At 39.4% G+C, this 126,099-nt stretch overlaps 10 protein-coding genes across 18 annotated transcripts; 4 read left to right on the top strand and 6 right to left on the bottom strand.

Annotated features, from left to right (window-relative positions):
- Positions 1-4,692: 4,692 nt before the first annotated feature.
- scamp5a (secretory carrier membrane protein 5a) lies at positions 4,693-8,606 on the bottom strand. Its single transcript, XM_054619585.1, has 6 exons — positions 8,548-8,606; positions 8,142-8,290; positions 7,031-7,187; positions 6,841-6,942; positions 5,563-5,680; positions 4,693-4,881 (listed from the first exon to the last, which is right to left on the bottom strand). Exons 1-6 carry the CDS (start codon positions 8,604-8,606, stop codon positions 4,693-4,695), a joined length of 774 nt encoding a protein of 257 aa, XP_054475560.1.
- Positions 8,607-11,846: 3,240 nt separating this feature from the next.
- parp16 (poly (ADP-ribose) polymerase family, member 16) lies at positions 11,847-17,691 on the top strand. The gene is given in 8 exon segments (XM_054619209.1): positions 11,847-11,953; positions 13,794-13,940; positions 13,943-13,989; positions 14,854-14,991; positions 15,071-15,277; positions 15,445-15,616; positions 15,704-15,848; positions 16,482-17,691. Coding segments are annotated over 7 exon segments (984 nt in total). The 5' UTR covers positions 11,847-11,953; positions 13,794-13,801; the 3' UTR covers positions 16,618-17,691.
- A 2,033-nt stretch (positions 17,692-19,724) lies between these two features.
- On the bottom strand, positions 19,725-21,420 carry si:ch73-330k17.3 (IGFBP domain-containing protein). Its single transcript, XM_054619213.1, has 4 exons — positions 21,093-21,420; positions 20,198-20,285; positions 19,907-20,102; positions 19,725-19,784 (listed from the first exon to the last, which is right to left on the bottom strand). Exons 1-4 carry the CDS (start codon positions 21,418-21,420, stop codon positions 19,725-19,727), a joined length of 672 nt encoding a protein of 223 aa, XP_054475188.1.
- Positions 21,421-22,952: 1,532 nt separating this feature from the next.
- On the bottom strand, positions 22,953-32,530 carry ctdspl2a (CTD (carboxy-terminal domain, RNA polymerase II, polypeptide A) small phosphatase like 2a). Its single transcript, XM_054619204.1, has 13 exons — positions 32,361-32,530; positions 30,056-30,267; positions 28,980-29,115; positions 28,711-28,857; positions 28,350-28,577; positions 27,568-27,661; positions 26,278-26,389; positions 26,090-26,176; positions 25,941-26,003; positions 25,752-25,831; positions 24,720-24,846; positions 24,508-24,603; positions 22,953-24,139 (listed from the first exon to the last, which is right to left on the bottom strand). The coding sequence occupies exons 2-13, from the start codon at positions 30,242-30,244 to the stop codon at positions 24,074-24,076; spliced, it is 1,425 nt and encodes a 474-aa protein (XP_054475179.1). The 5' UTR covers positions 30,245-30,267; positions 32,361-32,530; the 3' UTR covers positions 22,953-24,073.
- Positions 32,531-33,307: 777 nt separating this feature from the next.
- sqor (sulfide quinone oxidoreductase) lies at positions 33,308-41,488 on the bottom strand. Its single transcript, XM_054619206.1, has 10 exons — positions 41,331-41,488; positions 40,654-40,858; positions 40,321-40,491; positions 40,087-40,140; positions 39,385-39,579; positions 39,072-39,281; positions 38,654-38,837; positions 35,874-35,941; positions 35,606-35,784; positions 33,308-35,514 (listed from the first exon to the last, which is right to left on the bottom strand). Exons 2-10 carry the CDS (start codon positions 40,852-40,854, stop codon positions 35,457-35,459), a joined length of 1,320 nt encoding a protein of 439 aa, XP_054475181.1. The 5' UTR covers positions 40,855-40,858; positions 41,331-41,488; the 3' UTR covers positions 33,308-35,456.
- Positions 41,489-47,588: 6,100 nt separating this feature from the next.
- Positions 47,589-52,829, bottom strand: galk2 (galactokinase 2). Its single transcript, XM_054619205.1, has 10 exons — positions 52,545-52,829; positions 52,365-52,453; positions 51,991-52,114; positions 51,791-51,884; positions 51,530-51,676; positions 51,185-51,283; positions 50,793-50,945; positions 49,976-50,186; positions 49,032-49,233; positions 47,589-48,254 (listed from the first exon to the last, which is right to left on the bottom strand). Exons 1-10 carry the CDS (start codon positions 52,592-52,594, stop codon positions 48,047-48,049), a joined length of 1,377 nt encoding a protein of 458 aa, XP_054475180.1. The 5' UTR covers positions 52,595-52,829; the 3' UTR covers positions 47,589-48,046.
- Positions 52,830-55,448: 2,619 nt separating this feature from the next.
- Positions 55,449-68,783, top strand: cep152 (centrosomal protein 152). 2 transcript variants are annotated; one of them, XM_054619199.1, is made up of 30 exons: positions 55,449-55,519; positions 55,773-55,816; positions 55,941-56,070; positions 57,351-57,460; positions 57,613-57,673; positions 57,765-58,067; positions 58,323-58,482; positions 58,991-59,131; positions 59,671-59,810; positions 60,080-60,280; positions 60,366-60,513; positions 60,680-60,771; positions 60,890-61,053; positions 61,235-61,436; positions 61,812-61,916; positions 62,003-62,133; positions 62,231-62,359; positions 62,455-62,566; positions 62,913-63,098; positions 63,189-63,449; positions 63,713-63,844; positions 63,936-64,586; positions 65,040-65,115; positions 65,233-65,292; positions 65,666-65,773; positions 65,850-65,934; positions 66,639-66,721; positions 66,930-67,086; positions 67,181-67,284; positions 67,369-68,783. In XM_054619199.1, the coding sequence occupies exons 3-30, from the start codon at positions 55,978-55,980 to the stop codon at positions 68,178-68,180; spliced, it is 5,007 nt and encodes a 1,668-aa protein (XP_054475174.1). In that variant the 5' UTR covers positions 55,449-55,519; positions 55,773-55,816; positions 55,941-55,977; the 3' UTR covers positions 68,181-68,783. The 2 variants fall into 2 exon arrangements, with proteins under 2 accessions (XP_054475174.1, XP_054475173.1); XM_054619198.1 differs by having other exon boundaries at positions 55,456-55,816.
- A 322-nt stretch (positions 68,784-69,105) lies between these two features.
- On the top strand, positions 69,106-77,850 carry LOC129107702 (long-chain fatty acid transport protein 2-like). The gene is made up of 10 exons (XM_054619201.1): positions 69,106-69,696; positions 70,973-71,173; positions 71,264-71,419; positions 72,007-72,131; positions 72,233-72,427; positions 72,515-72,605; positions 72,975-73,173; positions 73,288-73,385; positions 75,904-76,034; positions 76,135-77,850. Exons 1-10 carry the CDS (start codon positions 69,237-69,239, stop codon positions 76,309-76,311), a joined length of 1,833 nt encoding a protein of 610 aa, XP_054475176.1. The 5' UTR covers positions 69,106-69,236; the 3' UTR covers positions 76,312-77,850.
- A 1,143-nt stretch (positions 77,851-78,993) lies between these two features.
- zgc:101540 (hsFATP2a_ACSVL_like domain-containing protein) lies at positions 78,994-88,359 on the top strand. The gene is made up of 10 exons (XM_054620082.1): positions 78,994-79,576; positions 81,335-81,544; positions 83,322-83,480; positions 83,636-83,760; positions 83,866-84,060; positions 84,917-85,007; positions 85,286-85,484; positions 85,703-85,800; positions 85,922-86,052; positions 86,957-88,359. Exons 1-10 carry the CDS (start codon positions 79,099-79,101, stop codon positions 87,131-87,133), a joined length of 1,863 nt encoding a protein of 620 aa, XP_054476057.1. The 5' UTR covers positions 78,994-79,098; the 3' UTR covers positions 87,134-88,359.
- A 1,960-nt stretch (positions 88,360-90,319) lies between these two features.
- tjp1b (tight junction protein 1b) lies at positions 90,320-125,023 on the bottom strand. 8 transcript variants are annotated; one of them, XM_054619239.1, is made up of 28 exons: positions 124,910-125,023; positions 109,835-109,891; positions 109,139-109,263; positions 108,919-109,021; positions 108,385-108,703; positions 107,915-108,021; positions 107,054-107,222; positions 106,793-106,937; positions 104,058-104,194; positions 103,329-103,434; positions 102,567-102,717; positions 101,798-101,906; positions 101,487-101,706; positions 100,789-100,973; positions 100,615-100,710; positions 100,421-100,503; positions 100,103-100,313; positions 99,917-100,017; positions 99,467-99,817; positions 98,928-99,158; positions 96,985-97,842; positions 96,410-96,501; positions 95,732-95,947; positions 95,480-95,616; positions 94,921-95,392; positions 94,526-94,743; positions 93,717-93,860; positions 90,320-92,065 (listed from the first exon to the last, which is right to left on the bottom strand). In XM_054619239.1, exons 2-28 carry the CDS (start codon positions 109,880-109,882, stop codon positions 91,971-91,973), a joined length of 5,229 nt encoding a protein of 1,742 aa, XP_054475214.1. In that variant the 5' UTR covers positions 109,883-109,891; positions 124,910-125,023; the 3' UTR covers positions 90,320-91,970. The 8 variants fall into 8 exon arrangements, with proteins under 8 accessions (XP_054475214.1, XP_054475216.1, XP_054475217.1 ...); XM_054619241.1 differs by having other exon boundaries at positions 93,756-93,860; XM_054619242.1 differs by having other exon boundaries at positions 93,777-93,860.
- Between the last annotated feature and the right edge of the window lie 1,076 nt (positions 125,024-126,099).

The following is a 126,099-nucleotide window of genomic DNA, read 5'->3' as shown; positions in this document are numbered from 1 at the left end:
CCTTGTCTAAACCGCTGTTATAAAAAGATAGTCGGATTTTAAGCAGAATCGTACTGGGATTGGCTTCACAGAAGGAATAAATGAAACGTGTCTGGACGTGTTTGGATTTTTTTCCCCATAATTTTGCTCAGTTTAGCAGCAAATTAGTTCCTCATATCCTCCTGACATACACGGATTGTAGTGGTTTGCCCCTCCCCAGTTTAGATTTTACACTGCTTCCCTGTTACATGACCTCACACGCAGCTGCATTCATCTCCTCTCTAATGTTTTTTCTCAGTCAGCAGCTAAACATCCACCGTTTGCAGGGCTTCCTTTGCCACAAAATGTACCATAAATATGATTCAGTGACACTTTCCAGTGTGTAACAAGACGGATCATTCAGAACTGGCCTGAAACGCTGTATGATATTGAACGTTTCAACTTTGACCATGCAATATACCGTAGTACTTCATCACCACTACTGCAGGAAACGCGCTGTATCTATCAACCCGTCGTCTCTTCTGCAGTTTATTCGGTAACACTGTCTGCAGAAGTATGTTTGAATGGCAACTCAGGTAACAAACAATACTTAGGAGGGGAATCGGTTCATGTTGAGTTTGTGGTTATTTCCTTGAGGTTAATTAACGCTCTACCGCTGACGTTTAGGCTTATACACACACTGATCTGATGTCAACAACAGATGAGCTTTACAATAATACTGGCCACGTGTTTATTTTAATTCAAGCGATGTAAGAAGAAGGACTTTTGCCGAAAGATGCCATTTTTACAGGATTGCAGTAGCATGATGACCACCCCATGTAATGGCTCAATGAATTCACACTGTAGTATTTAATGCTTTGATTTTCATCCCCAGTACTGAGGTAGATTTGATTTCAACGTCTGATCTTTAAATATTCCTGATAAAACATATTTGCACAACTGGCAACAATGTGCCTGTAGAGGTCAATTATAATAACAACCACATTCTGAGCTAAATATTTTAACATCAGGAGAATTTTTTTTGTTTCTCAGCACACATTCTGTTGTTAATGTCTGATAAAGCTGAGTGGGGAGGAATCATCAGGTCTCAATAACAAGAAGTGTCCTCATCTGAGACTCCGGTCAGAGGGGATATTAAGAGGCGATTCAAAGTTTCATAGTCAAGACGTGGTGAATAGACTTGCACGCTTATCAAACTGGACTGTGTTTTGAAAAAGATTAATTTATCTCGACTGTCCATTTATTTTCTGGCACCAACAAAACATGATCAAGTCTGGCACCGTTGGCTCGCTTTGGTTTTCTTTTTATTTCTCATTTTCCATTTGAAGAAATTTTGACCATGTACAGTAATTTGTAAACTTGCATCAAGTTTATGAATAAAGAATTTTAAGATTATTGCTGTTTTACTGGTTTCCCTGTGTATTCTTTTCACTGTTGCTTAATGGATTGCAGATGTACTGGGCTGATGTTGATTTTTTATTTAATGAATAAAAGAATTTACTGCTGACACAACTGTCATACTAATTTGATTTTGTATAAAAGTGTTGTTTCCTTTCTTACAGCCTTGCAAATCCGCATCAACGACATTTTAACCAGTTAGGGGTTTAATTTAACTTTTGTATTTACAATGACGAGGTCGACAAAGCATAAAAAACTATTTCCATTAAAGCACCTGGAATTGAAATCATTATGCATGAAGTAACTGGATATGTTAAACCTTCTGCCTGAGTCAAACTACAACAAGCAACTTGTTTATTTTGAGGGAAAATTATTTTTGAATTATATTTAAACCAGTATTCATTAAGAGTATGAGCCACTCGGTTCAGAGTATCTCACACTAAATCAGATTTTCTGTCAGTTTTAACGAAAGGCACAATAAATAATTAAAATGTGGTCGGAGGGCAGATGAAGCTTAGAAACATTTTAAGAGTAGAAGGGTTTCCTACTTAAGCTAAATGTTATCTGTTAATATTTTATATTTTTTTTAAGTTTGTTTTTTTTCATTCATGAAAAGGTAAAAATCACCTGATTCATGTTCCTTAAACATCTCCAGCAATGTTCAAACTCATCAAATAACTAAACAGGAAGCAACAATAACTGTTTAATATCTATTAGGGTAAGACCAAATAATACAAAAGTAATACACAAAAATGTATTCATCATTTACTTCACTCATGGAGACACAGCCTCCTCAAACCTTTCATTCATCTAATTACAACATGTTTTCTATTTAATGTGTTTATCCATGGCAAATATATTTACCTCACCTCAAGTAATCATATATATATAAATATCTAGTTATGATATAGTACATGATAATACATATCAAACAACATACAGTACATGTGGGAACATGTCGGAGTTAATGGGAAATGGCTTTCAGAAGCGTTGATACAGCAGCATGAAATGCAGAGTACTAGTAGTTGTATCCAATATGCACTGCAGCGCCTGCTGCGTTTAACTTTACAGCTGTTGTTTCCATAATCACATAAGATGTGCTGTATGTACATATGGCAAAATCCACCTTGATGACTCTTCTTTTTGCAGACTTCACACTCAATTTATAGAACTGATCAGCTAAACGTTTTGCATTTGCTAACAGATGAGCGTGTGGATGATGAGGTTAACAGGGATATACTTCATAACTACTGTGTGTGCTGGTGAAAATGTTATGCATTTGTTAAATTATACGAGTGGTGTCCAACTTAAAAACAGGCCCATTTTTCAAGTAAAAATAGTTCATGTTATGGTCGTTACTATTCATGTCTATATTTAAAAGCCTGCACAACAGGACCCCACTCGATCCTATTAACATAACTGTTTAATATATTTATGTTTAGTTTTGCACTGAACAGGTAACCCAGCGCAAAACATTATCACATTTATTTTTTTGATTTATAAAAAAACAAAACAAATTCAAAATGTGTTACCCACAGCCATGGAAAGACATAGAGGACAAGTGCTTCAAACTCATCCACACATCATCCAAAAATACACAAAATAATAAAAGATTGGTACAAAAAACAACAACTTAAAAAGTAAAACAACAGCCTATTGAATACCACATCATCACAATCAGACAAGACAACTCACAGGTTTTGAAGTAACGAGCATTCAGACACGAGTCTTCACATCTGTTTCAAGTCTAATACTTTATCACTGTAATAACCATCTACTGAATCTGGAGGACGTTTTCGAAGAAGACTTGAGTGACACTGAATTCAATATGACACGTCTCTGACTGAACGGCGACACACAAATATTCTGTCTTTCAATTTCACTTCATAAAGAATTAATTGGCTTGGATTTTATATTTTCTTTTATATAAATGACACCTACTAAAAGAATGACACCAACAGCCACGAAATGACACACTAAGCCCTGAACCCCAGAGCTTCAGGAACAAGTAGTCATTAAGCATTTACATGTAGGGGTAAAGTGGGAGAATTTTGCCAAAGGAGTGAAAACATCCATCACTTCATACAATGCAATGACCACCTACAACAATGATTATTAATATTTACTGCATGTCTAACCTGCAAGTGTTTTGGTTTTCTTTTACTTTTAACCTGTACAACGTTGATTTGGAATGTTTTATCCAACTGAAAAATGCTAAATACTGCATGTGCTTCACTTTAACATGTAATAATTATTCATTACACTGAAATCAACCCACCAAACACATAACCAGTGTGTAGAGACGAAACCAAACACAGAGAATGGTAAAAGCAGGGTGATTAAAAGGAGACAAATGCCCAAAATGTTGACACTTTGAGGGCTTTGCAGGTAGAATTCAAAACCAGCTATTACATCTTTCCTGAGAATGTAAAGAAAACAATAAGCAGGTGACCAAATATGAACTGGAAAAGAAGTTCATAGTTTCTTTTTAATTGGGGAAATACCTGCTTGATACATTTTGTGCTAAATATCGCTTGTAGTGCGTCTTTTGATTGAAATGATGTTTGAGACAAGTTATTTTAATTGTAAATAAATAACCCTGATCAATTTTACTAATTTTATATTTTAAAATGCTAATTCTTTTGTCATGATTTTTGCCATATTAAACTTTTTTTTTACCCTAAACTAAAGGACTAGTTTGAGATAGAAAGCGAAGAAGTGTATTTCCCAAATAGTTGACCCATCCCTTTAATGACTCATCTCAGCTGAATATTAAGCAGCTACAGTGCATCAGCTGAGGGTGGCAAATATTTTTAGCAGTTGGTGACCCTCAAGGCTAATGACAGTAAACACTCTTAACAATACAGCTACTACAGTACATGAAAAAACACATTAAACGCAAACAAAAGATGTTTAAAAAGTGTGACCCAGGCAAAGGCAGAGAGGTCACTCTGTGATGACCACCACTGAGCATACCTGAATAAACTGAAGAAGCTCAGGGGATTGTTTTTAGCTATACTATGTGTCTCCATTAGAAAGCAACACACACACTGACCAGCTAAAAATGAGCAGCTAAGATATTTTAAAAAACAGCTTTTTAATAGCTGGCTGTTCATTTAAATGTGAAGTGACTTAAATATTAACTCCATGTATGTCAGAATTCACCTCCAACAAAAACATGACTTTTCTCTACATTTGTTCTGGTTGAATTCAGCGTGTACAGTGTTATAATGAAGGGCACCTAATTCTGAATTGTGTTCTTAATTGATCCCTTTTTTATCGCTCCCACTCGGCAGCCCGGCCCCCTCCTCTGCCCTACATCGGGTCGTCGTAGTTGTAGGTCGGGGCTGCTGAGTACTGGTTCTGCTGCACGGCTCCCTGCGCGGCTCCCATGGCCGCCTGCTGAGCTGCCTGCTGGACGTGGGGATTTTTCCAGGCCCCACTGGCCCACTCCTCCTGGGCCTTACCCAGGCTGCCACCACTGCCACGGTAGAAGTTATGAACCTGCATAAGAAGTTGTAATTCAAAGAGACATTTAACCACCATTACTTTTATCTAGGAAAAGAAATCTCTGGCATTAAAGTCGAGTTGAAATTAAAATACATGTTTGCTAAGAAGTAAAAATAGTGATAGTGCCCCCTACATTAGTGTTCTCTAGGTGGCATGAATTTGTCATTGAACCACTGATGATGTCAGGACTCTAATTTGATTGGTGCAATATCTGTGCCGGGTTACAGACACTGTCAGCCATTGCTTGGTCCAATCTGTGATTTGAGCACTCTATACTTCAGACTGCATACATCATGTTGCGTTCATGTCATATTGGTTGGATTGGAAAGATTCCAATGTTAATGAATTGCAAGCGTGCTAACATTAGCAAGCTAGGTTAATTAGCTTTCACTAAACAAGTTGAAGCTAGGTAGCCCAGTTTGCTAGTTTGAGTGGAGTACAAATTTAAAAGCATGGGTTCATGACCAACACAATTTGGACAGGAAAATATTTTGTATCAGGGGATGTAAGCTACAAGTCTATGACCCTGCACCCGAAATTTCATACTAAGATGCTATTTAGTAAGCTGAAACAGTATTTTAGATTTTAATGACAACAACACTCATAATAGATAATGGCGGAAAGCACTGTAACAACACAAATTTTTCCTTAAAAAAGTAGAAATGTATAGGTCACCTTTGTGAGGGCGATGAAAGAGAGTACAGCCACCGCAGTAAACATGATGGTGGGAATCAGCATGACCACAGCTGAACCAATGTTGGTGCTGAAGAAGGTGATGGTAGCCAGCCAGCCACTGATGGGAACAACAGGAGAGTTAGTGATATCTCATACCAAAGCCAATGGCACTCATGACCGAAAATATTTGAAATCAATGGTTTAAAGCAGAGGTTTTCTAACTGCGGCACGTCTCCCCCGGCGGGAGTTTAGGAGAGTTTAAGTGGGGAACAGAGGGAGACATTTTAGGCGAGGACATTGTATCATGTGAAAGAGAAAGGTGCATGCTGGTACTTAAAAAGCCTACAGTATGTGCCAAAACTCACACTCCTCACACTCAGTCATAACTCTGAGTCTGAACACTCAGATATGATAGATATGTTTTTAGATTCAGTGTGACTTGGACTTCCCAAGGATATTATTACCTCTCCAACGAAAAATAAACCTGCAAAAACCAGAAAAATGACGCTGCTTATATTGTAACAAAGTAATGTGATAGTGGTCTGCACATCGATGGGGATATAGCCAACTGGGACTGCTAATAGCTTATTTGGCATACTTTTAATGGTACCAGTTTGCCAAATTGTGAACAAATGTAGGGTATCAATATTGTTAAAGGCGGGACATCAAAGTCAGACTTTGAAAAAACTGTGGTTTAAGGTAATATGCTGCACTATTTGAGGTTTTTTTTCTGAAGGTGAAAGTCTGATAACTGTAATTTATCAGAAAGTAAAGGTTTTGTCTACATCCTACTGTATGTGAACCGGACTGACCTGGAGAAAACTGTAATGCTATAGACTAATCTGTAGACTAAACTATTTTAATCTTTCTGTGCTTAAAATTATTAGGAACACCTTCTGTTCAGTGCTAAAGAACACCAAGCGGATCTGTGAAATGATCAATATTCGTGCTTCAAACTCTTCACTTTAGTTACAGATTGAGTTACAAATTTTAGGAAAAATACAAAAATAAATACGTGGAGAAACATAACAGATAAACATGCATAAATAAAGACCACATGAGGTCATTGAGTTTGAAAGGGAATCTTGTGCTAGGGCCTTTACAGACAATAAATCTTAACCCAACTGAACACAGATTTTAGAGAAAGTGTGTTAGACGGCACTCTCCACCACCATAATCAAAAATCCACATATATCTTAGGAGAATTTTTCTTTTATTCGTCACCCATCTGTATTTACGCTTCATTTCAAACATATCTGTGTTTGTCAAAGCTCTTACCACACTCCCCAGCCTGGAATGCCAACAGTCTGGATAATGCTGATCACCACCTGCGCCATGAAGACGAAGAAGAAAGCCATGAAGTTGAAAGAGCTGTCGGTCCTGCATAGAGAGAAGAGTAAACATCAGAATCTATGTGATCCAGCAGAGCAGCAGGTAAAAGATGATGAGTAAGCTCGACTCAGCTCACTTGAAGGCCTTGTAGATGGGCCTGAACCAGCACACGTAGGAGCAGGGGGTGAAGAGGATGAGCCACAGGAAGGCCATGCCGAAGTTGGTTGCTCCACCACCTCCACACATCCACGCCAGACAGCCAATCAGATTAACAGCCAATGTGGCGCTATTCACTGTCAACAGCACAGAGAAGGAGCGAGGATGACCAAAACAAGACGGACAGAAGACGAGAGCCTCCACAGTGAATATCCCACAGGCTGCATTACTCATCATTCAGCAGGACTGACTCACTATGAATCTCATCAACTAATCCAACAGCAGAAGTTCAGTTCTACACTAAAGCTATGATGTAGCACACACAGCACACAGTTTCTACTCTACAAATACTAAACGTTTTGTTGAGACTAATCTACTTTTTTTTATCAGACTTACATTCTTGTTTTCAAATGGCAGAACCTATGTGGTGATGAAAAAGATACCATGATGCTCACATGAATAAATGTTGACACATTACTATACTGTAAACACTAGGAGCTCTAACTATTGTCTGTTTTCTTAATTGATCTGCTAATTTTTTTCTTTATTAATAGAAAAGTCGTTTTGTATATGTAAACAAAGAATTCTGAGAAAAAGTTGCCCGGAGTTGGAGATATCTTCAAATATCTTATTTGTATTCCAGCCAAGCCGTAAAGATATGAAATTTTCATTTTCAACAAAGAAAAGCAGCAAATTCTTACATTAAAAAGCTGGAGATTTTTTTTTCTTGAAAATACCTCAAACTAGTAATTTTAAACTAGATCAAAATCCAACTGAGCTCCTGTTTTACATTTGCAAAAAGCAAACTTATACACACAATATTTCAATACATGCATAAAAACGCACAAGATAACGGAAAATATATTCTCAAGTGACAGTGAAACTGGTCAATCTGGTCTCACAGCTGTACTGGAGTGTCTATGATGTTTGGCTCTCATGATGTTTTGGGTAAAACAAAGCAACACGGCATGAAAATACATAAGCATTGAACAGGTTAACAGAGACTTGAGTTGTGGTAGAAGATGTTGTACGTGCAATTTCTGTACTGGAACTTAACAGTCAAAGCACACTTTTACTGCAGGTTCACTCACAGATCCATAGGTAGTAGAGCCTTTTGCACATGGTGCGCCGCTGGTCTGGGATCTCATTGAAGTCTTGGTAAAAACATGGCCTGAGGGGGATGAATCGAGGCAGGGGAGGGAAGTTGTTTTCTAGGACACAAAGACACAGTTCAATGCAGCTGCCAACACAACAAACTCATATAAGAAATCCAGACAGCTGCATGAAGGATTACAGTTTATAAATGGGTTGTTTTGGGGGCATAGACTCACATGCACACTATGTAGTCAAACAGAAAGGAAAAGCTTACCTGCCATGATGACTGTATTTCCCTCCACTATGAAACAGGCACACAGACTTTAATCTCAGCTGCTTTGAACACCAAACTGCAGAGAAATAACAGAGCTGTTTTTATTAAGTGCAGCATCACTCACTCACACTGCTCTCCTTGTGGGCAAAAGGGCCACAATCCTCCACAGGCCCTCCTGTGGATGCATGCACACACTCCACTGGAATAAAAGACTTTAAATACCCCTACATGATGTTATTAGAGGTGCTGCCCAGCCCTTTTGGGTGTATCCACCCCTATTGAAGCATCATTCATTAAAATCGACAGACAAACACGTTTTCTTGGTCACATATTACAGCTGTGTAATCCGTGGGGGGGGGGAGGACAGTGTGGCCTTGTCGTGATACCTAAAATGTAGGCTATTCATAACCTAAAGCCATGGACGCAAAATAGGCTTTAAAGGCCTAAAGATTTTTCAGATTTGACCATGTATGCTGGAGATGTTTGTCTGGCTCTTTAACCCGCAAACACGCTATAATGAATCATCTTAAACGTCACTTCAGTCTGTAAGACACATTTCAATGTACATGATGGAGGATGGGGAGCATATAGCTGTGAAGGGCATCTTTCTGCCACAAAATAAAGAGAATACATCTTTGCCCAAGAAAATCACCCTGATCCCGGTTGATTTATATACATTATGTTGCTTAAAACTGTCCTCTGTGTGCATCATGTGTTTCCACGGATGGCAGTGATGCTGCAGTGGGGCACAGTGCATCGTGATCACGGGCGGCGGAGGAGCGTCCTTCAGCCTGGTGCGACACCACGGTGCATCCGTGCTTCCTCTTCAAGCCCAAAGCCCTCACAGTAAACCATCCAGGATACACATTTCTATTATTTTTTCAGCATATAGAATCGGGTTTATTATTATAGCCTACATTCATTATTATAGCCCCCCCACCCCCTCCTGTAATGAATGAAAATGCAGTGATTAAAGCCTTACCTCCAGTTTATTCAGTTTGAAATCCTTCTGTTCGTTTAAATAGCATCCTATGAATTAATCTGCATTAAAACACATTGGAGGAAAACGGCCAGATCTGCAGCTGCTTGGACACAAATGTGTTACGTTATTCCCTCAAATGACGGGTTTGGGAGTAAGAGGCGGTCACGTGACGTAAGGTCTTTTCTTTACGCGCATATCTCCCCCCCCCACACACCCTCCCTCCCCATCCGATGGGCAGGACCAGAGCCTTGAAAAAAACAAACAGGTTTGTTGCTGGCCTAATCTGACCAATCTGAAATCAGGAATGTCTTAACAAGTCCCGCCCCCCTGATGCTATCCACAGTGCTGAAGATCAAAGATGGCATTACAGGATCACATTATCAAATATATGAGGCTACTATACAAATATCAAAGCTAAGAATACATTACTTTACATTACATTACAGTCATTTAGAAGACGCTTTTTATCCAAAGAGACTTACAATAAGTGTATTCAACATAGGTATTGAAGAGAACTACTAGTCACCAGAAGTCATAAGTGCATCTCCTTTCTTAAACAAGCATCTAAGAGCATAAACCAGAGCAAAAGTACAGTGAAGAAACAAACTAATACGAATACAATAAGTGCAACAAACTAATACGAATACAATAAGTGCAACAAACTAATACGAATACAATAAGTGCTAAGTGGAAGGCTCAGGGTAGTACTTAGAGGTAGAAGAGGTGAGTTTTCAGCCTGTGCCGAAATAATAAAAAATAAAAAGAATAAAAAGATGTATGAAAGTATTACTCTGAGGGAAAACAATACAACTTAATGAACAGGATGCATAGTCTGCACATACAAGAGTGTACATTTATTGCTGTTTTACAAATTTCTTTCCCCAAGTAAGACTTTTAAGGCAGGTGTATTTTTGTTGCACATTTTATATACAAAGGCAACTCGAAGAACTTTATGTGATGCATAAAACATTGACATAAAAATTTAAATGAATGAAATAGGTAAAACAACTAAATAAATACAAAATACATAAAGATGTGAGTGCAAGGTAGAGAAAAGTTATCTGGGTTCAGCAAAAGGCTGTTGAAAAACACAAAAGTTTGCAGTACATAGAAATATGTATTTATTATGTAACAAATAATAACAAAACAAAAAAGGAAAAACCAATAAGATTAACATCAAACATATCAGCAAACTCTTAATAAACTATGTCAATAATTCAATATTAACACTTAAGGTCCTACCCCTTTCTGTGATTCTCTAACATGTATATTCATATTTGAATTTTACTTAATTTCTTAATTTAAACCTTTTCAGAAATTCACACCACACATTGATATAGGCTTACACTTCTTAGTGGTACGAACCCAATGCTTTTTAGATGAATATTTCCTGTGAATCACAACCCCCTCCCCGTCTGAAAACATTTTTTGTGCGTTGCCAGGAAGTTAGTTAGTCTATCCTGCGAGCTAACACAGTGTATTTTTACTATCATGACCCCCCAAAAAATGCGATGCAATGATACAAATTTTGCCATTAAAGATACAGTACCAGTCAAAAGTTTGGACACACCTTCTCATTCAATGGTTTTTCTTTATTTTATTTTTTTCTACATTGTAGATTAATATTGAAGACATCCAAACTATGAAGGAACACATATGGAATTATGTGGTAAACAAACAAATGCTCAACAAACCAGAATATGTTTTATATTTTAGATTCTTCAAAGTAGTTGAATGAGAAAGTGTGTCCAAACTTTTGACTGGTACTGTACACAAGTATTTGAGATACTTGTTTTTAATTAGTTTTAAGTACCTCCACAAAAATCTGCTTTTAAAAGGGAAATATTGATCATTTCTTTTAAATACAGTACCAGTCAAAAATTTGGACACACCTTCTCATTCAATGGTTTTTCTTTATTTTTATTTTTATTTTTTTCTACATTGTAGATTAATATTGAAGACATCCAAACTATGAAGGAACACATATGGAATTATGTGGTAAACAAACAAATGCTCAACAAACCAGAATATGTTTTATATTTTAGATTCTTCAAAGTAGATGAATGAGAAGGTGTGTCCAAACTTTTGACTGGTACTGTATAAGAAAGCAAGTTTGTGCCTTCTTTCACAATTTACCATGCACTTTTGATTTGTTTTTTTGACTCCCCTGCAGCTCACAAAGCATGGCTGTGAGTAGCTGCAGGAGAAAGAGTCACATTTAAAAGGCCTTGTAGACATTTGTTGAATGCTGCTTTCACCTGTCCTCGTAAATTTCAACATATCAGCTTCAGGCACATAATGGAACAAAGATGAAAAAACACACACCAAACATTGTATTCTCATTTCTACCAGAGTTAGTTTGTTTTTGCTCTGTCTGTCTGTACTGACACTCCCCCTGCGCCCTTTCTACTCCACTCTACTCAATCTGCCACGTTTGTGTTTACGCTTCTCGTCCATGCACGACTAAATATTTCCGCTATTCTCTCCGGATCCTGAACGCAGCAGCTAACGTTAGCGCTTCCTGCAGTGCTATGAGTTGAGCGAGACTAAAGGTAACCGGAAATAATGATACAGAACTAGTGTATTGATTATGCAATAGGTATGTGGACCACGTGGATGTGTTCTTGATGTGTTCATGATTCCACAGTCGTCCGACCATGCAGTATTACTCATCAGTTACGTTATTCAGCGACAGATATGTTAGCAGAGCTTCACTTGTTAATGCTAATGCTAGCATACGTAGCATGCTCAGAGCCTGCTATGCTAATGCAGAGTTACATTACATTACATTACATTACAGTCATTTAGCAGACGCTTTTATCCAAAGCGACTTACAGGAAGTGTATTCAACATAGGTATTCAAGAGAACTACTAGTCACCAGAAGTCATAAGTGCATCTCCTTTCTTAAACAAGCATCTCAAAGCATAAGCCAGAGCAAAAGTATAGTGCAGAGGCAAATTACTACGAAAACAATAATTGCAACAGACTAATCCGAATATAGTAAGTGCTACAAACTACTACGAATAGGATAAGTGCAGTAAACAAATACAAATTCAATAAGTGCAGCGAACTGATACGAATACAGTAAGTGCAACAACTAATACGAGTGCAATAAGTGCTACGAGGAAGGCTCAGGGTTAATCTAACTTAACGTGACTGCTAGCTTAACTAACTCAGGATTTAACCAGGGACTTCTCAACAGCTCGGGGGGGGAAACAACTGTGGCCTTTGTGGGACTTTTTGTTTTGATTTTGGACATAATAGTAGATGTGACAGCAGATGATTAACATTGATAAAAAAAAAAGGACAACAGTGCTAAACTGGGCTGGAGCTCCATCATGTTCACTGCAGGTTCAAAATGAGCTCATGTACAGTACCAGTCAAAAGTTTGGACACACCTTCTCATTCAACTACTTTGAAGAATGTAAAATATAAAACATATTCTGGTTTGTTGAGCATTTGTTTGTTTACCACATAATTGTGTTCCTTCATAGTTTGGATGTCTTCAATATTAATCTACAATGTAGAAATAAAGAAAAACCATTGAATGAGAAGGTGTGTCCAAACTTTTGACTGGTACTGTAGGTGTAAGGCTAAATGTTGTTCCCCTGTCAGAAAATGTCCTCCCTTCAAAGTAAGAGAAGATGAGGAGGGATTTCATGCTGAGAAAATATTCATCCCTCCATTCACACATTTTGGATTATGCTGAACATAGAGAATACATTATTGGTAGAATAATCAACAGAAAATGTATCTGTTGTCATTTTTTTTTAATTAATTGATCATTTTTTTGTGGTTCCAGCTTCTTAAATGGAGGCTCGATGCCTATAATTGTCTTAACCCTTTCATGCATAGAGGTCACTACATTGGACAGCTATTCAAATGTTGTTTTCTTGTATATGCATGGGTTTTGATGGCATAGTTGCACATCAGCCACTACAGTGAGCACTATTGTAGTGGCTGATGTGCAACTATGCCATCAAAACCCATGCATATACAAGAAAACAACATTTGAATAGCTGTCCACTGTAGTGACCTCTATGCATGAAAGGGTTAATAAATGTAATACTTTGGTGATTTGGACTGTAGGTTTGAAAAAACAAGCTATTTCGTCTCTTCGAAATTGTAATTCTCATTGCATTGCAAATGCATATTTCATTATTTTTCAAAAATCACGCAATTGATCAATTCATTTGGAAAACAATCACCAGATTAACTAATAATAAAACAATAATTTTTTGGGGGAAAAGATTTTAATGAGAGTTCGCAGTTTGGCACAATGCACCATAGTTTAACACATTTATTTTAGTCCTTACATTTCTTGTCTTAAGGTGTTTGCTGTGCGTTCTACACCTAACTTGTTTTTTCTATCTTATCCCCTCTGTCTGCAGTGCTGGGAATGCAGCCGCCGCTCTCACCTGAGGCCGTCAGAGAGCTGGTGTGCTCCTGTCTGCACAGAGACCCTGTAGCAGCAGACCTCCGCTGCAGCCTGTTTGTTGCTGCTGCACAGAACTACAAGAGGGACTCCTTGCTCAGACCCTTCCCCCTAGATACATAAGTGGTGACAGTAAGGACTTTGAGGAGCTGGTAAGATATATATATATATATACTGACCGCCAAAGGTTTTAACAATCGCTGTTGTAGCATTAATGCTTAATCACATAACTTCAAGAGCTATCATTTAAGATATTATATGTGAGCAATAAATGCATTAAGTGAATTGAAAAGAAAATTTGACTTTTGTTTACAGAAAAATAAACATGCACCCGATTAGTATGGTGTTTGCATTATACACACACACTTGGGTGGCAGTAATGTGCTGTTAGAGGCATCAGTGGGTCGGTACAGAAGGTGTAGAACAAGACTGTGTGATGACGATGCATATTTAAAACATTGAAATTAGCAAATTAATAGAAAAAACAAAGAATGTATTTTGGTGAAAACATTGAAAGTGTATAGAACAAAGCAGTGTTTATTTACAACAAAAACTCTACAGACACTTTTGTGAAGCACAGATAAGAAGTCATAAAGATTTGACATCTTTTAAGCTTTGCAGGTGCTTAAAAAACAAAGATTTGTGTTTTTAGTGGACTGCCTTAAATTAATTAATGAGGGCCAGACTCATCAAAAGTAGGCTGTTATTACTCTGAGGAGTGAAAGGCTGAATCCGCTTGTAGTTGGTTGGAAAGTCTCACATGTATTTTTAGGGGTATTTGCAATGACCATGTCTCTAACATTTGATCAAAAGACATCTAGACCATTTTGCTTGGCAATATGCATGTACTGTGTAGTAGAGATTTGTGTCTTGGTTTCTGTGGGTATTGTCATGATATAGAATGACGCCCACATTGACATTAATGCAGAGATGACAGCTCTGTTTCAGAGAGACACTTGGTGTCGTGACTACTGATTTGGCAATTTTTTTTAAAAAATGTTAATTTTCTTCACTAGTTGGCAGATGTGCACTCTTTGCCTGGAGTGAGAGAGTTGGTGAGACTACGAGCCAGAGACGGAGAGCATCATTTGGCTCTCACACACTGGATTCTCTCTTCAAAGAGCTTTGCTGTAAAGACGCTACAGAAAGATGAGGTACATGCCTACAAGTATAGAAACATATGTCTTTTACTACCTGTTTCTTTGTTTACAGTGTGTCTTTGATCTCTCCCAGTATGCCAAACTTTGTAACCTGACTGAAAATGATGGGCTTACTGCGCCCGTGCCTGACTTCCTGTTTGAGTTGGAGTACTGTGATCAGATGAACGCCAGGTTTGAAAAGACGAGGGAAGGTAGAGACGTCTTCTATGCATTCCACGGGAGCCGCCTGGAAAACTTTCACTCTATCATTCACAACGGGCTGCACTGCCACCTCAACAAGGTTAGTGCGGTCATCACTGCCTTCTCTATTCTTTGGCTAAAAATGCCGGTTTTATTATTGTCCAATGTAAAACATAGGACTACATGGAGCAGCTGAGATGTTCTGTTGTTTCTAACCGACACAAAAACTCAGTCGATCTGGTTTCCTTTTCTACATGTTGTGTGCAGAACTCCGTGTTTGGAGAGGGGACCTACCTCACCAGTGACCTCAGCATGGCCGTCCTCTACAGTCCCCACAGCAGCGGATGGCGAGAAAGTCTTCTGGGTCCACTGCTCAGCTGTGTCGCCATGTGTGAAGTCATTGATCACCCCGATGTTAAGTGTCAGGTGAAGAAAAAAGGTGTGTAAACTGTGTGACTCTCAGAATAACACAAATTATAAATCCTGCAACCCTGATATTTAAATCGCCACTCATTTCCCGTTCCAGATTCTGAGATCATTGACCGTCAGCGCTCAAGAGCAAAGAACAGCGAAGGAGGCGATGTACCACATAAGTACTTTGTGGTCACCAACAATCAGCTTTTGCGAGTCAAGTACCTGCTTGTGTACTCTCAGAGGAAGCACCTGTCAAGGTAAGAATTATTTGTGGGTAAAGGACGTAATATCTGAAGCATTTATTAGTCACATTATACATAAAAACATTTTTTAAGTACAGTGCAAACAAGATGAAGGAAAGCTTCTCATCGTGGTCAGTAGTGGCAATGATAATTCCCTTTGACAAACAATGTCTAAAACTAGTGACTACTGTTTGCTTACTGTCCCTAAGGTTTGAATGAAATGTGCAAACAGGCTGAGTATATTATTTATGTGATTTATGCAAACACACCTGTGAGCTTTAGGCTTCTGGCAGACAATAGACTTCCTCCCTTTTTGTATCTATATGTGTGAATTCACTTTAACTCCATGCAAATGAACATTTGTTTAGTCAGCTGAACTCAGCATGAACAGTGAAATGTAGGTTGATTGTTATTACAACTTGTGTGACAAAAATGTTTTTGTTGACTATACACAGCTGTACTTTTTATAAACACTAGTCCTAGTTTTGGTAGTGAAGAGACGAGGGTCTCAATAATGCAATTAACATTTGTTTAAGCCTTTGGTAGAATTAAAAAATGTCTAATATTAGTTGTTAAACTTAAATACAGGGTTGTCAGTTTGGTTGGTGCTGGTAAACAAAAGGTAATCTTTGTGTTTTTCTTCTTCAGACGTTCCCGCGGCACCTCCTGGCTCCTCAGACACCATTTTGCCATCATGATGAGTCTCTACTTTCTGCTGCTCATATTCATCGGTGCCTTTAACTCCACCACCTTCGTTTCGTTTTGGAACAGACTGTTCAGGTGACGAGAAAAAATGTTAATTGTCCACAGTGCCTTCCTGATCAGAGACTGACTCGAGGCCGGAGCAAAGATAAAGTTTTATGCACCTTTTTATACTGACTTCTCTCTACAATCATTCTTACTTCTACAAATAACCATAATTGCTGTTATTCCAAGATAACATTTCAAATAGCAAAATTATAGATCATATTGTGTTGATGTTTTTTTTGTTTATGGATAATAAGACCAATCTGCATTATGAAAATGTTATGCAATGTTTCACTTGTAATTTATTTGGTTAAGTAAACATCCTGTTGTTTAGATAAGATTTGTTGCTGTGTGGCTTTAGTCCTGTGAGGTCACAGTCTCACAAACCGAAGAGTTCAAAGAAAAAACAACATTATTTGGTTTAATTAACAAAAACGTAAAAGAGTCAAGCGTTAAGATCTCTTTTTAGTTTGTCATGTATTGAAGGTGCAGTGTGTAGAATTTGGCGGCATCTAGGGTTTGGTTGCAGATTCCAAGAGTGAAGGGTAACTACGGTGGCCAGGCAAAAACAAGAATGGCTCTATCCAATGTTTGGTTTGTCCTTTATAGGCTACTGTAGCCCCCTAAATGCTGCACACTGTTCCTTTAAATACTGGGAATTGTTAGCACATTAGCTAATTAACTATTAATCACATTGACTCATTAGTGTCAGCGATGCCTGGCGGTCAGTTGATCCGGCACTAATGAAAAAGGCCCAGTTTAATTTCGTTCTATTTAATGTTATGATTTGCATCACTGAGTTATGAGTAGGGACCTTTTTTTAACTCATGACTTTAGGTGTAATTTTAAGGTATTGAATATAACTGTTAGGCTTAATAAAGGAAAAATATATAAGTTGGATATATTTTTTTGTGCTGACATTCTGTATTCATAATGATGGATCATAGAAAGGCCACTGATAACCTCACTCATAATGATTTAGGATATGCTTTTATATCCTTATATAGGTTCATGAAATAAACTGTATGTCAGCTTAAATGCAAAAGGTTCTGAACATTTGTTTCAATATTTCACACTAATAAAGCAATACTTTTGATTTAATTTATTTTAAGGATTTAAATGAGGTTAGTTTGTTCGAAAGTTGTCTTATAAATCTTATAGTGTTATTATTCAGATGTGCTGAGAGAGATCTCTGTAGCTGCATCCCAAACATCAAAATCTACTTCAAGGTCACTCATTCATAATTATCTATTGTACTTTTCTATTGTTTTGCATTGTATTTAAACTTTAACATGGGCTTCTTCTGACGGGGGCACATTTATTACCGCTGGCACGCAGACGGTCCTTTGTTATGCGTTATTTTTATCAGTAAAAAAAAAAAAAAGAAAGTGAGACGCGATATGGGATTGATAACGGAGGCGGCCTGCTTTGGTGACAGACCCACTCCTTCTAATCCATACCTGAAATGCGGATGTGTTTCCACAGTTAGAAGAACAATACATTTACCAAAGGAAACAAATATCAATTGTTTTTTATGGTTTGCCATAAAACTTTATAAGAGGACAAACATATTAAATAAAATTATTTAATTAGTAATATAATTACAAATTTTGTAAACAGGACATTTTGTGACATTTTAGTATTGAATTATTTTAGGCTATTGTATCTAGATTTGTAAAGAATTGGACTACTTTGTATTTAATAATGATTTCATTAGGTTATTCATTAGGCTTGTGTAATACTGACAGAACAGACAGAGGACAAGGAGCTGCACATTCCTCTCTTCGGTCTGATTAAAGACCAGATATTATTATACTTCAGTGATGCAAATGACTAACAAGTTCAATGAAGATGAAAGAAAACGCAAGCCTTTGTTTTGTTAAAAAAAAGATTCCTTCTTGCGAAATCCTCCAGATAAACCAGCGTCTCCTGTTTAGAAACGGCTCACTTATGAAGGACACAGAACAAACTGTCCATTGTTGGTCCACACTTTATTCCCTTTCTGTACAAGCTTCATTATTGCTGCCTCATAAACCGTCTGTTATTCAATAACCATCAACTGTCAGGGGGGCAGCGATGGCAGAGGGGACTCCAGACGCTTACCTTCTCCTGTGAAGCAGAAAAACTCCCAAAAGGAATACAATTAAAACAGCAGAGAGGCAGTACTAGACTGATATGATTGTTACATTTACTATATTTATGTACCCAAATTATCCCACTTCATTTATCAGCCTCTTTCTTTTTTCTTGCTGCATTGTTTCTTCTTATTCTAATGCAGGAGTCCAATGGTTCAACATTTGTTTAACATTCACTATAAAGGGAGATCTTGCTAGAAGTCTAAAATTGAGAAGAGGATGTTTTGAGCTACATACTAATATAACCATGCTAACATGATGCAATGGGAGTGTGCCTGATGTTAAGCAGGTAATAGGTTTACCTTATTCATCTTAGTTTTGCATGTTAGCAGGCTCACATTTGCTAAATAACACTAAACATAAAGAACAGCTGAGGCTGATGGGAATACTATTAGTTTTGCAGGTATTTTGTCATAAACCAAAGTAATGGGCACATATATATTGTGTCCTGATGATGGTTCTACATGAAAAATAAGATGACTAATCCTAAATGGGACATGCATGTCTGAACTGAGTATCATGGCAATCCATCCAAGTAACAAGGTGACATCTAACATTATTGAATTATGGGATAAATTCAGTCCAAACACATGGGGGTGAAATCATTTTCAATACAGATCTTTTCAAAGCAGGTGGATTTTGTGTAGAGAAGACTTTAACCTTATTAAACGTAACTGTGTGTGCAAATGGACAAAATAATATACACAAGATACATCAAAGATACAATCAACTATGTAAAAAATATTGTTTAAACCCTTAACCCAATCATCAGTGGTTAAAACATTTGTTCCCACTTCATTAATGAAATCAAAGTAATTACAGTATAACATATTTTTATTTCTCAGGATTTTATAATACATTACATTTCACATGTTTTTATTCAGGTTTACATTGCATACAAAATGTTGAATAAAGACTTTTACAAGTAATACACAAAGTTTATAGATAGCTGCCTTTTTTCTATTTTGCTACATGAACTAGTGAAGATTTCCTCTCTTTACATGGAGAACTACTGCGGTGTGGTTGGACAGGCTGGTACCAAACACAGAAAATGCCCCTCAGGATGAGTCTACAGGAAAGAAAAAGAAAAAGACAAAGTGTTGGATGAATGGGTGAAGTGCTTTGAACACACCACGATGAAGAAACACAGTTTATCAACGTAGCTGTCTGGTGCTTTTTCTCCCAGAATACCTGCAGGTTGTTGTGGCAAACAGCATTATGAGTGGCTGTCAGGTGATTGTGCACACACTTTCCGAAGCGGTGTAGACAGGAGGAATCGGAGGGGGTGCAGGTCTGAGGGCATGGCGGGGGTTTCAGCAGCAGACAGCTTGAACAGGAGGTGTGTTGGCAGGAGCCCTGGCACGCTGTATTCTCCAGAGACACAGACCTAAAGAGCAGGAGATTTAGATTTTAAAATGCAGCAAAAGATTATATTAAGTGTGAAACATCTTCCTTTTTTTTTCTTTCTTATTTTAAAGTCACCTGGCAGAGCAGATTTCAGAGGGGTTGGCCTGACAGTATTCCCTGGTGCACTCTGGGTGACAGCTCTCCGGATCCTGCGAATCAATCACTGCACAAAACGACATTTTAAAAACTGAATAAGTAACAGAAGTGGTACTTGCAATTCATAAGGCATATCAGATAGATCAATATTTACATCTTTCCCGGAGCAGCAACACAACGTGAACATCTCTATTATCTCGTACTACGTCTGATACCGTATCTATAAAAGTGACAACTCGGTTCTGCGTGAGAAGATAAGAGGCGTCATTAAGGCTTAGCTTAAAGCAGAAACCTTTGAATCAAAGGAAGCCTTGACCACACTATCAGTCTTCACAGCTCATAAACACCATTTACCACATTGGCAGCGTTCCCCCCACAATGATACAAAATGATTGTGAATATCAGAGGAAAATCTAGTACTTTTTACACACTTACATTTATTTCACAGCTATAGTTGCATTGCAATAGCTTAACATTTCCAACATTATATAAAATAGTCAACTACAAAATTTAAATCCACCTTATATTTCTAAAAATAAATCTGTAATATTAGTACTAAAATGTAATAAACGTAACACTGACAGGAGCATTTCTACTGCATGATGGATACTTTTAGTTTTGATACCTTAAATACATTTCTCTGATAATGCAACTGTGCTTTTACATGTTGACTAAAGGACTTTTACTGTAATGGAATATTTATTTAGTACATTGTGATATTGCTATTAAAAACATAATTTGTTTCTTCTTGAGTCTGTATTGACTTTTTCTGATTCCTGCATCTTTCTTTAAATATATTAAATTAAATTGGTGATTAATCTAACAATAAATCTGGCTCACTGGTATAATACATTAAAATAAACCACAATCTCACCTGCTCTGCAGACGCCTTTGCTCTCTGCGTCTGTTTTCTCAGTTGTAGCGTCCTGGTAAACACACACCAGACCCTCATCACACTTGCCCAGGTACTCCCATGTTCCTCCACAGGTCTCCCCCTCCACTCTGGCACAGACGGGGCAGCAGCCGCACACCCCCGTCGTTACTCCCCCTTTGCACTGGAGCTTCAGCGCCCGTCGGGAGGAGCAGTGTATCTGCTCGCAGGGCGGGCAGTGGAGAGCCTGAAGCTGCTGAGCTGCTCCAGAGGCCGTTTCCTGTGACCCCATGACCCCCAACAAGGCACCCAGAAAGAAGAGCATCCACATCCTTGCTTTACCTGACGTTATCCTGAGGTGAGATGACTTGACACCACCTTTTTTATACAGTTGTCGGCCTCTGGGATAAAGCAGCAGCAGGGCTTCATGGTTTATGAGCCACAACCTCCACCCCCCACCAGCAGCCAATAGATGAGGCCAGAGGGGTTTCTTCACTCTAAATACACAGTTAACTATCCACACGTCTTATCTTTCACACTATCAACAGTGCGATTTTGTTTTGAAATGATTCTTCCTTTTGAACACCTGTTAGATAACTCTGATGAAGACTGGCCCCCTTTGTATTTGGAGTCACATGACCTCTGGAAGGGGCAATTCAGTGCACACCTACAATCAGGTAATGACCTATTTCTTGAAAGAACAAAAGGATTAAGACATCAGCAGGTTATCTGATTAGGACATCTCGTAAGTGTCGTATCAAACTCAGACAGGTTGTGTACATAACAGTAAAAGATGACTACTGTCACTGTTAAGTTACACTGGAGGTTTTTAATGTTTTTTCTTTTTATCTGGCTTCCTTTTTACTGGGTGTATTCAGACATGAGGGGATTGTAAGGTGATCAAATAATTATCACATATTCAACATAAAAAAGGTATGTTACATATATTTTTCATTTCTACAGTAACTAAAGAAAACATAAAAAATACTTGCTTTGCACTGAAAGAACACCACAAAGCATAGTGTAGCAAAATGAAAGCCATAATATTACAAAGTAACAGCATCAGATAAATAGAAATGTATCTGGTTTATTACAGTCAATGAGATCTGTGTACTGTGTGTTGTAGGTTTTGAGAATATATATTTTACTCTTCAAAGTCATAATCTGAGATTGCAAAGTGATGCACTTCAAACAGGCAGGCTGCCTTTGTTTACACTGTGACTAACACTTTTTTCTATCGCACTTCAAATTTGTATTCATGTTTGCAAAATATGTTCCTGTTTTTAAAGGTCACATGAGTTAAGACTGTGTCTGGTTCAAGGATTTAATGGATTTGATCTTTACATAAGTGATTTGTGGGAATAATATACCCACCGCAGTGTTTAAAACTTCATTAGCTTTCAAAATGAGAAGGCAGTATGTTTACCCTAAACACCTCAGGTTGCTGTTGTATAAAAAATACACATTTTAATGAGTTGAGTGGCTCAAGTGTTCACTTTGCCTGAATACAAATGTGCAAAGGGAGCCCCTTTTGGGTTCTGTAGCTTTTCCCAATAGACACCTTTTAATTTTGACTCGTCAAAGCAGGAAAATCAAAAGGTGTAAGTAATAACATTAACGAAGGAAGCTTTCAGAGATCTTCAGTTCTTTGTACTTAAAAATACAAACTGTTGTATCTTCAACCTTTACGCAGTTTACTTTTTTAAGGTTTTTTTAGCGCAGTTCCCAGAAAACTCAGGAACAAAAGAGACCATGCAGTTGATATTTCTCACCTTAAAGTACATTGTAACTTTTTCTAATAATAATAATGTTTATGAATGTAAACAATGTTATGCATTAAAATTACTGATCGGAGGCTCTGAGTCATATAAAAATGTATTTATTTTCAAGGAAACCATTGAGTAACACTGAATACAACAGGAGTGATCATTCAATAGTCAATAAAACATGTGACTCCTACATCATAAAGATCCCACATACAAGACGTCTTGGAAAACAAGATTTAAAAGCAAACATGTTGGCAATTTGCTGGTGCTACAATTTCATTCTCTTCCCCCCCACATAACAAATTGAGGCGATTCACACCTGTATAGAAAAGTGACAAGATTTTACATCAACTTACAAAGGGCTGGATGTCAAAGTGCAAGATGCCTTAAACCCCCCCTAATGGACTGTCAGATACAAATCTCTAAAATTATAATTCAGCCATCATGGCTCTGTATTCAGTTGAGACCCAAGTCTAGCTTACATTACATTACTTTAAAATATAGTTTCAGAAACATTTTCCTCCCAAAGATCCTTTTTTTTTTTTTTTAACTGCACCTTATTACAGACAACTGCATGTAATGGAGTAAAGCATCACAGGAATAATGCAGGCATACAACAGAAAAGCAGCTGTTTATCAACAACTTCAAACAAAACACACTAACATTTTGTTGGTTTATAAAAAGCAACCGAATCAAAGAATACATACTAAAATCTGAAATGAAAATAAAAAGACTTGAAACCCTTAAACAAAACAATAAAACCTATGTACATGTATTTACAAGTAAATAGAGTGAATATTATACAGGTTTGACTGGCCGTTCAAGGTCAGGCTGAAGCCACCGAGGTCCATATGATCCAACACTGCATGACATTCAGGTTTGTCAATCCAAAATGGTTCTCAAAAGACAAAATACCTTCCAGGAGGGTCGCCTTCAAAGTCGCATTAAAAACAAACAAGTGAAAAGCGGAATAGTCTGCCGCAGCGAACCGATCCGTTTGATCCGAATCTGGTTTGAGGGTTTGTTTGTATAAAAACATCCAGGGCTTTTTTTTGAGTCAATCATAACTTTCAATGTTTTGCATAATTTTAAAAAATAACAATGGCAATGTTTGCAAAGAGAAATCCGTTGAGTATATTCTTCTGGGAGTCCTTTTTTTTTGTTTGTTTGTTTCTTTCCAATGTTGATACCATTTTGAACTGAGAGACGAACACGAGGTCAGTCTGGAGGAAGGAGGTGGTGCAAACGAAACTGCTCTCGGATGTGCGGTCTGACATCTTCATTCTGTGACAAAGAGAGAGATAACGGATTAAAAAAAACTACAAGAAAATGGACGTATTGGTTCAGTGGTAAAGACTTCTAGTTTTACAGCAATGTTGGTAGTAAAGCCTAGGTTATACTCCGAAACGGACTGAACACGGACCGCTGCGGACACTAGAGACTGAAAAAGTTATTTTTATAGTCCATGTTACACACAAGCTCAGTAGATACTCTTATATCTGCCTAAGTATCTGTATAATATTATAGGCACTGTGTCTGTGCATCCAATCTTGAGACTCTCAAAGGGAAAGAGTAGGTTAAATATAAATAACACCACCAGCAGCGTTGGAGTGTTTCCATCAGTCTAATTAGACAGAAGTCTGGATACATACCAGTTCCACAAGCTTCTCGAGGAAAGGAACAAGCTTCAGAAGCTCGTTGTCATTTCTATCCACAAACCAGCTCTCAATAGGGATTCCATTGGAAAGCTGCAAAAGACATTAAAAAACCCATGATGTAGTACCAGTTTAACACACAAACATTATGAAACAAAAGGGTTTTTACTTCAAAGAAAAGTTTACTGGCTGGTGTGAAATAGTTTTACCTGATAGGCAAAGGCTTGGGGTGAGTTGTCGATTATTATAGTCTTGGAAAGATCCCGTCCGAGAATGTTTAGGTCTTTAATGTAATTTCCTTGAACACACACACAGTGCTCACGGAAAAGCCGATGTCTGAAAAAAACACAGGAAGAGAGAACATTGGTGGTTACGTATAGTTAGAAATCTTTTCAACAAGTTCAAACTAAGACGACGAAGAAGCTGGAAACAATAAAACAAAAAAATGGTGATAATCTTTTATTTATTAAAAAAACAGCACTAATGAATTTCACATAGGGTTTAATGTTAAATTAAAAGAATGAACACTTCTAATGGCAGAGAACTGTATTTCCATATAATATATAATTATAAAGATGTGTTTTGCCCATTGTTGCAGGAGATTTCATTTTTAATGTAGTTAGTGTTTTTAAGCATTAAAAATCTGTAAGGCTTCTTAACCTAATCATACAAACGCTAAAAGCAGCATTAACCAGATTGTGTGACAACAGTGATTATCTGCTTTCCATCAACAAAACCGGTTCTTCCTCTTATTTATTAATCTGACAAAGGAAGAGGAAGCAGCGTCCACCCAAACTTTGGAGGATCAGATCAGAAAGCATGGATGTGTGTGTGGAGGATTAACAAAGAAAAAGAAAAAGAAGTACATATGTTGATGCTTATGTAAGTGTTGATGAATGGCTAAGACAAGTGAACTTGATTAACTTGAAAACCAGCAACAGAACTATTGAAACATCCATAACAAAACAACAATTGCACGTCATTTTTTTTATGTGAAGCAGAATTGTTTTCTCAATTATTTGTGGGTTTAAAAGGTTGAAAAAGAAAACAGCAAAGAGCTCAGGCCTTCTCTATCCTGACAAACTGAATATGTTTATCTTTGATGACTTCCCAAGGCCGAGGTTAGAAAAAAAGATATTCATATTCCTTGTTGATTTATGGATTAAAATTTCATCTCGTTTATTGTAGTTGCAGATGCTGTTCAATCAAAACCTGCCTCAGAGTCTTATTTTGTCACTGACCTGACCAACTGTTTTTTCGGATCCAGGATGTTGAGCAACTTGTCGGCGTACACCTTCTTTGAAGCAGTGAAGAGAATAATCTGAAATTGTAATAGACAGCAACAACAAATGAATAATACGTACGTTTAGAGCAGGTCAGATAAAACAGATAAGTTGTTGATAGTCTTTGAAATGAAAGTTGCATCTCACCTCATACATTTGAGACATGCGCTCAAGAAACTCGCGGAAAAAGGGCCTCAACCGAACATACACCTTCAGATTAAAAATGAAGACATGTAAATCACAGCAGCAAGAAAATGGAGACATTTAATTAAAGAATGACATGTAACAGTTTGTACCTGGTATATTACATCTTGAAAGAGCACAGGGAATGTCAGGGCTGCATCTTCTAGCTCATTCAAACTACAGTGGACCAGAGTTTCATCCTGACAAGGGAAAAAAAAATAAAAAAATTCATTGGAAGAATCCATTGAAGTCAAATTACTTTTAATATGAGATACAGTATGAGAAATTGTTCACTGCTTACCAGATCCAAGACGAGAGAAAACTCTGGTGTGCTGCGTGTTTTCAAAGGTAACGCTGGTTTGCGTGTTAACTGCTCTTCTGTCAGTGGAGGCACGTGCTTGATGAAGAAGTACCTTAAAGCAGAGAAAACATAAAAAAGACCCTCATTTAACCAAAACAAAGAAGAATTGTCAAAACAAAGAGCAACACATTTGGAACAACATAAAGTGTCTGTCATCTTGGCTGAAATGTAGGGTAGTAATGTTATGGAGTTTTTCTGTTCACTACTTAATAAATAGAAAATGTGTTCTCAAATTTCAATACAGAGGGGGTCTGAAAAGATTCAAAAAAGTGTTTGAATATTTAAACTAGTGAAACAACTAAACTGTTAAAAAGATTATCTTTAGTCAAGTGAAGCACAGAAGAGGCGTAAACACGGAGTCACATGTCCTCTCAGAGTATTCACACAAAGGCTAGAAGTCTTGTTTTTGTTGCCATCTAGTGGTTGAAAATATCACATAGCAGCCAGCTCTGTTCACGCACCAACATGCAATGTCACCTTGGAAGTGAGACTACCGTATTTTCCGCACTATAAGGCGCACTTAAAAGCCTTTAATTTTCTCAAAAAATGACAGTGCGCCTTATAATCCGGAGCGCTTTATATATGGATCAATTCTGGTTGTGCTTACTGACCTCGAAGCGGTTTTGTGTGGTACACGGCGCTCTGTCAACATGTTTTAGTACGACTTTGGTAAACTACAAAGCCGCACCGCAGCAGCATCACGGCCACCGTAGTCAGGAGCGTCGCGGAGTAATACATACTGTGCTTCACCATAATATTACAGTGTGTGTGTATAAGGACCCCAAAATGGCACCTCAAGAGACACGTTTACGACGCGGACTTCAAACTCAAGGCTGTCAGTCACGCAGGAGAACATGGGAATAGAGCAGCTGCGAGAGAATTCAACATTAATGAATCAATGGTAGGAAGTGGAGGAAGTTTGACTGACTGACTGTTTTGTTTCGCTTAATGCGCCTTATAGTCCGGTGCGCCTTATATATGAAAAAAGATCGAAAATAGACCATTCATTGACAGTGCGCCTTATAATCCAGTGCGCCCTATAGTGCGGAAAATACGGTATATAAATAGAGGGTGTTGTCAAAAGTGCTGAGATGAAACTTTACACCAAATCAGTCGAAATTTAAAGTTCCTTATTTTGTATTTAACAGCTACTTTTTAAACTTATTTGTAAGAAAAGAAAAAAAATAGCGATTGTTGTTATGAGATTCTTAAAAATCAACTTCAACTTACGGATCAAAAACTTCCCATTCCTCTTCATATGAGGTTTCTGGAGGAGCTGTAGGTAGCGCGTGTGGGTAACCACCATCTGGCATACAACCAGGAGCTGGTGAAGACAGAGAGATGGAAACGGAGTTCAAATATTATATATAAACAATGAAGAGTTTCTGTAAGTCAATCTCACATTCATCATCTTTTAACTCAAAAAATGAAACCTGTTCTTGAGGGTTTACTGTCCATATTCTAACACAAATCAGCATAAGCTAAAACTTGCTATTAGAAGTTGAACAACAATTAATCAAAGAACACGTTTATCCCAAATGGTCAAGGGCTCATAGGAAATGCTTTTTATTAAAGGCTGCTTTACAACTGAAATGTTAAATAATAGATAATTATTTTAAAAATATCGGCCAATCATTAAACATATCGAGTAAACCACATGCAGACTGTTGAGCTCTGTACAAAGACTGAATTGTTTAGTTCCGTTATTACAAATGTCAATGGTAATTTGAACGAGGTTTCTTACCTCTGAAACAGAATCTTGCCGTTCCTGTTTCTTTATTATTAAATCATTAAGCAGAGTTTCCCTACAAATACGTATGAAGGAAGTGAAAACTGCCTTTGCATAGAGTTCAAAAGAGCATTTTAACATCCTCCTATAGTAAACCCCACCCATCCGTTCATCAAAGCAGGCTATTGTTTACAGTTTGTATTTTACTTCTGAAAGCATATGATAATGGTCAAACAAGTTTCCCAGATACAAAGAACGAGGTTTAATGTGAAAGTGTCCGTACCCGTTAATGGAGGCATGTCAGTTTCAGTGACTATTTGTCCTTCTTCTATGGATGGATCAGAGGCGATCTGAAGCCTCTGCGGTAACATCGGGGCAGTGTGACACGGAGTGATGCCCTCGGTGGATGTGAGGGTGCTACTTGGCATTTCTTCTGCCGGCTCGATGTCCAGCTGTTTGATGATTTCCTCTGCCTCCATAGCTTGGCCAGGAGAGTCTGAACCAGGAGTGGCTGAATACCAATGACAAGAGCAGCCAATTGACGTATCACAAAGGTTTTTTTTTTTTTTTTTTTACTTTTAATAATCAAATCAAGAACATTTTATATTTTTAGACGTGAATATTTATAGATTCTTTTGTTTTACCAGTTTTAGTTGCTGGTGAAAAAAAGTTAAAGACTGGAGAGAAGATGGTGCCGAGCAGGGTGGTGCGTGGTGGGCTGCTCGCTGCCTCAACGGGGGCCTCCAGTTTACCGTTCGGTTTCATGGGTTTACTGTTGCAGGTCATTGTGTCTAAAAAACAACAACAACTCTTTAATGATAATCTCAAAAGAAAACATCTGTTTAGATCTGGATTGATTATATTACTGTTGGCAAGATGAGACATTTATTTTACAACAGCTTTTTCTGGGTACCTTTGTCTGGAGTTTTCCGGCAAACTCTGGAGACTGTTTTGTTGGAAAGGCCTCTGGTCTGTGGTGTTGAAGTAATTAGATCACCCTCAGGATTACAATCAAGACGACTCCTCTTTGCGGGTATATCCTGCTCCACCTGAGAAAAATAAAAACAGGGACTCAGTACCAATCAAGGTGAGATATTGTTCATGTTATCAGCTTTTCTGTGGCATTTTAGTCTTCTAATTTGAAAATCACCAAGTTATTATAATGAGAAATACAATATTCAGTGTTGTAGAAATAAGTTATGATAGCATATTTTCATAACAGCAATTACATCATGGTACCATTGCGTCTCCATCCACATCTGAATACATGTACTAAATTAGAAATTACACAAAATAAACCTAAACAAAGTAAAAAGTAATCTTTCTTCGGTGCAAACAAAATAATAAGAATCTTTTTTTGTTTCGGCAAAAAAAGACATGCATTTAATTTCACTGCACATTTTACTTTGTGCTGCTGCACCCTTTTACATTAATGTGTCAGCATTTCATAGAAACTGTTTTGAAAGAGTGAGAGAAAAGTTACTAGGTCCAACCTAACAGGATTACTGTTAGGACTTTTAAGTAAAGTGACTCCGCTACTTTTTCACTACTCAGACACCCATGTAATGAGGTAAACGGGGTTGTGAGGTACATTTTTTTTAAACAGGCTCAAGATAAAGCAAAGCAATGTCTTTAATGGGAGAAAGTTTTGTTTTTTAGACAAATGTTCATGGCCTGCTCTATTTTTATAGTTGGCAATAAGTTGACCATTTTGAATGTATAACAGCTGTAAGATTGCAAATAGAGGAAGTCCACAAAAAGCCAGTAGGAAACAATGTTGGCTGTGGTGAGGCTTTCTGTTGAGCGTCTAAAAACACTCCTACTTATTATGTGTGAGTCACCGTTTCAAATTACCAGCACAAAATGCCTCCGAGGCACTGCTTTCTCTGCATAAAGTAAGAGTGTGTGCTCATACATGTATCAATATGTTACAGCGAGAAAAAAATAAAATTGTAAAAAGAGCAATTGGGAATTCTGATGTAAGCCCACCTTGACAGCATTTCCGCGGATGAATTTCTTTATAGTGGAGAAAAGGCCTGTTTCATTCTTCTGCATTTTGCCTCGACCTCTCACCGGGGATGGCTCCACTTCACGGTGTTTCCGTTTGGCCTGGGACGGGTGGGTTCGACGGCCAAAGTTCGGCTGCTGAGGAGCTTTACGCACTCTCAGCTTCATCATGCTCCAACGTCACATAGAAAAATCTGACAAAGGGGTAAAACAATAAGTTAGGAAACATTTTACTAATAATGAAAACCAACTCACTCTGAGAAATATAAATGTGTGTGTCTACAGATTCCTTGTTTCACTGAAGAAAAGAACAAAGTTGTTCAACAACAAGCAGCTTTACAAGAACTGTGTCCGAATAAAATCGTCTAAAACTGGCAAATTTTTGATAGTGCCAAATTTTGATCTGTACCAGAAACGTACTGAGCTTTCCTGCCCTATACGTTGCATCTTAAGATAATTCTTTATTAGTCCCGCAGTGGGGAAATTTACATTACATTAAATGAATCACCGGGATAATGTTACTTACATTACAGTCATTTAGCAAAGCGACTTACAATAAGTGTATTCAACATAGGTATTCAAGAGAACTACTAGTCACCAGAAGTCATACTTGTTTACAATTCATTTTTCAAAGACATTTGAATTTTGTACAGTACAGGTCAAAAGTTTCGACACACCTTCTCATTCAATGGTTTTTCTTTATTTAAATTTTTTTCTACATTGAAGATTAATATTCAAGACATCCAAACTATGAAGGAACACATATGGAATTATGTGGAAACAAACAAATGCTCAACAAACCAGAATATGTTTTAGATTTTAGATTCCTCAAAGTAGTTGAATGAGAAGGTGTGTCCAACCTTTTGACTGGTACTGTACATGACTAAATGATCTATAAATAAAAGATGCATGTTTTGGGGACATTTTAATTCAGAAGGAAAGAGAGAAAAAAATAAAATAATAATAATAATAAAAAAAAATCAAACATGTAGCTACATGTTTTTTCAAATAACTTAAATGTAATGTGACCCAGTCATCCAAAAACAATCCCAACAATTATTACTACACCTCTTCGTGATGGTCCCAGTGCTGGTATTGACTAAACAGAAGCTATTGCAAAAATTATTTTCTATTAATATATTTGTATAAATGTAACGAATCACTGGATAGTATTCAACATAAGTGTGTTGCATGAGACCATTATACATTACATTACATTACAGTCATTTAGCAGACGCTTTTATCCAAAGCGACTTACAGGAAGTGTATTCAACATAGGTATTCAAGAGAACTACTAGTCACCAGAAGTCATAAGTGCATCTCCTTTCTTAAACAAGCATCTTAAAGCATAAGCCAGAGCAAAAGTATAGTGCAGAGGCAAATTACTACGAGAACTATTATACTTTGAGTAATGCGGGCAAGTCATCATGAAGGTGTTTTTCTATAAATATATATATCAAAAGTTAAAAAGTTTGGACACACCTTCTCATTCAATTACTTTGAAGAATCTAAAATATAAAACATATTCTGGTTTGTTGAGCATTTGTTTGTTTACCACATAATTCCATATGTGTTCCTTCATAGTTTGGATGTCTTCAATATTAATCTACAGTAGAAAAAAATAAATAAAGACAGAGAAACCATTGAATGAGAAGGTGTGTCCAAACTTTTGACTGGTACTGTATATGTATATATATATATATATATATATATATATATAAATAAATACATAATAAACACAGTAGTGCAGTGGGCGGTGTGGCGGTGACGTCACGTGATAAACATGAATGGTAACGGGGAGCGCGAGGCCTTCAATGCGTTCACACCGAGCTCGTGTTCAGTGTGATTAAAAACACACGTGTGAGGTCGGCGGTGCTGCAGCCTCATCCTCCATACCTGTCGCTGACGTAAGACCCTGTAGCACGACAGCGTCGCACAACGTCGCTGTGTGTTAGCCGCGGCTAACGCTAAGCAGAAGCGGCTACAGCTAGTTAGCTCTCATGCTAACACATCGCTCATGGCAGAGGCCGTGACATTATTCACTGCAGCTCCTACGGGACTTCTCACACGTATCCCAGTGCACATATACGTCATTAACAAGCAAACAATCTGCTAATTCACCGGCATGATAGGAAGCATTAGTCGGGTTAGCCATCATTTTGTTAGCCTCCATAATCACGTCCGTTAGACTACGCCCCCTCCGTTAGCTAGCTAGCATTAGCCGCTAGCATTAGCCGCTAGCTAGCTAACGCTCCGTCTTTGTTGACATGTTGACGCCGCTACTCACGGATGATCTCGTGGGCTCCTCGTACAGCTCTCGGCCGCGGCCACCGGTAGAGGTCGGGCCGCGGTTGTTGTCCGTCGCTCGGTAGCTAGTCACAGACCAAACATGTCTGCGGACGCCATTTCCCGCCTCATCACAAACATAGCGCTGGTGATGCGCAGGGGAATGCGACACACGCACACACACACATATATATGCACGCACACACACGTACGCGCGTAACCAACGTAACGGAGACCAGAGTCAAAGGGGACTCGCTGCTGCACTGCCTCCTGCTGGTGGTGTTGTGCTACTACAAGGAAGCATAAAAAATAAAATGTAGGAGACTCTCTTAGAGATATTTTCAAGCTGTTTTCTGTTGCATGGTTTGTTTAAAGCAGAATGGCAATAAAAAAGGTGTATTGATTGGTTTTTATTTGTACTGTATCACTCCCTGCACAACTGCAATCTGACGGCAGTAAAGACTTTTAGTTTAAAGAGTTACTTCACACTTGAATGTATTTTTTAAGATGTGAACTAAATGGTACGACTGTAGTTTGATGAAGCGCTTTCCAAACATATAAAAGTCTGTATTTCATGGGTTCAAAATGGTACAACATCTACAGCTACTGTTTTTAATCAGCCTTCAACCTTGCAGGTCAATGCTGTTAACAGTCGGGATTCAAAGTATCTTAGTCATGAAATGTATCTTAAAATAGATAGTTAACACCAAAAGAGCAACAACTGCCTCAAACATCCAAGTGCTTCCCACTGGGAAATATCTCAAGAGTTATTGAGTGATATCTCTGTGACATATGGCACAGACTTTCATGAACCCCACAGGATTAATCTTTTTTTTTTTGCAGCTATTAGGAATGAGAGTGGATCACAATTTAACTTAATGGTAGCTAGATCAAAGAGCTATTGTAGGAGAGATACCTTCACATTGATGAACTATGGTTGAAAATATATTAAACAGGGAATACAAGCAAGCAAATACAGATGGTAGGACAGGTGATCTGAATTGCATGTCTTATAACTGTAGATGGACTTGGAAAACTTTGAACCGGCGATGAAGAGACTTTGAAAACACACTGTGCATTCCGCTGCATTAGCAAGAAAACTCGATTCAAACATTACTTCAACTCTACAGTGTTTGAGAATGAGACTGGATCACAATTTAACTTAATGGTAGCTTTACTCTGATCAGTCAGATGCAGATCAAAGAGCCATTGTAGGAGAGATACCTTCACATTGATGAACTATGGTTGAAAAAAAATATGAAACAGGGAATACAAGCAAGCAAATACAGATGGTAGGACAGGTGATCTGAATTTCATGTCTTATTACAGTAGATGGACTTGGAAAAAGCCCTGGCTGTCCAAACCTTGAACCGGCGATGAAGACACTTTGAAAACACACTGTGCATTCAGCTGCATTAGCAGGAGAACTTAATTCAAACAAATTCCAAAGCAAGTTTCAGGCCCTAAGGCACAACTTTCATACCTCAGTGACATGAACTCCTGCCAAGAGATAACTGTAAATCAACGGACTAATCTCTGTACAGGGTACGAAATCCTGAGAACCAAAAATCTATGGATGACATTTGATGCCTGGAAGGAAAGAGTTTTTAAATCCCAAACCATAGGAATTTTCAGTAATGTAAAGTACACGAAATCTTGCAGTTAATGAGCAAAAAGATGTAATTCCCCTCCCGATAACCGATATCGCTACAGCGCCATGACAAAGTAAACATTTTCTGTATTTAAAGCTAATTTAGTAGTGTACACATTACAATTTTGCATGCAGACAATGTGGACTTGACAGTTTCGCAGAAGGGTTGTGTCTTCAGCCCTGAGAAAAACAAACGATATACAGAAATCACAGCAAAACTAAGTGAAATATAACATTCAATATTTAAGTAAAACTGTTGGATGTAAAATAACAAAGTGCAACAAGGTTGAAACTATATTGATTATATTTTATCAGCATTTTCAGTTGGTTAATTTTACACAGTCATTTTATGATTAAAGAGCAATGAATACAACAATGACTTTCGCACCGACTGTTTGAACACCAAGATGTTTACTACTCAGTTAGGCACTCATAGAAAAGTAATCCCCATGCATAAAACTCTATTTCTAGCATGGATGTTTAAGTGTAAGAAAATACCTCTGTAATTTGCATGGTTATGGTCAAGCATTACCACAAGACAATCACTGGTATAAAATGTTTGGTAGCACAAATGATTAACAAAGAAATACATTTCGCATTTAAGCTAGAGACAAACCTGAAGACTATCGAAATCCTAAAAAGACAAAAAACCACACAAATAATAGACTTCAACCAATATACACAATTTTGGTGTAACCATCTGAAAAAAAGTATAGTTCTATACTGTAATCAATGACTATGTCAGCACAATGTTTTTACAGCAGTATAGTTGTGAATCCCTCCAATATCCTTCAAAAACAAATTATAATGTAATTGTACCAAAACACAACATTTTTAGTTGTTCATTTATACTACGTGACCATTTTAAAAAAGGCCAACTTTGCTCAGCTTATTAGATGTTCTAGTGCAACATGAACTACAGTAGATTCTCTGCAGCACAAAAGTGAAAGAAAACTTAGGAACAGACTAGCTGTCTTCAGTTAGGCTGTGGGACTTAAGGTAAAACCTACTGGCTCCGGGGGTTGAAAAATTAAAAAATGTCATAAAAACATTTGTTCTAGGCTCCTTGAGAAATCTCACAGCTTATTGATCACAGCAGCAAGAACTTAAATTGAATGTACCACCAAATTAACAAAATGATTGACCTTAGCAGCCAAAAATAACTGCAGAGATGAGTGTAAAAGTTTTTTTTTCACCGTCTCATTACAGCGCACAGCTTTATTTCATAGTAATAACAATGCATCTCTTACTGCAGGTTTAACTAAACCTAGATATTTAAAAATTCACGATGACGTCACCAAACTTGTTGTGATTAGTCATGATGTCCAAGCCACAAATATAACCACCACACTAGCTGCTATATGTGTCCACCCTTTTAGAGAATGATGGATTTAATGCTGTACTTATTTCCCTAAGAGTTTAGGGATGATCACTGATGGGGAGGTTTCATTTCATTCCAAGATGGAAGATTTTCCTGTATGGTCCTGGTCCTCCCCACAGGCCCCTGACGCAAGACAAATACAGAACAATAATTAAATGTGGTCTGATTCATTACTACCAACTATTAACATGCTGTGAATTAACTTTATACATACCGCAGAAGCCCATGCCAATAGAGGTGAGGCATCACATCAGCTTTCATGTGGTACATGAGTCTTCTCTCTTTCGCTTGGTTGATGGGAAATGTTTCCAGTGGTTGTCCATTGTAGTCAAACTCCGCCAGAATCACTGTGTTGTAGCTTGTAACCAAGGGACACGAGGTGTAGCCGTCATACTGTAAACAAGGAGGTTACCGATTATGTATTTGCACAATTTTAAAAACTCAAAAAGAGCAATCATGATTTATGTTTATGTGTCACTTACTATCTTATCTGGCTTCTCATTTTTCATTACTTTGCTGATGGTTCTGTTCAAGATAGCAGTCTGTGCAGCTGAGAATGAGAAAAGAAAAGGCAAGCTTTTACAATAAATGTGTAAGGGCTCTTTTTTATCACTAAAGATGTGACCCAGATTATCCTACATACTAATTCTGTACAGTGTCTACAACAACTGTTTTAGCAGATAGTATAAAAAAAATAAACCTACCTTACCACTTTATGCTAACAGGACATGACACATAATGTGCAATGTTTACAGAAATGCTAGCGGCCCCCAAAGGGCTGTGTTAATACACAGTAAATAGGAAAATTGTTGGATAGATTTAAAAAAATGGAAGCAACATCAGGTGCCCTGCTACTATTGGGGCATAACATTTAAAGTCAGACATTTGGTGGTGTGAAATAAAATGCAATGTTTTTGCCATCCACATGCATATTCATTATCCACTTAACATGCAAGATGTCAGTGGGCTGAAGCACATCCCAGCACACGCTGGGCAAGAGGCAGGGAGGGCACAAACTGAACAGATCCCCAGCTTATCACAGAGCAGACAGACACTCGCATCCATGGACAATTTAGTTTTTTCCAATTCACCTAACAGGTTTGTCTATGAACTGTGGATCCAGAGGATAACAGGGAGACCATTCAAACATAACATCAGCTCCAGTACAGAAAGTCCCCTGTAGATTTTGACCTAAAGTTTTCTTACTGCTAGGCTACAGTGCTAACCACTAAACCACCATGCTGCCATGTCATGCTTTCACCTTATAAAAAGGGTGTCCTCTGTATGGAAGCCACAACGTTGTCAGACGTAGGGTACATTAGCTTCCATGTAATTCCTGTAAAATTGGTGTGCAACTTCCCTTGAATTGAGAGGCAAAGTAGATTTAGTCTTCAGTTGCCTACAGAATTTTTATATTTTAACCAGGAGAAATCTGTTATGGCAACATGTCCTATTGTTGGATGAGATAGCCGTTTGTTTATGAAAAAGTGCTAACATTCAGCCACTAGATGTCTCACTCTCCCTCCCCCGTTGTATTGCATTCACTTCACTACAAGTGGTTGCCAGTTCTGGCAAGGATGCATGTGGGAGTGTGAACAGCTATGTTGTGCATCCAGGTTTTAAAGGACTGTTCCTTACTGAACCGTCAAACTCTATTTATTTGTTTTTCCCCACACTCACTGGCAACTGGATCGCCTACAACAGAGATACCACACGATACTAATTATACTATTGGCTCCTTGCTAGGAGCGGCAACCAAATGTCAGATATCTTCCCAAGAGATAAAGAAAACATTAATTTTCAAACCGTCAAAATTGTATAAATGTATAATTTACAATCATTATGATTTTTTTTTTAAAGGAAAGCGTTACTTTTATTTGCCATCTTTGTAAGAGCTCTGTGGATGTTTTATAATAAAAAAATATCCTTCTACATGAATATGTTATCAATATGACCTTAACTTTAAACAATGTATATAAGAAATTTCATCACTTTGAGACTAACTGAAGAAGGGCAACAAGGGAGGACAATGCACCCGTTTGGTATCTTGCAATGAAATAGAAATACAATTTTGACTTGCTGGTTGTACTAGAACAAATGCATATAAAAAAAAAAAAAAAAGATTAAAATATCTTGAGATATTTCCCAGTGGGAAGCGCTTGGATGTGTGAGGCAGTTGTTGCTCTTTTGGTGTACTATCTATTTTAAGATACATTTCATGACTAAGATACTTTGAATCCCGACTGTTAACAGCATTGACCTGCAAGGTTGAAGGCTGATTAAAAACAGTAGCTGTAGATGTTGTACCATTTTGAACCCATGAAATACAGACTTTTATATGATTGGAAAGAAATGTCAAAAGCATTGATGTGCTTCATCAAACTACAGTCGTACCATTTAGTTCACAGCTTAAAAAATACATTCAAGTGTGTAGTAACTCTTTAAACTAAAGTCTTTACTGCCATCAGATTGCAGTTGGGCAGGAAGTGATAAGTACTAATGGATTTACAACCCGATATTATCATCAGAGATGGAAAGTTGCCAGAAGCTTCCAATCATTTAACCATCATTAAACAGGAAATGACACAAAACCAGGAAATGAAATTAGCTAAACACAGAGGGTTAAACTTTTTCTCCCTGTGTGTTTGTGTCACGTGCAAAACATTACTTTGGTAAATCAAATGTGCAATCAGGATTGGGTCAGATTACTATGAAATGTAGCCAGTTATTGAACACAAATTCCATTGATTGTTTTGTAATGAGTAACATAATCCAATGGATTGCAAAATAAATGTAATCTAATCTGAATATGTTGGGTTACTGCAAAATCAAACATTGAAAATATTGCCCCTTATACAAAGAGAAAAAGGTAGCAGCCACAAGATTTGAGTTCTACAAATATTCCTTTTTCCCCTCTCTAAACATCTCAATACATTTTCAATGCAAATTAAATGCATTTGCATATTCAATATTTACAGTTGGTCAAAACAAACCCCTACAAAACACTGGTATAATTTGGTTGTTGGGTGCGGTTTCTTTAGTGAACGTTTTTCTGTGATGTGATTGCAAAATCCCGATGAAATGTAATCCGTTATTCCTGAACCCTTTGTGCAATCCACTTTTGAGGAAAGTTCTTTCTTCAATTTACAAAATCACAAGCAGTTAACATTAAATGTAAGTGCATGAACTTTATGCAACAATTGAGAGCATTCCAGAGATGCAATGGTGCAATGTTGAAGCTAATGACACGAAAATCACTTACCAACAGCAGCACCCGTTTTGGCTGTGGGCAGGTTTGTACAGTCTCCAATCCCAAACACATTTGGATATTTCTTATGTTGGAGGTTGTCTTTGTTGACATCCAACCAGCCGGCCTCATCTGCCAGTGGACTGCCTTTAATCACCAGACTGGGTCCCATTGGTGGTGTGACATGAAGCATTTCATACTAATAAGAAAAACAAAAGAGTTTCAGTTATTCACAGGAGTTTCTTTTTCTAATTTGGCAGTTATTTAGGTGCAAATAGTGAAATAATGTTTAGTGCATTAGGTTGTTCCTAACAAAAAGCAGAACAGACTAAACTTTTAAGGATTTGAAGAGGAAGGAAATGACAAAGCACAGTGTGTAATAGTTTGTCCAGTGTACACAGCAGTCATTAATATATGTAAAAGCGACGGTTACCTCAAACACTTTGGTTTCGCCTGGTTTATCAAGATTTTCAAACACAGCTTCTTGCTTATCTGCCCGCACTTCAATCAGGTTTTGCCTCAGGTTCACTTGTAGGTCTCGTCGTTTCACAATGTCCCACAATGACTCAGCATATTTCTTGATCCCAAAGAGCACAGGTAGCGATGTGTTGTATATTATATTTGCCTTTGCCCTTTTTCCTGTCTTGGATAGCAACATGAAAAAACATTTTCCTTTAATTTGGAGAACCACACTTGATAGTTTCAAAGTGTACTGCATTATCATTACATTTCGGAAATGTAAGTACTTTTCTGAGATAGGCATCCGATAGGTACATGATCTTCTGTGGAGCTCCAGCACATTTCACAGGAGTGTTTGGGAAAGTGAACACAGCGTTTCCCTCTTTGAAGTCCTGCAGTGCTTTCCACGTTTTCTCCACAGTTTGGACCGAGTAGTTTGACCCGATCTTTGGATGTTCAAATCCTTCTGGTAGTCCTTTGATCTACATAAAAGAAGAGAGTAAGTTACCTGGAATGTAACTGAACTGATATACAATTGCACACGTTTAAAATAAGATCAAAAGGAACTTTATTACTCTAGAGTATTTATTAATCCTGTGCCCGAGATTGATCAAAAATCACAAAAGCTGTTAAAGCAATAGAGTAAAAATATAAACATATATAAACAATACAGTGTATAAGAAGTTATACTAACACCAGTAAAAAATACAATTGCAGGTATAAACTAAAATAGAAAAGTAACGCATGTGCATGATATTAAGAGTAATAAAGGCAATGATATGGGGAAAAATGTAAAGTAATATTGCACATGATATCTGCAAAATTGCACATCTGCAAATTTCCCCACTGCGGGACTAATAAAGGATTATCTTATCTTATCTTATGATATATTTAAACTAACATGCACACGATATTGAAATGTAACATTGCACAATGTTCAAAAAGTAATATTGTACATGATATGGTAAAGAACAAAGCATTACCCTTACCTTCTCAAAATGGATTTGTAAACCAAGAGCCACAATCAAATACTCGTAGGAGATCTGCAATGTGAAAGAAAGCACAAGTAAGACAAAATGCACATAGATCATAATCATTTAAAAATAATCAAGTTAATATACAAACTACCACTCAATGCTGAGCCAGTGGATGACACATTATAAAGCAACTATATAACTTCAATATGCATACTGTAAAACAACAGGTTCCTAATTCAAACGTACTTCAGTCCCATCGTCTGTGCGGACAGTATTTGTGTCTGGGTTTATTTCCTGAACTTTAGATTTCACCCACTTCACTCCAGAGGGCATAACACTCGCAGTGGATCGACCTGATGAGGTTAAAGTTTTCGCACCAGCACCAACCAAAGTCCAAATTGGTTGATAGTAGTGCATCTGCAGAAATAGAAAAGTTGTTAAGGAACCAGTTTTATGACACAATGGGAAATACTCTGAATGAATGAAAGCCACCAGATTCCATGATCTGTGGTTTAAATTGTCTTCTAGTGATACACAAAGAGAGGTAAGGCAGATAATCATAATCCACCGGATCCTTGCCTCATTGGGCTCCACAACAGCCACATTCTCAGCTCCCATCATCCTCTTCATTCTTGCACTCATTGAAATGCCCCCAGTTCCTCCTCCGACAACAAGCATTTTATAGTGCTGTTTGGCAGGGGCACGGCTGCTCGTGTGGACGTGAGCGATGGCAATGCCTTGGGAGTGGAACCTCCTCAGACAACCAAGTGCAGCCATCATGTGTCTGAAAAGACAACGATGGTTGGCAATGAACTCCAATGTACAGATCTGTCAACATCCTGCACTGGCAGTTTTGGCTGCTACATAGTTACAATTTGACTATCAGGAGTTAGAAAGTAACTAGTTTTGCCTTTTAGTGTAATTAGTACTTTAAATGACCTCAAGTGAGGTTGGATGGGAATTAGATTTTAGACATTTAATGTTCTAACATGCACTGAAGACAACAAGATCATGACTTTGATAGTAGCTTCACCACCCATAGCCAATGTATAGGGACCATGCCAGATAATTTGACCTGACAAAACACACACACAAACACACAGCAGAATATCTTCTTTAAGTTTACTCAACATGTTGTAGAATAAACATTTGCATGATAAGGGAAGAGCTGTGAAGCCTGTCCTCTTAGCTGCTGCATGCTGCGTCACAGAGCCGCAGCACTGGGACGTGGAAATGGAGAGTTGCATGATATTTACCTTGAACAGCACGACTGATCACCCGCCCGTTGAACAGTCTACAGGCGTTAATTTAAACCAAAATCCGGGAGAATTAAGTCCGACCTGCTCCGACTCTGCAGGACTTTTTCATAAACTGTGTGCGGCGCCACCCGATGTGAACTCTAACACCACCCTTCCTTCTAGAGGCGGGCGAAGAGCCTATGGAAGTACAGAACGTTCCGCCTTCTCCGTCATTCGACCATGACGAGTCAGAACAGTTTTACCTGTCAGATGAACCATAATAAGAGTTAGAACAGTAACATTGTACAAGTCACTTTCTAGGAAGGTCGGAAACATGAACCCTGAAAAAGGTGTTGAAATAAATAAATATAAATATTAATTTATGTTGAAATGAAATCAGATGAGATAATCCCATATGGATAATCCTATAGTCTACATTTGCAATATTGTTGAATACCAGTTATATGCTTGATTTTATTCAAATTACATTTCAGAAAATGAACACTAGCAAGACTGGCATAGTAATGGATCCAGATAGTTAAATATACCAGTCTAAACCTGACTTAGTAAGTGCTTCAATTTATTAAAAATAATGAGTTTATTGCTGTGCGTTACATTCATATCAGAATGTCTACGGACGCAAAGCTAACATGAGTGGAAGTAATGGACACAATGTGCTTGTTTTTGTCGGCGCAAATGGTCCTCATTTGTAGATATGCCCTTTTTTAAAGTTACAGCTCACTTTTATCAATAAAATAAAATCACTTTGTAGACCCCCTGACCAAGTGCTTTGAGAATCCCTGATCTATACCAGCCCGCAACTAAATAACAGCAGGGCAAAAATAGGCTACCCAAAATTTGACCAATAAGGCTGAAACTTTGAGAGACGGTCAAAATGACTCTGCTATCTTATAATCTTCATGTGTGGCGTCACCCAATAGTTTACATTAGCAAACTGGACCCTACAGTGACTAACTACCGCCTCACATTTCAGTAAGTATCTCTGTAACACAAGACATATACTACAGCATAACGTCAGCACTGTAACCTCTTCACATTCTGTTTATGTTTATTCTGGCCAGATCTTACACATTGCACCTTTCAACGTCATAGCACCTTCAACTGACTTCCCAGAAATGTTATGTTGTATAACTTGGCTGTCAAAATGTTGACTATTCTGCTTTTCAGTATCAAATTTGGGTGTGGCTGTTTGACTGTAAGTCTGCCCTGTATGAACAAACAAAATAAAATTTGAACTAGTAGTTGCTTCCCTTTGTACGAAAGAGGATTAGGGCTACTGAGTTTTTATTTTAGAATCCAGACTTTAAACTCAGGACTCAGACATACATTTTTCACATGTGGCCCTGATTCTCTTCTGTGCCTTTGTCTCTTGGCTTAGCTAGTAGTGAAACGAACATTAAGCAACTGCAATTGCTGATTGGGAATGTCACATTTTCCAGCTTTACATGAATGCACCAAACTGGACTGTAGGCATCAATCTATTTATTACATATAGCCTAGTGTCTTGATTATTGTATATGATTAATTCTCCAATGTAAAACATGTTAACTGTCACAGTTACTGCACACATATGTGATGCAGAATAATTGGAGAATGAGCTATTGTGCAATAAGGAATAGACAGTTGTGGCCTTTGGAACAGTTAAATCTCTTTATTATGAGATCAGGTGGTTTTATATTCCTGCAGCCTCACCCTCTCCACACCTGTCTGTGTATGAAACAGAAAAGAAACACTAGTTCTGTTTTTAGCAGACAATGTATGAGTTAAATTCTAAATCGGAGCTGAAAGAAGAGACCTTAATGTGGAAGGAGGCCGACTCTTCAAACCCCTTAGTGAATGATCACAGATAGTTCAACATTTAAAAATAGTATGCATATTTTGTACTTTTTAACAGTCGTTTTGTTACTTTGAAAGGACGCTGTGGTCAAAAACAGTTGAATAGCACCTGCAGACAGAGATCTTGATATGTAGCCATCATAAGAAAACCAAGAGTCTTCCCCACATTGTTATCTGGTTTAACACACGGTGTCATCTAACAGAGATGACTGGGCAGCTGTTAAAATGAGAATACTATTGGGAGGGGCCCATTGGCAATTTAGTTTATAGCTTTTAGAAGTATTACCTGGTTTAAATATGAGTGGAGTCTGAACTTCATGCCTGTTGTATTGTTTTACTGTGGCGCCACACTGATATGGTGTGGCTGATCTCAATATAACATTTATATTATTCAAGGCTCCATGAGGGAATTTAAGTATAGTGGTACTGGTATAAATTTGACTCTTTTAGCGTTTCCTAGAAACTAAATCTCTGGTTCATAAAAAAAAAATTGTTTACATCAATTCATTTAATATCAGAAACAACTAAATAAAAAGCCTTGTAAATGTCACGGATGGTGTGTGGACCCAAGAGCAGTACGACGAGGAGACAGATAAAGTTCTGGAGCTTTATTTGAAGCTGAGAACACAGCAGACAGACAGGCAGGATATGACTCACAGTGGGAAACAGGCAAGGGATTAGGCAGACAGAAACCAGAGGAAGCGGAGGCTAATCTCGTGGTCTGGGACAGAAGGCTGAGACGGTTAACCGGGGCAGAGGCAAGGTAGGAATACCGTGGTCTGGGACAGAAGGCTGAGTCGGTTAACCGGGGCAGAGGCAAGGCAGGGAAGTCCAAACATGCAGGGTCGGCAACGGGAAATCAGTCCACGGGAAATTGCTGGAAAGTGTAGCATGAAAACAACGAACGATCTGGCAGCGAGTGTGTGAATGAGTGGGGCATTTATACTGCAGGGTGTAGGTGCAGCAGAGTGAGCAGGTGAGAGGGATTGTGCTGATGAGGTGGGTGTGGCAGACAGGTGCACTGCATGAGGCTAATTAGATGAGTGAGGGAGAGTGTGGTGAGAGAGAGGGGGCTGGGCTGTGAGCTGGAAGTGGAACTGGGAGTGGCCGGAGTGAACTGAGAGAGAGTGACAGGCAGGTGAACAGAGTGAGCCATTTAGGTGAGTGAGACAGAGTGACAGGGAGTATGGAGCTACTGACAGTATGGAGGAAGAACTGTGACAGTAAATATGAACCAAGTGATCTTAATACAACAATATGATTAAAAGAAGATTGAGAGGGCACTTATAGACAACAGAGTTGGTTTAGATAAGATTTATAAGAAAATAGATACATTTATATAATAATATAAAGAAAAAGAAAAATAGCAAATTTTCCATTTAATCACTTATTTGTATGATTGTAATTCCTAAACACACATGGATAACTTTTAGAAGTCCACTTAATAGCACTTAGGGGTTTTAACCTTAGATGACTTCTTGCTATTATTTCCCACAATGAATCAGCATATTTGGACTCCAAACAGCACTCAGTGTTGTGTTATGTACTAAATTAATCTTTGTTCTTATCCCCTATCTTAAAGATGTAACTCACCAGGTGGTTGAGGGAATAACAATCTACCTCTAGCTCACTCGGTCAAACGTTTGCCCCATGCAGGCCGAGTCCTTTCCAGCCTGGGTTCAATTCAGAACAGCAGGTCTTTGCTACGTGTCGTCCTCTGAGTCTGAAGCATGAGAAAATAAGGATAAGAAGTTATAATTTGGGGAATTCTCATCCTTTGAATATGTGTTGTTTAAGATGGAAATGAAATTCTCGCCGAGTATAGTTGCATACAGGCCCCCAAAATACTCACAATTTTACAGAGATACTTTTAATTACCTGCATTACTGTTAGGATGTTCACATAGCGGTTGAAGTTTAAAAGCAGGAGGCTTGACACAGAGGGTTATGTGCAGACCAACCAGGTGTTTATTCTACCAACAGTCAACAAATAAACATGAAAACATTTCAAATAATGGAGCAGGGGCAGCATGTGGGAATGGAGATGAATGAGAAATGGATGAATGTTCAAGTGGGTGATATTATCAAACTAGAGAATAATCAGTTTGTTGCTGTGAGTAAAATGACTGTTAAATTGGATAAATTCTTACTGCTGATTGATTTTATTGAAGTTCTTATGAGAGGATGTTCGATTCTGTCTCTCATGTTTACATAAAAGAGATTTGAGGTCAACAATTAAAGGTTTCTCTGGGGGGGATTCAGAAGCTGCTGACCACCATGCAGGTTCAGAGGGCAGAGATTGATTTATTGCCCTTTCTCTCGTTTCATATTGGTTTTACACGCAGGCTGACATCCCCTCCTCTGTAGTAGTGAGCCCTATGGACTGTGCTATATTGAAACTGCAGAGCTAGATGGGTAAGTGCTAAAGTAAAACTGAAGAACTCTAAAAACTGCAAACTATTGTATGTGTAAGGAAGTAAACCAGGAGATTATGATTGTTTTTGCACAAATTAAATGTATATTAACAGTAAACTTGTTTTAAGTTACATTTCTACTTTCTACCCATTTCTCACCAAACAGAGAGACAAATCTGAAAGTTCGTCAGACTTTGACCGTCACCTCAGATTTGGGGGATATTACCAAGCTGATGGACTTTGATGGTGAGAGGACACTTTACTTTTTTTAAAATCTTATACACTGGTGTAAATGAATCACCTGTGGATGTTGTGGTATCACAAGAAATGACCCAAACGTAGGACACTGACACAGAGGTCTTATCTTTAATAAGATGTATTGTGAGAACAATCTGGGCGAGGATGAGTGATGGTGGCAGGCTGAGTTGCACGAGTGTAGAAAACAGGGGAGCAAGTAGTCAGGCCAACAAGAATCCTGGATAACAGGAAATAAAAAGAATTAGGTAATTAGTTCAGACACAAGAATACTAGGAAAACGTAATCTGACGAGGAGTGGTTGACAAGCTGGGGCAGATACACGGCAGGCCGATGAGAAGCAGGCATGCGTGCAAAATGGGAGGGAGAATTAGCTGACAGTGAACAGATTTATATGACGAGAAGAGCGCCAGGTGGACCATGCCCACACACAGACGTAAGGGAGGTGCTGGAACCACAGGAAACCGTACAGCTGCTTTCCAAATGGGATCATTTTTCCTTCAGCTTTTTGTCCATACTGCAGCTGCTCTTACAAAGTACGTGCTGTTACTTGCATTATGCATTCAGTTGGAATATACTTCTTCATCATAACATTGCACCTTGAACTTTCACCCTCAATATATATATATCCGCTGCTCATATATTCACTGCACATACAATTTTCAGTTCAAGTTTAAATGTTATGAGGAAATAGTATATCCCAATTGAATACATACTACTGCATGCAATAGTGCATACTTTGTTAGGGCACATGAAGTATGTACTTAAAGTTAAAAGAAAAGTATGTGATTTGGAACGCAACTCGTGGGTCAGAAAAGCATGCAAGCTAAATGTGACAGGATGCTTTAGGACATCCTGGTATTTTTGGCATACTGAATTTGACATGTATTGGGACATACTAAATGTATTTCTGGCATACTAAATAGTATGTAGTATGGGTATTGAACACATAGTTCTAAATAACGATAGCACGGCCACCACCATGACAGTGGACACTTCAGGCGTCTTGTATGTTGAGTTGCGACTTTGTAGAGTGAATGCTAGTCTACTGTATGAACTTTATTCTGGAGAGACAACAAACACCCTCTGAATAATCCGAAAATGCTGCTGCGAGGTTATGTGCTACAAAACACTGAGTGGTGCTTTGGGATGGTCATCTTTGCTGGTATGATTTTTATTTTCAATCTTTCAATATCCAAAATCTCCAGATCCATTAGCAATAAACCACCTTATTGTTGGTGATGAAAAAACATAAAAAACACACTTTAGACAGTTGTTGCTGCACAACATTTGAATGATCATTATCAAACACCAAACATGATTTTGTTCTTAGTCTGCGTCCCAAAGACAATAAATGGAATGTAAAATATTGTGGAGATTAGCTTTAAAAACCTCAAGCATTTAAACCAACAATTTTTTTAGTTGATTGTCCAGACGGAGTGAAAGTAAAAAAGAAAATGTCTGGGCGAGATCTGATGTGATTAAAAAATCCCTGAATGATTTAAATGCAGAATGCTGCAGTTACATTCAGTAAAGTACAATGTGCCTGAGACCACCGAGCTTCCACCATCACTGCTCTCTAAACAAGTGAAAATTGCTCGTGTAGCAGAAGCGTGTGATCGTTTAATCAGGACTTCTCCACGCTGATTGCTCCGTGGATCACACAACTTTAACAAAACATGAACCCAACACATTTTTAAAGAGTGATGCTGCTCCAATGTTGATCGCTTCAATTGCACATGTAAACTATTCAGTTTATTTAATTATTCAGGATTTCTTGCCCTTGTTGATGACATTATATTCCTGTGTAAAATGTAAAAAAGAATAGATGAATGTATTTTATACAGCAGCACAAATAAGATGTTACTGTTATGTTTGGAATCTTTTCTTTTCTGAGATCAGCAATGTTGAGCCAGTGATATCATTGTACAAAATCAATTTATTACATACACCCTTGTGATTTAAGACATAAAAAGCATATTCCCTTTGTAAGAAATAATTCATCACTGTCATCAATTTTTGGCCCTTATGTTCCAGAATAATCTACAAAGAGTAGAGAGGTCAAATGAAACACAGAAGTAAGGTTACATTTTTGGTTTACTTTCATTTGTGAGTCCCTTCTGAATGAACTGTAAACAATATATATTTTATTTCCCAGCAGTGTATTTGAATGAATGATTGTTATATAAACAGACATGGATCATACATTTTACTCCGGGAGGAAAACTGCAGCTCCCCCGCCTGGCTTTGACACGAACAAACTCTGTTTTTCCATCGCTGCTCTGCGTGGATCGGGGAGGTAGTAGGCCTCGCTCACTGCTCTTAAGAAAGACTCAACCTTCTCACTGGGAACCATGGAAACAGCACAGCCGCCCCAACCTGCTCCTGTCAGCCGGGAGCCCACTGCACCCGACTTCCTGCCACCGAGAGAGACAAGAAACAGCTGTTAAGTCAGTATTTCAATCACAACAATAATTCTGAATCTGCTTCATACAATACACATCGGTATATTTATTAATGGCCAAACCCGAAATAAATATACACATAAAGATAAAAGATATCCACATACAACATTTACTTTCAAGTTGCTTATTTTCATCCATCTTCTTTTTCAATGTTAGACTGTACTTTGGCACAGTGGTGCTGTTTTCACCATTGTATTTCAGCATGTTAGCATGCTAACATTTGCTGTTGGTGTAAAACTATTTGCCAATAATGCAATGCACAAAGGAAATAGAGGAGCTGCACACAGGAAATATTATACAGGATATAATATGTAATATTATTAAACATTTACATTTTTCAGCAGATTTTGCTGTCTCTTTCGGGTAAATTTGTAGTTACACTTAAAATTGGAGTTTGATTTAGGCACTGTATCATCTTCTGTTAGCATACAATAGTTTAATACGTTGATTTCATGGAAACCAATAGCAAAAAAACTGTTTATTTTAAAGTTTAGTTTGTTATACTCCTCATGATCAGTATGTTGTAGGGAATTGGAAGCCAGCATGCACAATAACAGGACCCTCAGACTGAAAAGATTACATTTAATTCAGCCACAAAACATGCAAATATGTCTTAAATTGGTTGTTCTTCGCTTTCTTTATTGGTTAAGTCTCTTAAACTGCATTTGCTAATATTTAATTTGCTTCCATCCTGAGTCTAAATCTGTAACAGCAGTGAGCTGCACTCACAGACAGATGTCCACCAGTTGGTCCAGTTCAGAGCAGCTGCACTCATACAGGTCTCTGCAGCTTGCATGGCTCTGGTTCATCAGGTCTCCCAGTAGCCGTACGGATTCGGCAGGTTCAGAGTCGCACACGCTCTTAAACCGCAGCACCCGCGCAGCTTCACCGTACACATGCTTGGCTCGCTGGTGCAGCTTGAAATGCGTCACTGAGGGAGAGGAGAAGAGGCAGATGTTTTTGACATACCTGGTCCTGACAAACTTCCTGCTTGTTTTTAAAGACGTCCACATGAGTCATTTGTTGTTCTTTAGAGGATGCTTACGGATAATCATTTTGAGAAAAAAAAAACGGAACAGTAATGCCTAGTTACTGATTGTTTATCTCAGCTAGAGCAGATGATTATGGCTGGGAATTTGTGTTGTTTAAATGTATTCATATTAATAAAGTATAAATAAGTCTGGGTAAATACAGATATCACAATTTGACAATAAGTTAAATTCCACATTATATTTAGTCTAATATCACAATACCATATTAATATTGAAAAAATGTATTGCCCCTTCTTTGTCAAAGTAATTTGGCTGCAACTACTTATCTTTTCTATTAAAGACCATTTTTTTATTTGTTTGTTCTATATATAAATGTCAAAAATGACAAATGCCTATAACAAGTTACCAGAGACTTTTTCAATTCTGACTAGCAGCCCAAAATCCTCCAAATATATTACATTTACAATGATATGACAACCAGTCTTCACATTGCAACTGTTCGTATTTGAAATTTGCCCAACTTTCTGACGATAACTGACTTTAAACATGATGATCAAAATCGTAATTTCTTAACCTTTCAATCCACTTATTGATTACTTCACAGATAACTTTCCACAGATTGGACATGATTCAGTTCAGAGATATTAAAATAAACAGACTTTTCTGTGTGCTCTTGCTCACCATGCTGAGTGTTGGCGCTCAGCAGCTCTGAGGAAAATTGCTCTGAAGTGACGCCCAGCTCCTTGCAGATCTCTTCTCGGCTGTAGGGCTCCGGATGCAGCACCTCGTCCACCAGAGCCAGCATCTCCTCCAGGGAGGCCTTCAGCTCCGTCTGAACCTGCACCAGCTTCAACAACCGGCTCGAGTCCAGACCTCGTGCCTGGGCCAGCATCTGAGTCCAAACCCGCCAAGACATTTGCATGTGAGATTATTTACCCCTCTCCACTTAAAATATATTGATATTTACACATATTTGCTGAAGGTCTATCATCAGGATTGCCTGCAAAGAAACAACACACTCTCCTGTTTCTAAGTGCATTGCTTCACTACGTGATAAATCTTTTTATATATAGCGATTGTAATATTCTAAAAATTACAAAAATGTTATTGTGCAACTTCATTAAATAAATAACCTGCACAATAACTCCCGTTTACTAATTTGTTTTATAACATTTCTGTTATAGTTTACAGTATTATGCTTCAGGAAAACTGCACCAAACCTTAATGCTTTAAAAGAAAAACCTCTTTGGAGATTTATCAACGTGTTTATGGACAAAACATTTATGTTGACCAGATTTAAAAAGCACAAGGTCCTACAGATTACTGCTTCTAAGCCTGTTGGATTTATGATCCTGTAAACAAAGTCATGCCTACACATTATTACCATGATACAGTACAGAATATAGTACATGCAACATGATGTGTAATGAAGGTAAAACCAAATATTGTTTTGTATTTACTCAGATTTTTTTATAAATGCAATGTTTAAGATATTGACCTTTGTGGCGATTCGACACTCCACCACACGGATGTTGAAGTGAGAAGAAGCAGCTTTGTTCATCTCAACGCAGCAGTTGGAGATCACGAACACGGCGCCATCTGGGAGCTTGACATCGGTGGCCTTTAAAGGCTGGAACTCGATTAGCTTTGCCTGTTGGATAATTGAAAAAATTAAAGTAATAAAACTGTTGAATACATGGACAATTGAACCAAATCATTATTCAAGACACTACTTATATAAGGTACTTTACATCAATCAAACATACATTTCTTCTTGCATTCTTCTGGAAACATTTATTTTCTGTGTTAATAGTTTGGATGAACAAATGACCATGATCGACTTGTACCATTTTTTTTAAAGCAAATTGTACTGAAAGGAAAGCATCATACAGTGCCTCTCTCTGCCAGGAATGAGATGGACTGGTCCATGCCGCCTCCTTCTGTGCCGATGTAGCGCTCACTTTTGGCACAAATCTCCGCCAGGGCCACCTAGAGGATTCAGAAAACAATGAGAAAAGGACTAATAGAACATTTTAAATGACAAATACTCACAGTTATTTACTACTGGCATGAAAGTGAAGCACTTTATCAGTTAGCTTTGAAGTCTGCTTGTGCAATAAAACTTTTTCCTGCATGAATATATATATATATATATATATATATATATAATATATATATATATACAGTGTTTTGAAGTGTTTTGAAATGAAATGCTTGTAATGTAAAGCGTTTTACCTTGGAGAGGGACTTCTGATTTGCCTCCACTGTTACGAGCCCGGCACAACAAACTAAGGCACTAGAGCTGGAGAGGCCGGAGCTCGGAGGAATGGTTCCATCTACCACACATGACATCCCTGCTAACTGAGCAATACCAAACTTCTCCTGTAGAAAAAACACAGCGGGAAGTTTGCTTCTGTTAATTTGCAGAAAGTATCACTTCGATTTAAATTGTCACTTTATATTAAATTGTCATGGTCAAAGAATTGATGATCTTACCTGAATACCTTTTACTCCACAGAGAAAGTAGTAATGCCACTGTGGATTCTCTCTGTCTATGGCGATGTCCTCTGAACATGACACAGTGAAATCCCTGCACACAGACGATGATGATAATGTAAATAGGATTCAAGCTCCTGAAGCAACAAGCACAACGAACTATAAATATTCAACAATGAGTATGTGTGTTTAAGCCTTACGTGTACTGAGGATTTGTGTTGGCCAGTGTGATTGTCCCTGAATTGTTCACAGAGACGGCTGCGAGGATATTCCTCTCAATGGCCATCGGAAGAACAGAATAGCCACAGTAATCAATATGCTCTCCTGTTAAATATGTTTGAAAAGGGGATTTTCATTAGCAGAAGCCACTCATCTTACTATGAAAAAAAAAGATTGAATAGAGTATTGAGCAAATGGTGAAAATGCATCTGAAAAACCTTTTTCTCAGTTTTCATAATGTCACTTGTCACGTGTTTTTGTATCTCATGCAAATACAGCAACATCAGACCAATATGTCTGAATTGACAGTTCACTGTTTTGAGTCATCAAATCCTACTACATAAAATGTAATTACCTATTAGATTGACCCTTCCAGGTGCACATGCATAGAAGTGAGGAGATTCTCCATACTTTTTTTCAAACGTGTTTTTCAAGTTTTGCAGCCTGTATAAAAAAAATTACAAATGAAGAAATTAAGTATCACATTTGTTTCCTCTCATTGACAATCTGCATGTCTTTATCTACTGCTACTCACCTTTCATTGCCAGATATTGCAGCCTTTAACTTAGGTGGGTTTGTAGCCATTTCTACCTCTTTAAAAAAATAACGAATGAATGTATGAGGCGAATGTACTTGATGTCAGACAGAAGAGCTCACAGCTTTCTGCAGATCCTGGCCGCGATCAGCTGACTGTCACATGTGGATCCCGGATGCCAAAACGCTGATCTGCGGTCAGTTAAAAAAGCATGACTTCAGCTCAGTTTAGAGGTGCTGAGACCCAGTTTTGCTACATCTGAACTGATTCTGAAACAGTTGAGGCCACAGCAGCAAAAACAAGGAAGTGCCTGCAGAACAGGGGGCGTGGTCTCATAAGGTGTTTCAACACGTACGCAGCGGTGCGTAGGAACATGACGTCACAGTTCAAGGTTTTCAGTCACGTGAAAACTCTCAATACGCACTTTCAGTAAAAAAAAATAAAACAAAACTAAGATTCTCCTCACTATAGATCAATATGGTTTAATATGAATGTATCAGATAATTTAAAAAAAACAGCTCTGCTCCCAGTAGACCACATGACACTAAGACACTAATACACTGTGCAATACAATAGTTATAATAGTTTCTGTCTGTATATATAATATTTCAGTTACTGTGGATTCTCAACTGTTTTTTACTGTTTTTTTTATTGCTCATTTGCTTATTTATAATACTTATTTTTGATCTTGTTTTTTTTTACTATGTCTCTTGTTTGCACTATCCTCTATGCTGCTGTAATCCTGTACATTTCCTAATAAAGGATTATTTTTGGTTGACTGCCCGATTTATCATATTTTTATATGACTGATGTTATGTTGTGAATTTTTTTTTAATATACAGTTAAATGTACACATTTTCCTAATCTGAATTTTCTGTTTGAGATTATTTTTTATTATGTTATTTAGACTATGTACTGATTTGCCCAATTTGGAGTGCAGGGATATGGTTCATTCACTCTTACTTCAGTAAAGGACACTGCTGCCATGTCACTGTTTTACCACAAGGTGGGAATATAATATTAGATTTAAGTTATTTAAGAAACCTCAGGATTATTTTTGCTTATCAAGGGACCTAGATGTTGTTTCTAAAACAATAGTGGTGTAACCTACAACAGCTACTACATAATTTGCTTTGTGAAGAAAACTAAAGCAATGTCATATACATTCCTCTTAATAAAATAAGATAATCCTTTATTAGTCCCGCAGCGGGGAAATTTACAGGATTACAGCAGCATAGAGAAACAAGAGACATAGTAAAAAAACATAATAAGTAAACGTAAATAAGTTAAGTAAATAAATAAAAAAAAATCCACAATAACTAAAACTAACTAAGATAAGATAAGATAAAATAAAATAATCCTTTATTAGTCCCGCAGCGGGGAAATTTACAGGATTACAGCAGCATAGGGTATAGTGCAAACAAGAGACATAGTAAAAAAAAAAAAACAAGATCAAAAATAAGTATTATAAATAGCAAATAAGCAATAAAAACAGTAAAGAATCCACAATAACTGAAATATTATATATACAGACAGAATAACTATTATAACTACTATTACTACTCTCCCTTATGAGAGAACATAAAGAAATGATGCCAATCGTGTTTCTCTGATTCTCTGATTGTTTTACGTGTAATCACACGTTGTGATTTCATGTTTATATAATTGGCCAACAATATGGATTGCACGTTTTTTAAAGACATATGAGCAAAATCATGCAGGAATTGTTATGTCTATGCTCTTTACAGCCATTTGTTTCTTATATGACATATTTTTGAGAAATAGCAGATTACTATTTACTGCTGCTCTGCTATAACATTTAACGTTTTTGCAATCTTTTTATAATAATCAATGTTTCATTAGTGAGTTCATCTAGTGCAATACCTAAAAAAAACCTGTGCAATACAAATACACTGTGCAATACAATAGTTATAATAGTTTCTGTCTGTATATATAATATTTCAGTTACTGTGGATTCTTTACTGTTATTTACTGTTTTTTTTATTGCTCATATGCTTATTTATAATACTTATTTTTGATCTTGTTTTTTTTTACTATGTCTCTTGTTTGCACTATCCTCTATGCTGCTGTAATCCTGTACATTTCCTAATAAAGGATTATGTTATTTTATTTTATCTTAATTTGATCTCACAGGAATTGTTGTTGACTGACTTGGTTGACTGCCCGATTTATCAAAATTTTTTATGACTGATGTTATGTTATGTTATGTTCCTAATCTGAATTTTCTGTTTGAGATTAGATTTTGTTATGTTATTTAGGATATGTACTGATTTGCCCAATTTGGAGTGCAGGGATATGGTTCATTCACTCTTACTTCAGTAAAGGACACTGCTGCCATGTCACTGTTTTACCACAAGGTGGGAATATAATATTAGATTTAAGTTATTTAAGAAACCTCAGGATTATTTTTGTTTATCAAGGGACCCAGATGTTGTTTCTAAAACAATAGTGGTGTAACCTACAACAGCTACTATTTTATATATTTTTTAATATGTTTTTTTTAATATGTTTCTTGTTTCTCTGTGCTTCTGTAATCCTGTAAATCTCCCCGCTGCGGGACTAATAAAGGATTATTTTATCTTATTTTATCTCTTATGTTAGTGTGTAGTTCGGCAGCAGTTATCAACGACTACACTTCCCATAAGTCTAGACGCGCTGTTACCATGGCAGCGCGGAGAGCTTCTATTTCCGGGGTTGGAAGCAGCGACAAAGATGTTTTTAAAAATAGCTTTTAAAATGCATGTTTTTTGTTGTTTTTATTACAGCGGATTGATATTGAACTACTGTATGCGTCTGTAGTGAAATAATATACATAGTGTTTAAATATAAATATATATAACGAGTTGATAAGAGCCGCAGTGGTTTGGCGCTGATATTGGCGCGAGTTTTCAAAAGGGGCGAGTCTTCAGAGAGAGTCGGGCAGCTAGCGTAGTGTGCTAACAGCTAGCTCAAAGGTAGTGTAATCCACCATGGTTAACGCTAGTACTCGGCCACGTTACACGTTAACTGGTGCTTAACTTTTTATTGGCTCACGAATATTTGATCACATATATTCGCAGGTTTTTCAAAGCCTGGTCGAGTTTTTTGTCGGGCTTGTTGTTGCTAACATGACTGTAGTTAGCTAGTTAGCTAGCTAGCACGCTGCTCTGCAATGTAAACAGTAGGTAACGAGTTAACTAGTTATCTTACAATGTCTCTTAAATAAAGGGATAGGTAACTCAACAAAGGAAACGTCCCATATATGCATCCAGGTAAGCTAACGTTGTGTTTGTTTATACTGGTTCATATGAGTGCTTTAAACTTTGACTATCTTGTCAACCATACTGTATTTTTCATTCAATCACGTTTCCTGGTTGTTTGTGATTGCCCTTTTAGGTTTGTTTCTGCACCCTGCACCAACAGGCTCAGCATCATGTCTATTGACTTTGACAGTGCTGCTCTTCAGACCCAGCATGAAGAAGAAGAAGAAGAGTACGACCAGGAGGACTATGCAAGAGAACAGGAGGTATGAGATATCTTTTTAGATATCTAGGGCATGCATGGATTACAAGACACAACCTGTGGTGTTGCATACTGTCATGTTGATATATTAAAAAAATAAATAGTTATGCTCCTTTTGAGCATTACATTTATGCAGTTATGTTTTTTTCTGAGCCATTGAAATCACAAGCACCGCCAGCTTCACAACTAGACAGGCATTGTTGTTATTACTCACGCCCCACAATCTGTTGCACCCTGAACCTGAGCTATTATTGGCTCAAGGGAAATGCCTCCTTCCAGGTGTGTCACACAGAAACTAGCTCTGCCCTGTGGTTTTCCTACTTTCTTTCTTTTTTGGCTTACCTTGAGTCTGTGCTTGGCCCCACTTGTACTTCACTTACTGGAGCAAGCATGAAGAAACTGTTACTGAATGTCTTAGCAGTGGGCTTTAATACTAAGAAGAAAGGGACTTTGAATATTCATTATCAAATGGATTTTTTTCCTTTTGTATAGCCTATTTAGTATACACAAGTTGGTCAAGTGGAAAATGTTTGGCACCAGTAATTGGAATGTTTCTGCTCCAGTTAACCTTGCTATATGTTTTGTCTGAACAATGGAGTTCTTTGCGAGCAAAAAAACACAGCAATACTGCAGCGAGCCTCAGAAAGCAACATGCCAGGCACGTTTGGGATGTTTCACACAGAACGTCTTCTCTGCAGTAGGATTAGACTATGAGGTTATCATGTGGCTTCACTGCTGAAGCAAAGGTGCCTCCTCAATCTTAGTTGAATGTGTCAGCGGGATAACATGGGTCCTTCGGTTGTGGACACAGTGGAGGATTTGAGGAATATTCATCGGTCCTTGCGGGAAGTAAGTCCAGCTGGCGATGCTTGTTTCATCACACATGGCTGGTTGTATAGCAAGCCTGGTCAGTCTGTTACTGACACAGAAGTTGATTATCTTGTTGTTTTTGTGTCTTTAAGAGGTAAGATCCTTTGACAGAAGAAGAAATTGTTGTTTGTCACTGTTTTGTTTCTTAATTTGATTGTATGGAACAAAAGTAAATGTGAGCAAAAAGTTTTTACTGGCTACATTGAGCCATAGTCCTCTCAAGACAATATAATTTTGGTTTAACCTGTTGTGTATTACTTTATAGCAAAACACTACAAATGTACCTTCTGACACACGTCTCCCAGGCTGTCATTGATTTATTCTCTGCTGTTTATTTTCTCTATCTGCATCACTTTATTACTCTGTTACCGAGCAACCTTAGTGACTCATTTCCATGTGCTTTTTTTTCGGCAGCTTCACAAATTGCTCACCGACCTGCCCGATGACATGCTGGAGGACAGCATAGACTCCTCCTCCCCAGACCTGGAGTACTCTAAATGTAGCAATAAAAACACTGGCAAAAGGTAAAAACATAGTTTGCTACTGACACTAGTAAGCTCAGATTTGGAGAACTGTGGGTGTGTTGTAAACAATTAGACATAGCTCATTGCATTATAATATAGGATTATCTTATCTTATCTTATCTTATTTAAGATTTTTTGCACTTGCCCCTCAGCCCACACTCCGCATGGACTCAGCAATGGTCAGATCATCCAAGGCCAACTTCTCACGAACAGGTAGGTAGTTAATTTGTTTTCACTCATAGATTTTTGTCTTATGAACTTCTAAATAAAAAACATCACTATATCTGTCAATGTCTCTCTAAAGAACCCTGAAGTTGGCTATGATCAACACTCCCATGATGAGTACGCATATGAGGATGGAGCTGTTCAGAACAATGGACATCAACCTCTCCCTCACACGTGGAACCAGGATCATCAGTTCCCACAGGGAGAATATACATACACCAGCATAGGCTCAGAAAAATCTACAGGGACCAATGATTTCTCCACAGACGAGTATGAGTCTAAACCGTATCCCCAAGGCACTAATAACGCTGTCATGTATAATGGAGACGGAAGAGACATCCAAAACCACGGGGATCACAACAACGGCAGAAACCAATTTCAAGTGAGTAGAGTTTAATCTTTGGTCTATTTTGTCATTCCAGATGTTTTTGTATTATATCACACGTGATGGAAAATGTCCTTCCTTGTCAATGAAATATCCATACATTTGCCTGGCCTTTTCCTTTTAATACATTTAAGATAAACATCTTATCCGTAAGTCCACCAGTTGTGAGCATGTTGCACAGATTTAATAGTTATTGAACACCGTAATGTTTTAATTTCAAACACACTGTGTTTCTTGTGTTTTTGTCTTCAGACTATAAAGTCCAGAGTGCTGGACAGAGGTTTGGATCAGCACCAGGCCAGCTACAATCCTCACCATCCTGCCCATCAGCCAAAGATGTTTAACTCACAGGCCGTTCAACAAGAAGGTCAATTCGACCATCTGCAAAGAGAATTCCTTGACTCGACACAACGTGAGTCTTACAGTCTTGATTAGTCTGTGGATTAATGGCCCAGGAGTACAGTGACATGGAAATCACAATAATATTTCAAAAATGATGACAATTAATCTCAATTTAGGAATTTCCTTTACTGGCGAACCAAATGTATCCCAGTGAATAATACAAAGTATTATTTTTTTGTCAAAGTACCGTTGAGCAACACCCCTAACTTTTATCTGCTAAACTTTAATTGTTCGGTAGACCATAGTATTCAAATACGCTTCTATTCACTGGAGAGGGATAAGAAATTAGATGTTCAATGTTGGTCCATGTACCACGTATATAAACTATCACACTTTGACAGTGTTATTTCAGATAAGCAAAGTTTCAGTTTGAAATCCTTGTGTGGAAATAAGAAGCTTACCTAGCTAACGTTTATGCCTATTATATTTATGCCTATTATATTTATTATATTACTGTGTCATAAAGAAATAGGATAAATGATTGATGTGTTGAATATAAATGTTGTGCTGTGTTCCAGAAACTGCTGATAGAGAGCAGCTTACCCAGTTGCAGATTTTAAACAAGGCTCAGCAGAGGCAACTTGAAGACTTGGAGCGAAAACTGGAGGATTCAAGGCGAAATATGAGATACATCGAGCATCAATTTGCAATTGCCAAAGGTGTGTTTCGCACAGTTTTTGCTTTCAAAATGAGGGCTAGGAATTGCTGTTTACATTGTTGCATTACATCAGCCATGTAATGTGATAAAACTGATTTTGTGCCACTTTTGATTGAAATGTATTGTTGCTGTACATTATGGTCTATAGTTCTCTTTTCTTACAGGCATTTAAAAACAAAAAATATGAAAATCTGTCATACTTGGAATGAATAAATATTTCACTCCAGGCCGTCTTGAAAACTTGTTCTCTTTTAAATAATAGATTTTTACTGTCTGACCATTGTGTTTCATAATTAGGCTTTCCCATTATTTTTTGTTGATATGCCATTAAAAGCCAAATGGCTTGTCATCTCATCAATCTATAGCATTGATGAAGGGAAAAGAAATGGATTATGTCTTTACTTACTTGTATATATGCCCCCTTGTGGCTGTTGAGAGGGCTTGCACTATCCACAGATTAACTGGGTGATGAACTGGCCTTATGTGCCCTTGTTTTCTTGCTGCTTGTGGGGACATAATCACATTTTTTATCATCAATAGACCAAAAGGATGGCCTAGCAGTAAGCCTAAAGGAATCCAGTCAACTGGTTGAAGAAGCTAAGGAGAGAGAGGTTCAAATGCAAAACAAAGTGAAGGCAATGGAGCAGCAAGTCCATGTCCTAACTGAGAGAGACCAGGAGGTAAGTTCTACACTGACACACAGCACTTTTTACTCCTTTTCAGCTTCTTAATTGTTTTAAGTTAAATACAAGACAGAAATCTGATATGAAATAATGTAAAGGCCTCGCTGAAATGATTTGTAATGTGTTCTCAAACAGACCCAAAGCGATTCTGCTGGTGTCGTTTTCTGAAACCTACAGATAGCATTAATATCTTAATGAAAACCTTTGATATGAGATTCATATTTCATATGAGTGTATACAGTAGTTTAATTTTGTTTGCACTGCAGAACTCGAAGAAACAGAGGGTGGCAGAAGCTGCAGTGGACAGCATGAAGCAGCAGATGTTGGAACTTTGTCGCTCGGACACACTGTCCAGGGCGCGGCAGCAGCATGACCGAGACCTTACTGTCATAAAGGAGCAGCATGAGAATGCAGTGTTGACACTAAAGCAGAAGCTGGACTCGACCTCTCAGGCTCTGAATGAAAAGGTCTGCCGTGTTACTGTCACAGGAGATATAGTCTAAGTCGCCTGCATACATAGTTAATTCCTGTGTTGTTGTTTGTTGCTTCCAGATTGATGTTGGTCAGAGGCTACGAGAGCAGGTGAAGCAACTGGAGCGCCAGAGAGAAGAAGAGCAAATGGAGAGAGCCAGAGTGGTCAACACCCTCACTCAGCGTCTGGAGGAGAGTCAACAACAATGTGCCAAGCTGCTGCAGACAAGTGAGTGACTTTGGGCTTCAACCATCTTCTTGTATCTCATGTACTTGCTGAAACTACGTTGAGAAGAAGCCACAGAGCATCAAGTAGAAACTTATATGCATGTTTTTCTTTATTTGCTCAATTCTAAAACATTTTTCTTCTTTTTCTGTGGCTCTATTTTCTTCAGGTTCAGTGCAGGAGATGAGCCAGATACAAATCAAACTACAGCAGGCTCAGTCAGCCAAAGCACTGAGTGAAAACATGAACATAGTCTTGCAGGTTTGATCTTTGATGTTTCTGCCCAAGAATGCAACCACTCTGAAAACGTTATTACTCAGAAAAGACGTGCTTAAACTTTACTGATTAAACATTTCATCTTTTATTTTTTATTCTAAAGGAGGATCTGGCTGAGTTGAAGGAGCAGATCACTCTGTACGAATCTGCTTTGAAACACGGTGTTATTGCATTAGACCTGAACAATGACTGGGAGAACCAGCTGTCTGACTCCTGCGTGGATTTAGGACTAAAGAAAACAAACAGGAAAAATGGCTTGCTTCACAGGTACATCATGATAATAGATCAGAATCATTGTCATCAATATAAGGGCTATGTCTCTCTGTCATTTTGTCTTTGTGTCATAATTGCTAGTATATACGGTGAAACTGTGTCAACTGGAAATATTTCTACTCCTTTATCACCACTCCCATCAATCAAAATCTAACTTCCACTATTGTTTGGTCAGTGCTGCGATGGCTCACCTGTCGGACTCCAAGCTGCCCAAAGATGAAGCTTTGCGGGTGCTGCGAGTAGAGATGCAGCGCTGCCTGGGAAGTCTGAAGGGGAAGCGGCAGAAGATCAGTCAGCTGCAGGAGGAGCTCCAGCTGTGTCAGGGTCGAGTGGCCAAGCTGCAGACACAGTTAGATGAAGCCAAGCTCTGCTCTTCGGTGAGGATTGACCTCTACATGACCAGAGATGAACTTTAATGTTGCATTGCTGAGCAAAGCATTTAAAACTGCCCCGGTATACACTGTCTGATAGATACTATTCAGCTTAATGTATATTGGCCAAAAAATATGCAATTTGTGACAAAAATATTAAACATATACACCTGATTAGATTATTACATTTATGAATGTAATATACCAAAACTATCCAGTTGTGTTGGCGTAAAAAGAAACCGAACACCTGTCGGACTCCAAGGTGTTCGTCAATGCTCTCATAAATGGCACAGTACAAGCATAAAACAATGCATAAATAAAAGTCAGGAGATTAAATGGCTCAGATTCCAACAGTGATCATAAAAAAAAAATTGTTCACAGATCAGAGAGACCAGCCAGATGAAACATCTAGACCTAACGGGAGAGTCTCAGAAAGAGTTCTTGAGACTACAGGAAGACAAACGACACTTGCAGGAACAAGTGGAGGTTGGTTGTAGTTTCATAAAATGAATTATAGTATTTGTTTTTAGACTATTTAATGAAATACTGGTGGTGTTCTATCCAAACTCTAGGTGTTAGAACAGAAGAATTTGGAGCTGAAACAGAGTGAGGAAAAGTTAAGGTCTGTAAACTTGGAGCTTTGCACCAAGATGAGGGAGATGATCCAGGAACTCGACCAAGAGAAGCAGGAGGCTGCCGAGAGGTGAGGCACGGAGGAGGAAAATAACACCAGGTTTTCTTAACCTTTTTATTTAATATAAAGTGTGCATTCAAATATATGTTTCTGTTTCTTTATGGAGAGCTGAGAGGATTCATGAGCAGTACAGGGATGATGTGGTGGATCGGGTCAGAACAGAGCTCATGCTAGAACATGATGCTCAGGTCGAACAGCTGATTGCACAGCACCAGCAACAGGTCCAACAGTTACAGTAAGTTGTCTGCACCTGTCTTTTATATTGAAATATTTTGTGATCTGTAAACCATTGAAGCTCATATACAGTACTTTTTATTTATTTATTCACAGGTCCCAGCTGTCTGAGGCAAATGATAAGATGTTGGCTGTGCAAGAGTGTTACATATCTGTCTGCAAGGAGAAGGACATGTTTGACAAGGAGGCTTTTATCAAATTAAATGAGGTAAAACATCCTAAAATATATTAACAATATCAGAAGCAGTATGACATGGTTCCTATGCTCATCAAATCAATGAAATGGAGAAATTAACACATTTTTAAAGATCAAAATACTCTCGGTAAATGATTATTTGGCGTTGCTCTGTGTTGATTGATTTTGTCATGGCCCTGTTTGCTTTTGTACTGATTCTGTTGACTTCGCTACACACAAAGCTTTACTATTTATATTTTGACAATTTCTTCACTGTATTCCTACATTCTTCAAAAATAAGTTTCTCACTGCTGATGTTGTATCTAACACAGATTACCCGTCGAGTGAGAATGATTTATCATTTTATTATCTTTCCCAGCAAAAGATGAGAGAAGAGAGTGGCACAGCTGTGGAGCAGCTGAGAGCTGAGCTTGAGGCTCAGCATCAGGCCTCAATAAACCAGCTCAAAGCTCTGTGGTCCAAAGAAAAGGAGACTGAGGTCCAGCAGCAGGTGAATTCTCAGGCAGCCTCGGCCATGGCTGCTTGGAAGGAGGAACTACAAAAGGTATGATTTCCTGTAAATACTGTCTAGCTCCTTCAACTCTCTGATGGTGATTTACATCAGACTTGAAAATAATTAACTGCTTCTGTGCAGATGGAGAAGACCTGGGTCCAGAAGCTGGAGGAGGCCAGGAGAGAGCAACACAAAGAGACTGCTGAGGCGACCTCTCAGGCAGATGAGATTGAGGCCAGCAATGTGACAATAACTGTTGAGGAGCTGGACTCCAGGCTTAGTGCCCAGAAACAGCAGCTGCAACTGGAGGCTGACAAAGTAAAACGCAAAGCTGTGGAAGAAGCTAGGAAACGTGCTCAGAGAGAGCTACACGAGAAACACCTGGAGGACATGGCCAAACAGGTCAGTTTATATAATACTAGCCACATATGCCTTACTGTACATTTTTTATTAGTGGCAGCAATTTGAATCAAGCTGATGCCATTAGACTTCCTTAAGCTGTGTTATTCACACACAGTTTAGATTTCTTTTTCACTTCTAGATTTTTAGATGATGCTTAACCTGATTTTATCCGTCCATTATTTGAATGGAGCAAATATTCATGGTCCATCAAAACTAAATGTTGCCCTCATCAGAGAATGACAAATGAAGTGGTTGTGTTTCAGGTTGAAGGTGCAGTAACCAGGGCCTACAATCGCTGGATTGAGGATTTGACTTCATTACCAGAATACCAAGCCTCTCTCCAAACAGAGAGGGAGAAATGGGAAGAACTACAAGAAAAATGCACAGAACAACGGGTATGACAGGATTTTTTCTTTGTGAGTCAAAAAGTTTTCCTGTTTTTTTTTCTTTAATGATAATCTATATTCCTCAATGTAAACGTTACAGGTGTCCCAGGCCCTGAAGGAGGCAGAGGAGCGGTGGTTTGATAAGCAAAAGAACCAGCCGGAGGAGCAGAGCTCTGGGACGCAGAGGGTGGAGGATCTCCAAGAGGAGGTGGCATCTCTCCAGAGTCAGCTGGAGCAGCAGAGGAGAGAGCAAGCTGCCCTTCTGAAGGCTGAGCTGGCCGGAGCTAGAACAGCCTGGAACCGAGACAAACAGGAGGTCTCCGTCATCCAGGCCCGCAGTGAGCAGGTCTACCAAAGCAAGTTGCAAGAGCAGCGCAAAAAGCTGGAGCAGGCTTTGCAGCAGGCCAGAGAGGATGCCGATCTCCAAAAGAAGGAGCTGCTCCTGCAGATGGAAGCCAAGCTACAACAGACTCTGAGGGCCCGAGAGGAGGAGTGGAGATGTCAGCATGCAGAGAAGGAGCAGGCTCAGAGAAAACAGATGAGAGATGAATTACTAGCAGAGCTTCAGACTGGTCTGGCAGAGGTCCAGGCACAACTTCTCAGGGATCCCAAAAGAGATCAGCAGGGCACTGAAGACACCAAGAGGACCAGCGGGGCCACATCAGAGGGCACAATAACACACATCGTCCAAGCATTCTGCAAAGACCTGGTCAACAGAGCCGTATCTCAAGCCAAGAAGGAATGGAAGACAGTGAGTTTTTATTATCTGTTATCTAAAAATGAAATAAGTGATTTTAACAGTTAAGGAGGACTGGCTTAACTCAATGATTAATTAACTGAGTCTGCAGAGGATAAAGGTAACACAAGATGTAATCAAAACAAAACAGGTGAGTAGTGTAAACACATCCAACCCCAGTTGGGTACAGTTGCAGGACAAAGCTACAAAGGAAAAGGAGAGACTGTCCGCACACTAGAGTGTAAATTCCCAAGAATTTATACATGCAATGTTTCAACCTACAAGGTTTATGTCAAGGTTATACACTGGAGTTTGCATATTTTTGTGTGCTAACGGCATCCTTCTTTTCCTTTTTATAACATCAAGTACTGCCATGTTTAAATGTCTACCTTCCAGTTACTAATCCAAGTCCCTACAGACTGAGCTACTGAGTAGCTTTCCCTTTATGGTTTCATTTCTGACCCACAGGTAGAGGAGGAGCAGCTGAGCCGTGTGTTAAAAGAAACACAGGAGCAGCATGAGAAAGAAATCGACAAAATGCAAAGTATGTAATGCACCCCTATCGTCTCTTTACTAAGCAGGGCAGTATTCATTATTTTGATCAGACTATAGTGTAGTGCCTATAAAGAAGTTTATTAACAATATTGTTCCCGGTTTCCAGGTTTGTTCTCCCAGAGGAAGGAGCAGGCTCGCTGCAGGAAGGAGTGCACTGAGACTTTAGGTAAAGGGACGGTTCACCCCAAAATCCCAAATACATGTTTTTCTTTTTACCTATAATATCAATCTAGATTGTTTTGGTGTAACTTGCCTAGTTTTGGAGAAATCAGCTTTAGAGATGTCTTTTCTCGAATATAATGGGACTATATGGCACTCAGCACTTATCTTGCTAGGGGGTCATAATTTCTGGAAAGAGACATATCTGTTAAATTGAAATGTAGTTGTTTTTTTTTAGGCACTTTGAGCACCACAAGCCGATATAGTCCTATTGTATTGGATAGAGAGAGGGCAGACATCTTTACGAACGATATTTCCCAGACTAGGCAACTCACACCCAAACAATCTAGATTGATAACTAGCACTAACTGTCCCTTCAGCTAAGCTGCAGAAGAAGAACCAGGAGCTCCAGAGGCACTTAGAGAAAGCCTGTCGTCAACTCCAGCACAGCGTTCGAGAGCATAAAAATGCCATGCAGCATCTAAAAGGTATTTAACGCATTTAAAATGTTTCTTTAAACCATTTAAATAGATGTACTCAACAGACGGTGTATCTGTATTGTAGATGAACATGAAAGCAGCTTGCGAAAGGCAAAGGAGGGACATCTGCAGCAGCTCGAGGAGGTGAAGAGAGCCAAAGAATCCTCAGGGTTTGTGTTTTCTTTATTATCATTTCTTATCTTTACGTCAAAGAATGAAATGTTATATTGTTACCCTGGCTGTTTAATGTGGCTCTGTTTGTCCAGCCCCAACATCATGATCCATTCAGGAACTATATCAAACTAGAAAATTGCAATTGCACCATTGCTGTAATGTTTGATTGAATGAATAAAAACTACAATTGCCCCTCATCTAGACCGCAGGCATGTCAGATGTGTTGTCAACTTGCACAACACAAACACTCTCATTTTAGTCTATGCAGCGTTCTGAACCTGCTCTGTGCATTTAAACTGTCTATTTAAAGCTTCCTGTGAACAGACACAGTCAGTGCAGCTGTGGATTTACTTCCATTAGCTGTGAGTCAGTTAGCCAAACATACCGTAGTACTCCCATTAGCCATTGGGTGTAAAGGCCCCATATTTTTATTTGTATACAAACCCTCACTGTGACAGATTTTGGTTATTTATATGGTTATTTTCTGGACGTTTAGTTTATAGCAGGGAAAAAGTGACAAAGCTTGATCTTTTAAAATGTTAAAAACAAATTTGAGTTACTTTAAAAAACTGATAATACACCAGTGTTCAGTGTGCACTCGCTGTTATGAGTCGTTAAAGTGCTCTGAAAAACATCCATTTGATCTACTGTACATTCTTTTCAGACAGTTAAGAAAAAAATGAATTCTTCTTGCTTACAGGAGTTCGGATCACAAACAAAATGTTCAGCAAGGCCTTGAGGAGATGAAGCAGCAATACCTGATGACTGTGGAAAAGATCAGAGGTTTGTACTGGTGCTTGTCTCTGATATACCTGTGTGGATTTAAAATATTATGTAAATATATGGGAAGCCGTAATTCAATGCCGCCCCCCCTCTCACCATGTCATTTTCTCTTTCATGCACCAAGTGAATATGCATATATAACCATAACCATAACCATCGGGGTCAAATAGCAGCCAAAAAAAAAGCATAATTGTGTTGTTTATGTCAGGAGACATGCTGCGTTACCTCCAGGAGAGTCGGGAGCGAGCAGCAGAGATGATCCGCACAGAGGTGCAGAGGGAGAGGCAGGACACTGCCAGAAAGATGCGGCGCTATTATCTGACCTGTCTGCAGGAGTTACTCGAGGATGGAGGAAAGACGACGGGGCAAGAGGCCATAATTGTCCTAAACTTGTTTACTTGTTGTTTGCTTCATCATGGCTCCTCAGGCTAATTGTATTGATCTTCCTGTCTTCTGCAGGGCTGAAAAGAAAATAATGAATGCTGCAAGCAAGCTGGCAGCGATGGCTAAAGTGCTAGAGACGCCCTTAAAAAGTAAATCTGCAAAGAACTTCAGTTTACAAAGTAAGTGCAGGAACGTTTTACTGTAGATATTTTATTTTTGTTTTAAAATATCAATGTGATGGGAATCTGTTTTTGTATTGACAGGTGGTTTGACGGCTGTGTCCTCAGCTGACTGCCTTCCAGGTAGAAACGCAGGTTTCAGTAGAAACATGCCAACACTTACTGAGCTCCCTGATGTTAGGCCAGAGGAGAGGTTGCACAAGGAAAAAACTTCAGCTGATTCAGCACAGAAACTAACAGCTGCCGTGAGAACTAAACCTTTGAGTCACCAGGACATTTCTCCATCTGGGAAGGAGGAGGCCTCAGTAGATCCGGGGCTGACACCACAAACTGCTGCTTACTCACACCTCCGCTCTTACAAACCTTGTCAACAGATGGCATCTCCATCACAGGTGGATTTGGTCAATGTGTCTGTGAGGAGTAAAAGCAGGGAGCTGATTTTGCAGGGAGTTCACGCCGGCAAAGCTGACAACCACCTTGACTCCGAGCGACAGAGCAAACCGTTCCTCATCCAGGAGGCTCCTATCAGAGAGGAGAAACGGACCAACTGGAGCATGACCAGCAGTGACTCTAACTCATGCTTCCAGGTTTCCACACTTTCCCACTCAGGGAGGAGAGTAGAACCAGTGAAGCCCTTTTCTTTCTCTGCTGCATCAGCTGGTGACTCAGGAGAGTTTGGCGACCTCACTCCGAATGTGTCTGACCTGACTGTCTATAACGAGATTGCGAAAAAGAACTTGAACTTTCAGCATGCAAAGATAAGTACACACAGAGAGCCCACCCCAGGCTCTGAGGGTGAGAAGCAGCATGGAGTTTGTTCCAGACCTTTGTTCTCTGAGTTGAGACAACGGCAGCAGGACAGCGGCTTCGACAGTCCATTCTACCAACAAAAGTGACAAAGTAAAGGGCAGGTGTGAAGTGAAGTAGTGCCTCTAAAACAGTGTGTAAAGTACATGATGTAGAACCTTTACCTTCATGGCTGTTTGCAGTGTGTTTGTGTGTTGCATTAACATTGTTAAAGGAATAATCTAACATAATGCAAACTGCACTTATTTACTTTATTGACGAGAGTTAAATGAGAAGATTGAAGTATGAAGCTACAGCCAACAGCGGGTTAGCTTAGCTTAGCATAAAAACTGGAAAAAGCTAGGCTATGGAGCCTCTATCCAAAGATAAAGGCTCCATAGTTTGTGCTAATCTAAGCTTGATCATTTAACACGTTCTATCCGGTGTTAATGAAACACTGGAAACCTTGTGTTCCTCTCTGTTTTGTTGGATTTTTAGGTCAAAAGTCTGCCCAGACTCTAATAAATAACTTTGCTACCTTTAGTGACCTGTACTGATGTCTTCATGTACCCTGTACTGTGACAACCACTAGATTAGATCCATGTTTATACAAAGCTCAGTGTTCAGTCGGATCCCAGTGTGCCTGTATTTTTTTACATTTCTTTATATTTTATATCACGCTAATGAGATATGCTGTGCATAGGTTGTAAATGTTTTGTACGTATTGATTTAATTTGTTTTAATAAAAATAATTTTATTGCATATTGAGAGGGAATCATTATATTAAGTGGAGCCTTTTCAGAAAAATCCTGCTGAAGTATTTTCTATCAGAGATTACTGTTGGTGATATGAAGTAAATGCATTCCTGCTTCTACTCCAATTTATTATATTTTCCATTTTCTGACATTTTCTAGGCAAATCAATAATGAAAATAATGCAACTTTACTCTCGGTCTCTATCTGTTCTTCCATTGGTCCATTGAAGGTAGTTTCTGTAAATCACTGATGAGGCCACAGATCATGTTGTTTTCTATTCCGTTTTAGTTAGTTTATAACCAGTGCAGTAAACCTTTGATATGATAGGTGTGCTCCGCCTTTATATTTCTGCAGCGACCAAGTTTCTCCAGTAGTGTAAAACTCGTGATTGAAGTACATCCACAGATAAACATGACTATCTGGGTACTATTTGCAATTGGGATTTTACTCGCCTTTTTATTCCGCCATCCCTACTTCTTCCAGGATGCCTGGTACACGTTGGCTGCATTAAAAACAAGAAACCGTGTCTTCAAGTACATGCAGACTAACTACTCCCTCCTGGACCGGTTTGAGGACCTGGTGAGAGCGCAGCCACACAAGCCCTTCGTCCTCTTTAAAGAGCAGACCTTTACCTACCAGGACGCGGAGGAGCTCAGTAACAAAGCTGCCCGGGTCCTGCTGCAGAGCGGACGCGTTAAAGCAGGAGACACGGTGGCCCTGTTCCTCAGAAACGAGCCGGTGTTCCTGTGGCTGTGGCTCGGCCTGAGTAAGATCGGATGTTCTGCTGCTTTTCTCAACTACAACATCAGATCCAAGTCCCTGCTGCACTGCTTCAACTGCAGCGGAGCCAAGGCCCTGGTAGCAGCTGAGGGTAAGGTCTGCATGCACGTCTGCTCTCACTGGAGGTGGAGGAAGTATTCATAACAATCGTAAATACTCAAGTACTTTATGATCTTAAATTGCGAATGTTATAAAGTACAAAAGTCCAATCAAGTGTCAAAAATCAAAGTATTTCTCCACTGCAGTTCAGATATACTGTATATTGTATTTTGTACCCCAACACATACAGTACCAGTCAAAAGTTTTTTCTACATTGTAGATTAATATTGAAGACATTCAAACTATGAAGGAACACATATGGAATTATGTGGTAAACAAACAAATGCTCAACAAACCAGAATATGTTTTATATTTTAGATTCTTCAAAGTAGTTGAATGAGAAGGTGTGTCCAAACTTTTGACTGGTACTGTATATATTCTGTATTAGTTACTTTTAAATGAATATGGAAGCTAAAACACATCAGTTAATTAAACTATGATGCATGAATATGGATAAACTACCTTACAAAGTAATTAAAATTATCTTTACCATGTCAAATAAATGTTGCACTCCATAAATAACAATAATCCAATATCGTATTATAAATGTAGCACTGAATGGGTAATGTGTACTTTAACTTTTGATACTTCATATCAGAAGCTTCCTTTTTTGTTACTAATCCTACTTTTGTTTTCAACACAGGAGTATTTTTATATAAAAATGATTTGTGCCTATGAGAAGGGCCATCACAATCATTTTTTCTGCGTAAGAAGAGCTTAAAACCTTTTGAGTTTTAGCGCTTCCACCAAATGATTATTTATTGTGCAGACTTCTTAGATGTTGTCATTTAGATAACTGTTTGTGGCTCAAAGAGCTAAGAGTATACATTATTTCACAAAACAAGTAAAGATTAAATAAGAAATAGCCAGAAATTTATTAATTGATTTATTATTGATCTCAGAACTCCTGCGATTTATATTATGACCCTTTGACGGGGCCTGATTGGGAATCACTAATATTGAACAGTTTATAGAGAAGTTAAAACTAACTCAACCAGCCAAAACATACACATCATCAATACATCATTATTAACAACCTATCTTTTGTACATTTCACTGATACCTGTTTACTTTCAGTAAAGTTAAAGTTGAAATGCAAGACTTGTAATGGAACATTTTTTACATTGTTGTATTGATACTTCTACTTCTACTTCTACTGATACTACCACTGCCTCTGGTGCAGGGGAGTGAAAACACAAGTTACTTAAAAATAAAACACAAAAGTCCTTCAGTGGCAGAGAAGATGTTCATTTGGTTTCATTTTCCAGAGCTACAGGATGCTGTGGAGGACATCCTGCGAGATCTGTTGGACCAGCAGGTCACAGTGTTCATCCTGGCTGACAGATGCAAAACTGCAGATATGGAGAGCTTCACAGACAAAATGAGACAGGCCTCCTCTGAGCCTCTATCCAAAGATGTAAGGTTGAATTCAAGTCCAATGCTCTACATCTACACATCAGGGACAACAGGTGAGCTACTTGAGGTGTTAAATATTCTGGACTAAATGGTCAAATAAATGGTTCCTGCGCTATATGTTCCTCTGGCTGCTCTTTCAACAGGTCTCCCTAAAGCAGCAGTGATCACTCAGGCCAAACAGTGGTCCATGTCTTGCTATCCGTACTTAGCAGGAATGAACTCTGACGATGTGCCTTATCTCAGCCTCCCTCTCTATCACTCCTCTGGCTTCTTACTATTCGGTGCAGCTATTGAGAGAGGTATGCACACTCTTGGGTATTTATTTGATAAAATGTTTGAGAAAAGTTTTATTTAGGAATAAGGCTGGTGATTGTATGTTTCTCACCAAATCCAATGAAAAGAGCAAAACCAGAAATGCATTATTCAGTCTCTCAATGATCTCCAACTTCACTACCTTGTGTTTGGCACCCTGAGCCCATTCACTTCTAAAGAGGCAGAATGTATAAAAGTAAATTATATATTTGTGAGTGAAAACTTGCACACGTCATAGATAAATGATTGTGACATGCAGCCTTGATTGCAAACTTGACCAAAAGTCAAGGCTTAAACATTGATTTACCCAGGATCAATGTTTTACTCTTACCATCAATAGTGTTGCTTCACATCCAGTTTAAAATGTGTCTGTTGAAAAGAACAGAAGAGGAATGTTAGACAAAATGGGTGAGAGGAAATGCTATAAGGCTTTAGCAACAAAGATAATATTAGTTTCTAGATCAATTTGTAGTTGGTTTTTGTCTTTTCATGTATTTTTGACAAGAAAAATATCAAATAACACCAATCTTACACTTAATGATTGTTATTTTTTTCATCTTGTTGCTGTTTTTAGGTACCACAATTGCTTTGAGTAGTAAATTTTCCACATCTCAGTTCTGGGAAGACTGCAGAAAATATAACGTCACTGTCATACAGTACATAGGAGAAACTATGCATTATCTCTGCAACACACCAAAGGTACTGTGTGTCCCAGCACTAACATTTATGGTACGTTAACATTAAAGGTCACCAGAATAAATAAAACATACAAATAAAGCTGTTGGTTTCATCCCCGACAGAAACTCAACGATCAAACGCACAAAGTGAGGCTTGCAATAGGCAGCGGGATCAGAGCCAATGTGTGGAGGGAATTCATCAGCAGGTTTGGAAACATTAAAATCATGGAGTTTTATGGAGCAACTGAAGGGAATTTTGCTTTGATGAATTACAGCGGCAAGATCGGAGCTGTTGGCCGAGACACCTTCCTCAGAAAGGTAAAATCTTATTCCAAAGTATGGAGTTAAATCTGTCTGTCAGTAAGCATTGTTTATAGTTTGTATTCCTTTTTCTTAATCTTGCAGTGGTTTTTTCCGTATGCTGTTATCAAATTTGACGTAGATGAAGGAATGCCAGTGAGGGATTCTTCTGGTTTGTGCATAGAGGCTGCCAAAGGTGCGTTGGTAACAGGGTGTTAGCTTTATCCCCCCCCCCCCCCCCCCCCCCAGGTAATATGGAGACCAAAAGGTCCATATTATATTTCCTTTTATTTGACACTTGTAGGCAAATATGTAAACTCTTGTAGAATAAATATAGGAAAAAATGTAACGTCTTAACAAATTTATCCCTGCTAGAGAACTAAATCTTGTGTATATTGAAACTCTGGGACATACAACTCCTTTTTATTAATAAAGAACATTACAACATAATTAATAAAGCTGTCAAGAGCCTACAGCCAATTTTGGCAGCTCTACTTGAGCTAAATATTTAGCTGAGTATTGGACTAAATTAAACTTTGACCCGTCCTGTACAAACTTTCCACAGGAGAACCTGGACTTCTGGTATCTAAAATATCCAATAGGGCTCCGTTCCTTGGTTACTTGAGAGACCTGCAGCAAACTGAGAAGAAGAGGCTGCACGACGTCCTAAAGAAAGGAGACTTGTACTTCAACACTGGTGACCTGCTGAGCATTGATGAAGATCATTTCTTCCACTTCCAGGATCGAGTTGGAGACACTTTCAGGTGAGTTCGTCTTTCAGTGTCAGGTATTTAAGCTGCACTGTAATTAAGGTGTCTGAGTGCATGCAGCCTTTATGTTTTTTTTAAATATTTTTTTTAAATATCTTTTGTTAATAGATGGAAAGGAGAGAACGTGGCTACAAATGAGGTGGCTGACATCATCACGCTGTCTGACTGCATTAAAGAAGCCAACGTGTATGGAGTCAAAGTGCCAGGTAATATTCTCTGTACATCTTCTCTATGTTCTTTCTTGTCACAAAGTGTGTGAGCAGAAATAGTTGAATCAACTAGGTCTGCAACTGACTAACTGTTGTTTTCATTATTGATTAATCTGCAAGTAATTTTCTAAATCAATCCTTTGGTCTATAAGATGTTAGAGTATAGTGAAAAATGCTTTTCATAATGCCCTAAAGTCCAATGTACTTTTGTCCAACAATCAAAGATATTCCCTTTACAATAACATAAAACATAGACAGGCAGCATGTTGTTTAAGCTCTTCAGTAAACATGATCTTATATTAAAAACCTCAGCCAGCTTTAATTATTATCATATAATAATATCAATCTTTGTAATAAATAAATCAGATTTAATCTTTATGTAAACAGTGTGAAGCATTTAAGGGGAGCTACTGGCAGAAATGGAATAAGCCGTTTATCTCTACGTATGGAGTACGTCGTCTTCTACAGTAGCTCAGTAAAAGCCAAAGTAAACACAGGCTCTAGATAAGAGCCTTTTAGTTTTCACGTTGACCACCATAGTTCTCCTACACGCTTGCCACACGGGAGAAGTTTCTAATGGTTTTAATCTACAACCTCACCACCAGATTCCGCCATATCTCACACACAGCCCCTTTATTCCACTCACACTTTATTTGTCTCATTTCCTCAAATGGAATTTTTGGCAGAAGCTTAATTTGAAATAATTTTCTCTCTGAGGCTCAGAGAAAGTAAAGTCCAAACTGAACACCATGTTGATTGTTTTATTCACAATGATGTTATGTCAACTGTTAATGTGTTCTTTTATTATTTTGTAACTGAAATAAATAAGTTGATCGGCTTCCAGCAACTCTACTCCCATTTATTGTTCATTTGAGGATGCACTTCATGACTGAGTCTGTCACAACAGACCATTCAAGGCCTGTCCAATTATTGCAGCCTTCTTTTGCTGAGATTTGAAGCACACAACCCATCTTCCCATCTTCTCAGGACGCCATCATGTGAGGCAGCCCGCTCGCTCTGACTCGCCTTCATATATAATCAAATTTAATTTCCCCTTGTAGAATGAATGAGGTAAACTTTATTACTATATTTAGTAGGTATTTTGCACTCGGATAGCTTTCCAGTTAAACTAGAACCATAAAATGTGGGTCAGTTATAAACTACACTGTTTGCTCCTTTTATCAGTCTGGATCTGTTGCAGATCAAAGGGCAAAAGGTAGATAAAAGTTTGTATACATTTACCATTAACCAGACACACCGTTTGCCTGGAGTTGTTCATGTATTGGAGTAAAATAGCACTATTACAACAAACTCAGGAATCATGACACTTGCCCCAGTTTCTCAATGGTGTGTACACTTTGGCGATCATTGTCCTGGTCATAAACTTTGGCTTATATTTTTGGGCTAGACAGGGAGGGCCTGAATGTATAATTAGTTTTGGGCTCGAGACCAGACTTAAAAGGTGGGATCAGGTTCATCCTGCACTTTACATCTTCTTAACGATCCACTATTGTCTGTTGGGTCTCTCAGAGGATTCCACTTCTCAACTGTGACCCAGCAGGTTATGTATAAAGGCAATCAGAGGTGGAACAGGACAGGCAGCCAGCACAGAGGGCAAAGTTCAATGAAGTGAAATGAAAAGTGGTGGAAAAACAACAGTAACTCGTGTAGAACATGTGTTGCAATGATTTCGCCCCCTCACCAACGCGGTCAACAGTTACAGATACAGCAGCTGTGACACACAGGTCATGGATAAGGAACTTTAACCTAATTGCCAGTTTAATAAAAAAAATGCAGTGCTTCTTCTCAGTCATAACATAGACAGGATGCATATATTCCTCACTCACTGAATCCATGGCAACATTAAACTTCCTGCCCCCAAATTAGTGACAAAATCCATCAACATTCACTTTTTATGCCTCCACTCTGGCACCAGCTGTGGCCGAAGGCATTATGTTTTTAGGTTGTGTCCTCCCGTCACATTCTTGTAAACACGATACCTCAGGAACGCCCAGAGGTGACTTCTTTAAATTTGGCCTAAACTTCCACTTGGACTCAAAGATGAACTGATTCCACTTTGGTGGTGAAAGGCCAAAGTCACTGTGACCTCACAAGGCACGTTTTTGGCCATAACTCGAGAATTCATCTGCTATTTATGATAATTTGACACAAATTTCTAATAGGTAAAAATGATGAAGGTGATGACATTTTTGACAGACATGGATGTAAACTGCAACTTCACTGGTTGGCGAGGCAGAAGTTCAGTGTAGTTGATGTTCAGAGCAGCTTTGAGACTTTTAGTCTTGGTTCTGTGTGCACTACATGTTATTTAACTAGTTTGTTTCAACGTGCTCCAGACTTTAGTGTCTGTGTCAAGCTCCAAAATCAATGGATCCTACATTTCCCAGAATGCATTAACGATCCCTTCCACTTCCTGCCCACGAGCTGAAATAACCTCTGCACCAGATGTTTATTGAATCAGTGATGTGTTGCATCTTTTGACTTAACTGTCCAGGTCAGGAGGGGAGAGCTGGAATGGCTGCCGTTATTTTAAGTGAAGGACGGAGATTTGACTCTGCAGGTGTTTTTAAACACGTTGAAAACTTCCTGCCTTCCTACGCAAGGCCACGCTTTATGAGGATTCAGGTATTCTTTTTATTATTTTATTTAATACTTTTTACAAAGCATCCTGTAAAAAGCCTCTCATATTTCCTCCCCTTAACAATTCATTTTATTGTGATTACAGAGCTCCATGGTCGTCACAGGCACCTTCAAGCATTTGAAGGGGAAGCTGGTGGAGGAGGGTTTCAACCCAAATCTAATAACTGACCCGCTTTACTTCCTGGATGAAAAAGACAAGAATTATGTCCCCCTTACGGTGGACATATTCAACTCAATAACATCAGGAAAGGTCAAAATTTAAAGTGGATCACGTTGCCTCTCTGTTAAAGGAAAAATCCACCTGCCTGCTCGGTAACACATCAGCCACCTGTGATGTTCAGAGCAGTTGGGGTTGTTTTGTCTTGAAGTTTTGTGATTTAATTATCTCTAATTATTTTTACTCATCCTTCTGCAGTCATTTCATGCATTTCCCTAAATTACTTTAGTTCTCGTCCAATTAACATGTTTAGGCGTGTTGCACTGAGATGTGGTTTCAGTCAGAGGATTAAAGCTAGTTTTTCCAGTTCAGAAAACAGAGGGATTAGCTCCTTATTCAAACGGTGACATGCATTGCTTTACTGAAACTATTGAGCTAGAATCTCTGTTACTTAACAACCACTTTGTTCTTGTTGTTCTTCTTGTTTTGTTCCTTCCTCTTTTTAGGGCGGAGTGCTCAGAGTAAATAATCTTCTATGAATTTAACTCTTTATTTGTGCTCATAGTTTCAAACAAAACTTGATTTTTCCAATCACAAGCAAAAATGCATCATGTTTATATTTAAACAGAAGGAAAAGTAATGCAGTAGCTTGTTGTTTAGGTCCTCCAGTGTCACTTATAGTTGAATACATTGTCAGAGCTCTTCCACTGTGCGTGCCGACACACTAACGTGACTCCTCTAATTGTTAACAGTATAAGTAACACCTGTTTTTCTTCTTAAGTTATGCAAGTTACATTTTAAGAAGACTTAAGTATTTTGCTTAAAATAATCACACATGACTGGTTTGTCAGGACTTTGACAGTAATGTGTTTTATTAATTTAATTGTATGTATTTTGAATAAATCATCTGGGTTTTTTTAAGCACAGCAAAGTGTTTCTGATCAATATGACCTACAAGCTCCCGGGACAGAATCTCTCCTTTCACCCTCTGGTTGGGTGCAGGGTGACCCAGGCTTGAGCTGACCTGGGATCAGCAGCATGGATGACACCTCCACAGGTAATGACACACATGGGGAATGAGGCTGGGCAGTTCAGGCTTAAGGAGAAACAGGTCACTGCTGTTAGCAAGATCATCAACAAGACTGTAAATCTCACTCAAATATTATTGTTGACAATGTGCAACCTAATGGTAGATGAACCATCCACTGTTATCATGTTTTTTAAACTTTACACTAAAGGTTCTCTATAGGATATTCAGAGCATTATTATAGCATCAAACAACTTTGTACTGTTCATAATGTCCAAGTTGAAGTAAATACTGAAGGTCTTTAAACTGCTTAAGTTAAATGTCTGGATGTATTAGGACTACGCCAGTCTTGCTACTGTTCATTTTCTGAAAGCTTTTATTTATTTTTGTTTATGTTCAAAAGGGTATAAGTGGTATTAACATAATTCACTTTAAAAAAAATTGGGAACTTTTGGAAAAATGTCTCCGCTGAACTCCCCTGTACTCTCCAGCTAGTTGAGTTTTAAATTAATCGAGACAAGTCTCAAATCCTTGAGGGCAAGTGATCAATAAATTGTCAAGTCTTTCAGATCTTTGAATGCCGGCCATTGAGGTGGCATTTTGATTTTAAATCTATGTTATTGGTGTTTTATTATAGCTAAGACCAAAGAAGCTGTCCTAATTAAAAGTTTGGTGTGTGTCTGGCAAAGCCCATCTGTTGCTGTCGGTTCTATTCCAGGAATTTGTCAGGCCCAAGCTTGAGACTGTTATGTTCTCTTTGAATTCTCGAGCCATGTTAAATCTTAACATGTCAAGTCTCAGAGCAGTCTAAACCAAATTAAGCCTGAAGTTATTTTTCTGGTGTAAGTGTGTCTCTCTGTGTCCATTTACCAACAGTTTGGGATTTACCACTTATATAGCTTTACATTCAATATTTCTGGAATAAGCAATTTAAAGTATTGCTGAGTGTTGGTAATTGGCATTTTCTGCAATATTCTGTCATTGTTTTTAGACAATTGCAATTGATTTATTTTTTTGGGGAAAAACATTAGTTAATCATTAGTTGCATTAGAGAGCTTCAAGAGGAAGTTAAAAACCTCACCACTTGATATTTCTGTTTCTGATACTTTTGTTTGTTTGTGTGTGTGTGTGTGTGTGTGTGTGTGTGTGTGTGTGTGTGTGTGTGTGTGTGTGTGTGTGTGTGTGTGTGTGTGTGCGTGTGTGTGCGTGCGTGCGCGTGTGTGCGTGCGCGTGTGCGTGTGCGTGGTATTGGTAACTATGCCCCTTCTCATAAATCAGCAGACAAACACAGCTCAGTTTAAGGAGAGCAGGCCTACCGCTTGCTCAGATTGCGTATTTATGAGTCGGGTTGCCATTTGCGGAGCTCTGTAGTGATTTATGACTTAGTTTTTTTTAATACAATCTATATCAGTATACTGTAAAGTTCAGTCTTACTTTCTGCTGCTGTCACTTTACATCCTGCAAAAAAGTTTAGTAACAGCAAATAAACTACAGTTAACAGTTTTAACACAGAGGTGTTTAAAGTGTTGCCTAAATCACTTCTATGAAATGCAAATATTCAATCACTTTGATCACTGTTTAAGAGAATCAGGTTGTAATGCAACATGATGCTACCGATGGATTGAAGATGTATAGTAAATGTATAGTAAATATGGGTTGAAATGAGTGTGAAATCCGTTCAGAGTGGATTAGGAAAACAACCGGTCTGGCAACCAGAAAGCATTCCGGAATGAAGGAGGGGTCAGCGGGCTGGAGCGCAGCGCCGCCCCGGGATGAGTGGGTGAACTTTGTCACAAATATCAGAGAGCTGCTTAAGACTGTGCTCCTCGGGAACAGATGCCCACTGCACCGCGGGCTCTGCAACAATGTACATCTGGTTCACCGCGCTGGCCGGCCTGGCTCTGCTGTCCTGGTCGTTCCTCCGGACACATTTCCCTCACTTAGGCGAGGATTGCGCGTACGTCCTGCGGACCCTGAAACTCGGCTTTAGGCTCTTGACATACAAGAAATGCAAACCTTTCTACAGCGTCTTGGACTGCTTCTTGGACGCAGCGAAGAGGCATCCCAGTAAGATCTTGCTGCACTTTGAAGGACGGGAGTACACTTATGGAGAAGTGGATAAACAGAGCAACAAGGTGGCCCGGGCTCTGCAGGCTGAAGCCCGGCTGAAGGAGGGGGATGCGGTCGCCTTGTTTTTGGCCAACGAGCCAAGTTTTGTGTGGACCTGGCTCGGTTTGGCCAAGCTGGGTTGTCCGGCTGCTCTGCTCAACTTTAACATCAGATCCAAGTCTCTGCTGCACTGTTTCTCCTGCTGCGGGGCCAAAGTGATCATCGCCTCTCAAGGTGAGACACAGAGCCGTCTTAATGCGTGAGTCAGGTGCAGAAGAAGATCTTTACACATGCAAAGTATAACTATGAAGTACTGGTTTCCATCATGTGCAACTTTCAGTGGTGCCTTTACTCAATACTGTTTTGTTTTTTAGAGGTCCATGTACTTTACTTGAGTATTTCTACATTTTAAAGGGAAATATTGCACTTTTTACTCAATAAGATTTATTTGGCAGCAGCTTAAATACAAATACAATTAAGAACATAAACATGTGATAAACTTCTAAAATGAAACGCAAAGATTGAACCAGTGGCTCCCAAACAGTTTGTCTTTTGACCTCTAACAAAGACGCATTGTCTAGTTGGAGCCACTTCAGTCACACTTCAGATGTCTGTAAATTGTCATCACCCAAAGAGACACTTCATCTCTAAACTTCTCAAATGGTTTCATTTGAGTAAATGTCTTAGTCTTGGTACATTTTGTTGATAATTCATCTGTACTTTTACTTAAATAGCATTTTCAAAAAAAGGAGTTAGTCCTGTTCATTGTTTTATTTGTACCTTTTTTATTAGAATAAAGGATCTCAGTACTTCTTCCACTAGGAACTGTTTTCCATAAACACGAAATTCCAGATGGAATTTTCTTATCTCAACACAATCCTCTGAAATCTGTATTTGCCTTGCAGGTAATGATTGTCGAGGCATGCAGTTTACACACAAGGCATCTGATAAGCTAAGAACATGATCTGTCACTATCAGGGTTTCAGTGACCTGCCAAGAGGCGATGAACTTTAGCCCAAAATACCCTGGTTCCTACCACTTTCAGTGCATCTTTTATGGTCACCTTCAAGTGACGGTCAGCCACAGAGCAAACAGCAGAAAATACACATTGTGTTTTGTTTTTCTTTATTTTGTCCTGAGACTCCCAAACCAACCAGTCCGTCAAACGTCCACGTCTACTTTAAGTTAATTATCAGATCTGAGTTTATCTTCCACCACTAGATAACAAGACAAATATACCTTTATTTAAATGTTCTTATCAAGTATCAGGCCTCATATTGCTACTAAGGGTAGGTTTGTTTTTTGTACTAATCAGCCTTCATTAACGACCTTTACCACAGAATAAAGGCTGTTTATCATTGTTTACGTCTGCAGTAGATGTGAGAGGTACAGACAAAATTAATGAGATTCAAACTGGAATACATGTTAACTGTTTGATTGAAATTATTATTTTGTGTTTTCATTACGGTATGACTATCTGGAAAGACAACAACTGATAATACTGAGCTTCTGTCTCCACATGATAAACCAAGACTTGTTTACTTTTGTTCTAGGTAACACAACCATTACAAAATCATATTATGTCAAATGTTTTGTCTCTCCTCTGTTTGAAAAACACAGCAGTGTAACTTTAAAGTAGTGAGCATTTACTAAGAATATAGACTGGAAAATCATTTTTTGCCATGTGACGTTCGCTACCTTACAGCTTACTCAGCAAAAGTGATCAGGATGAAAAGTTTAATCTCTATTTCACCCCACATGGTTTAAGTCAGTGTGCTGTACATTCATTTGAGGCACTCTGAAAACTTGTTTCTCCCCTCTCCCATTTTGGTGCTAGAGTTTCCCCCCCAGAGAAATGCACACATTTAGTTTCCTGCAGCATGTGCTTGTGTCCCAGTGGGCTGTGAGGTAACATGAGGCCTACATGTGCTGCATTGCGCAACACAGCCCACAGACTTATTGTGTGGAACTTGAATGCCTCTCTGTTTGCAGAGCTGCAGGATGCTGTGGAGGAGGTTCTACCGACGCTGAGAGAGCAAGGTATCAGTGTGTTCCTCCTGTCAGAGACCTGCAACATCCAGGGCATCAATTCTTTGTCTGACAAGATCTCCCAGGCCTCAGATCAGCCAATGTCCCAGGACCTAAGAGCCAACATCAACATCAGGAGCACCGCTTTGTACATCTATACTTCGGGCACCACAGGTACACCAGGAAATCCTAGCTAAAACTATTGCAGTTTAATACAAAAGTCCTTGCAACTGTTTTTGAGAGGCGTTGATTCTACTTCATGGTATTTATGGAGGCTGCAGTTTGTGGTGCAGTTACATTGTATTTCATTCTAATGACAGGTGTGTGTTATATTTTATCCATTGCATTCAAACCAATCGGCATATGCGTTTGATTCTTCTCAGGTGGTCGGCAGTGAACTGTCGCAAACTAGTCAATGGGAGGCTGAAACTCTTTTTAAGAGGCTCATAGTTCTGTGAAGTGTTCATACATGTGAGCTAGTAAAATTTTAACTAGCATGACTACTGTTTGACAGTTTTTACTGGCTAATACTAGGATGTTCAGAAAAAGTCTTGCACATCCAGCATTTCTTAGACATGTGTTGAAGAGGAGCTTGAACTTTTCACACACTGTTCTTAAAGTAAAGGCCAGACTCTAACTCTGTCTGTATCGACCAAAACGTTTGATGAACTGATACTGTAATAATTCAACTAAAGTTAAAGTGACATTTCCTAAAAAACTATAAACTTGACATGTGGCTCTAAAATTTTTATATTTAGCCGCTTTACAAAAAACAGTGGCTGCAAGTAGCATGGAAGAAAACAAAAACTAATTTGACCTCATGTGAGGTCAGCAGGGTCGTGTGTGACAACTGAGTAGTAAAGTAGCATAAAAACAAGCTGTAAACAGGCTCTGACTGATTGTCAAACCGTGGCCATCCAGTCTACATGTGTTTTGAGATGAAGGTCAATATCTTTTAAGTATAAGGCCGTGGTTCTCTGATGGAAAACGGTGGATTGCACCCTTCCGGACTTGTTCATGAGTGAGCGTAAAAGGGAGCAGGAGATGGGCACGGACAGGTGGTGTTATTGCGCCGTCAGCAGAGATGTGGGTGTTGTACCGGACCGTTGAGGTGAAGAGGGAGCTCAGCCGAAAAGGAAAAGCTCTCACCAGTCCATCTATGTTCAGACCCTCACATATGGTCATGAACTTTGGGTAGAGACTGATAGAATGAGATTGTGGATACAAGCGGCTATAATGAGCTTCCTTCGCAGCTGAGGTGGCTTGGTGTCTGATCAGGACCCAACTTGTCCAACTTGTAAGAGGCCTGCTGTAGACCAAGGAAACGCTGAAGAGATAATATATATCGTCTGGCCTGGGAACGCCTTGGGTTCCCTCAAAAAGAGCTGGGAAACATGAGTGACGTCTGGAATACCTTGTTAAGCCTGCTGCCCCTTCTACCCGATAAGCTGTAGATAATGGATGGATAGATGAAAGTTTTAGCTAACAGTTACTCATTTACAAATCCAACAGCACAACATCTTTTTACCCAATTTCTGGCCCCCCTACTACTAAATGCTAGCTTTGTCTGTCTGGCGTTTGGTGCAGAGCAGGAAGTGTACGGTGGGTTTATCAGATCTGATGACAGTAAAGCTGCAGGCCGTAAAACCAAAACAAGGAGCTGATTGACCCTAGAACTTCCAGAGTCCAGTGATAAGTCTCCGTATAATGTCCTTCAAGTGACTCCTTTCATATCACACAGTCATTTGATCAATTGTTTGCTTAAAAATGTTGATTTGAGCAGCTTAAAAGAAAATCATCCTGTTAAAACAAAATCATCCTGTTAAAACAAAACAAGTCTCTGTATTGACTGCAGAGAAGTGGCTCATACTGCAGGAGTGAGACGTTTCCTTTCAGACTGCACATACCTAATACTAACTGTGTGATGATTTATTGTCTTTGACCTTGGAAGGCTTGCCTAAAGCAGCCGTTGTCACCCATGAGAGGGTTTGGGCCGCCTCCTTCATCCAGGCGGCATGTGGAGTCACATCAGATGACATCTTCTACATCAATCTGCCTCTCTATCACAGTGCAGGCTTCCTCATCGGGCTGATCGGAGGCATGGAGAGAGGTAATATACAAATATACAAATATATATATATATATATATATATATATATATCCTCTCATCTGCAAAAGTATTCACACACCTGGTTTGGGCTCTTAAGAAGATGCTGTGTACAATTACAGTAAGATAAAAGCTGCGTTAAATGGTTTTAATTGCAGGTTTAACCATTGTTCTGAGGAGAAAGTTCTCCGCCTCTCAGTTCTGGGTCGACTGCAGGAAGTACAATGTGACAGTGATGCAGTACATCGGCGAAACAATGCGCTACCTCTGCAACACCCCCAGGGTAAAAAGAAATCTCCAGTTAAACTCATAAAGTATTGTTCTGATTGAAGATATAAAGATGAGCATGTCTCTGTTTTAACCCTGAGTCCATTTTCACCTTTTGCAGAACGACAATGAGAAGAACCACAGAGTGAGGGTCGCCATCGGCAACGGAGTCCGAACAGACGTTTGGTCTGAGTTTCTGGATCGCTTCGGGGACATTAAAGTCAGAGAGTTGTACGCTGCCACGGAGGGAAACATCGGCTTCATCAACTACACGTCCAAAATCGGTGCAGTGGGGAGAGTCAACTTTGTCCACAAGGTGAGAAGAGGAAAGTGTCGGCTTTTATTAGCCACGCCAGCAGCATGGCTTCAATCCAGACTGAAATATCTCAATAAATATCAGATGAATTGTTAAGAAATTTGGTACAGACATTCTCAGTTTACAGAGGATGAATCATAATAACATTGGTGATGCCCTGACCTTTCCTTAAGCGCCACCATGAGGTTGACATTTTTGTTTTTAAGTAAAACCTATCAAGAACTATTTGACAGATTACCATGAGAATGTTACAGACGTTAATTTTACCCTTGAGATGAACTGTATTTATGTTGGTGATTCTTTCATTTTTCATCCAGCGACACCATTGGGTCATAATTTAAATTTGCCTCAGCTATACTTTTTGTTTAGTGCTATAAAGCAAATGTAAGCATGCTATCACGCTAAACTAATATGGTGAACATGGTAAATATTATACCTGATAAACATTTAGCTCAAAGCACCACTGTGTCTTAGTACAGCCTCACAGAGCTGCTAGGATAGCTGTAGTTTGTCATAAGTCATAGTGTAGTGTATAAAAAAAACTCTTCTTAAAGTGTCATAAATAAGTCATTAAATAGTCGTTGTATAACATGTCCAAAAAGTCATAGGATAGTATTTCAAAAATACTCATAGTATAATATGTTGAAAAAGTCATAGTGTAGTATGTAAAAAAAAATAAGTCATAGTATATATGTCATAAAATACATTTACATTACATTACATTTAGCAGACGCTTTTATCCAAAGTAGACATAGTAAAGGCTCTAAATTTAGTTTCAACTGTAGCCTGTTAAATTGTTCACAAACAATCCACCATTTATCTAATTAACTTTTTTCTATAACTTTCTTCTGCCTAGTTTTTCTTCCCGTACACTTTGATAAAGTTTGACACTGAGAAGGAAGAGCCTGTCAGAAACTCTGAGGGTCTGTGCATCGAGGCAGCCACAGGTGAGTCACTATGACAGGTGGAAACACACCTTTGTTTTCTTATTTCTGTTTCTTTGACACAAGAGCAGCAGAACACATGTTGATGATCGATTAATTGTTTGTCTTTTTGTTATCAAAATGCTTCCAGCTTCTCAAATGTGACAATGTGCTTTTATTTTATTGTAAATTTGATATGATTTTGTTTTGGATGTTGGTTGGACAAAACGTGGAGCCTTAAAACATCACCTCGGGTCTAGTGGAAAACTATGAACGACATCTTTAATGCTTCTTTTTTTCAGGTGAGACGGGACTTTTGGTTGGAAGGGTTACTCGGAGGTCGCCCTTTGTTGGCTACGCTGGTAACCAGCAACAGACTGAGAAGAAGAGACTTCGTGACGTGATGAAAAAAGGCGACCTGTACTTCAACACCGGAGATTTACTTCGGTTTGATGACATGAAATTTGTGTACTTTCAGGATCGAGTTGGTGACACTTTCAGGCAAGTAGTGACACATTTGTGTTGATCCGTTTGATTTGTGGTTTTAATTATCTTTTACTTAAACCTCATAATTTCTGACTTTGCACGGCTCTCATTTACACATCATAAGCGCAGTTCTTTCCAAAAGATATCGTTTTATTTATTTGTCTAAATCTGGTGCCAGTCAGGAAGAAATTTGTTTTCTTATTTAAGTGTCTTTTACTTGTTTGTTGTTGCAGATGGAAAGGAGAAAACGTTGCCACATCGGAGGTTGCAGACATTCTCACAATGGCTAACAGCATTTCTGAGGCAAATGTCTACGGTGTTAAAGTTGAAGGTAAAACCGCTGATGATGTCAGAAATGATCATTTTAAGTAAAAAGTTAAAATCTTAAAAAAATGCTGTATTCACTGCTTTTTAATATTTTCTATATGCATTCAATTTATTTGTCTGATTAGGTCACGAGGGTCGGATCGGTATGGCAGCTCTCACTCTGAAAGAAGGAGAAGATTTTGACTGTTTGCACGCCTACAAGCAGGTCGTCAACTACCTCCCAGCGTACGCAAGACCTCGATTCATCAGGATTCAGGTAAAAAAACTATAATAATAATTTGCTTGGCGCTTTTATCTTATTTCAATCACCTGCAGCCTTTAGGCATGTGATTATAGTACAGCTGCAGAGATTCAAATGAGATTTCTGAATGCTTCTGCTGCTGTAACTGTGCTGCAGGTAGCTAGCTGCTGTGAAAATGACTCAAAGGCTGTTGGTACTATTTGTGGCACCTTTTGACATTCTTTATGTCATACTATTACTTTGTATGACAATTTGACATACCATCACAGTCCATGCCTTTTTTTAATCATACTATACTATGACTTTTTATAAATTTTTATGACATTCTATGCTATGAATTTTAATGACATTTAAATGACAAACAATGCTAGAACTTTTTATGGCATTTGACATATTATGACTTTTTTATGACATACTGTGAATTTTTATGACATTTTTATGACAAACTAGCTTGTCTATTCATATTGTTTCTGTACGGGTTTGGTGGCAAAAAGCTACTATACTATACTAAGACGTTTTTATGACATTTTTAGGACATACCATACTATGAATTTTTTTTATGACATACCAGCTTGTCTATTCGCTGTGTTTCATGGCGGGTAACTGGCGGCAAAAAATGACGAAGAAAGCCCGGATTTCAGCAATAATTTATGACATTTGACCAAGTAAAAATGACTGTTCGACTGTACAACTCAACTGTTTTACTTTACATTATGTCCACCACTTATAATAAAACATTATTATTATAAACCCTTTTTTAGAGTTTTACAAAGCCTAATAAATGCATTATAATGTCTTATGAATGTGCATATGATGCATTATAGACATGACCTTCATATTAAGTGATACCAAATCTGATCCAAAAAACATTTCCAAACTTAAATTTGAAATAAATAAGTCTAAAATGTTTGTTTTGTAGCCTTGCCTGGAGATGACGGGGACATTCAAGATGAAGAAAGTGAAGTTGGTGGAGGAGGGATTCAATCCGGCTCACATCGAAGATCCTTTATACTTTTTAGATTCTGAGAAAAAGATGTACGTTCCCCTGACCGAGGACATCTACAGAGCGATCGCCTGTCGGGAGATAAAACTCTAACACAGAAACTTTAAAGTAGCCAGTATTGAACCAGACTTTGTTTTCAAAGATGGAAAGGCTCATTATTGGACATTTTTATCAGTCAACTTATCTCAGGGACGGACTGACTTTGAAACATTGCACCATGTTTTAACCCTCCTGTTGTCTTTTATCCTTGGGGGGTCAATTTGACTGCAGCAGTTTAAACCTCCAATTCAGTTTATTTTTCAATTCAGTTTATTTTGTATAGCCCAGAATCACAAATTACAAATTTGCCTCAGAGGGCTTTACAATCTGTGCACATGCGACATCCTCTGTCCTTCCCTCACATCGGCACAGGAAAAACTCCCCTAAAAAACCCCTTTAACAGGGAGAAAAAAGGAAGAAACCTATGGGAGAACGACAGAGGAGGGATCCTTCTCCCAGGATGGACAGAATGCAATAGATGTCATGTGTACAGAATGAGCAGCATAACAGTTCTTAGATACAACACATTCAATGTATATGACATAAATGATTCATATAATAAGACTACTTATAATAACAAAAAAAAGACCTCCAGAAATGATTACAATTAAAGTTATTACCCAACTTTATGTGTCAGGTACTTTGTGATAAAACATGACTCCAGAATCTTTTTCTGGTGTTTGTGAAGCAACAGGAGGGGCAACTTCATTGGTTTCATTCTCAGAGGAGAATCAGGGTCCTTCTCAACATTATCCTCAGTTTCAGACTCATTCTCCTCTAAGTCACTTTCACTGTCAGAAAGCTGTGACTAAACATAACTGGCACAAAATGGGACGTATCAGGGGTTTCCACATTACTACAGGAATGTGTTATGGCAGGTGAGGCCCCTAAAGATTGAAACATTGTATAGTGACCTCAATATCAACTAAAACAATGTCTTATTTGAATTTATACTGGGGAACACTGATCCATACTAAATGTGTGAAGGACATCAAAAACATATGTTCATTTTATGTTTAACAGTTGTCCCCATTAGATTAGAAAAAGTAATTAAAATGAATCAATAACAATGTGTTGTAAAGCTGTCTTTTAGAGACGTTAATCATTCAGATCGACCCCAAAGATAATAGTAGGGGGTTGAAAGACTAGTTATACTACTAACACAACTACCATGCATCTCTAAATTTTTTGTAAATGTATTCCTTAATGCTGACTGTATTTGATATACAGGTATGCCACTGTTGTACTTTTAATAATAAAACTCTGGTTGTCTTTTTTTCCCCCTGGCTCCTGTTTTATGAATGGCCAAATAATTTGCATTACACTGAAAAAAATCCCTCAGGTCTGATATTACACAGCTGTACATAAGCTTTGAATATGAAAAAGTCTCACATTGGCACAGTCTCTTGTGGTTTTATCAGTGAACCTTTGTTCTAATTTGTACAGTCTTTAGTTTATCAGCGTGTGTCCACTTACGTCACATAGTGTTGTGTGGCTACAGCATGTAACGATGAGGGTGTGTTTTGGTCTTTGGGCTCTTTTGCCCCTAAATTCTCTATTAATAATCTAGGAGCCTCCATAATGTGCTTTTGTATCTACATTTATGGACAGAGCAACTCTTTGACTGGTGGGCTGATGGACAAACACGACCTTTGACATAAAGTGATACACTGACTTTGTCTTGTGATAAACATGGAAACAATTTAGAAATCAGCTGGTTTCATAGAAATGAGAAGTAAAGACATTTCTGATTTCTGGAGTTGAACTTTAGTCAACCCTACCACTGACTTTAATGTGTTTTTCGTATTGTTACTTGCTACACGTGTTTGACTTTCACAACTGGGTTGTCAGCCAGATGGTCCAGTTCACCTGTGGTGTGGAAACTTCAAACCTCCAGCTCACATGTACTCAAAATTTACTTTCCACCAAAAAGTCAAGAAAAAAAGTCATGATATGTCATAAAAAATGACTGAAAAAGTCTCAGTATATTTTGCCCCAAAAACTGAGATTTATTAAACGGAGTTCAACACAAAAACAAAAATTGGAGTGTGCAGATCAGCAAAGTCAGTGATGAAAGCGGTGCATGTATGTGTGGCATTTTTGCTGTGGAGGTGTTAAAGGTGCAAAACCAAAAGAAGGGTGGAAGTTCAGCTGTAGGAAGGGAGTGAAATAATGAGCATGTGGACCAGCTGGAAGGCCCCGGTGAGCTGAATCAAGCTGACGACCCTCACTTGTCAGCAAAGTGCCTGCTGAGGTTTGCCAGGACGGCCTTCAAGACAGTGAGAGGGTCATAACGCATAACAAGTTGTAGTATAGCACGGCTTTGAAATATCATAAAGACCTTTAGTTTACTATACCAGTACATGAAACATGCAAAGGTCAAAGTATGTAAATAAAACCCCCCAAAAAGTGACGTTTGTCCCAAATTTCAAGAAATTCCCTCAGAGTGTTCCTGAGATATCGAGCTCAAGAGAATGACAGACATTTGACGTGACCTCTGTGACCTCCAATATTTGAAGTTTTAAACTCAAGTCGAAGTAGACATTTGTGCCAAATCTAGAGAAATTCTCTCAAGGCGTTTCTCGATATATTGATTTCAAGAATATGGGACATAAATCTTAAGCTTAAAACAGCCAGTAAACTGGTTAGCAAACAACATAAGACGTTACGCCAATAAGTCTGTTAATCTTTAAATAAACACCGCCAGCGCTGGCTTTGGTAAATGGTAAATGGACTAGTCTTCCAACTACCCAAAGCGTTTTTTACACTACATGTCATTCACCCAATCACACACCGATGGCACAGCCTTTGGGAGCAGTTTGGGAGCAGTCTGGGGTTAAGTGTCTTGGCCAAGGACATATCGACATGGACTGGAGAAGCCGGGGATCGAACCAATCTTCTGATTGAGGGACGACCCGCTCTAACCTCTGAGCCACAGTCGCCCCGGCTCAATTCTCATTAGTGTAAGCAGAATTAATCCACCTGACAACTCCGTTCACTGAGTTCACATGTGGAATTAATGTGGAAGCAGCTGTGAATGTCTGATAAACTTGACTGAAGTGTTGCATACAAAATACAGTCACCAACTTCTCAAACCACAAAGGAATCCTTCGAGCGTTTGGCAGAAAAAACAGCCGGGGTGTGTCGACATATAAACCATCTGGAAGTTTGGATGAACACAACACACTAATACAAGCAGCAGCTACTTTAAAAATGAATTTATTTATTAATACAGTGGTATACTTAGAAATGTGACGCAAATGAGAAAAAAAAAAGAAGTTGAACCAAAGAGAAATAAAAAATAAATAAAAATGTCAGCCACACGGGAAAATAAACTAGTGTCGGGTTGAAGCAGTGTTATCATATCAAAAGAAAATAGTACTGATGTGCCATAATAAATTGTCTATTAGTACAAAAATACATTTCGGGGCACACAATACAGCATCCAGTATCACAAATAAAGGAAGGGACCACTCTTCACAGCAGACCCCCTCAAGTACATCTTTTAAAATCATTTAAACCAAGCACTTCTCTATTTTGTAAATAAGAATAAAAAGTTTTTCTGACTGTTAAAAATGCCTTAAGTAGTGTGTGTGTATATGTTGGTAGAAAAGTCAGACTTATTACTGCTTATGTCAGTTCCAAGGCTCAGGGGTATAACCAGAATACAAACATAACCAATGTAACCGCTTTCTCTTTTTAACAAACGTTTTCTCTTTTATACAAAATAACAAAGATGTACAAAAGTTCATTTACAGAGAACCAAGGCCATATACTAGCAATATGTACAGCAACAATTTATCATCTTCTAGCTTTTTGTTTTTCCTCAGACTTCATATGCATAGCAGTAAAAGAAAGCATACCTTTTCATCAGCCTCAATTATTCTCGTGTGCTAAATCCAAGTTCACCGTTTATGAGAAAAATGCAGAGACAAACTTTTTCTTCCGTGGTGATCGCTATAACTGAGGGATCCGATGTTTTAAAGTTTCACTGAAAAGTTAATATGCAGATAAGGCATCACTGCTTGCAGTGTACGATGGGATTTTCATGTGTTGAACTTAGTAGTAGTAGCAGGCTTCTGGACCTGAGTCATAGCACATGCATAGATCTCTAGACAGCAGGAGTTTGTAAAATCAAGTCAGTATATTTATCTACGGTAAAACATTGCTACAAAAACATCAGTTTTAAACAGAAAGAGCCCCGTCAGAACAAACGGGCATCTGACACTAATACTTAACCTTCATTCTTCTTCTTATTATTTTTTCATCTTTATGACGCCTACGTCTTCCTTCAAGAGTCGGGCTCAGCATTTCTCAAGTCCTCAGAGATCCTTCATGAGTGAAACGCATGACCACAGAACTCACAAACAAAAGTTTTGCATATACCAACTTTCCTGTTTGTGAGTTTTTTTTTTTTTTTTTTTTTTTTTTTTTTTTTACAGTACGCAAAAAATCCCATTGCAATATTAAATGAGTTTCCAAAATTCTCCTTTTTTTTCTTTTTTTCTGCAACGCTCTGACCTTTTACAAAATTAGCTAAAAATGTCAAAACGAGATGATTCAGTCTGTGGCACTGGTCATGCATTCCAACTTCAGTTCCTTTGTTTAAATAACATGTTTTAATCTTTTATTTTTTGCAAGCCTTGAAAGCACCGAAAAGAAAGAAAGAAAAGAACTAGAGTACAGCGTTGGGGATGCTGGACTCCTCCGACTCTCCTTGTGTGTGTCGTTTTTCTCTTTTTTTAAATTATGGGGCACGGTAAACAACGTGAGAGTGTCAGGTTCATACTTCATGGAGCATCGTGCACCCTGCCGCGGTGGAGGGAGCCCGGCAGGGGCAGCTAAGGTCCCCTGTTTATCACATTCAGTAACAGGCCAGCTGTTGCCCTCTTCAGAAGTGGTCGATGAGCACAGACACACAGTTTGCACCCACCAGGTAGTTCGGGTCTCCAGGAAGAGATTTGTTCTGCCAGGTTTTGGGATCACCTGCAGGAAAGAGAGACAAGATGTCAGCCGCTGGAGCTACGCCCTTCCTCTTTGAAATACAGAAGAAAAATAGAGATGCACCGATCCAACTCTTTCAGTCCCATTAGTGAAACCTGTGTTTTTGGTATCAGAGTACAAATCTGTGTGAAATTAATAAACTGAAAGAAGTGACTGGTATCTTTATTTTATGTGTAAGGCATCAGGTTTGACTTGGACATTGCTTTCTGAACTTTGGAAGACAATGTAATGAATGTAACAAATAAATAAATAGATATCAATCATCTGAGTCGTATGTATTATTGAAATAATAAATAGTGCACCAGCAACTTGATAAATAATCTTCAAAATTAACAGGAATTAAAGTGTAAACATTTTAAATGGAGCAAAAAAATGATCAAAAATTAAACAGGAATTTAAATTCCAGTATATAACATATAGAATTGAATAGATCTTCCTCAGTGTCACTGATACCCGATCCAGCTGTTTGAGTATCGGTGCATCCCTCACAGAAACACAACAGATGCTCCAAACAAAAGGGATTATTCTGATAGATGTTTCATCAACAAAACAAGTCTCAATGGAAAACGTTCGACTGATGATGATTTAATGCATACATTAAAGCAGGAAATGAATTCCTGTTGCTCACCGTGAGTTTATGTGATTAGTTAATGTTTAATGGATCGTTCAGATTTAATGAATGTTAACTGAGTTACTTCATACATTAATTCATATGCCACCAAATTAGCTATAATTCAGTTACATAGGAAAGTGCATCTGATCAGTTTATCTGCACAGCAGTGCTGGTTCTCATGGAAATATAAAGCTGTGTTTGGTGGTCACATGCAAACTTCTACATATTGTTAAATGACACAACGGTCTTGTTTATGTTTATGAGGCCACATATGTTTATGTGGCTCAAGGCTACTATAGCTAATAATTTCTTACGGTAACTTGAGAGTTGCATTGTGGGTAATGTAAATTACCAATCAAATAAAAGGCTACCTTATTATCTTCCATCTTGAGTTAATACATTAAAATGATGGTTGTAGTACAGACGACTGCTGTGGTGTCAATGAAGATTGACAGCTAATAGTCAAGCTGTTTTTAATTCGTTCATAAAGAGAATCATTTTCATAAAAATTTAATAAATTGCTCGTAATTAATGTAAAAAGCCATTTAAGGCGGCAACTAATGATCAAAACATAGAGAAAATGGTACTCACAAGTCACTTAAATTAACTTGTTTTGTCCAAATGAACACTCAAAAAACCCACAGACATTCAGTTTACTGTCTTATAAGACAAAAAGTTGCAACCATTGAGTAGCTGAAAGTTATGCCACATGTTTTGCATGGAAAAGTTCTAATTATAAAAATGGTTGATTTCATTTCTGTGACTGACTCGACTCTATTAAATCGACTAAATGTTTCAGCTCTAGTGGCACTGAAGCATCTTTTTTTTGTTAGAACTGTCTTAAAGCCTTACATTTGAATTAATCCTCAGTTCATATTAATCACATCTTCAGACAGGCATGAAGAAGAAATGAGGGGAATATGGAAAACAGAGGATATGATTTAAATGAGTCAGACACCAAGAAACTCTCTAATCACAAAAGCCAGCCCAAAGACCCCAAAAGGACAGAGGACAGCATACCCGACGAGGAGTCGGAGGATTTTAGAGCAAAAGACCAACCATCAGGGGTCATAGACGCACAGTGAGGTAAGCGCAGCTCCACCGGCTTCAGGAACTTGAGTCCATGCGGGCCACACATCACCAGCGGACTTAGCAGCGTTTCTCCTGCACGGACACACAACAAGATTTAAATTCTACAAATTAAACATGCAGGAATTAATCAGCACACCTGGATTATTTATTACCCAATCAAGAGGCAAAATGGAGTTAGGCCTTCATCGTCAAAGGTAACTGTTAACCGACTGGCCAGATTAATTAAGTTACCACACTCCCTTGGTGCCTAATGTTAATCTAAAGAAATGCTCTAAATGTAACTGCTGGGATGTTATTTTATTTAAGAGCTCATTTGTAACTGTGTAACCACTGTTTAGCCTTTACATCAGCTATTTAATTTGTTCTATCTCCTTTGACTTTTATGTTTATACTTCTTTTCATAAGATGCAGAGTTTTTTGCTTTTGTTTCATTATACAGCAGCAATAACGTGAAGTGTAAAATGTAGTAAGTCACAAATTTATAAAATCTTAGATAATGTAGTAATCAAATCTACAAATATCCAATAAAGGTACTGCTGAAACTATTGTGATGTAGGAATTCATAAAAACATAAAAAATGTATGTACGCATTAAAATCCTGCATTGGCTCCAAAACTAAAAAGTCACAAACTCCCTTGTTTACTGCGGTTATTGTATAACTTCAAGTGTTTTTTTTTTTCTCTGAGTGTACTATAGTTTGTTCCTTGAAATGATTCAGATATAAAGAAAGCACTGACCTTTCTCCTTGTCGAGGGGGGGCAGGATGCTGTTGTCCCGGCACACCTTGAAGTAAATCTCCTGCTCCACGCTCTCGGGGATGGCACCCTGGGGGATGATGATGCTGACGCCCGTCTCGATGGAGCTCAGGACCCCTCCGTTACAGTTGAAGATCCCCCGGGCGGTGGCCACCACCGTGTGTCCTTCATCCTCGTCATCATCATCCAGTGTGCTGGGGCTGAGGGACGGAGCACAAAAAGTCAGCGTCATCAGTCAAAACAGTGGAGGTAGAGAAAGTTGCACAGCAGAGGACACAAGAACAAACCCCCTGTGAACAAACACGTCTCTGTATGTCTTTCAGCAGCTCAGTAATTACCCTCAATGGTGTGTATGTGAAAACGTATGAGTTTCTCACCTTACAGGGATGGCCTTGGGAATGGCGTTGATGTTATTGTGCTGGTATTTGGGCCTGTTGTCCATAGTGCGTGTGAAGGTGTCCAGGCCACTGTCGTGGTCCAGGGGCTGTGGTGACAGCGTGGGCTTCCCACTGCTGTTGTTCACCACGCTGGGCTTACCGAGGAGGTCCGTCTTCACCTGTGTGTCGTTGGGCAGCAGGTTGTGGTTGAACTTGGGGCTCTCAAACTTGCGCTCAAAGGGCCGGGCTGAGCTGGTGTACGGCTTGGGGACGTAGCGGTTGTAGCTCGTTGGAGCGGGAGCGCCCAGCGTCTTTGGCGGTGCTGTTTCGGTGCCGTTGACTGGGGATTTGTCGGGGAGGCCCCTCGGGGGCAGGTAGCCACCAGGAGTGGGTTCGTCCCGGCTGGCCGGCCTGAGAGCTGGCAGCTCGGGTTTAGGATTGGGTGAAATCATTGGCTCGGGTATGGAGTTCCCTGGAAATGTTTGAAGGAAGATACAATCACTTAAACACAGTCTTTGTCAAGCTATTATATTCTCGCACTTCAGAAGAGAGAGCTTACCGTCATTGGGGCTGAGCTTGGGCAGTGTGTTGGGTGGGATGGCGGACGCGGGGGGCCCGTACTGTGATGATGGGCTGATTTGCGGCAAGGGTTCATATCTTTTCTCCACTGGACTCACCTTCTCTACAGACTCAACTCTGCAGTAGGTAGACACAAACCATACGGTTAACAAAACAATTAGGATTCTGCAGCTGGTGGAGCCAAAGAAGCATTCGACCTGAGGTGTGGTTCTACCATGAGGTGTGGTTCTACCTGTTGTATGGGTAGGACAGCTGAGCTGGTTTGGACAGATCATGGAAGCGGTTGATGCCAGGACTGGGTTGGCCCATGGCCTTGCTGTCAAAGCTACGGCGATCAAAGTAGGACAACTGCTTCCTGTAGTATTCCTCATCCTCATCTGGGTCATAGTGGTTAGAACGCATGACATCATCCAGGGGTTTAGTGTGGGGCTTCTGTGGCTCAGGGGCCCTGCAGAGGAAGGGGAAAAAAAAAGAAAGAAAGTGATACAGCTGCAGAGATTTAAACAGCAGGGAAAGCCCGCTGGACAACGTTTTGATGGAAGACAACCGGACTGTCATTTCAGCCTCTATGTAAGTAACATTTGTAGACAATCTGGACATCCCAGACAGGGTGAAGAGCTGAGTAAAGCCATGAGCCTGGTGCTGACCTTCTCACAGCAGGGATCAATGATATTCCTAATGACCCTGTAAACATGCAGAACTGGTAGTCTTGGTAGAAAGACTCTTGGTCTTTTGATGGCTTTTTGTGCCTTTGCACACCACTCCAGAATCTGGCTTGCTATACCATGACTTGTGTCCACTAGGTGGAGCTCAAACAACTATATATAATTCCAAGATGCCTTTGCGAGGATCTCAGAGTTGTCCTTCACCCACCTACTTTGCAGCCTGGGGTTCTGTGAGGACTACATACCTATAGGTGGATTTCTCCTGCTCCAGGTTGCTGAGGGAATTGGCCTTGAGGACTGGGCCAGGTGCAACCACAGGTTTGGGAACATCTGCAGGCTGAAAAGAAAAGGGAAGGTGTCTCTTGGATGCTTCTTGCATCTGATCCAGATCATTTGTTCACGTGAACGGATTGCATGCACATGGATGTCTGTGCCTGACAGCTCACAGGCCAGAGGATTTCAAAACAATGATCATTTCACAAAAACAAGCTTGCAGTTTGAAGTCTGTCTATTCTGCAGTTTTTCACTGCAGTTTGGGAAAAGATCATTTGGCATTTGGAGTGTATGTGGAGTATTTCTTGTGCTGCTTTGAAATACTTGCATATCCAAGTACCGTATGTTAAACCTCTTCAATAGCTAACAAAGGCTCCCATCTGAAATATAGCCTAACATGACACATCTTGTAGCAGACATTTAAGTTATTAAAATTTAGAGTAACAATATGATCCCAGTTATCTTTCTTTGTTATCAATGTTTATAACTGTGATGAAGTTCCCTTAGAGGCTCAAATGTAGAGTTGTGAGATCTGTGAGGAACTCACCCTGAGTGCTGATTCTCCTCCTTCCTTAGCTCTGTCCATAGAAACAGACCGTTTATTCTCAAACATCTTTACTCTGTTGAGCACCGACTGTGGTTTCATGGCCGGGTCCTCGTCCAGGTCTTCCCGTGGCGGAGGAGGGAGGGGTTTGGAGCCCGGACTGATCGCTGGTTCAACCGGAGAGGGCAGGGTCTCTGGTCTAGGAGGGGGAATTGTGGGTTCAGAGTTGATCATAGGGTCATGCATCCCTTGCTTAAAGCCCCGGTGTGCAGGCCCAGGAATGTAGGTGGGCCTCAGACCAGAGTCACTGTAATACTGCTTCGGGGGCTCCGGGGATCGAGGTGAATTAATGGGGAAGCCGTGAGGTTCTGCCTCATAAGGGGAGCGGGCATCGTAGCCACCTTGGGGCGGGGGTGGGGGCTCATCGTAACGAATGGGACCGGGTTTACTGTGCCGTCTCCTGCCATCGTAGCCCAGCGGAGGGGCCTCATCGTACCGCGGCTGAGTGGGGCTGTAGTCCCTCCCTGGTCCATCGTCGTAGGGCGACCGGGGGCTGTAGCCCATGGGTTGCTGGTGGCCCGTCTGGTACCCTGCGGGCTGGGAGGACGAGGTCTGCTGGTCATAGGGGGGCCACTGTTCGTTGTAATGAGGCACACGGTTGTCGTAGTGCAGGTGAGAGTCAGTGTTGTGAGGCTTTGGTTCTGTGTAGCCGCCTCCATCGTATCCGTAAGGCGGGTGGTCGTACTCTCGGTATGGCTGTTTGTCCTGGAACGGCGGCTGGTGACAGTAGCTCAGAGATTGCTTCAGGCCATGGTTGATTCGCACAGGGTCCTCCATGTTGTACAGATCTTTCTTGTACATCTGTGAAGAAACAACACTAAATGAATTCATCTGTTACATCGTCATTATTTTCAGCGTTTACCAATCACCATGTTGGAGGACAGAGAGCAGCCAGGGAAAAATGCTTTCCCAACACCAGATTGAGAATAATTAAATAAAAAATGACATTCAATACCGGGATATAAACTGAAACTTCGAGGAATATAATATGTATAAAGAATTTACCAAATTATTAGAAAATAAACCCCTCTACTGTTTAATTAAACAAAAATCAATTCAAAGTGCAATTACACAAGCAAACCTTCGTCCATTATTCAAAAACAGTTCTGAATGCCTGTTTGACAAGATGCCTCTCAAGAATGATTATAATCCATATGGACAGTAGGTTTTACACATTAACACATTATATAAATAGTGAACTAACAAGCAATTTGCACATTTCTGAAAGGCCTCATTTCAAACAAATGATGTGTAGCCTGTAGACAGCAAATCTAGTTACAGTACTTCCTATAGGAGAAGGTTGATTTGTTGTCATCTACTCTGGACAAAACTACTAAACGGAAGACACAATGCAGTGTGCTGATGTACGTTTGTTTTTAGATAGGGAATATTGCTTGCTGGAAATCATTACCAAGAGTACTGTCTGCAGGTTAGCTTTCATCATGCAACCAACATTCAGTTTGCATCTAATGCAACGTCAAACTACTGGCACTACAACAGACGACACATCTACCACTATGATGCCACTGTAAGTGTTACTATCGTTCATCTACAGAAGAGAGTTAAAGCTGAAAGGAACCCAAAAACATTAGGAGCCATGCAAAGGAAGTAAGAGGCAACAGTTAGGGCTGGTTGTGGATGTCTTCACCCTGGTCAAAGACTCAGATGTACCAGTCCTTCTGGTCTCCCAGCCCACTGTGCTGCATGTGGACTAGTCTGTCGCACATTTTCTCTGGGAGCCAGAGGCACACAGTGGGCTCAGTGAGTCACACAGTGTGGGCATGTCATGCAGAGAGCGAGTGGAAAGCAGGTGCGAGAAGACAGGCAGTTAAAACAGCAGGCTGGGGCCCAGGCCCGGTCCGAGTGGCTGGTGAAACAGCGGGTACCTTTGGTTCTGGACCAGGCGGTCCAGACGGGTGGGGTTCATGTGGTGATGGTGGGGGCTGAATAAGCTCAGGGGCAGGGCTGGGGCTGCTAAGTGAGTCAGCCTGAGGAGCTGCGGCTGCAGCAGGCGGCTCCTCTAGGTGCAAACCCTCAAGCTGTACAGGCTGCTCAACAGCAGGGGGCGCTACCACCGTCGGAGGCAACGAGGGCATGGGCAGAGCAGCCTCATCTTGCTGTGAAGTATTGTTAAGAGACATTTATAACACAGCCGGCCAAGGGCACACAAAGTACAGCTCACCCCAACACCATGGTCTTCTTCCTGACACTGAATCAGTTTTACACCAGCCAGAGAATGTGGTTAGAATAGAAAACATACCAGTAGCTTCTAAAACATGTTTATTACTTAGCAAAGGGCATTTAATCTTAACAAAGGTCGGGACACAACACTGAACACAAAGGAGCTATTCCTCAGCTCTGCAGTACTTTTAGCCATCATCCATCTCTGATGGGTGCAGGCTGCAAAGCTAGACATGAACTTTACCTGTTGTGGGGCGGCCATCTTGAAACCAGCGGGGTCTATGCGACTGGCTGGGTCGGGCTGCACGGGGTGCTGGTATCCAGGGTAACCAGGGGTGTCCTGAATCACAGGCGGGTCTTCTCGCACGGGCTCGGAAGAGCGTGTGATGGCGGGCTCCGTGGGCAGACCCACCTCGTCGTTCAAAGTCTCGTCCAGCTCCTGGTCTGTGTACGCTCCACCCTCCGTGTCTGTGTCCTCATAGTCAGACGTGTGGCGGCTGTCCGTGCTATACATGGAGTATTCACTTCCTGGCGCAGACAGGTAGGACAGACGGTCGTCGTGGATGTCCAAGTCATCCTCTGTAGTGCCATCCGCCTGAGCAGAGAAATGATAAATCATGTGTCACTCAGTGAGACAAACAGGAATTAAAAAAAATATTGTTGAGGGAAAAGGAATGACACAACCGTCTCTCACCTTGCCCTCTGACACCCACACCAACTGGTTCTGCTGCTGTTGGATTGTTTCTTTCAGAGCTCCGTACCAGCCATCATTCATATTGTTCATGTTGATGGTGGCTAAAAAGGAGTATTTTTTTGAGTCACTATCACTTCAAGAAGAATAAAACATGTAAAAGAGACAATATACACTCTGCACACTCACTGGTGAACAGGTGGTGATTATTCTTCCTCAGTTTGATGGCTCTCTCATAGAGCTTCCTGGCGCTCTTCCTGGACTCTGGACACAGTCTGGTCCTCATGTTCTTCACACCCTGCTTAGTATCAGGATTTAGGAAGACGACAATCGGGTACCACTGAGCATAGTTCAGCCGGTCCACAGCGTTGGGGGTGATGTCCAGGACAGCATGTTTGTCCTTCATGAGATAAAGGGCAGGAAAGAGGAGAGATGGAAAATATATCTGTGAAGAAATAATCCAAGAACCTACAATGCTGTTTATATGAAACAAGGAGGGATACTCACTCTGTCAATGATCTGCTTGATGGTGTGAAGACGAATGATTCCTGAACTACGCTGGTCTGTACCTGCATCTCTCGGTTCACTCTCTGGAAAAGAGGTTAAAGGATTAAAGAAGAAGACATTCTTAAGCACTAATAGTTTTACTGGCAGTTGATGTTATCTACGATACATGTGCAGTAAAATGCATACAAACATACTTGCAAGCTCAAAAAGATCTGGCTCTTCTCTGGCGAGTTTTTCTCGAGCAACATCAGCGATCGGCCCGAATATCACCACAGGTCTCAGGAAACCAGCTGCAGAGAAACATAACAAAATATGAAATGACTCAGAAATCTAGGCGAAAGGCTAGCAGACATTATCAGATTCCTCACCCTCTCTCAACACGACTCTTTCGTAAGCCGGGAACTTTGTCTGCACTGGCTGAGAAGACAGATCCTCTCTGCTCTTCCTCAGGTTCCTCTTTGAGCTCCGAAGACCACGAAACCTCCAGAAGTCGGCCCTGTCGCCTCCCGCTGTTTTGGGGAGAGTGTATTGCACGCTGGACAGCTGCTCTGCTCTGTTAACAAATGGCAGAAAGACAGAGACGGTTCTTAATGTAACACAAGCTAACGGATGTGTCATAAATTTGGCACAGCGAGCCTCAACACTGCCAAAGCCTAAGGACACTACATGGCAATGATAATCATAACAAATTCAATATTAATATGGGGACTGACTAACTGTTGTGGCAAAGATTTATCAAGCATGTCAGTCTGTGAGACAACTGACATATGATTCAAGCCAAAGCAGACGCATGAACCTTTTAACCAGATGAAAACCTATTTATCTAATTTGGCTTATGTCATTCTTATATACTTCATTATCTTTATTAATCTTAATGCTCTGTTTTTTTTATGTAACTCTTATATTTAAACATCTACTGTAATTTTTTTATTTATTTTATTGTCTATTTGCCCTTGTTTAAATGTTTTACATTTCTTTGTAAAGCACTTTGAGCCACATCTCTTGTATGAAAAGTGCCCTATAAATAAAGTTTATCATTAAAACTACTTTATGGCTCTCAAGTCACCTGTTTTTGTTGGGGATGATGCCCCTCTCCACTTCTTGGTGATTCTTGCCGATGCGAATGGCCAGCCAGGAGCCCAGCTTCCCGTTGTAGAGGGTGTCCACCACACGGAACACCTCGCCCTTGTTGAAGCTCAACCCATACGGAGATTCCTTCTCGTACTCGAAGTGCGTCCGGATGTAGAAGGAGTCACCGACGTCCGACTCCACAATCCGCCGATACACTGAGCGGGAGAGAGCGAGTCAGAAGCATTGGGCTGATGTGATCAATACAAAAGGAATCTCTCATCTCATCTCCTTACTCACTTCACTTACCATCTTTCTTCTTCTGGGCCAGAATGGTGACCTCTTCACCTTTAGGAAGATCAAGGAGGAACAGCACCGCCTCCTCTCGGATTATGTTTGCAAAATCTACATTATTTACCTGGAATTGGGGAACACAGAGATTACTGCTTTATGCTTACAACAAAAAGTGACGTCACTGTTGTCTAGTACTTTAAAGTTTGAGTTAGGAAGGAGGCTTCCATTGTTCAAAGTGTGCGTGAGAGGAAGTGTAAATCTCTATTTAGATAAAAGGTTTACATAGCTCTTGCTGTTCTCAGTATTGTCTGAGTATCTGAAGATTTTACTGCACTAAAACAACTCAGGCCATTCCTCTTTATACTTGGAAAAAGGAGGGGGAGGTACAAACAGCAAGATATATGGCTTTGAGGAAATCGGACAAACACAGCGAGAGGAAACACTGTTTTTTTTTGTGTGTGCTCCCTCGGGGCCATTGCTAAGAGACCAGCATGGATGTACAAGAATTTTGGAGCAGCCAGTGTGTAAAACTGTGAACATAAAAAGGAAAAAGCTTGTGGACGCATACCCTATAAAACATGGCTGTTTACAGACACCATCAGGTGGCCATTGTTAAAACAAGGAGAAGAAAAAAACAACATAGATTAACAGCTCTAAGTTTTGGACATGTAACTTTTTGCAAGCTCTATTTTTTTCAACAACTCTAAAGGTGAAAAGAAACACTTGATTTTAGCTGTCAGTTTATAGACTTGCTGTGTTAAAAAAAAAAAAAAAAGTATCTCACCCTGAGAATTTGGTCGCCCTCCTCCAGGCCCTCCTTAGAAGCTGGGCTATCCTCAAGAACTCCGGCTACAAAGATGCCCACGTCATTCCCCCCAGCCAGCCGCAGCCCCACGCTCTCCCCCTTCCTGAACTTCACCAGCTTCATGCTCGGCCTGAGGATGAGGAAGATTATTGTAAGGATGATTTTCTCTGACATGACACCATTTGATGGCATTTCCGTCTTTCCAGTGCAAACTTCAATTTATGAATAGTTGAGTGACTCCTGGATGCAAGCCAGGTTTTCTCTTTTGCAGAGACTGTTTTCTCTCTTTACTGAGCTGATAAAACCAAATATGGTAAATTGTTCTGTATAAAGAGAAAGGCACAGTGATAGAGAACATTTGAATACATTTCAATAATTTTGCTATAGACAAAAATAACCACATTAAACTGTCTCACGCACCACCAGTTACACATCCAGCCATATTCAAAACTGCGTATTAAACTTGCCAACAAACCAGTGTGTTGAGAAAGTCACATTTCTTAACAGCATTGAAATCTCTGACTTGTTGCAGCCAGAAACGCTTTGAATAAATAACATTTTGAATGCTTCAAGATGTGCTGCTGTTATTTGAACTATAATTAAAATCCCTCACTCCTGCCTTCACTTTTTGTGACCTGAGACTTAAGGAGTGAGGCGCTCACAAAAGGTCACTTTTTGTTTTGTAGATTTAAACAAGACTTTAACATTTGATGTTGTGACAGTGTTCACTGTTATTATTACCTTAGGATGCTGTCGTCATGGGCAGCACTTGGCACAGGGGCATCAGAGGGACTGACTGGCAGGTCTACATCTGGCTGTCCAGGCTGAGCATACACCGGTTTGGGCTCTGAACCAAAACACAACCTCAGCTTATTAATGCAGACAGATGATGAACATGTAAAACTGCACAAAACAGGTTTAAATAACAAAGAAATACTCACTCAAACACATTAACAACTTAACAATACAGCAGGTAGATATGTTAAACTTAGAACAATTACACTGATCAAAAACACAACTGTTCTAAACCACAAACTGGCAAAGTGTCATCATGGACGCCTGCGCACACACACTCAAGGCACATAGTGTCCTGAACAGGGAGGTCAAACAGAAAGACAGCAGAGTGCTGCAGGCCGGGGAGGAACGTCAGACTCGATCAACTCATACGGTTTATTTTCATTTGGCTCCAGGCAAACTCAGCCAGGCTCAGCAGGCGTCTGGATCTAACTTTTCTGTTGTTAGTCTCTTAAAAAGGGCAAAAATGACTGGTTCAAATAGGATTCCATTTTTCTATCATGAAATCATTTAATAAAACAATAAAATAACTTAATATGGATGTGGAAACCCACACCAACATGTGGTATTTGTTTACAAGTACAAGACACAAATTATTGGTGTGTTAACATGTCTATGTGTTAACTGTCTGACACACAATATTCAGGTTTAATGGCAGATTGTTTTATGACTGACCTGGGAGTGGTGGGAGCTGTTTCTCCTCTCTAACGTTAGCCGACTCCTTCGGTTTGGGCAGAGGAACCTCCTCTGGTAGCTTCACTGGAGTTGAAGCCGGCTTCGAGATCCGTTCGTCATCACGACTTCTGTGACTGCTGACAAAAATAGATCTTTTTTTTGTTGCACAATTTGTCTTTAGGAAAGGAATGCGTGAGATTATAAATAGTGTATTGTGGAGATGTAGAGCTTGGAGGTAACAGGAGAGCTTTAAGGCTACATCTTGAATACACGCAACAATACCAAGGCCGTACACCACTCAACAAAAAAAACCTAGACTGTACGAATTTTTCTCCTGACTGCAGTGGGCACGCACTGGCTGAGAAAGGGGAAAAGCAGGTGAAAAGAACAGCTCGGAGTCTGACGCTGCGTCGTAGTCTTGAAGGTCACTCATTTGTCTTTCCACTTCTTTTGCGCTCTATTTTTAGAGAAGCTTATCTAAGGTGTCAGGGTGGATTCTGTCCTCCAGGTGAATTTCACAGTGTGACACTGGCTGTAGACCAGCAAAGGTTTGACTTCAACGGCAGTTTTAAAACAGTTAGGCAGCCTTACCTGATACACAGTGAACCTGGTCAATTACCAGTCAGTAAATGATGACAGAAATACCCTGTGTTTTGATAAATTCTGACATTCTCGATGTGTTTCAAATGCAAACTAGGCTCTATGGCTCTGTCTTCAAACTCCTGGGCACATGGCTGCTCACTGGCACAGCTTTACTGGCATAATAGTGCTTTATTAACAGGCTGAGTGACCGAGTAGCATGCAGGACCCTGTTTGAACTGGCTGGAGAGGAACAAAGCGCTTTTCTAATCCATCCAGGAGGAGGCCCTCCTTTTAAATGCCAATTTTCTGAACTGAGAAAAAAGCTTCACAGTTCACAGATCCAGGTTCAGATAAACAGTCACATCCTGTCCCAGCATTTCCTTCCTATTAATTGAAATACTTAAATGGGTTGTGCTCCAGTGGCCTAGATGTGTCAGAAATAAACCAATACAACACATTGTTGGTTTTGGCATCTTAACTTGACACACACATAATCAAGAATATCGCACACTAAACACAATCTGTTCAACCCAAAAAAAAAAAAAAAAAAATCAAGCCAGGAATCTGCAGATAAAAAGAAAGATTTCAGAAAAGCTCAGCCTCAAAAGGGGAGACGGTTGACACTGATAGTGGGTGACTGCATTTTGTTCCTTCGTTGTTTGAGCCATATTGTCATTGTGCCAAACTTGCGGTTTGCCCACAGAAACATTCAAGAGACACGAGGATCCTGCGACTCTTATCATCTCAAGTCATAATAAGACGCCTCACTGAATAATTGATGTTATATAACATCACGTCAGCAATCTTCCATTAAGTAATAATTTGCTGTTACAGTCATATTTGCAATAGAGAAATAATGCATTTGTTCCGGGAAAATCAGTGCTTTGGGAGAGTTTAGGGTTGTCTATTAATCTACATTAAATCTATTCAGGATTTACTAGCACGACTATTAGTAGCTACTCACACTGCATAAAGGTGACAAACTTACGGTATTCTCCAGCTGTTGAGTCTTAATAAGGGAATAAAAAGGGCAGACAAATCTCATTAAGTAAGAGTTGGTGAGACTGTACGTATAATCATTTAGCTTTTTTCTACTGAGGATTTTCCATTTTTGGCATATAACATCATCTTAAAGACTTTTCAATGTTCCATAAGAAATAAATTAGCATTTTCTGAAACTATCAAAACAGCTCCGTTCCAAATGGCAGAGGACATTAAATTCAATACACACAGTAAAATAGGTTGAGCACAGATTTTTTTAAACAAAGCAGAGCAGAGTTTGAACCCTAATTGACCAAAATTGTCTTTTTAGCAGCTTAACAGTTGACTTTTATTTTCCTCGGGTCAATAAGCAGTGTGAAAGGGGAACAACTCTGGTGCTCTATTAAGTTGAAATGAAGAATTAATGAGGTACTTTCAAACAAGGTTACAGTCACAGAAGTGCTGAATGGGTTGATGGCGGGTATTACCTCAAACATAAAATCGAAAGTCCTTCACAGCTCAAACCAAACAAGTCTGTCATAATGACCGCTGACAGTGGAAGTTCATGACGACAACATTGGTTATACAACAGATTTTTAAATATTAACAAAGGGCTGAAACTAATTATTGTTTTGACGTCAGGAAAAAATAGATTGTATTACCAAACCTAAAAAACAACAAAAAAGCCCCTAAATAATCAATTAACAATCTGATTAGAAAACAAAAAGCAGCATAATGTCACCATGACAGGCTTCAACAAGGAAATGTAGAAAAAGTACTCAAAATATTAGTCGATTATCAAAACAGATGGCAATTATGTTTCTGCTGATTGACTAATTGATTAATTGTTTCAGAAAATTCCCTTTCAATTAAAAACCTGGCCAATCAAGTGGCTGTAATCTGTAATAATATAGTTTTGTTGATATTTGTTATATTTAGTGGTTAGGAGTCACTGCGCTGCTGTTTCAGTTAGTATCCAATATTGTGGCCTGTACTGAGACATTCATTTTCTATTTTTTTTATTGAAATCTTTATTATTGTTGGTCCTGGATTACTATTAGTATATCAACCAGAGAGAGAAAGAAGCAGAAGTAGCAAAACTGAATCTATATGAAAATTATTTTTGAGGTTATAGTTTTTTAAATATATAGTTATCGATGGGTTGTCTTTACCTGCCGTTGCTGATTTGTGGGGGCGAGTGTCTGGAGTGGTCTGAGGGCTCAGATCTTCTGTCTGGAGAGCGGGAGCGGCTGCTACGATGTCTGTCATGCGATCGATTGGAATGGTCGGATGCCAGAGAATGGATATCTGAAATGTCTGATCAAACAAGAGCCACTGTTCAATGACGGCAGTCTGAAATACACGCGGACAAGTCTGGCTTTTTAGCTGCGCCCCATTTCGGCTGAATCCAACACTTAACACCACCCTCTCACCGTCTCTGTCGGAGGCGTTGGCTGAAGGAATGCTGTCATCGAGGTCAGGGATGTTCAGCAGGGTCGCCCGGTCGTCCCTCTGCACAACCATTTTTAGCTTGCCCTTTGACCTTTCTATCAGCTTCTTGGCATCTATCAAGGAGAGGTTTTCTGTCACTGTGCCATTGATCTGTAGGAAAATCAGAGAGAGACGCCATTAGCCATGATGTGACAAAGAACAGTCGTTAAATAAAAAATAAGACTAAAAAAATAAAGAAGTCTTTGTTTCACATTTTATTACACTAAAATTGTCATATAAAAAGCTAACTTTAGGCTACAAATGCATATTCCAAAAGGCACAAGATCACATGCAAATTAAGTGCAACATTGATTATGTTTGTCAGGGTCGAATCGATTTGTAAGCCTCAGATTAGGCTGTGCAGGATCAACTAGCACAGCATTTTGACAATTCTTTCCTTCAATCATTTGATTAGCCTTTCATTCCTTCAGTTCAAGCATTCAAGGAGAGTACAATGACATGGGTGAGAAGACTGAATGCGAGAAGAGATTGATTCAGATCAGCTACATTGTAAAAAAGAACCTGCTATGCACATAGAGCTATTTTATACGTCCTTCAAAATGTAAAAGAACTGAGTAACATCAAGCAGATTAAGCTGCAACAGTAAGTGCTGTTATGCAACATTACATAGAGAAAATAGGCTACTACAGCAGTACTGTGAGTACAAGTCTATTCCAGCACATTGTTCTCTCCATCAGCACTAAAAAGGGGGAAAATAAATAATAATTGTCTTGTCATGTTTAATATTTAATGTTGTATACATATCAAATGTTCGCCGGGCCTCTTGAAGTCCTATTCCTCACCTTCAGAACAACATCTCCTTCCTGGATGTTGCCGTCTCTGGCTGCCAGGCTCTCAGGGGAAATGTCCTTGACAAAGATGTGGCTGGCTAGGCGCAGGCCATATTCTGCTTACAAAGTGAACGACAACAACAAAGACCATGTTAGCACAGAGTTCACGTGGCCACACCGCACTGACCACACTTTGCTGTCAAGCCGCTGCTCCCACTGGGATTAACAGTACTGATTAAAGAAGATTAATTGCTCTTTTACTTAGATTTACTTGAGTAAACTTGGATTTTGCTGCGGCTGGCAAGTTTTGTTTACTCTGGCAGTTTACCAATGCTGATTTGGAGGTCTTATTCTCTCCTTTAAAGTCTGGTTGCTGTCTGATAATAGTTGGATGAATAAAGTGGCAGGTGATTTCCTGGATTACCTCAGGAAACTCTCTTTGTGCCTTCATCTTTTTTCATCCCCGACTTTGTGAGCCTCACCTTCATTTTTGCGAGATTTGACAAGTGTGACCTTTGCGGGTCGTGGGGGCAGGTTGTGTGAGTGGCGGTCTGAGCGCGGGGAGAGACTCCTCTCCCGCGAGCCGCTGCGTTCACGTTCCCTGTCCCTTCGCCCGCTGCTCCGACCGCTGCGCCTGCCCATGGCCCCGCCCACACCGCTGTAAGCGCCGCTGCGTCCGCTCCGCGTCTCGTATATCTCTTCATCATAACTGTCGTCCTCCTCCTCGTCATGCTCCGACATAGTTTCCCTCTCCCCTAGGCGACCCATGGGGACATGCACCTTTCTCTTCCGCCTGATTGTCTGGTCAAAGGAAATAAGATATGAGATCAGTTACAGTAAGATGAATCAATTTAATCCCTCTGTCATGTACATTTCTCCTACTAGTCAATTTTGACATAAATAAGAAATGTCTAAATGACATACAAGTTGATCAAAATATGTCAACATTTTGTAGTTTCTGACATAAGTTTTAACCAGAGTTTTTGAAAGGAATTCATAATGGGTTGTTGACTCACAATTTTGGCAATTTTCCCACTTTTACGAAGCTGCTGGACTGCGTACGCGTGCTCCACATTGTCCATGGAGACAGCATTGACCATAACCACTCTGTCATTTTCCCTAGAGAGGGGACACAGAGATATGAGACATGCTGGAGTCTCTCTGTAACAGGAAGGGTAATTTCATACTAATAACTTGCAATTTGACCGGGCTGCCAATAATAGAACTAAATCTTACTGCAGCAGGCCCTCTGCTGGGCCTCCTTTCAGCACATCTGAGATGACAATGGAGGTCTCGCCACTCTGAAAATGAGGGTTATCCCGACCTCCTGATATGGCTATCCCAAAGCCAAACCCTGGTGCCTGCAAACAGAGAAACATAGATTAGGATGTTGATATAGCTTTCTGTTTGGACCAAAATACTATATTATGTAAAGGTCTGGAAACAGATAGACAGAGCTGACCGACTAAGAAAAAACATATGCATATATCTACATATGCCATTGAATCATTTAATAGACAGAAGACCAACTCTTCATTATTACAAAACATACACAACATCAGTAGTTTTCACTGCCAGCAATTACATAAACTTATAGCTGTAGTGAGTTGAATCTTCAGTGTAGTTTGAATGCAAAAGCTTGCACAAAAAGCACTTTTAGTGTTGGTTATTCAGGCTCCTAAACCAAAAATGTGGATAGAATAATGCAGAAGAAAAGCACTGTGATGACTCCTTTGTTTTGTTTGTTCCACCTGCAACTGTGTACACAGTAAGCACACTTCCTACATGATGTGATCCGGGGAAAAGGGAGGGGGGGGTGGGGGGTGCAAGCAAAGATCGCACAAACAGCCAGGGTATAGAGATATCTGGACCAGGACGAACACAACACAGACAGAAGTAAAGAGCATCTGAGGGAGGAGAACAGATACCTACCCTGTGAAGTGTTACTGTGTGCTGTTCCCAAATGACAGTCTCCTCCATTGCTGCACTCTGGAAGACAGAAAAACAGGAAAGTTTGATTAACACAAGAGGTCTAACAGATCCAAAAGGGGTAAATCGGGCAACCTGTTGGTCTGAGCATCTTATCACAGAAGGGACACCAACAGTCTTTGGACTGTCAGTTAGAAAAAAACTAACAAAAATGATCCATCAATTATTCTGCAGTCCATTTACGTTTTTTTTTCTGTCAAAAAACAATACGTCACAATCCATGCAAAAATAATTACTCAAATTGATGAATTGTTAACATTTGCATGTTCAAGACAGTTCGCTCCTGCTATGGATTTACACTGCAGCCAGATCTGTAAATTGAACCTTCATCTTAGTCAGCAGGATGGTCCTTCATCCATTTTAAGTGAATAATGTGGATGTTATCGGCATAATCTAGCTAATTGCCCTGATAATGTGTACACTTCAGCTTCCAGGCACAGATGTACACCCAGTGCTTCTGCAGTATACTTAACATTATCTTGAGTTGCGTAAAAATGAATAGCCACCGGTGGAATTTGTTTTATATAATGATTTGCATAAGTCCTGCACTGGAAATAAAGGAGGAAATGAACAATACCAAAGCCTGCACTCTCTAATGTAGTTCTCTACATTAGAGAGTGCAGGCTTTGGTATTTGGTACTGATCTAAAAGCGCACACTGAAACATGAACAGTGAACAGTCTAAAATCATATGCTTTATGAAAAACAACAATAGCATTTGACTGAAGTCCATTTCCAATTCATCCCCTCTAGTCAAGCGTTTCTAGTAAAAGAGGGAAGCCGTTTCAGTGTGCTCTACACATGTAGAATCTAATAAGGATGCAAACTGTCAAAGCCGCTACAGGGACACCCAGCAGGTTATTGAGTTAGCGTCACTGTTACCTATTTACAGCAGATAGCATTGTGTTGTGCTTGGTTTTATCTGCAGTGCACTCACACATTGACAAACAGACCACACTCTATCAACTCTATCTCCTTCCTAGAACATTTAAAAAATCCCTGCTTAATACAATGAGACCACACTTACAGGAAGTCTTTGAAATGAAAGCACCTCCTCCGTCACATTAACAAGCAGAGAGGATGAGATGAAGGTCACCTCCTTCAGCTGTTAGGTCAGCACTGTCCTCTGCGGCCCCACAGCTTACTTCTTATCTTATCTCTTCTTCTAGATCATTCCACCTCCACCGCAATCTCACGACACATTAGCCGTGCAATGACTCTGTATAAAACACTACGAGGTTCATCCCTTTGGGGCCAAATTACAACCCACATCACAGCGCCTAATGCAATAACCCTCCATTTGTCATGTAAATTGATCCTAAGAGTGTGACCTTAATGGGTGAGACTATCACGCATTTCCCTTCTGCTTTGCTGGTAATTTCTTTGACACCTCGAAACACTTAAGAGTATGGCCACCTAGGCAGAGGACTCATCGGGGAGGGTGATCTCTCATGTGGCGGCGCATTAAAGTGTGATGACAGACGAGCGACGGGAGACGAACCGTACATTAAAAAGCAGCAACAGATTCAGTGCATGCACAGTCAGCCTGACATCACTGCCACCTCGTTGGCAGCTTCATACCCGAAATGTCTCGCAAGCGTCAGCACAGGTTCATGTTAAAGATGAATTTGCACCATATCAGCACGACAACCTGCTAACGGTATGGCTATCAAATTCCCTAAAGTGATAATGAGCAACAGGCAAACATTTATAAAGAAAGTGAAATAAAACTGGGGGGGGAAACATCCTTTCTGTTATTGTATGACAGTAAAGTCTGAGGAAGTAATTTAGCTGACTGTCTCTGCTGCCGTCCTGTTTATTGTTTTACCACCCAGGCTTCCTTCAACACATCGTCCTCTTGTCTGTCATGATCTGTCAGCCAAGTGCCGTCTTACAGAGAGTGTCTGGGAATACAGGCAGCTGAATAAATAGCCACAAGTGGCCCCAGACGTTCTCAGCTTGGCAGCAAGAGTCACAAACTCCTCAAGCCGCTTATGGTGGGACTCATGCAAGGAGGGGGAACAAAGGACTGAACTTGGGAACACCTCCTTTACATTGAATACAGTGCACTTGAGAGAGAAAGAAAAAAAAAAAGACATCTGAATATTAACAAGACGGCTGAAAGTTTGCTCTGTGGGGAGGAGGATTTATGCCTGGGTCTTCTCGATCAGCACTGTGGAAACGCTGATGCAAAGAACTCGAACATTTCGCCTAAATTTATGGATGGTTTGTCACTAAACTGCAAAGTTATGGGAGGTACTTGTTTTCCAGTTGACATTCCCACTTCCAGAAATTCTGTATCAGCATTTATGCAGCACACCACAAACATGCACACACACACGTAAAATGTTTAGGCCCCCTGTGTTTGTGAGAAATGTGGTTTTGTTGTCTGGAAAATATGATTAGAGGATGCTCACCGTGTCTGATCCAATATAAATATATCACCATAAAATAAACGGGACGTATAATCCCAAATGAAGCCAAACAGAAGTTATCTAAAATTGAGTAAAAACTAAACAGATTTTAGGAGGAATAAAAATATTTAGCCGGTCCTGGAGTGTGTCTCTCTCCCTCTCCCATCCCACCCTCCACTTTCTCTCCACACACACACACACACACACACACACACACACACACACACACACACACACACACACACACACACACACACACACACACACACACACACACACACACACACACACACACACACACACACACACACACACACACACACACACACACACACACACACACACACACTTCAGTTTGAAGGGATGTAATTTTGCTTTCTCCTCCTGCAGAGCTTGTTGCTCCGGTAACAGAGGGGGGAACAGTCTGGTGTTGTTCAAGAGGCCTGACATTTTCAGGCCGTGTCTGAAGGTTCCTCTCAACCGTAGGAGGTTTTAAAAAAAGACCCAGCTGCATTAATTTAAAAGAAAGAAAGAAAAGCTTTTTTTTTTAAATTTTAAATTAGCCTCTTTGTTGTTGCACCACGTGTCTCTAAAAACAGTCTTCACTTATAACAAACCTGTTACCTTAAAAGTGCTGTTCTTTGTAGGAATTAACAAGGTGCTTTGCAGTACAATAAAACCAAAAACTACTACATGGCATTTTGTATTCAGCCTCACAACCAAACATCTTAGCGCCCCATTCAGAGCCAAAGACACTAATCTCAAAAGTCAAGTAAACATAAAAGAAAGAGAAGGGAAACGTTTGAGTCGACTCCGCACTGCTCCTGTGTACAGTTTTAACTAAAGTCCCTTCAGCAGCCAGTGACTGATGAGTTTTTGTGGCACTGTTGTGAACGCCCTTTATGGCCACAAACAACTGGTGCCAACAGAAGCTTCAAGCCACAAGCCCGAGCCAGGGCTGGCAGCCGCTCCACAGCAGAAACACACCATGTTGGTTGGGTCATGCTTGGGGGATTACAACCAGGCAACTTGGGAGCCAGCGTTACAACACAGATGGACTACGACACAGATGGATCACACACAGCTGAGTGGAGACAGGACAGGAAAAGCTGTGGGCAAAATGGACTATGTCGATATAGTAATGGTAAACGACAAAATTATTCAGTAATCCCAGTGTGGTTTTTAAAACTATTAAAGCATGCCTGTCAAGGAAATATTCTAATATCAGCCTTTTAAGGGACTAATTCCACATGTGAATCAATTCAGGGCTTAACCTCGTGATTTTCTATTATTGTAGAATAGAAACGATTAGTTGTTTAATCAGTTAGTCAAGTGTAAATATTTGCTATTTTCTAAGTTTTCTATGATGCTAAGCTAAATAGATTTGGGTTTTGCACTTTTGGTTTAAAAAAAACCTCACTAAATTTAAAGAAGAGCTGAAACCAACCGTTACTTTCATTATCGATCAGACGTTATCTCATTTGGCCTAAAAATGATCAGAAAATATATACAAATAATATTTGTATATAATGTATTATTATTTTCAGCAAATACTCATAATAGAGAGGCTGGAACCAGAGGTGTTTTGGATATTTGCCTAAAAATGGCTTAAGTTATCACTCAATTACCAACATAGTTTGATTTATTTGATTTTCCAACGACTATTCAAATAATTGACTTATCACTGCAGCTCTAATTCAAGACATTATCGACTCCGAGAACCTGTATTTGGTATTTTTGCCATTTACTTACATTTTATAGACCAAACAATTAATCAAGGAAAGTAATTGGTAGATTAATCATTGATAAAAATAATCAATAGGTGCAGCCCTGCATTACTTAATAATCTAAAGATTGATTTGTTGATTAATCGATTAATAGTTTAGGCATTAAAAATGACCCTTAAATAGTATAAAATATCCATCACAATGTTTACTGAGCCAATCTTTACAAATACTTAAATGTTTTGTCCAACCAACAGTCCAAAACACAAAAGATCAAATTTCTGTCATAGATGACTATTGATCACTCATTTTCACAGTCTCAGATGTGATAATGGTGAATTTGCGTGAAAAATTTATAAAGTTTGAATTTTAAACGTGACAAATATGGACAAAGTTACTAGCATTTGAGGCAAACATTAGTATCAAATAATTATAAGTTATTTATAAGCCACTGAATTGAAAAGGAGCAATGACAAAAACAAGTACTTGTGTGACCTGGCAGCACCATCTGAATCAAGAACAAATAAATACCATCAGATGTTGGTGACTGTTGAAGTCTACCAGCCACTTTGGCAGCTAATGATCCTTTGGCCGTTCTTTTTAAATCCAAATAAAAATTTAGCCGGTAAAATAGTAAATAGTAGCTTATCTTTGCGCTTCATTTCAACCCAATGTGGAAAAAACTTTACCATAAGTGTATTTGTAAAAGACAGAATCACCTAACAAGTAGCATCTCAGGGAGAAAGAGGGACTTGTTTTTAGACAATGCATCTTGAATATCTTGTTAAGTGAAATATTACTTTTGAGCATTGCAGGTTTATTATGACACACAACACTTTCTAATATTGATGAAAAAAAGCTCAATATTCCCAGATCATTTCAAGATCTCTTTATCTTAAAAAGGCCTACATTTTACATCTTATTGGACAAAGCTGATTTTCACTTGTTCCATTGGCAGATTTTGTACTTATTAAAAGCAAAAATACCTTGTATTCATAGTTTTTTTTCTTATTTTTGAAGTGGCCTTTTTTTTCAATGCATGCCTCACATCTTTCTTTCTTCAATTTCAAGATTATGAACTGTAACTACCACAAAAACAGAAAGCAGTCAACCCTAACCCACCCCAACTGCTTTGATATGTTACAAGTTGTAACTCAGGTTCTATTAATCCATACATTGTGTTAAGTAAAAGATCTGCACCAAAAAATAAGAATAAAATCTCCACTTAAAACCAATGAGTCCCCACAATACTAACCAAACATGACCCGTGTAGAGGGAAGCTAAGATGGTGTTTCATTTTATATTCACTTTGGAGTATCATTAAAATGAAAGAGTTCTGGCTCCCCAACTCTCTATTCAGCAGAAAAACCAAATCATATTTCTTCCAAAGAGGGAACAGAGGCAATACGGTGGGGTGTTCAATTATCTGACTAAGAGAATAGATTTTGTGCTGTGGTTTGGTTTAGGGGTGAGGCAGAACCTTATTCAATTCTGACCGCTCTGGGACAAGAGTGGCTAAAAATAGCTCTCATTAATTCTGCCGTTGTGATGCTGCAACAGAGTGATTTAAGGGAAAACTTGCAGCAAGCACACTGGAGAACGTTTAATAACCTCTTGTTATATTAAATGCCACGGACTGACTGGAACAAATTATACATTACAGCACAGAAAACACATTCACTATCTCTCTCTAGAACCCGTTTGTTGGATCTGTTCTGTAAGGCCTGAGGAAAACAGAGAGGTGGATCATTTTCACAAAGCCTTTACAGAGCCAGTGCAGAGAAAACGTGGCTATTCAAACAAGTAGTACAATAAAAGGATGTTTAATGTCGATGCTGGGATACTCATGATAGACAGAGTGGTACAAAAATACATTTTTAGCATTGAATTATTGGTGATTAGCTGAAACAAAACTTAAGAAAATTACTTTTCAATAATTTAATAAAACGTGATAATGGTACAGTACATTTCTTCCATTCATCTTATATTTATTAATTCTATTATTATGAAACACCACCTTTTTTTTTTTAGATCCTTATTTGAGACCCCATTGAGCTTCCGCAGTGCTACAACTACAGATCCCCACATGATAAGAGAAGCAATAAAAGCTAAATGTGTCTCAGCCTCCAGCAGGGAAAGAAACATTTGTTCCAAAGTTCTCAGTCGTCAGAGAAATACGACCCATTAAACCAAACCAAGAATGACACCGACACAAAAGACTAGCATGCCAGCCATGAAACAAATTGCTAGAACAAGGATACTTCCAGGACAGTGTGCAAAGTTGCAATGCAGCCAAAGACAGAAAACAACAACGGGATCGCACTGCACAGTGGCTGCTGGCAGTGAAGCAGCAAACAAGCAGAATAAGATGATTGATCACTTCAGAAATTGAGAACGATGTTCTGGGGATTGCTGACAACTGCTAAAACTCCCGAGCCTCTGAGAACATATTCTAATGAGGGCCCCATGCCTTAGCACCAGTCAGGGGGGTCCCAGGAGAGATAAGTGGCACTCTGCACATACAACATGGTCTGACACTGTACTGTGGCTCTCTAATGGAGGAGGGGAGAGAGAGGGGAGAGCTGCAGCAATGCACGAGTGATAAAAGGTTTAACAGATGAAACCTATTAGCTCCGACACAAAAACTTAATTGCCAACCATTACAGACATGGGGGAAAACACACACTGGCATTATTTAAAGGCTACAGTAAAACAAAGTTCCACCTCATTCTCTGCATCTGTTAGATGTGTTGCTTAACTTTCAGATAAAGCTGGACGCATACAAGATCAGAGGTACTTACATCGGTTCATCCTGGTCACTACAAACAAACAAAAGCGACTCCAGCCTCCGGCTTCTCCTCAGTAAAGCCAGCAGGAGATTCCTGCAGACGCACATCAGCAGCCTCAGTGCATAGCTGCACCAATCGGTGCTAGGAGGGACGAAACCCCCGCCTTCCTTTCTATTTTCTTGGCTCTAGAACAACTGAAATTACGACCACAGGTGAGGGATTTAGAAACACACCCTGCAGCTACACCCTACTGCTTCCTCCGACCCGCAAAAAAAAGGTCTGCCTCCTCTCCCAACATCTTTCTTCAAAATGTATCCCTCGCTCCAACTCTCTCTTCACACGCTCATGGGATCGAAGCAAATCCCCTCCAGCTTGGCAGCGATCTGTGTGGGATCTGCAGTTCCGCTACAGCATGGGACTCCTCTGTACTAGTGAACATCCATCCGCAGTGTAAACTGCTGTATCGGACTTAACCCCTGAGGCTCCAGGTTGAGCCGGAGCAGAATTCATCCGTTCTCTTTGCTTGTGGATCACTGTTAAGCCCCTCCACCACAGGTGTGCTGCATCCCATGCATAAATGATGCTCAACGTCTGACCGTCAAACTGACAGTTAATAATAAACAATGCATAAGGACGTTTGACTTTGTTTTTTATGCTGCAGCTGAAGACAACACAAAGAAAATCACCATGAAATCTCACCTCCAACACAGAGCAGATAAAACCAAACTTCACCAAAAAATATATATATATATAAATATGAGGTGCAGGCAGATTTGAGAGGAAATCACAGAGGCACATGTGATTTGTGTAACATCTGTTATATGAAGAAGGAAATTCTGACATCTGTAGGGCAAAATTATATGTTTAAACAGCTACTTATTATAGATTTCTTGATTCATTTTTCTATTTGTGGGACAGCTAAAATGGTGAAAGCCTACTACTTATGTTTAGTTTGCACTTCTTTCAAAGAAGTTCAACAAGTTCAACTATTTCATGGGGAAATGAACTCAACAGACTGCACTTAAGATCGCCCTGGGAAATGCTAATTATTGTACAGCCCAAATATAATTGTTTTTACAGTGTGTGAACTAAAATGGCTTTATTAAGAAAAGAGCTTACTGCATTGCAGTTTGCAACAAATGCAAACAAAACTAAGAACGTTTGTTCCATCCTCTGGAAAACGTCTGAGTAGTCTGTATCCAATCAAGCAGCATTAAGATGACACAGTTACACAACTTGTCACGAGTTTTTTTTTAAACATTTGTTTTAGTAGCTAAATCATTTTACCCCATTGAGTCTTGTGTGCTTTCTATAGAGGGTCATGCTGCATGACTGCACAAACATGTGAATTCATCCCGAGGCAACTTCAAGCATCTGCAGCGCGTTCCAACCACAAACATACTGAGGCAGTCCTTGTCGTCTATGAAGGACGGCGGTTCATTTCACCACTGTTGGAGCCAATTTTCGTATCGTGTTTATTATGTGTCTGACTATAAAGTAATATGTGTTCACTTGTGGTAATTCCCCTTTTGCAAAGTAGGTGGTACGTGGAGTACAGGGAAAATATAAATAGGTGAATCACTAATCGCAGAGCAGGTGTGTTGTTTACCGGTAGAAAAAACATGTTGTGAGCTATTTGTTTGTTTTTGTATGCAAGTTATTCACTGATATAAACACATGTGAGTCACCATCAACACTGTGGATGGACATGACGGTGTACAAATTAACACTTCGAGTAACGTTATTGCTACACAGATGTTTGATACGCAAGTTATTCAACTGATATTCAGTCATGCCTCTACAACCACCGACAGGAAATACATGGTAGACAGGGTTGCTATTAAAGACTTGGGCTATCCTTCTCTTTACAATGCAAATTTTGTTCCACGTCGTGTTGAGAAGACCGGGGAGAACACGACAACAGAAACTACTATTCATCTATAATCAGACAAATGAAGCAACATTTACAACACTATGCACTACATCCAGATGCCTGACACCAACAGAAGGTTACCTCAGGCAGCTCAGGGTGTCTTAGATTATTATTAAACTATAAACCATTGACTCAACCTCGTGCATTTAAACATCCCCTCCTCATCAAATTCTTGACATTTATGAGACGGTTATTACAGATCACTTATGTAAGGTCATGATTTACATACGCTGTCTATGTCCTGTTCCCTGTGTGCATGGAGGCACTGTGCATCCACACAAAGTAAATGGGTGATTCAGCTGAGAACGTAATCTCATGTGTTGTGACAGATTTGTTTGTGATTTTGAAAGAAGAATTGCATCACAGTGAAAATATACAAACAAATACACAAAATGCAATCACAGGAGGGAAAATAAAAAGGAAAGAAAATACCTCAAAATCCAAAACAAACCACCCAGGTTTGCCAACGTGAGATTCAGTGAAATCACAATTTGACAAACATGGATCTAAACACCAAACAAAGTCCATGTGGGTCATGACATCCCATTTCTCAGTCTATAATGTTCGAGTTGGACAAGCCTGACGGACACCCAATCACCGCTGGCAGGGGAAACAAGTTAAATTTACATCCTTCAGAGCGGAGCCTGAGAGTGGTGACAGATTCCACACATAGTTTGCTCTCTCCACCAGCTTCTGCCTACCAGCCTCCAAATTAATTATTTCTACATCAACTTAAAGAGGCATGTAGGGAAACCAAGCAGCTAAATGCTTCCAAGTCTGCAGTTGAGCCACTACTATGTCTTCTTCTTAATTCTTCATTCGTGACAGACAGAATGCAAGGGTGTAATTAAACTCTGTGAAATAAATCTTATATAAATAGCAATAAATCTTTTCTTTTCCCAGCACATTTCAATAATATCCCAAGAATTATGGTTGAGACAACTGGACTTTCTTTAAAGCTGTAAAGGTCTTCTACTGTTGCACTCATTTTAATGTTTATCATGTAAATGTTTCATGTTTGGCAGCATTTAAGTGAAAAATGGTGCTGCAGAAACACAACTTTTCCTCATACAAACCGTTTTATGTCCAGTATCTTTAACTACACAATTAACCAGCATTCTGTTCAATTTTGTGTTTGAGTTATGAGTACTTGAGCATCGTACTGCGTGTTGATTTTAAATAATTGTATTGTTTTTACTGAGCTGTAGCACTTTAAAACAGAATCAATCCTGTGACTACAGGTATTTTACGCAAATGCCTGTTTCTATACTTGCACCTGTGTACATATATTTTAATATTTGATTTAGAAAAATAAATAGAAGTCAAACCATTCTATCCCACACTCTTTAAGTGATCATATCTGAGGAAAAGACTTAAGTTACCGGAGTGGCAACAATTTCGATGACAGATGAGTCTCAAAGGCAGTCCATGTGACAATGGACATAGAGCATTGAATAAAATGTCTTTGTGATGGCTTGAACACACAGAAACGTATGGAAACTGTTGAAGCTGCTTTGCATAGACACAATGGTGCAGTATGTTTAACTACCAATGATTGGGTCTCGGTTTCCCAAATGGAGGAAGCCAGCAGCCAAACCTCATTTGATGTGCTAAACATTGAGGATGACTGTCAAACACTATAATTAACAAGTGATCTCATTAAATGTGTTTAGACAGTATGATAATTAGCTGTTATTACTTCATCATCTGTCATAATATTGATGCTGACATGAGTTGTGTACTTTCTGTCCAACAGTGTAGACCCAGTAAACGCTCCTCAGAGGAGACAAGACACATATTGTTTTGCTGGTTGTCTTTTATCTTTTTTCATAACGTATTTTTTTCAATTCAAGTCTTGTTGACTGGAAAACAGCAAAAATTACTTCAGAAATACTTAATTAATCCAGTTCAAGAGTTTAGGCTAAGTTGCAATAATATCTTACTGTCAATCATGTTCTTTCCCTCTAATGCATTTTAAATATCAAACCTGCAACTTTTTGGACACTCAGAGGCAGCGGAAGTCGATCAGAACATTGTTATATAATCAGCTTTTAAGTTGATTTGGAGAACTAGTTAGCAAGAAGTTGTGTAGTCACATATCCAGCAGTTACGGAGGGACATTATCATGTATTTGGAGTCGTATTTCTGTCGACCTGGTTAATTTGAGTCTCGTATTCACTTTAAACATACAGTTTATGATCTCCACCTACTCCAAAGGTAAATATATGACTCCTTATCTGCTAAATGGTCCAATTAATTCCCCATCTAGTCGTTAACTTTGTCGGTTTCCTGTTTGGTGCTGAGCAGGTAGTGTACTGTGTGTCTGCTGCGGTTGAATCATTTAAAAAAAGAAATTAATAATAATAATAATAATCTTTAAAAAAAATGGAATTTGTACTGTAACATAACAAAAAAAAATGTTTAGACTCTTGATTTGAGTTTGGGATTTCTTTACACTATTTTCTGCTAAACAATTTAAGAATAATAAATAAATTAAGTTCAAACCTTAGCTAGGGTCTATTTTCAGAATCCACAGCTTGAGTCAGTGATCATAACCAGAGCCTGAGTGTGTCCTGAACACATGGACGAGGAAATCAGCCCCTGAACTCAATCAGCCCTGTGGAAGTTATCAGTGGCCCACACAGCGCACATAAGAGGGCAGGAATGTGCTGATAAGCTGAGCCACTGACCTGCACCCCGCCTCCTCTCAGTCACAGTGATTGAAACAAGGACAACGGAGCCAATGAAAAACAGTAATGATAAGGGATGTTTCTGCGCTGTAAGAAAAAGGAGGCTCACGTTGAAAAGTGATTGATGAGCGATTTTGCAAGCTTCTTCATCCTGATAGTTTCACACCCCTTACAAATTGGGATTTACGATGGACTTGATTTATACAAGCACGCACCTATATAACCGAAGCTATGAACATAACATAAACATGCCATTTGCCAACACAGAGACTTACTATACGATGGGGACATTGGCTTTAATGTCATACTTCTAAGAATTGTTTGCTAGGAAGTCTTAGCTTGGACATGTATCAAAGCAATGACCTTTCAATGTTCACAGCACCCATCAATCAATCTCCCAACAACTCATACATCTCCAAAAAAGTAGCCTCAAAATTAGATGGTATGAAATATGTAAGGAGCCAAAGGTAGACAGATGCCCACTATTTAAAGCCCGACCCACAACATGTCAATTGACAAAGGCTTATTTGTATATGTACTGCAATCTACTTTGCATTATATATTGTCCCTGGACATGGTTGTGAAGGTGGAAATTAACAGACAACACAAAAAAACATTACCGCAGTAAATGGTCTATACATGCTGACATGTGTGACTTTTATGTTTAAAGTTAAAATTAAAACTTATTTATTGGCACCAGTTCTATTTAATTCATCTTGTGTCAATAAAGCATGCGGAGAAACATTTGAGTGGCCATAAAGAGGGGGACAGGATTAACCTAGGCTGCAATGCCGAACAGAAAATCCTCCTTTATTGAAAAAAAAAAAAAAAAAAGGATTAGATCTATTAGCTCAGGCTATTAGCTGAAACAATTAGTGTCAAAACTCCATCTCAGTCTGAAGTCACACCTCTCAGCGAATGAAAATATCACAACAATATTAATTATACAAAATAATCCATGCGGTAGTTAGCAGAGATATAATACTTTTTATTCTAGTAGCACCTCTAAGCTTTCACTATCACTGAAACATGTGCCATCTTCACAGTCTCCCACCATTTTTTTTGGCATTGTTTTCCCAGCAGCCCCTCTCTCAACAGCTAGACTACTAATCTCTTTAAAGACGTTCCTGAGGCCGTTTACTTTGATCTCTTTTATTTTAATAAAATAAGCCTTTTGGATTGGAATGATCATGTATGCATACCGAAGGTTTCAAAATATAGAAAGTGTCAACATATGATATTAACACAGTAATGCTGTCTCATTGGTACGTCTGTTGTGACATAGGCATGTTTTAACCAGCAACACAGAAGCCCTTCATAGCACAGTTTCCTCAAATACACAGGACTACAAAACTCCAGTCAAATTTAACTTAGGTAGGCAAAATATTGGATACATCTGTCCTTCCACAACCACAATGACTCACATGACTTCTGCTCCCATGACAGCTTAGGTCAACAAGATTTACAGGCCAACATGTATGGCTGCCCTTGAGCAGTTAAGATATTCTCTTCTTCTTTGGCGACATGCTTGCCAGAAACCTCCCCTGTAAAACACTGCCATCTGAATAATACAACAACAAAAAATATTTAAAATCGGGCAATGAAACATCTAATGGCTGCCACAAATATTATCTGTATTGTGCATAGCCCACTTCATTTGAAAAATCTGTTAGCTTGCCTAGCTGCCATTTCATGTACCCATTACTCTCATAAGGAGCAGTGATGATGACATATGTAAGTCATAGACTCATACTCTTACAGAGGCTCACACACACAGATGTGCAGTGATGGATCATCATACTTCCATTGATATATATATATTCCAATTATAGATTGTAACGATCATGTTATAGTAAGAGAAGAAATGTTATAATATGATATGCTTTCAATAGCCTTTTGACAGCTTTCTTTAAATTCAAATGCTGATATCCATTATACAAATCAGACAACTAAATACTGTGACAGCACCAACCGATCCACCCCATACCATTCACAAAATAAACAAATACAACCCAAATGTACTAAGCGACAATGGCCACATAATACCAATTTTCTGGCCACTATTAATAATGCTTATAAACATTATGTAATCTAAACCTAGTTTGAGATACGCTGGCTATGTTTGTTTAAGGATTATGTTAATATATTCTAAGATCATACAGTGCCAGTCAAAAGTTTGGACACACCTTCTCATTCAACTACTTTGAAGAATCTAAAATATAAAACATATTCTGGTTTGTTGAGCATTTGTTTGTTTACCACATGATTCCATATGTGTTCCTTCATAGTTTGGATGTCTTCAATATTAATCTACAATGTAGAAAAAAAATGAAATAAAGAAAAACCATTGAATGAGAAGGTGTGTCCAAACTTTTGACTGGTACTGTACATTTGTTTAATGTGCTGTGTACAAGAGTATCTATAGTTAAAACTAGTCTAACTTAAAGCACATGTAATGCAGTGCAATGCACCAAACGATGCCATATAACCCAGTCCAGCCTTTACAACACTCAACAGGTGATGCCTGGTGCTTCTGACTCATGTGAGCACCAGTCCATCCCTTGTTTAAGGAAATGTAAACAGTGAACCCAGCAGGACAACACAGCTGACATGACAGCTGGTGACGTGACAGACAGCAGGTGTTCCAGTGCCACCAACACTTAGCCCAGCTAACACAGGCTAACGTTAGCCTGCTGCTACCTAGCATCACCAGTGACCATCACAACAAGGCGAGACACCGCTTGACCTTCCATTTTATTAAAGGAAAAAACACCCCACGTGACAGCTGCCCTCACGAGCCCCACTCCTCCCTTTGCCTCCAGCTGTCCCCACACTAAACTAATCCAATGCCCTTTTTTTTTTTTTTTTTTAATATACCCTCCTGGTCAAATCAGCCCCAAAACTGGCCGACATTTTGTTCCAGCAGCTAACAGCTAGCTCATCACAGCTAGCGTCACCTGGACGACCGACGTTCGAACTGCTGCCCCGAACGTTCGATGACAGCCCCGAACGTTCGAACTGCTGCCCCGAATGTTCGATGACAGCCCGAACGTTCGAACTGCTGCCCCGAACGTTCGATGACAGCAGCCCCGAACGTTCGAACTGCTGCCCCGAACGTTCGATGACAGCCCCGAACGTTCGATGACAGCCCGAACGCATCCTGCCGCTTCACGCAGAGACCCGGGCAGTCACGCTTGTCAGCTGGACGATGACGTTAGCGACTAGCTCCCCGCTTAGCATGCCGCCTGGATGCAGTGTTTTGCTAGCAGAGAGGCGGCTTAGGTACCTCGGCTTGCACACACACACACACACACACACACACACACACACACACACACACACACACACACACACACACACACACACACACCGTTATCGTTCGCTCGTGCCCGCAGAGAGACTCGCATCCAGTCGGCTCCTGCTGCGAAACAAACACGCACGCGCGGACAGAAACAATGAAACCATTCACCTTTCGTTAAAGCGAAGGTCCCCGCGGCGGGCTTGTGGAAGATCTTACAGGAGGGGGATGGAAAGGGGGTCTTCCTCCAGAGCAGCAGCCGCCGCACTGCAATGGCAGGATGAAGCCCTCTCTCTCTCTCTCTTTCTCTCTCTCTCCCCCTCTCTCTCTCTCTCTCTCTCTCTCTCTCTCTCTCCCCCCCCCCCCTCCTCGCACACTTCGGCTGCCGTCACCGCCGCGGTGACAGTGACAGGTCCGCCTGGAAGAAACCATTCCCCATTTGTCCGCGGGGGGGGAGGGAGGGAGGGAGGAGGAGGAGGAGGAGGGGATGCAGAGAGGCTGTGCAGCCGCAGCATCAAGCGCCATTCCAGATGAGGGTGAACAAGCACCGCCGAAGCTCCATGAACACTTTCTATGCAGGACTGGATTCGCCTCCTATCGCCTTGTTTAGCTCAAATGCATCAATTATTAGGGATATGCATCAATACTAGGGCCTACTTTTCCAGAAGAATACTGCATTGATATCACAGAAATGTCCTCACTGCACAATTTTTTCCATATTAGTCCATAGAAATGTTAAGTAATAATACGACGCTGTTCTTTAGAGCAGTGGTTCTCAAATGGGGGTACGTGAGATTTTTAAAAAATATATTTAAAATTAGCATCCATTCAAAAATCCTTTAAAAATTGTTATTTAATAAATATTCAATAAAATATAAGTGTAACTTCATAAACTGAATTTTATGCAACAATGCAATCGTCAGTGTTGACAGTTTAATAAATCAGACACTGATGGCACAGCGCTTAGTATTACATCTTTTTTTCAACCAAAAATGCTTTGCACTGGTTAGGGGGGTACTTGGCTAAAAAAGTATTTCACAGGGGGTACATCACTGAAAAAAGGTTGAGAACCACTGCTTTAGAGGGTATTATTAGTTTTTTCAAAAATAATTCTCATCTTATCAAAATTTAATGCCAATCTGTTTTTATTTTTTATGGACTGATGATAAATATATGTTTGTAACAATATTGATTTATTTTCTTATTTTAAAGTTTGACATTAACAATTGCAAAATTAGAAATAGATAGGCCTGGTGTATGTGGCTAGTAAAAGATGTATTTTTCATTTGCCCATTTTTAGGGCCTTGGCCTACAAAAACACCAACTGTGTAAATTAGAAAGATTGACAACAAGATCTGCAA

The sequence above is a fragment of the Anoplopoma fimbria genome, chromosome 19 (genome assembly GCF_027596085.1).
Source record: "Anoplopoma fimbria isolate UVic2021 breed Golden Eagle Sablefish chromosome 19, Afim_UVic_2022, whole genome shotgun sequence".
NCBI classification, from domain to species: Eukaryota; Metazoa; Chordata; class Actinopteri; order Perciformes; family Anoplopomatidae; genus Anoplopoma; species Anoplopoma fimbria.
Note: the sequence above shows the minus strand (reverse complement) of the source record. Positions and strands in the feature narration are given on the sequence as shown.

Excerpts from the sequence above, each read along its gene's own strand:
- tjp1b (XM_054619239.1), bottom strand. The coding sequence starts at position 109,882 with ATGGAGGAGACTGTCATTTGGGAACAGCACACAGTAACACTTCACAGG. Across the intron at positions 109,022-109,138 it reads CCAGCAGAGGGCCTGCTGCA|GGAAAATGACAGAGTGGTTA; the intron begins GTAAGATTTAGT and ends TCCCCTCTCTAG. Across the intron at positions 96,502-96,984 it reads GAGGAGAATCAGCACTCAGG|CCTGCAGATGTTCCCAAACC; the intron begins GTGAGTTCCTCA and ends TTTTCTTTTCAG.
- cep152 (XM_054619199.1), top strand. The coding sequence starts at position 55,978 with ATGTCTATTGACTTTGACAGTGCTGCTCTTCAGACCCAGCATGAAGAA. Across the intron at positions 58,483-58,990 it reads ATTCCTTGACTCGACACAAC|AAACTGCTGATAGAGAGCAG; the intron begins GTGAGTCTTACA and ends GCTGTGTTCCAG. Across the intron at positions 62,134-62,230 it reads AAGCAGGAGGCTGCCGAGAG|AGCTGAGAGGATTCATGAGC; the intron begins GTGAGGCACGGA and ends TTCTTTATGGAG.
- sqor (XM_054619206.1), bottom strand. The coding sequence starts at position 40,854 with ATGATGGCTGCACTTGGTTGTCTGAGGAGGTTCCACTCCCAAGGCATT. Across the intron at positions 39,282-39,384 it reads CGGATGCCTATCTCAGAAAA|ACAGGAAAAAGGGCAAAGGC; the intron begins GTACTTACATTT and ends TTGCTATCCAAG. Across the intron at positions 38,838-39,071 it reads GCGAAACCAAAGTGTTTGAG|TATGAAATGCTTCATGTCAC; the intron begins GTAACCGTCGCT and ends TTTTCTTATTAG.
- zgc:101540 (XM_054620082.1), top strand. The coding sequence starts at position 79,099 with ATGTACATCTGGTTCACCGCGCTGGCCGGCCTGGCTCTGCTGTCCTGG. Across the intron at positions 83,761-83,865 it reads ACCTCTGCAACACCCCCAGG|AACGACAATGAGAAGAACCA; the intron begins GTAAAAAGAAAT and ends CACCTTTTGCAG. Across the intron at positions 84,061-84,916 it reads GAGTCAACTTTGTCCACAAG|TTTTTCTTCCCGTACACTTT; the intron begins GTGAGAAGAGGA and ends TCTTCTGCCTAG.
- LOC129107702 (XM_054619201.1), top strand. The coding sequence starts at position 69,237 with ATGACTATCTGGGTACTATTTGCAATTGGGATTTTACTCGCCTTTTTA. Across the intron at positions 72,132-72,232 it reads ATCTCTGCAACACACCAAAG|AAACTCAACGATCAAACGCA; the intron begins GTACTGTGTGTC and ends CATCCCCGACAG. Across the intron at positions 73,174-73,287 it reads CGAGTTGGAGACACTTTCAG|ATGGAAAGGAGAGAACGTGG; the intron begins GTGAGTTCGTCT and ends TTTTGTTAATAG.
- galk2 (XM_054619205.1), bottom strand. The coding sequence starts at position 52,594 with ATGGCTACAAACCCACCTAAGTTAAAGGCTGCAATATCTGGCAATGAA. Across the intron at positions 52,115-52,364 it reads TGGAAGGGTCAATCTAATAG|GAGAGCATATTGATTACTGT; the intron begins GTAATTACATTT and ends CATATTTAACAG. Across the intron at positions 49,234-49,975 it reads GAGCGCCAACACTCAGCATG|TGACGCATTTCAAGCTGCAC; the intron begins GTGAGCAAGAGC and ends CCTCTCCCTCAG.
- ctdspl2a (XM_054619204.1), bottom strand. The coding sequence starts at position 30,244 with ATGATGAAGCTGAGAGTGCGTAAAGCTCCTCAGCAGCCGAACTTTGGC. Across the intron at positions 28,858-28,979 it reads CCGGAAAACTCCAGACAAAG|ACACAATGACCTGCAACAGT; the intron begins GTACCCAGAAAA and ends GTTGTTTTTTAG. Across the intron at positions 24,847-25,751 it reads CCGAAAAAACAGTTGGTCAG|ACATCGGCTTTTCCGTGAGC; the intron begins GTCAGTGACAAA and ends TGTTTTTTTCAG.
- si:ch73-330k17.3 (XM_054619213.1), bottom strand. The coding sequence starts at position 21,420 with ATGTGGATGCTCTTCTTTCTGGGTGCCTTGTTGGGGGTCATGGGGTCA. Across the intron at positions 20,286-21,092 it reads CAAAGGCGTCTGCAGAGCAG|TGATTGATTCGCAGGATCCG; the intron begins GTGAGATTGTGG and ends CGTTTTGTGCAG. Across the intron at positions 20,103-20,197 it reads TCTGAAATCTGCTCTGCCAG|GTCTGTGTCTCTGGAGAATA; the intron begins GTGACTTTAAAA and ends CCTGCTCTTTAG.
- scamp5a (XM_054619585.1), bottom strand. The coding sequence starts at position 8,606 with ATGCATCCACAGGAGGGCCTGTGGAGGATTGTGGCCCTTTTGCCCACA. Across the intron at positions 8,291-8,547 it reads TTGCCCACAAGGAGAGCAGT|CTGCATTGAACTGTGTCTTT; the intron begins GTGAGTGAGTGA and ends TTGTGTTGGCAG. Across the intron at positions 5,681-6,840 it reads ATTCCAGGCTGGGGAGTGTG|TGGCTGGCTGGCTACCATCA; the intron begins GTAAGAGCTTTG and ends TGTTCCCATCAG.